The sequence below is a fragment of the Micrasema longulum genome, unplaced genomic scaffold (assembly GCF_059751315.1).
Source record: "Micrasema longulum isolate JH-2025_06_02 unplaced genomic scaffold, ASM5975131v1 h1tg000798l, whole genome shotgun sequence".
Classification (NCBI taxonomy): domain Eukaryota; kingdom Metazoa; phylum Arthropoda; class Insecta; order Trichoptera; family Brachycentridae; genus Micrasema; species Micrasema longulum.
Window position 1 is genome coordinate 33,054 of NW_028277990.1, and position 144,179 is coordinate 177,232.

The 144,179-nt window shown below is 31.2% G+C and overlaps 1 protein-coding gene across 6 annotated transcripts; it reads left to right on the forward strand.

The window, feature by feature from the left end:
• The first annotated feature begins 3,831 nt into the window (after positions 1–3,831).
• Positions 3,832–108,005, forward strand: LOC148278986 (transcription factor Sox-14-like). 6 transcript variants are annotated; one of them, XM_088230605.1, is made up of 6 exons: positions 3,849–4,298; positions 28,977–29,224; positions 29,925–30,026; positions 45,552–45,746; positions 74,136–74,278; positions 105,301–108,005. In XM_088230605.1, the coding sequence occupies exons 1-6, from the start codon at positions 4,294–4,296 to the stop codon at positions 105,766–105,768; spliced, it is 1,161 nt and encodes a 386-aa protein (XP_088086731.1). In that variant the 5' UTR covers positions 3,849–4,293; the 3' UTR covers positions 105,769–108,005. The 6 variants fall into 6 exon arrangements, with proteins under 6 accessions (XP_088086733.1, XP_088086734.1, XP_088086731.1 ...); XM_088230606.1 differs by having other exon boundaries at positions 105,319–108,005; XM_088230607.1 differs by lacking the exon at positions 29,925–30,026 and having other exon boundaries at positions 3,832–4,298.
• Positions 108,006–144,179: the final 36,174 nt, after the last annotated feature.

The window sequence follows — 144,179 nt, forward strand, 5'->3', positions numbered from 1 at the left end:
TTTTATGAAGGTTGTTTGTAGTGAAATAATTTAATACTCTTAGGTTACGTTTTAACCGTCACTCCGCAAAAAACGTTAGAAGGTATTCTTAGTGACCTACAATAAAAATTTTATATTATTATAAATTGATACACAAATTATTACTCACATAACATCAATTTATCATTTTCAATTTTTTTTTTTAAAATCCGTTTTCCATTTTTTTAAAACATTTTTTTGGATGAAAATAAAAATCGTGAACAAAGGACTATCTGAAATCATTAATAATTAATTTAATTAAATTAAGCATTTTCGGTTTTTGCAGCACCAACTTTGTGGGTCGTCATAATATAAAATATTAAAATCAAAATCACTTGGTTTATTAAATTTATTTAATAAAGTAGTTCAGAAAACAAATTATCCATTGATTGTTTGTTGTTAATGAATATTTTATTATAATTTGAATTTCGTAATTCACTTACGTCTATGTTTATAATTTTATTTAAAATCCAAATTATCTCTCATTTGTCCTAAAATCGTACTACGGTCTATTTTTTTATTGCGTTTTTGTATATTGCGTAGGATTTTTCGGTTGTTTTACGTCAAAAACCCACTGTTGTTTTACGTACAAAAACATAATATTAAAGTATTTTTTATATTTCAAATTTTTAAAAAAAACAGTCGCCCATTTCCAAAGTTCACCTTGTCTATCTAGTTTTATTTTTTTTTTCAAATTATAGACCTCAGTATTATATATACCTATATCTACACATATTTTAATTTTACTAAACTGAATAAAATATAACGAAAAACACATTATTTGTAAAACACGATTAATAGCTTTCTTAAAATTATTTAATGAAACATCATTAGCAAGATAAGTTTTGTAACTTTTTTATAGACATGATGACTTTTGCGAATGGTTTGATAAGAAAATTGAATTTCGTTAATATATTTTAAGGCAGTTTTAAGTGGCAAAAATATATCTACATTTGTTTATTTTATTATTTATTAAAACTCAAATTTTTCAAATGTTGATGATTCAAATTAATGATTTCTGGTCTTTTTCAATCACTGCTACTTCTAAAGTACCTCAAAGAACCCACCTTCCTCAAAATAGTTTTATATTATGAATGATATTATCAATATTTTTCAAAATACAAGATTCTTGCAGATGAAAACAAGATACCTAAACTTATCGAATTTCCCAATGATTGTTTTATTTTTAAACAGGATATTAATTGTTTTAATGAATGGTACGACATCAATTGTCTTCAACTTAACGTGGAAAATGTAAAATCTTAATACCTTGTGACTATATTGCTCACTTGTTCGACCCCATCTAGAATATGCTTCTCCAATTTGGTCTCCATTCTAAAAGAATCGTATTGATCATATCGATTCTGCCCATCATCGTTTTCTAAGGAAAGTCGCATAGTTGCTCGGATTGCAAAGGGGTTTTGATAATTATTCCTATGCTGATATAGAACAATAGCTTAATTTGTCTTCATTAGAGAAACAAAGAACGGAGATGGACCTAATCTGTGTAATCCTAAAATGCTATAAGTGATGTCCTGTCGCTGTTGCAATCAATTTATTTTTCCCAACTATGTCTGCTATTTATTAAATCTTCTCAGAGCAACTTTTGTTTTTTTGCCTTAAAGTCTAAAATGTGTAGATTTGTCAATTCAGTGTAAGATAATAACTTGTATGTTTATCGTGTTTATGAATTTATTGTATCCCATTATTTTATTGCCCTTGTTTGTCTTTGCTACATAGTTTTATGTTCTTTTTGTTTAGTTTCCTGTTTATATGTTTCTTCATGAAACTGTTGTAATTGGCTAAGGCCGTATATATATATTATATTATTATATTATATATTTAAATTGTTCCTTTATCCTTCTTCTTTCCTTCCCATTTCCTCTCCACTCTTCATAGTAAAATGTTATTTTTTTGTACATATATTTATTTTTGTTAATCTTTGCTCTTAATTTTTGTATAAAATTGTAAGATTCAATATGTCCATGTATTTATAATTTTCTCAAACTGAACGGTTTGGGTAGGTAGGAAGAAATTGCCTTAAGGCAATATGCCCGCCCTAATATGTATATTTATTGTATATGTATATAAAGTGTCAATAAATAAAAAAATAAAATATATATAATAAATAAATAACAAAGAATAAACACAAAAGTAAACAAAAATGTAACGTTAAAATGGACAAAATGATATTATTTAAAAGACGGACAAGATGCGTTTTGGAATAAAATGATGTTTTTCAGCAACTATACTGAAAGTAAAATATTAGTTTTGGAAATTTTCGTTGAAGATTTATGTGCCTCCATTTTAAGCCATAATATAGCATACATCGGTTCATTTTTATTAAAAACTGAAAAGAGAATATCGGAAATGGGTGACTACATATATTATATAAATAAATTGGTACCGCATAGAGGAAGCGAGATCTGAATGCAAAGATAGAGTGATGTGGAGTTTTATCCTCTCTTTCTACCCTTACAGGGAAACGGCGTGATGGTTTGTTGTTGTTATATTGGTACTGCAGGCTTATTTTGTTACAATTTCTTTTCTTAAGTTTTATTCGTTCGTCATATATCCATCTCACTTCAACTCAATCAAAATCGTATTTTGCTCTCGTTCCCTCTCATTTGATACGAATGAATTGACGAAATGAATAAGCTTCAAAATAAGGCCACGGTATTGATATTCCGAAACAGTATCCATCTGTTGACAAACATTATCGTCATTTCGATAATCCATTATTTTTATAAATTATATTGAAATATTATCCGCAGAATTGGTATTTTTTTCCAACCAGCCAGTTAATTTAAAGTCGTTGATTATTTTCAGGTATGTAAAATAAATGCAAACTTAAATCAGAAACTAAGTAAATTGGTTTTTCACTTATGCCGCAGTGAAAAGCATCACATGATTGTTGTATTAAATACCGTCCAAAATTGATCTATATTAAAAACACTTATATTAATATTTTCCGAATTTCCAGATAGATTCCGCTTTGAATCCAAGAAGTGATAAAATAATAATTCTTTACGAAAACTGGATACGTACGCATCAAAAAACACGCAATTTTACAGTAAAACTTTATTTGCTTCATATTACCTTCTAGTTATTGACTTATACATACGTACCAATTACTTATATTATCATTTAACTGAAATTTCAGTTTTAAAAGATATTCTGATTTATATCTGATTCGTGAGCCCGCGACACAAGCCACCGGACCACAACCCGATTGTGTCGAATCGGTGTACATGTAATGCATTATTATTTCAGACGTCAATAGGTGTCAATGTCCATCTCCAAACGATTTTTTAATAATAACAAAAATATTCGAACGAAAACAAGAGATCTGTTCCGAGTATTTCACGAATTTCGTAAATGAATGAAAAAAAGGATGGAAAAAAAACAATTTGAAAACAAATTAAAACGAACAAAGGGGGGCCGTCAATATGTCGCAACATGGGTAGGGAGACCCCTGGAAGTTCATAATTTTAGGTAGGTACGTTCATAACATTACGGAAGTATTCTGTTTGTACGTATTTTCCTTTACGGACTCTTGCAATAACAACAAAAAATAATTATTATTATTGCTTCGGGCATTAAACTGAAACATATTAAGTACCTAAACAGAAAAAGGACAGGCGAGTTTATCATTTCGCTCTTTCTTGAGCATTTTCCGTGCAAGACGTGCCGCCCGTTGAAAAAAATGTTCGGAGATAATCGGACCAATAGCAGCGGGGAATAGAGCCTTGCGGGCGCGGCAAATGCTCCTATTGGCTGAGCGGCGATCCGCGCGCCACCGCGAGGTTTATCACTCCATTTGATGGCAGTACGCCGCGGCTCTCTCCTTAGTCCGTTCCGATACGAGCCACCATTGTTCACGGCGGTGACTGAATTAAAATTATTACGGTATTATCAAATCATTACACCAATTAACTTTCACACACGGTGTAGATGTCAGCGCGCTCCAGTATGAAGTGTGTCGTCAATTTTTCAGTTCAGTTCCCTTGTCATCGTACTTTAGTGATCTGTCAGTGAGCGCGTGTTTTTCAGTGAATCAATTTGAATAACCCATTTTTAATCTTGGGATTTTGTTTACCAACTGTCATTGAGTTGAACTGGGAAACACTTGTGTGACTTCAAGTACGGGACAATATTCTGAAGTTTGACATACTTATTACAAAGTTATTTTTTTATTATTGGAGGAATTTATTTTGATAAAGAAGAGAACTAACCGTGGAGCTGGATCTTCACCAAAGGGCCAGCGGCCACTTTATGAGGTTTGTTATTTTTGTATAAGATATATATTTGTTTTAATTTGTATTTTATTAAAACGAAACATTGTGCGAGTGGTTGCCGTCGCTAGTATCATATTAAAAAGAACAAAAATGTCTAAAACTTTACTTTGTAACTGTTGTCCGCCTCGTGGCGTGCCTGGGTGCATGTATTGAAGCACTACGCTAAGTGTAAATTACGGATTCAATACCCAGCTACTCCAAACTGAAAAAAGTAGGTATTTTCTATAATTTTTACTACCTACAATATTAATTCATTCCTATGGTCGGGATTTGCATGTAATTAACGTATAGCATAACGCTGCCACTGGTGTTTCAGTTGTACTGCCCAGTGCACCATTATCCGTAATGTAGTGGTTGGCGCGTTTGGCTACAATTGTTGAGATCCTGAGTTCGATTCCTACCAGGGTAGACGTGAAATAGTGATCTGAAAGATGGCTGCACACTGAAGTTTTTCAATGCTCCTGGACTGGCTCCAGAAGCGATAAACTGATCACCTTACCTTCCGTGTAACAAAAATGATCTAGATGCTGCAATTGGATTGCCAATGCAGTGCCCTATGCAACACTGGGTGCAAATAGGGAAATGATAATATTCTACCATTATGTACAAATATGAATAGGTATGATAAATCTTCGTGTGGAATCGCAATTATTATAAGTTACAATTAATGGACGTATTTTCATATTGTTTTTTTTTCTTTTAACATCGAGATAACAAAATGTAAGTATTGAAAATAATACCTACAGGTCGATAAGCTCCTGCCTAGTGGATAAAGTAACTGCTTATGTTTTATTTATATTATTTAAACACCTTTATGTCATTGTATATCAAACCCTTTACAAATTCAAATTAATCAGTTTTGGGAGAGTTTTATCATCATTTCATATCATAAACGCGTGGTTACTTAATTAAATAAATGTTTACTTCTTTTGGTTTTATGCTAACATAATAAAGAGCAACGTCAAACCGTAATATAAAATATAATCAATATGTTGACATTATATGTATACAAATACTACATTCCTGTAGGAACCATTTAATTGGGTGCAGTTATAACATGATAAAATGATGTAGGTAAATATTGTTTTTTTTTTTTTTTTTTTACCACAACAGGCCAAAAGGCCCAGTTATAGTGGTGAATTACATCACAGAACACCTAGGCTTGAGAAAAATCACATTGATTTTTTTTGTGTTCTCACCGGGAATCAAACCCGGATCCTACCGTGCGTGAGTCAAGGGTCTTGTCCACTACAGCACGGAGGCCGCCGTAGGTATTACTTAATTACTCACCGAAATAAACCTCTGTTACACTTACAACTCATTTACAAAACATCATCATCACGTCACCCTCCTATCAGCACCCAATGGTGCATAAGGCTTTGAACCGGTACTCACGGTAAAATTTCATTTCATAATTTGTATTAATACTCGTATTCGGTTTACCAAGGCTAAATTGTATGTCTTTACACTAATTCCCGTAAGAAAGAACCATGAGTTGCGCTTTGTCACGCCCCGTACCCCATCTATAATAAAAAAATTTAACCCTCTAATGTCGGATTAATCAATAATTATTGTCTTCTGTTTTTTCCTATTAATAGGAGTAATGCTGTGCGATTTTTCATATTCATATTATAGTTTTTATTTATTGTGACAGCTCCGATACCAGTTTAAAGGGAAAATTCTGATATTGCCGTGTTTTTTTTTTAATATCTTGTATTTTCATTTTCTTAAATATTTTTACTATCATAAAGCGTTGTTTTTAATTGACTTTTAATGAAAATAAACACGGTTATATGAATATTTAATAACATTGATAGTACAAAAGTAGGTAGGTACAATGTATTAAATTATGTTAGGCTGAGATGGGCATTATCAACAAAATCAAGAAAGGCGCTCCGCGCTGGGCTGGACATCTAGAGCGAATGGATAGCGAAAAAACGGCAATTTTTAAAAATTTGCAATGCGATTTTTGATGGATGCAGAAATAGAGGAAGACCAAGAAAGGCGTGGCATGATCTTATACAACAAATACCTGAAAATGAACATGTCAAAATTCGGAACAATCGGCGCTGGTGCATGAGAAGATGTATGAATGTAGAGGAAGCAAGATCTGTATGCAAAGATAGAGTGATGTGGCGTTCTATTCTGTCTTCCTGGTCTTAGTCGTCGTAGCAATAAAGGTTTCAGCTCTTTAACTTCACTAAAATCAACAGATGAAAGAATCGAAGAAATATGGAAGTTCAAACATAGGCAAAATGGTGAATGTTACACAGTGTGTAAAGTGGCCACTTAAACCAGCCAATGACAGATCACAAGCCCTGTAAATGCCTTGACCTCCATATTCCCTTATTTAAGGTATTCTCCATCCCTGTTTTAATTTGTTAATCTTAATGACTCTCGAGGGGGTGAAATCCAGTCTTTTGTCTACGAACATTTGGACAAACTCAAATATTGTAATAACCAATTTATATAGACAAATATACCAAATTTCATAAACAGAACACACATTTTACCTATTTGTCTTGATCCACTTGTGCATCCCACCTCCACTATCCATTTCTTAATAGCAATTTTATATTGTGAGTACTTACTATTTGTCCTTATGGATAATGGAAGTAGATTGTACACCGTATTAGATGACAAACGTATCAAAAAACGTAAATACCTATTTGTATCTATTTATTCATTCCTTTCCCTACATAATGGTGCATATGGCAGTACATTGGTACATCAACCGCAGCATACCTTGATCATTTTATTAAGTACGTGAAGGTATAATAAAATGAAAAGCTTATTATACTATAATATAATACTGACTATTTTAAATCAAACCGTTTGAGCAGGTAAAAAGAAATTAAATCAATATGCCCATTCTTACAAGTGTATAAACGGTATGTGTATATAAAGTCTTTAAATAAATAAATAAAGGTAAAATAATTCATTAGCCTTACTCTTCAAGTGCCAGTCCGGGAACTACGAAATATTTTAATGTAGAAACATCATTGTAAATCAATATTTTATGTCGAACACGTCGGGAATCGAATTCGAGATATCTTCAACTTGAGGCATGATAGATTAGCATTTTTTTTTTTGCACCACAACAGGCCAGGAGGCCTAATTACAGGGGTGAATTACATCACAGAGCACCCAGGCTTGAGAAAAATTACATAAAAATGTTGTGTTCTCACCGGGAATCGAACCCGGAACCTTCCGTGCGTGAGTCAAGCGTCTTGACCACTACGCCACGGAGGCCGCCTAGATAAACGTGCTGACCATTCAACGGCGAAATTACACCTTCACTCGCTAAAAAATTTTTATGCTGCTTTTCGATGGTGCAGTTGGCTTTCTGTAAAATCTTCTTTTTTTTTTTTAATTATTTTTTTTTTTAATGTGACATTACGCCTTCATCCATTCATCGTCGCGTTGGGGAAATAAGGTTCTATGTAGATTTATAATTGTTTGACATGAAACTTTGAAACAAAGACATTGTTTTATCTCATATGTTTTATTAAGATTGTCTTAATAGACTTAAGGATTTGTTTCGTTTTTTGTTAAAATTTTTATGCAGATAGAACCGTAATTTGGAAATAAATTTAATAAAAGTTCAATGAAAAAAAATATTTTTTTAGATAGAACCTTGTTTTTTCAACGCAATGTCATGTCTTCAATTGTATAATAATTATTTATTGTTTTTTTAATGTTTATATAATTCAAGCACTGATTTCATTATTGTTTCTTCAACTATTAAATAATTAACTAATAAAAGACCAGCAATGAGTTTTGTGTGGTTTTGCATCAATTTCAAAACACATATTTTATTTGTACATACAATCAACTAATTAAAGTTAATCACAAGGAAATAATCCACTACACAGTAGTCAGACTAATTAAGTGCAATATGAACCAATTTAATATTTCACCATAAAAATATTTACCAGCAGGCAGCAATCTGTTCCATGTTCAATGCTATGGTATTTGGCCCTTTGGGCCTCATCTAATCAGCCTTCCGGGCCTCAGTTGATGGCCCCTCGGGTCTTAATTGGTAAGGATCTCGAGCATTTTAAAATATCGCCCCTTTTGATTTTGTTCAGTGCAAAATGTGAAACAGAAGAATAAGTCACACAGAATAATACTATCGAACCCGCAGAAAAAATACAAATAAAATATTTTCAATATCTACTGAAAAAGTTCGGTTCTGGTACAAGTAGCTACTTTACACACTGTGTAACATTCGACTAAACTTCTATATGCCCTCCACAAAAATGTTTTCCCTCTTCGTTGCAACAAATATACATCTAAATAGCCCTCTAGGGAGGAAATCCAGCCTGTACAAACATTGGACATACTCAAAATATTGTTGATCGAAATACATATTTATTGTATTACGTTTAAAATCAGATTTTTATTAAATTTATTTAATAAAATGGCTTTCTCAATTATTATATACATCCAGGTGTATAAAACAAGAGTCAAATATTCTGTTTTACGTCTATGTATTTTTTGTCAAAGTTTTGAGTTCAATCACGACTATTCACTTCTATTCTATGTGCATAGCTGTGCGTCGCACTGAAAAAATGTACAAACCGCCCAACTGTTAAAATATTCATACGCACAGAACACGGAAAAATTTCCAAGAAGAGATTTTTTGTACATTCAGACAATTTCAGCGGGTCTTTCGATATTGAGACAAACATAATATACGCAATTAAATACAAATAACTATCAAGATTAATATATCACCACTTGTAGACTTTTATTCCCGTAGTTCATTTCCTAAATTTATTAACGCCTACCTAAAATTCGGTATTTTGGTATTTTATTTAACACGAGATTTTTTAAGCAGTCTGTGTTTAACGACTACTCTTTTTGATTGTCATTTCTTTCTGCGTGTTCGAGGACTACTGTGGATTTGCGTCATTTAGGAACCATTTAATAGTAATACATTCAAGTTTTCTCTCAAACATAACCTTAATACACGCGTCACGTATAATGATGGTTTGGTAGTATCAAAAGTATGTAATAAGTATGGAAATAGAACTCTCAAATATTTAGTACCTAGCATTTTTAATTTATTGCCGAAAGAACTTAAATTTAACTCAAATTGTAAAAAGAAAAAAATAAGAGAGTGGCTACTCGATCAAAAGTTTATATATGAATAGTAGCTTATGTGTAAATATTTTAATTTTTTATATATTTTCTTGTATTTAAAAAAATATATATTTTTCATTTTTTATAAACATGTTGTTTATTCTGATCTTTCCGTCTGTCAATTTTTATCAGTTATTCATTGTTTTTACAAATGTAAAAAATATTATTAATTTAGTATAAATATAATCTTCACCAACAAGCTACAGAAAGTGGATTGGTGGGATTTTAGTTTTAGTAAAAATAAAACAAGTGTTTTTTTTTTAACTGTAAAAATGTAAAATTATACTATTAAAGTAAAATGAATCTTTGTTTGATTTCGATGATGCAATTCCATACAGAGATTACGAGAAATTACTAGTTTTAAGAAATGGCTGATCAAAATTTCGACAGTTATAAATTGATTTCTAATGAACATTAGTTATTATTTACATCGCCTTAAATTAAGTACATATGTATTTATTAAAGTGAAATATACTGACAACGGTTATTAGTTTTAGGAATGAAGATGTTATGCAAATTATCACAATGTTTCAATTTGTTAGAGAGCTGAAAGATTGATAAATTCATTTATTTCCTAATAAAAACATTTGTCTTAACAAGAGAAAAACAATATTGTTACGAATTATATCTTTGTAGAATGAAAAAGAAGTGTTTTTAAAATACAATGAATACTTGAACTCAAAACTTCTATTTTTTAAGTTATCACTCTACGGCAGTGCTCCGCAACCAGTGTGCCACGGCACACTAGTGTACCTTGACCCTATACAGGTGTGGCGCGGTCAAATATAATATTCTTACTAAATAATATGCTCCAGCAGAAATTTGATTACTGTTTTCATTCCATTAATACGGAACAATACGATTGGATTCGATATCCTTTGGCAACCAATGCAATAAATTATGCGAAAGTACTGTCTTCAAATTAGAGAGGAATTTATGACGGGACGTTATAACTTCACTTTGCCGAAGTTCTATTAAATTTTTTCGTTAAGAAATAAAATTTTCGTATTTCCGACAAAGCCATTTTAAGAGTACTTCCACTTTTGACGAAATATTCACGTGAGGAAAGTTTTTCAACCCTTGTATTAATTAAAAAGGATAATCAGTCATACTTTAAAGGTCTTGGCAAGCATTTCGGGTTGCGCTGTCAAATATCGACCTGAATATAAAACTTCCGTGTTCATTGAAATTTTATATTCAAATTGTATCAAATTAATATCTATATATTTTAGCTTCTGATGTGCCGCGGAATTCTAGGAAAAACTTTGGTGTTTCGTAGGTGAGAAAAGGTTGCGGAGCGCTGCTCTATGGATCTGATCCATTGATTTATAAATTTATCTTATTATAAGGGATACCTTAAAATTTATAATAATAAGCACTAGATTTGTCAATAAACGAATTAATCTCAACGCGTTTGCCTTCAATGCAAGAGGTCTCGAGTTCCCGGTAAAGTTGGCTTTTTTTAATCACTACAGGCCACGAGACCCAATTATAATGGTAAATCAAAACAGAGACTCGAGCTTGAGAAAAAAAATATTCAATTTTTGTGTTATCACCGGAAATCGAACTCAGAAACTTCTGAGCGTGAGTCAAGCGTCTTAACTACACCACGGAGGCAAGACATGAAACATTTATCTAAAAAGAGTTTTCACAATAGAATACTTCAGTCCCTGGAGTAGCGACTGAAGCGTAAGACTAATCATCTTACTTTCATGTAACTAAAATTATCAATATATGTTTTATGCCAATATACCAAAGCAAATATAATAGTTTGGAAAGGGAATAATGATTGTTGACTCTGTATCGTTGGGTGTTTATTTTTTTATAAATACATATGAAACGTACATGAAACAAAGGAAGCATTTCAAAAAATTAAGTTTTGAGATAAAACGTTTTTAAATTTTCAAACCTTTTGGACATTCCCTCACAACCCATTTAATGTTAATAGCCTTTACTGTTTTATACCATCTTAAATGGTTTTCAGTCATATTTATGTATAGCTTTATTTCCAATATTTAACTGAGACTATCTTGTTTAGTTATCTCTCAAAGTATAGGCTGTGTGTCAAATTTTACTAAACAGAAATGTAGATCTCGTGAAGTGCCGTCAGATGTAATACTATATTGGTTCAAAACGCATAAAATTTACATTCATCTTTTATATCCTGTCCCTTTCATATGGAAAAAAATACATAAATTGCACAATTAGAAAATAATTTTTCACTCGAGATTACTAACTGCTACTTTGAAAAGCACATAATATTTTCACATTTATTTACATTATTGTCATGGACAACTTATTAAACTCATTTTTTTGTAATACTTCGGAGACGCTTTATAGGATGATTTATTTATATCCAATCATTCAAGTTTGTTAGGAAAATATCGCTGGAATTTCATCGATTATTTTTTTAGAAACAAAAAGACGAGTCATCCTTATATCTTTAAATTTGAAATAACCACTAGATTTTCCACGTCAGTTTAAAATTAGTTAAAAAAATAAATGCATAATGATACAACTAATTATTTCCTTGGTGCAATGTAATATTCTAGTTATGAAATGTTTCTTTTAAAGTTGACGCAATCTTTGAATTCACTTGAAATTAAGCGGACAACCGCTGAAAATATCACGGGTAAGTTAGAAACACAGCTAAAATCGATTGGACAAGACAGAACTAATCATCCGAAAAGTTTTTTTTGCTTCTTTTCGAAGTTCAATGACAAGTATTCGATACCTCGAATATTCTTCAGAACGGCTTTAAAATCTTACTTTTTCGTCGTTGTGTCGCACGGATCGAATCCCGAATAATATATTTTATCAAAAATCAAACAATATTTTGCACAATAACCTATAGTTGTTTGTTATTTAAAATATCAAAAAAACAAAGTTTTATTTATCTGTTACTGAATAAAATTATAATACGTATGTTAATATTTTTCGTTGTAGAATTGTTTTTATACAAAATTGAAAATAGGGATATTCTTCAAATAAATTAACCAAAAACATTCTAATAGACATGAAAATAAAATAAATTATGACCGCGATTCCGTTTAAAAACAAAATCACTAATTATTTTATGCACCCAGCTGTACATCCATACTAATATTATAAATGCGAAAGTGTGTTTGTTTGTGTGTGTTTGCCTTCACGTCTCAACTGAGCAAACGATTTTATAAAGATTTTATAGTCAAAGAGAGGTAAGAAGTAAATTGAAATACTTAATTTTCATCCCCAAAATATATAATGTATCAACAACGAGCAACATTATTTGGAAAAAATTAGGCAGTCAGGTGAAATGCCAGAAATAAGCCATTTTAAATTAATTCTTCAAATTTCTTTAATTGACCTGCTTTATCTATTTTAGTTGAGTTTGTTTATTTTAGTTTTGTTAAATGATTTTGGATTTTTGAACATAATAACAGTACTACGTAACCATAGACTAACAGAACATCGTATTTCACAGCAATAATTGGAAGACCAAGCTACTTTCAATCACGATAAAATACATCATTCCATTGGGAAATTTTTTATTGATATACGACACAAAGAATTTATTATTACTTAAATAATTTCTTCCTAATAACACGTAAGTGAAACCGCGGGTAAAAACAAAACATCGGTCTTGTTCTATAACCTAGGGAAAAAATATAGGAATATGTTTGTATAAAGAAAATTAAAACCGCGTATCCTCTTAATATTAAGACATTCATTAAATTATCTGTTGAATGGTTAAGAATAAATTCTTTCCATTTCGGAAAAAGACACATTACCTTCCCAAAGAGTTAAGAAAATAACATTTAAAATATTTACAATAATCGTATAACTCAGTTAAATATCTCCCTAATGGAGCAAAGTGCTTGCTTTACCTGTGCATAAATCACTATATCAATCCGTTGCAAGAATAATATAAACGTAATTCCTCTCCATAATGCAAATTTTCATTATATAATTTTTAAAATAACATATTTTTTATGTAGCCTTATATGACCAGATATGGGAAAAAGAGTCTAAAAACATTACTTAATACGTTTACAATGTAATTAGTAATTACTAATTTGGCTACTTACTGCCTATGTATACTAAAAGCATGATACGCATGCGTAATCTTTAAATCTCCTGCTTACAAAAAGCAGTTGTTTAGTGCATGTCCAAGATTGGATACGTTGATAAAACAACAGTAGATAGTGTAGATGTAATTTATAATTATTATTTTTTGTTCATATTACATTCATACTATTGATAAATATTTAGGCTACATTATTTTATTTATGCTATTTTAGGTTAGTTTATAAGCTCTTGACCACTATATAAACATTTTATTTACATCTCATTTCATATCTGAATTTATGATAACGTTTTTGTAATTGAATAAAAATATTCGAGGGATTTTAACTTTTTACATTTCTTTGGGTATCTCATTGTCAAATTTAAACTGTTGTACAATGTGTTTTTCTGCTCATTGGTAATTTTTATTTACTGTTAAATTTAAGTAAAAGTTAATTGTATTATATTTTTAATTAAATTTAATTCCTTAAGTTTTTTATTAATGAAATACGCAACATTGTATTTTATTTGTTTTTGAAATATGATTTTAAGACTTGACTTTGATGTTTTTTTTATTTTTCATTCGAAAAGTTAATTTTGAAGTTTCATACTATTTCAATATTTTATATATTTTTTGTCGAATTTCTAAACGATTTTAAAACGTGTATTTTTATTCGACTTAATTTCTTTTTACTGTCCTCATTTAAAAAAACTCTAGAATACACCCCCAGCAACGGCCACAACCAGTCTCTCTTGGTGTATAGGTTTTCTAGATTTCTCTCAAATCAAACAAAATTCTAGAAATGTAATTGGTAATAGGTCATTAAATTTCAGTCTAACTGAATGCTTCAATTGTCGCGCATTACAAATAATTAAGATTAAAATCTACCGTTTTTTTATCAAATAACTGGATTTAACTTCCATCCAGAAAATCTGAAAATTAACTTAACTTACAATTATCTTTCTTCGCTTAGTTGAAAACTTCCAGGCCTCCGTTTTGGCTGTCAGCTCACTAGCGTTCTCCCGTGTCAGGTCTGCGTCCTGCGTCACGAACTGTTAGCAGTTAATATTTAAAGTAGACAAGCATAATCAACACTTTCTGGCGTCAAATTTAATATATGGCTCAGCCTTCAAACTTAATTACTTTTAATAGATAGTAAATATTGTCGATTTTATAACTATTTTGAATTTAAATTTAATTCAATTATTTTAACATCGGGGGCCTCACTTTAGACTTCACAGGCTCTGTTAATGCCTTAACTTGTATATTTCTATCTAAATATACTCTCCATTTCCTTTATAATACCTTTAAATAGAAAAAAATATTAAATCCATGGGGCGCTTTTCCATAATTTGTTGTAGTGTCTTATCAAAATGTCCCATCATCCCATAAAGCAAATTGCATACGGTGAACCTATCAATTACGTTCCACCGCAAATATTTATAAGATCTTTCTCACTCAATAAATTACGAGTAATGATAACATCATCACCCTCGGCAAAACGATTATCGCGGTGGTTAAGTGCGCCCAGCATCCCCTACCCTAACCCCTAACACTACCTACTACCTACTACGTATAGATCCAGATACAACCCTTATTCAGGACGCGATTTGTCCGATGGGATTTTTCTCCAACCCCTGTGATGATTTATGACAGCCCTGTGGTATAGTTAATCCCAGTGGATATCTTTTGCTTGAAAAAATATTGATGAAATAATTTTTTGACCAATATTTTTTTTTGCGCCACGTTATGGTACAAAAAATAAAAATTGATTCTCGTTTCAGTTCATTAGTTTGCAAATATTCTTTTTCTGTCAAAACTGAAAAAAATACATTTTAGTGTGTGAAATAAAACCAGAATCCTAGAGTGTTTTAAAATCGTTGGCGACTCTTGGGTGAAAATTTAAAAAAAGGAATTTAACTCAAGGTATATCGATGTTTGGTTGTATTGTTGATAAGATCAACCACGAAATTATGATTTTAAATATGGTTTCAAACTGCATTAAAAAAAATGTATATTGAAAAGCCAACAGATATATATGCAAATATAAGATAAGTATTATATTTTACTTTTCATAATGTCCAATTAGAGGCTTTCTCTTAATAAACATAATGTAAAATAGTATTAATCGTTCACAACTTGTAATATTTTTTATTATTTAATACACACAATTCACAATTCTATTTTTTATGTTTCAACTTGTTAGAGCCATCCGTGTTGTCGGGACTTTTCTGTACTTAAATCAATACATTAATAAATATTACGAAACTTAAACTAAACGTTATTAAATTTGACCACAAAGTTAATGCGTAAAATATTAATTATATGATTATATGTAGGTATTGAATAAATAAGTGGACATATCAAATTCTAATATAAAATTTCATTATATTTATATGCGTTGACATAATTTCCATTTAACGTTTATTGTAAAAAAGCAATTATTTTGAGTGTAATATGAAGAATGCCGTATAAATCTAAAATATTAATTGTGTCATTATTATTTTTATTTTTTTACACTAATATTTCACATCCACTAAAGTCATTTTATTTTATCACATCTCGCTTTCATATTTGGTCTTTTTATCCGAATTGGTTGTGAGATTCAAAAGTAGACTTATTTTATGTATACCTGTAGTTTCTGTTTTGTTTTTGTAAACGCACTAGAATGTTCGATTTTAATATTTCGTTTTTATCCACTAGGATTAAAATAACCCCTACAACCCTAGCAGCCGAGGGTTGAGACTTGTGACCTCATAGCAAAAGCAAATAACAATTTATTTTTGTGACAAATAGAACCAAACTGTGGTGCAAAGTTCAGATTTATTTGTTTTTGGATAATAATATTTACCTTCTTAAAGTTTATTAATTTTTTAAGTGTGGTTCTAACAAAAATTTAATAAATGAATATGCAAATGACTTGTTTTTACTTGCATCCACTTTATGTTAAATTATAATAACATCGTAGGCTTACTGTAATTTGATTTTGGATTATTTTTGCTTCTTAGATTCGATTCCTGGTGAAGTTGACAGTTAAAATACCTACCTAACTTACTCTGGCATCTGAAACGTTATAACATCAACATGCATTTTATCAAAATACGCAGCATTAAAAATACTGCAAAAGCTTTTTCATAACAATTAACTGCGGATAAGAGTTATTAATTATAATAACTATATACATGCGTGTTTGTATTTTGTGCATTCATATTTTGCTATAAGATCGTATTGTTACTGTAATATCCTTTTTCGTATTATCTGAGAAACAAATCTGCTCATCGACATATTTTCAATGATGGCATTTAAAAAAAATAAAAATTTAATGGACATGACCTCTTAAAATAACATATTTTATTTCTTCAAACTGAATAAATCTTAGGTTGAGAGTTGCAGATATAACAACTAGAATGTGTGTTGAGTTTCACCCTAAAATTCTTGACGGAATCCATATGCACACGACACCGCTTATTCAGTGCCAGGGTTAGCGCAAACTTTCGCGCATTCCGTTTAATTATTTTAGAACGTATATGGTCAAAGGTAGTTTGCACCAAAAAGGTCAAGTTAGTAAAAGTTTGAAGTTTGATAATTGTTTTGTTTTTGTCAGAATGGACAAAATAGATTGCTACAATAAAAATTTAAAAACATCGATAGCCAAAATGTAACCAGAGAGATATAACAATTTTTGTAAACAGAGGTCGCTCCGTATTAATTTTCTAATTCACTAATTTTATGTAGATTCCCCGGAATAAAATATGTACACTTATTTATGCAATACATTTATAATAAATAATAATATACGGACTTGTGTTTCATAATGCTACACAAAAATTACCGTGATTCCAATCCACTGTTTTTTGTATTTTTTTATTTATTAATAGAGTTTTAAGCTTGGCCAAAAAGTTTTACTTTTTTATTTTTACAAATCGCATTATTAGGGCTTTGATTTTTTAAACTTGTGTATTTCTGAAATAACTCCGCGTGTGACATCAGAGGTTCTTCTCTGTCAATTCTTCCGGTTGTTTCATTTACTGTAAGCAAACCGGGTATCCTTTACAGATCTCATGTCATTGGTTGCTTCATATGAATCAGTGACGTCGTTCAAAGTAGTGCATTTTTTTTTCGTATGTTTTCAAGAAACTTTGCCGTACAATGTAATGTTCTATTTTTTAGCGCTCAAGAAAACTTTTTTTGTATCCAATTTCCCGTAGGGCTGAAATTCCTCTTTCGCTGTATCATTTCAAAAGAAATTATAAAAAAAAAATATATCAATCGCAATCGGATGCTTGATTTGACGAATGCGCAACAATTATTTGAATTGATCTTTTTTAATCGTGGTGCAACTACAGACGCTGTGGAATTGTTGGTTAGATGGCTAACTGTGAAACTAGCCTCACCGGTTCGATTCTCGCCAGTTGCAAGTTTTTTTTTTCACAGTTGGTCTGGATGTTGTGGCGTATTTTTCATAACTTCTTTCCACATTCCCTCTTTTTTACCAGCTGAAATAGAAGCTAAGCGGATTATTTCTTTTAAAAAAATTCAAAAAATTACCTTGAATTCGCGACTTTAATGACTGCCCGGCTTTAAGAACAGGAAAAGTTTCTGTACTTAAAATTTCTTACTAAATTGATCTCATACTTTTTTATTCATTCGTTATTACCTGATATTTTAAGAATATTGATTGCATTTTTTCTATATTACAACAGGCAAAGAGGTCTGATTACATACATAGTTAAATTTCAAAACAAAACACCCAAATCTGAAGAGAAATACATTTATTTTTTGAGGTCTTACCGGAAATCTAGCAATGCACACATGACCCGCAAAACATTACAGTTTTAAAAAATTTCATATTATTATCCCTTCTTTTATTTGATTTTATCTAATGTTAGATTTTTATAGGAAAAAAAATTCTTATGATTAATCCCGCACCTTGGTTTTATGAGTCTGCGACGCTAGCCACAGGACCATAACTGGCTTGTGTTTACTCACACCGTTTTGGGTACTTCTAAATATATATTTTTTTAATAGGCCTTAAGATTTCTCCTCTTTAATTTAAATATAGTAATAAAGTATCACTGAATGCCCAAAAAACCAACTCATCAAAATATGTTTAAATGACCTCAGTGAAAAATCTAATTTCTCGGGCTATTGATTTAATTATAAATTTTGTGAAAATCTGTGCCATAGTTCAGTTTCTCGATTCTTCTTAGATCGATTATAAATTAATCAAAATTATGTTTCTGTTAAAACCTACTATTGTATACTTTTTCTTTACTGTTTATGATAATTACAGTCGTTTAAGAAGTGCCAACCCTGTTTTTAGTATAAAAGATGTAGGCAGTACAATATAATTGGTATAATTATACATTATCATTATACGCTTTTCATATAATACCTACCGCAAGTGCGTAACGATCAGAGTAATTCCTGTCTCCTGGCATTATTTATTGCACTGGCGGTGAATATTTTAAAGGTTATTATTTTACAAACACGATTATTAAAATACTTTCTGCATCAGCAAGGGATGACAATACAAAAACCCATTAAAGTGAATACATTTTTGTGTTAGGGAGTCTTAAAACTACAAGTTTTACGACAGTAAATTTTTTGCTCGCCGCACTCAAAAGTGGTTTTAATACAAAACAATTCCGAATAATTATGTTGTTTTTTATGAGTGCATATGCTAATTGCCTTTTTTTATGAGTTTTACGCTTTAAACTTGTATCGATTAGTAAAACAATGAAACTCATATTTGCGTCTCTTTCTTATCACATTCTAAGAAAAAATTGAAACTTAGTATTTTAGTTAAGAACTAATTATCAAAAGTGGATTCCATTGGTTGTAATTGATAATATTTTAGCTTCATCATTTAATTTCTTGAAAATTTTTACACCAGTTTCTAATGTAATGATAGCTTCCCTATGAAAGTTTATTACTACTTGGTACACTTTCTTAGGGAACCGAGAGTTTGAGTCTAACATTTTAATTTTATTTGTAAAGAAATGAATTTATTTTTAAATAGTTGAACAAATAAATTTTTTACACCTAGTTATACCTTAATTTATAAACAATATATATGCAAAAATCACTTCTAAAACAAAACATAGTTATAAAATCCAGACGTTTTTCGATAACACTCTATCTACCCATATGGATGTTTTTGTTTTGAAAAAAAAACATCACCATCCCATGAAACTATGCGATAGACGCAGCATTCCTAATATTTTTTGGCAACTCATTCAACGTTTTAAGTATTCTATGATACAGATTGTTCTGAGTTACCTAGATTCTTGTTTTAGGGAGTCTGAAACCCTCCCCTCGTAAGATAACGATGAATTTCATTATAACGCTGATCACATGGTCAATGACCATTCGGCCAACAGTTTATATTTCAATTAAAATATCAAAACGAATGTATTTAAAATTACTCTTTGCTTTACCGAAAGCATTTTCAGTACCTTCAACATATCATGTTGAATCTTTGTATATCTGCCACATCTCTATATCGCCCTCATTCCCCTATTCTGAGCTTTATGCTCGATTGTTTATTGATTTTCGTTGCTCGGAAATAGAATACTAAAACAATAATTAAAATGCGGCAAAACAGTTGCCTTAAAAATTGAATGACTTGTATTTAAAATAAGATTTTTTCTCATTGTATTTAAAAACTCTACCTTTTTAGAAATTTTGTTATTGATAAACTCGAAATGAGATTCAAATTTTAACCCATTATCTATTATTACTCCTAGGTATTTTATTTCTTTTACTTCATCTATATTTTCCTCGTGAATTTAATTGCATTCATTTTTGTTAATTTCTTATTAACATATTTTTACTTATTGGAACATTTATTTTTAATATATTTATAAACAACCAATAAAATATTCTATTTCCATCTTATTGTTGGCATCATCGAAATTGTTTTCAGCCACAAAGAGAAAAGTGTCATAGGCAAAAAAAAATGGCAAAATAATATTTTAATCATTTAACACTATCATTTATGTGAATAAAAAAAAGTATAAGGCCCAAAACATACCCTGTGGAACTCCTGGTTTAGTAGTGTTTTTCGAAAGATAGTGCATTTTTAAATTAAGTTTTTAGTTTTCTCACTAAAATAATCACTAAACCATTTTATCTCATTAAAAAAAGTACTTTTAATTTGAACGTATTTTACTAAAACAATTAATAACCAAGACCCTTATTGAAAAAAAAATCAACTTGGTACATAACTGATCATCTGAATACCTATAATAATAATTGATAATCAAATGTTTTCCTAATTTTAGTATTTTTTCGATTATTTTTATAAAGGTATTATCGTTTTATTTTATGTATTATATAATGTAATCATCTACATATAAGCTATATTAGGATAAATAAATAACAGTATGGTAAAGCAATAAATACGAAAAAAAAATACCAACAGATATTTACAAAGCAATTTTTGAAGGAAGATTGTCAATATAAGTATTTTTCGCAATTTATTTTCTCTTCTTTGCCATGGGGAAATATTTCTTTACCAAGTAAACTTTTTTGGATTTGGTTTCCAGCACTTAGAAAATGGTAGAAAATATGTTTACTCTCTAAATATAAATTTAATAATGCTTGGATTTGCAAAATTAGTTATTACACACTTATTTAATCAAATTGTTTTTATACTAGCTCACAGCGTTTCAATGTCATGTTTTTACGACAAAAAACGTTTGCCGAAAGAACTTTGTAAAAAGTTAATTATTTAAACTTTTATTTTAATTGCTATGGTTCTTTACTAATCTCTAAAATGATTTTAATTCATTTTAAATAACTTCCATCGTTGAATAAATAATTAATCAATGATCATATATTATCTCTTTGTACTTTGGATAACCATAGATAGATAAATGTATGTTAAATCTACCTGATTATTGACTGCATTATAAAACTGATGTATTCAAAAATTAATCATCAATTTAAAAAATTAAAAAGCAATTAAGTTTTTATTCATGAAAGTTAAGTTTTTTTTCAACCATTGGAGATTTTCAATTAAAAAATAAACTAAGTACATAATGCCTATCAATCACTTTCTTTCTAAATTGTGTCTAAAATAGCCTTTTTTATATTACCTTATAATTACAAAATAAATATGATTTTAAAAAATATTTTTCTTAATCTTAGACAAGTACTGAATATATTTTTCTTGGGATATTAATCATAAAAAATCATATTTTTATTGGATTGGCATTCACTTCGTAACACTTTAATATACATTATTATAAAAATAAAACGTTGTTATTAGTGTTACACATTTTTTTATTCTTTTACAAGAACACAACTACAGTTTTAGAAGAGCACTCCTCCTATGTTAGTTTTATATCACCCGTCTAAATTTATGTCTTAAAAAAATTGAGTTTTAGTTTTCTATATTGTTAAACTATCGTAAAATTAGATTATTTTTTATTTAAATTAGTGCTCAGACTGAACACGGATTTTCTAGCGAGTCGGGGCTAGTTCAAAGCCATGGGTCGTTATTGATTGTATAAACTGTGTCCCCGCTCTTAATAAATGTTTGTAAAATGTTTTGTTTGGGGTTCAAACTGTCAATAGGGTCGCAGTGAGTCACATCTTGCTGGAGGGTGTGATTCTATAAAATGCTGAGAACGCCCAGCTGCATTCCACCGGCAACACTACTGACTAGTTCAACTCGTTAGCGTCCACGTCTTGAACCCTGGGCAATGGGGTCACACTCACAACGGTGTGATCACAGCAGATAGCGATAGGATGAAAGGCGAATTTCTGGCGCCTCCAAACCAGAACCAACCAGCTAAGGGAAGGTAACACCGACAGAAAAATTCACCAGAGAAGGCAACGGGAAACCACTCTGGTCATCTTTTCCCAGGAATCACTATGGCGAGTACAGAGACATGCTGACAAGTCACCGCAAGGAGAAGAAAATGTTATCAATAAATAATATAAACAAATTTCATAATGTAATTCGGATTATTTTGACTTCATTGTATAATATAATATGATGATACATGCACAACATATTTGTTTATTATTAATGATTTAAAAACAATGAAATATAAATAAAAATTAATACTCCATTCTTTATAAAATTCGTTGACTATTCTTACGAATATCACTAATATTTCTCATTTACTTTAAAACAATATTCGTTATTTTAATCCCTTAGACCAGCGTACAGGAAGCGTTTTTTAATAAAATATTCATTGCAACTTTTTTATTTATTTTCTATGGGTTTTAATGTTTATGGGGCTTTAGGGTTTAAGTGTTTATGATTTATTTTGCTGTACTCATTTATTTTTAATCATTTTTTCCTTGCACGAGTGCTTTGAATTCGTTTTTTTTTAAACTTTTATTGACGCTAAAGCCATTAGATGTACGAGTATCACAAGCACAATATAGCACAGTTTTTTTTTTTTTTTTAATTTGAAAATTTATTTATTAACCCTTATAAATTATAACATTCATTTTACAAAAATAATATAAACATTTTTCAAAATAATATTTTTTTACATCTTTTGAAAAGTTTGTCTGAGTCTTTTGTTTAGTTTTGTCTGGTAGTTTATTGTATAATTTTAGTCCCTGGTTTATTAGTCTCGATTATCTTTGTTTTGTTTTTTTTTTTGCCAAGTGACATTTTATTTTTAAACCAAATGCAACGTATTTTGGTCATCTGTCTGTATTTGGGCCTAATACGTTTCAGGTGCCAGTCCAGGAACAATGAAATATTCTGGTGGAAAAGCACTATTTTTATTATTTTTTTTCATGTTTTTACCTGGGAGCAGCCATCGGGTTGAAAACACTTGTCCTGGGTTCTGGTTATATGTCACACACAGAACTGTATTTTTTATTCACCTAGAGGCAGATACAAGACGGTGGCGGTGGTTATTTATAAAAAAATTACGTTCGTACCTAACATAAGTCTCATAATATATTTTTTTATTATCTGAAATACATTAATTACACATTTTACTCGCAACAGTATTTGTAGATTCAAGTATGCACCTAAGTAAAGTATTTTAATTTGTTACATAATGTAGGTACTCGGTACTCTTCTCTTCGACTGTTATAAATGTCTTGCTCACGATCTAAAGAAACTACTTAATTCTTTCTTTCATATATCATTAAAGTTCATATATCTCGAACCTTTTTATCCGACAGTAAACAATTAAGAATCATTAGTGCTGACGGGACACGAATCTTGGTGATTAATTATAAAAAAGTTTCAGTAGCCGATTAAACACGGATGCCGAAGGTTTTTTATGGGTGAACATAAAAATTTTATATCATAGAAGCAGCCGGTAGATATTAGGAATATTCTGAGAAGTTATGCCGCGCAGCTTGAATGTCCACTTGGTTTATGATTTAGGGAACAGGTTTGTAATAAATACAAGTTTTAAAAATTAACACAACTTTATAATCGAAACTTCTGGCACGTTCTTTATCGGTGTAATTTGTTTTGTTCATTTTTATTTTAAATATATTTTCTTATAAGGAAAGAACCGTTTTCCGTATTCCTATTTAAAAGGAAGATATTCTTCTTTATTTGTTTGTATCTTTTCTTTTTTATGTTAATCACATATTGTCTGTGTACTGGTAAAACTTTCCAAATAAAAAAAATTGAGAGGGAATGCAGTTATGTCATTTTTTCAGCATTACTAACTGGTAAAATTATCTTAATCTCCTAAAGTTTAGTTTCAAAGTAGTCATGTATTGAAATCCACAAACTATTTATTTTTAAATATTTTTTTAGTGAAAACCATAAATTCCATTTCCATGTTTTTTTTTTCCAAATCGCATCCATTGAAACAATTTAAAGGATGCAGATAGTTTCATTAGCATGTATTATGTCTACAATATGTTCAAATGACTTTTATGGATTCCGGAATTCAAAGTGTTTTTTTCTGTGATTCTTCTGACATAACTGAACTCAATAATGCTCAATGACTGAACTCAATTTAGTGGGTTAGAAGAATAATAATAGGGAGATATCACAAAATACAAATACCGACAAAAATATATAAGAGTGATTGAGAATAATTAGTTGTTTTTTCAAAATCAATATGGATATTGTAGAGAAATGTTTTAATACATAAATGAAAATTTTTTTTTAAATAAAAATACGTTGCAAGAAAAACGTAACGTATTTGGCCTTTGTTGTCGTGACGTCAAGATTTGTGATAATGTTCTTAACAAATTTCGATGGCCAGGAACAAATAAATATTTATTGTGACGTATTAGGGGCGTGACCAATGGAATGACCTTTTTTGCGGGAATTCAAAATTACAAATAGAAAAACATTTTTTATGCTACTAAAAATTGTCAAAAATTTTTTTTTTTCTGGACATTATTTTAGACATCTATTAATTTAAAAATGTAAAAAAAAACGAGATACTTCGCAATTCTCCAAAAAATGGCCTTAAGCTCTATTGCATAGATCAAAAGCGTTCCAAATTTTTGGTTTGGTTTTAGTTCGGTTTTTAGTTTAACAACAAACGTGTAATGGACGGTTTCAGTTTACGCTTGCAATTCTCTACTCAAGTACTAACGGCCCGTTGTATTGCTGTAATATGTAGCTAACTTCGTGGTCAATATTCATACAATAGTTTTTCTCCGTATGGGCGACTCTATTAGGTTATTACTCTAATGTTTTACCAGTACACCGACAATGCATTTCCTTCACAGTTTACGCTAATTGTAATATTTTAATTCTAATCACATACAGTATTTTTGTCGGTCCAAAATGTTTGCGGTTGCCGTTAATTTGTGTTTATTTGTGTATGGAGGTAAGTCCACCTCGTAGTGAAGTGGTTGGCGCGTAAGTCTACTATTAATGAGGACCTCGGTTTGATTCCTGGTAAGTTAGACGTGAAATGTTCATTTTAAATGTTGTTTTACACTGCAACGTTTCATAGATTCTGGACGGGAACCAGTAGCGTAAGACTAATTACCTTATCTTCCATATTACAAAAATGATCGAAATACGCTCCGGTTCGACTACCGAGTAAGTCCCCTATGCACTGCTAGGTGTGGATAGGGAAATGATCATATATATGAGTACACTTAGAATACATAGTGGAAACTTCATTTTCTCGATTTGCCTTTCAAAAAATTTTACCTTTAACATTCCACAAATAGTAAATAGTTAATTCTCGGTCAAGAATTCAAAGCATTTAACCAAATTATGATCATTGGGCTACATAAAACCTTTTGATAAACCACAATGTAATCGAATAAAAAAATATGCAAAAGTAGAAGTAAAAATGTTTGAATTATCTTAACAGCGATTAAAAATGACAGAAAGATATTTGACAATGTTTGAGTATGTCCAAATGCTTGCAGACTGGCTGTAATTTTCTCCCTAGGGAGTTGTTCATATTAAAAAATATTTCAACAGAGAGGGAAATCGTTTTTGAGAAGGAAACATGGAAGTCTATGCATGTACAAGGTTTCAGCTATTTTTCTTCACAAAAGTCAACAGATGGAAGAGTTGAGGAAATTTGGATGTTCAAACATGGGCAGAATAGTGAATGTTACACAGTGTGTAAAGTGGCCACTTAAACCAGCCAATGACAGGTCATAAGCCCCATAAATGCCTAGACTTCCATATCCCCTTCTCAAAAACGTTTTCCCTCTCTGTTCAAATAAATTTAAATAAAAATATTCGAATAATCTTAACAGCGATTAAAAATAAAACAGTAATTTTAAGAAAAATGTAAAAAGACTTCTTGTATTTCAGTGCAATACCTAAACAGTATCTTAAAAGTAACTTGAAACTTGGCATATTCTACCAAATAAGTATCTTCAAACCAACAAATTGGTTTGGAACTGGAATTAGTTCAAGCGCAGTCCCCTCGCGAGTCGCTCTGCCGGCGATCAACAAGACGACATCTCGCTGCGCCTATTTCGGGCACGAAAAGTGCTACTATTGAGTGAAGTGACCAGCCAGGAATGTAGTCACAATATCCCGAGAATGTTCCTGTGTCCATAACACAATCGCTGTCCCATTAATGTCGCTGTTGACACCTCAGCGTTAAGCAGAACCGTTTGTTATGGAAATTAAGTGAAATTTCAACCACCGAAATAACACCGGTCACCATTACTACGCCTAATGTTCAAATATTTACTACTTTTCATAAAGACTGTCTTATTCCGAAGCACAGTTTAAGGCTCGCCATTGTCGGGATCGCAAATTTACATACTTACTGATTTGTCGTCGTTCAGGCATCGTCACCGTGAAAAAATGCACAGCCATGCTTGTCAATTTGGATAATAAATTATTTAGAATAGATACGTATACGACCGAAATATTACCATAACTAAATGTTTAAATGTTTTTCTGCTAAATATTGTAAACTTATGTAAGTACTTACCGTCGAAAATTATGTAAATTTATTGATGCTTCGGAGGAATGAGATACATTTTGGTGAGACTTCGGAAGCTGCCAAATTACATTACCACGAAAAAATAACTGTCAAATGTACGTTGGAAAATAAATAATAATAGAGTATTATGCATTTTTAGCGTTATTAAAAATATTCATAAATGATTATTCTACTTATTCTTACAATCTACTAGTGACAGATTCAAGTTTCGGTTTTGGTTTCGACTAGTTTCGGCTAATGAAACGAGTTTCGGCCGAGGTATCGGTTTTGGCTAAAAATTGGTCGGTACTTCGACTCAGCTGAATCTTGCGGTCGGGATGTGTCGGATTACGTTCGGCTGCACTGAGGTGTAAAATAAGCACAATTAGAGAAATTGAATTGTTGTCCATTCAAGTAATTGGTTATTTTATTGCCATTGTCATAAAAAACAAAAAAAAATTAAACTAGACTGATTTTGTGATTCGTTTCTAAAAAAAAAAAATACTAATAATTATAAGAACTTTCACATTTAATTTTTTGTAATTTCTTTATAGTTAAGAGGTTAAAGTTCCTATAGCGAACATAAAAGAACCGTTACATAAACAAAAAGCGCTTAAAAGAAACAAATTTACTCATTAAGTTTTCGGCTTTTATTTCATTGTGTATTTTATTTAACACTTATTTGAATGAACTCGTAAGGTTTAACAATAAAAATGCCTAATTCTAGGCATTTTAAAGTGACTTTTAATTTATTTAAATAAGCTTAAATTTTGACCGAAACTAGAACAGAAACCGAAATTCGGTTTCGACTGAAAACCTTGTTTTGATCAGACACTACAATCTTCACAGCCTTGATTGAAGTGAAAATGCACCCATCAAAAACCGGCAAATTCTTTTATCTTATGTTACTGGTCAAAATATAATTTAGAAAATTTAAAAAAAATAGTGACTAAATCTCTAAAATTAGTTTGAGTATGTACGGTGCATTTTAAAACAAATAATATACATAGCAACTTATAATTAAATATACCTCTCTTTTGGTGGTAGTTAATAAAACCTTCATTAAGCGTACCTACATAATTATTATATTACTATTTAAATGTTTCTTAAAACAATAAATATAGACTTTTAATAATATTTCCGCTGATATGAACATATTAACTGTATATTTGTAGAATCAACCTGGATTCCATAATGCCTGTCCAATGTATTAACTTGTCTTTTTTTTTTATTGTATTGCTTCTATTATTTGCTGTATTATTATTGTTTTTCGTTACATCATTTGTTTAAATTGAACATTGTTCGTAAATTTGTTAAATTAAATAAAATAAAATTTCATGAAAGACATTTTGGCAATACACGCCGGAATCCATGTTAAATAAGGCGATAAGATATTAAATTATGTAAAAAACCGATTGGTCGCTATAGTAAACTCAAATTTTCCGTATGAATATTCGGTAAAAAAATAATTATAAGAATATAATCGGTAATATCTAACGAAGGTTGCAGAAATTTGCATGCCTTTACATTTTCATTTTGGAATTTAAAAACAAACATTTTTACAAATGTATAATATTATATGTACAGTAATATGTATTATCTATCGTCAATCAAGTCTTGCCGAGTCAGGCCTACAACCAGATATTATGATATGAACCGCAAGGAATTGTCAACATTAGGCTTCCAGAACGTTAAGAACCTAATGCCTTTGAAAGTTAGCAAGAGTAAAGCTGCAATGTAATAAAAAGTATTCAAATCGCGAAATAAAAAAAAAATGTGAATAAATATTAGACGAAAACAATTACTTAGATTTTCCTAAGAGAAAATATGCTTAAAACATAATATATTGGTATTTTTCTCATACTGTAGGTTTAATTAAATCTTCAATAATCATTTTTAAAAACTGAATAGTAAAAACTTTGGATTGCCGGAAGACATTTTTAGTGTGTGATCTAGCCAACCTTATCTCCTCCGAATGTCACCGGCAATCACTGCAATTTTAATATCTCGTTCCTATAAAAAAAAAACAATTTGATATTATTGCTTGCTTTTGATAAAATCTATTAATTACTTCTATTAACTATTTTTTTCCTGTTTCAGTGCCGCTGGTGCCATGTGTGACCGCGGGGGGTTCGGAGGCGTGGGCGGGCTCAGCCAACACCTGGCCATGGGCGGCATGGCCATGGGCGGGATGGCCCCGCTGGGAGGCCACCAGACGCCCAAGAGACCGCAAGAGGACCACATCAAGAGGCCCATGAACGCCTTCATGGTCTGGTCCAGACTCCAGCGGAGGAAGATCGCTCAAGATAACCCGAAGATGCACAATTCAGAGATTTCCAAGAGACTAGGTAAGGAAACTAATAGACCTTACATATTTATCGGACCTATCGATTAGGGAAAATGCATGTCAAGTCAAAGAAGTAATCGTGTGCTAGAAACACCACATTGCAAAACGAGGCTAGCACAAAGACATACATAATTTATAGGCCCAAAAATTTTTAATTATTTTTTTACAGATAATATTTCATTGATCCTAAGCTTTCAAAATTTTCCTTCTTTTATAAATATTTTTTTTTTGGATGCGAACTAAAATATTTAAAAAAAAAATCTATGATATATTTTGTTGCCCTTTAATAATAAAGAATATTTTTATGTTTTTTAATAGTTTTTAATTTCCTTTTTTAATTACTATAAAATAAAAAAGTACCTTCTAATCTTTTACATAATATTTTATTTTCTCGTTCTTATTTAACACAAAAATATTATACCTGTCTATTTATTAAAGGAGCAAAACATTCATAAACATTTCTTGTATACCCACAAACAGGCCATCCTTTTGTGGGGTTTTTCGTTAACTATTTATACTGGTAGTATGTATTTCATTGCTATGTAATTATCCCTTATTTTTTTAATACTTTGTTTTACTACTTATGTTTATTGTAAAAAAACCAAAAAGTACAATAATAAATAAATAAAAAAATAAAAAATAACAATAGTAAACAAAGACAAAAAGGTTACTAATACACATTATGATACATATGTTGATAGAGAGGAAGAGTCTAAAACAGGCAATCCCAGCATGGAAAAGATCCACCTCTCTCGGTAGACTGTTCTACAGACCAATCATTCTCCTCACAGGCATCAACAACGGTAAAGTTGAATTTTGTTTACTGGCCATCCATGCCATGTGGGCGATCCCATGAGCATCTACATGCTTAGGAAAGCCCAACCAACGTGTTACAATTATTTACTATCATATCTTATACACATATTTATACAAAGTTGCGTTGACTGTCTAACTAGGGTTATTTACCTCGTCCGTCCTAAGACAGTATTTTTTTTTTTTAAATACATAGTAAAAGACATGGTAAAAAATATGTTTACATGTATAAAGCAGTATAGTAAAAAACATGTCAAACATAGCAAAAAACATAGTAAAAACATAGTCACCTCTCTAAAATATAATAAAAATACTAGGTGGCTATTTATGGCGTCTACGCACTTCTACTCAGAATAATCAATCTTTTGAATTCTAATTTCCACCCGAATTATTTGTACGTATTTTGCCAATACGCAGATTATTATATTTTTCATTTTCAGAAGGCAGATTTTACTCTTGTGTGGGTTGGGTTTACAAATATGTAGATTACAATATCGTTTGTCCTTTACTTTTTGTTCTTGTTTTTTTGTATTAAAGTTAAAAAGTTATTATATTGGAAAAAATCATTAATACTCCCTGATTCTTTTAATTTTTATTTATTTATTTATATTGAATCAATAGGTTAAAAACCTTTTTTAAATATTGGCATAAGTACCTAAGTACTTTCACTTTATTTCGGATGTCTTTAGCACTAACTCTGTGGCTCATTATTATTTTTAATATTTTTGAACAAATTGTAAATAAATAAACATTGTTTTTTTCTTCTCAAAAATGTTACATACTTTCAATTTACTGTAACTAAATAATATTTTCAGTATTATTAAAAATACTTATTATTTTTAACCCAAAATAACTAGGTCTTAGTGAGCCATATAAGATGAACGTTAACTTTATAGTAGGATACTCTATGTTCATATGAAATAAATAAGTGTTTTAAACATATACTCCCTAGTAATATATATTGATGTATAACTACGGAATAAATATGTAAATAAATAAATATAAGCGTAAAATCTATAAAACAGTGAATTAGTATTATACTGCGAAATGCATATTATGTAACATATTTTCACCCGTTTTTATTTATGAAAGGCGCCGTAGTACATTTAGTTGGACGGCCAACAGTGAAACTAACGTCACAGGTTCGATTCCCGCCAGTTGCAAGGAAGAAATCCAAGAAACATTTTTTTTTTCAATTGGCGTATTTTAAAAAAATTAATAATTAAAAATCATGTCAAACTGCTTTAAAATTATTGAGTACCATTGAAAGATTTTAATTACTTAAGGTAATCATTGCGATAATGAACATACATATTTAAGTACTTTTAAAAAAAATCATTAAAATTAGTTAAATAAGCAATGAATACAAAACATATGTAAAATAGGATTATAACAGAAGGTAGACGTGGGGGTATATCAAAAAAGAAATGATCACTTTCTTCGATGCTTGTCTTTGCTGTAAAAATACAAATACCTAGCTTTCTAAAAAAAATTCAATTAAAAAACATTCATTTTAAGCATCCTGTGTAACAGAAAAAAACGCCAATGTTGGTTCGTCACTATTTTATTTTAAAATACCACAAATATAAATTATGTCTCAGTTTACTACCTCAGTATTTTACATTTTTAAAGGAAAGGTACTTCAATTTACCTGTACATAATATTTTCGGATTATTATTTTTTAATGGCCATTCGATAGAAACCTTTTTTTATTATTTTATTTTAAATATAAATACGTGTTTGTATTTCCATGAATTATATGTAGAACTCATTCTGGGACATGTTACAATAATTTTAACGAAATGTTACAAAAGTTACAAATTATATAATATATTAGTCATTTAATCAAAAGCTTCACTTATTGTTTTAATTTTTTTATTGTATCGAAACTTTTGCACTGCATGTCGGATTCGGAGTGGTTAACAATTCTAGGTAGCTGAATGTTCCGATTTCCAAAAACAAATTTGAAATTGGCGCGAGGAGTTTGCTTCGAAGTTTTTGTTTTATTTATCATTGTTGCCAAACTTTGACGTCGGAGGGCAGCAAAACTCTGATTAAAGTTTTCAATTTGCGAACGAATATGTTTGAAAATCGATTGTGTTTTAGTGGAAATAGACCCGTATGCGTTTGTATGATAAAATAAAGTAGATGCTTACTCTTTAATATTCTCTTGATATTTTTATTTCATTTGCGTTGTTTGTTACCAGAAAAGGTCAAATTTCTAGATAATCAAAAAAAAAAAAAATTAGGTAAACTAGTAATCTTTCAACAAAAACACATTACCAAATTACCTTCTATCCCCACACAAACTTAAATTTCACAGAAAAATATCAAAACATGCATAAAATGTTTTTAAAACTATGAAAAATGTTTATTCAAACAAGGCAGAAACCTTCGAACAATAGGAGAAATTAAATAAAAAACGCAGTTATTTTTTTGGATGGTTAGAAGAAACTGTCATTAGGCAATGAACCCGCCAATGCAAAAAAATTATATGAATGTCATCATCATCTATCTTTCCGCATAGGCCTAGGGCACTGCATTGTTAAACCAAATGCAGCTTCGTTTGATCATTTGTTAAATTAAGGAAAGGTGATGAATCTTAAAAAAACAATGAAATATTGAAGTAGAAAAAACGTTTAGATTCAATATTAAACATCTACCTTGCTAGAAATCGAATCCAGGATTTCAGGAATGATAGGCAAACGTGTCGATCACTACACAAAGAGGTGCACTTGTCTCCTTTCGATTTCTTTATAAAGGATTTTAATATGTTGTACGTTTACCATTTTTACCTGATATTGAGTCAAAAACACTCGTCTAAGGATCTGGTTCTATTTCACAGACGAAACTGTATTTTTTTCCGCCTGGACACAGAGAATCAATACGAACGGTTATTTATTCACATAAACACACAAGAATTACTCGTGCTATTGAAAATAATTAAATCATGACAGTGCAATGCGCTATACAATTTCTTTAGAATTTTCATGTTTAAACAAGTGCATAGAATTTCAATAGAAATGTTTGTTACATTATTTAAGTCGATTTATATCCCAGAGCTATTTTTATAAACAATGTTCTGAAGTGGAAAATAGAACGGCTTAAATGGACATGAATTAAAATATAAAATCTTAATAATTATTAAGCGAGCAATAGATTTACAATATTGTCCTATCGCAGATCCGTGAACAGCCTAAACTGCGCAAGATTGGTCAGAGAGATAATACAACAATTCGACCCTAGGTCACACTACGAAAATAAAAATACGAAGATTTTTTTTATTTTTTAAAAACGTATTGGAATTGTTAGAATATGAACTGAACGACCAAAAGGCATTTTTTCAAATGCAAATGGCTATTGTCTTACTGTCCTATCAGTGAAGATTGCACGAGGACAATACAGTCATGGGTGGTGGTGGAGGTAAGCCTGCGGGAATAGTCTCCTTTTCTGTCTCTGGGGCAATGTCTCGGTCAATTGTCCCTATCATCCATATATTCCACTAGGACAATAGGTACGATGCTAAGTCAAGACAATATTGCATTGTCTTCGTGTGAACATTAATTTAAGATAATATAATTTTCAAACCAAAGTATTGTAGTTTCTTCCGCACATTCTAAGGACAAATAATAAAACCACAATGAGAGCTTTGTTTTTAAAAAAATATGTTAATTTATCGTTCCTTACATTTTAACGACGCTTATTTTCCATAAATAGTAACTTTTGGCTACTAAACTGGTTTGACTCACTTTTAATTAATTTTTACCTTAAGTGCGTAATATAAAATAATTATTTATCCGTAAAATATGTATATGAACATGTGACTAGCTAAACAAACCCCTTTTTGAATTTAGGCGTGTGATTTAAATTATTCCGCTTTTTATTTGCCTGTACCCGGATGGATAAAGTTATGTGTGTGAATTAGAACCAAAACTTTCCGGTCAAGTGTTTCCGAATAAAATACCATCAGGTAAAAATCCTGAAAAAGGAAACCGGGTGGAAAAAGCGGTTGGCGAATTCGCCTTCTATACTTGAGGTTCTTGATTCAATTCCCTGGACGGTCGATATAAAATATTTATTTGTAAGGTATTTTACATTGAAATGTTTCATTGTTCGAGAACAGGCAACTGAACTGTAAGACTAATCACCTTACCCTTCCGTAATGGATTATCAAGATACGCTGCATTGATTGTACCAATGCACTGCCAATGATTCTGGTATTATGTTATGTCAAAATTCAGTCTAAGCAAAAAGGAAAACAGTTTTCAAATAGTCATTGTTTTTTATTGTTCTTCCAACAAATTCTTAAGCATCTCTCTATTTTCCAAAAAGCTCTCGCTTTTAAGTCACGTCGTTTCATTACAGCCTACAATGGCAGCCATTGTAACTCTGGACTACAAACTCATAGTATATTTTACGTACGGAAATAATTCTTTTCAAAGAAGGCCAACAATCATTATTATTTCTCGTAGCATCTGATCAGTTCTGGAACATCATTGGTCATAGAGTTTCACGGTGGGACAGGGCGGACCAATGGCGTGGCAGCTTTTGACTGGTCATTAGTGACAGATGCACCGCGATGAGTTGGCGGGAATCGTCCAATAACCATAGACAATAGATCGGGGGAGCGTTCCGGCAACCCGAATACTCTACCCTGCCTACTACGGTAGCTATGTCGGGCCGTGAGATTATTGTGCTTTTTTAATCCAATTAACCACTATGATGACTTTGTAGAAGCTACTGTGCAGCAATTGCCTTATTTATTGTAATCACATTAATGATTCCCTTTTGTTGAACCTTCAGGCTTGCCCCCAGCAGGGAAACGAAAAGGAAATGACGCATTCACAAAACATCAAAACACTTTATTCAACACAAATGTGGGTACCTACTTACATAATTTAAAATGGCAAAGAATGCCAATTTGTTTGATCCATTTTTATCATTATGTAAGAAATTAATGGGATACGGTAAATACAATTTATTTTTATCCGTTTAGTTTTATATGGTTGTACCAACTTATTTCAAGTATGAAACGAACACATTAACTACAGTTAATAATGCGATTTGGGTTTAAATTTAGTTAACCCTTTGCTCCTGGATGGTAGAAATTTGTCCTGGTGTAAAATTACTCAAATGTGTCTTATGCGAGAATACATTTGATGTGCTGTCGGTACATATTTGGACATTTTTTAGTAGTTTCAGTCATTTTAAACTAATAATTCCAAAAAATGACTCCTGAGGATCAGTTTTGCGTCGGGCTGTCAGCCGTTTGGTTGAGTAAAATTACTACTCCTTTACAAACCTCAATATTATAATAGCAAGTAAGTTCTTTTTTTCAAATACTTTTGTGGCTTTTTTATAATGCGGGTTTTATATTAATTTTTCTAAATATATCGTATTGGGGAAAAATATGCTTTTTATATTGCACATTTTTATATTGACGCGACGACACACATTTGTACAACTTTTTTGTTTAATTAAAAGAGTTTTTAAAAAATGTAAATCCATAATCGTTTTCAAGCTTTAAATAACATCATTACAATATAGTCAATAATAACAACCAGCCAATAACAGGTCATCAACCATATAAATACGTGGCCTTTTATATCCTTTCAAAATGTTTTCTCCTTCCGTTGCAATAAATGTAACTTTTTAAAATTAAAATAATAAATATCTTACAAAGATGCATATTTTAATGGTTTTTAATAAAAACATCATAGAAAAATAAAGTTTTCAATACATATGCGCTTAATTTTTTTACTCTACAAAACGGGAAAATCCTAATATTTTACTTAGTGGTAAGATATAAAAATAATTAATTTATCAATCTCAGGATTTCGCCCACCAGCAGAGCCGAACTGGATCAGTGGGCGTGAGTTCCTGTAAAAGGGGACATTTTCCGATAGGCGTCGGTTCCACGGTGCTGGTAGAGTTTCCTCCGCGGGGCGGGGAAGTCAAGGAGCAGGCTGGTTAGGGGTGTGGGCGAGGGTCGGTGGAGGTGGGGAAAACCTGGCGGGGCGAGGGGGGCATGTTGTGCTTTTACAGCGTAATGCTGTCGGCATTGTTGCGTGCTGCCGGGGCGAGATAAGATATTAATTATTACAAACCGACGGAGTGATGTGAGGAATTGGGGGCCAAGGGGAACAGGGGCCAGGTACCTACCTACTTCAGTTCACGTGGAGGGTGTCGTGTTTCAAAAGTAGGCTATTTACGGAAAACAAATGAAAATATAAAAGGTCTTTTCAAGGTGATTCCCATGACTACCGATTGAAAAAGTGAGAAATTTCGGTAGGTAAGTAGAAAATAGTAAGAACGGTTGGGTGGGGTGCAGAAAGTGCAATTTTTAACATTGGATTGAATAATTAGAACGCACGTGGATTTAGAAAAAATTCTAAATTTACCAACTTGTAAAAACATTATTGCAGCACAGTTTTAAAAGAGGCCAATACATACAAAGCATTAAACAACTCGCGAAAAGGACAAAAATTATAATGTTGTTTATAAATATAATAAAAAATAAAGTTGAATAATAAAATAACATCTGCCGACTAATCGTCATCAAAATCTCAATTCGACAAACGAATATAGAGGATTTACTTGTAATACATTTTTCGTAGGCCCATTGTTTACATAAGGCACACTATTTCCACTCTTTTCCCGGAAACTCTTATATATAAAACTCATCACATTTTTTTTTCTTATACGTAAGAATTAAATCTGCTTTTTATGATTAACCTAAATATTTTATTTAATTTTAATGGCCATTTTTAACGAGTTGTACAAAAAATCACTATGGAAAATGGGAATCAAGTTGTGGTAGAGAGGGGTTTGATCCTCGGACGTCTGATCCGTGAGTCCGCAACACTAGCCACGGCACCACAACCCCTTTCAAAATGAATATATCAAAATGATATGCAAACGTATTATCCATAAAGTACTACCGAGCTGTCGGGGTTTTTTTTACTAAAGGTTTAATTTTTCGTGTGCTTTCTGTGCGTAGGAAAGTAATTTTAAAAAAATAACTTTAATCAAACAATTAATAGTTTGAATTAACAATGCTTTATTTTTTAGTACCTACTTTTGTTTTTTTCGTTTCTACATTTGCTTCAAAGTGGAGCATATGGACATCACCAGACGCCTCCTGGAGTCCTTATCGCGTGTCCTTTAGTTCCACCGAAAACGCCGAAAGATCATCATCGATGGTCTTAAAGGACGGCAAAAGCTCGCAGGTGTGAAGAAGAAGCAGCTTCAGTTAGGCCACCTTGAGGCAGCCGCAGCACGTGTCCAAGTCAGGTCCACCACCGCACCATCAAAACACTTGTTATTGTAGACTTCTGCACACCTATTATTACCATTCGGAAATTCTAAATGCAACTTAAAACCTTTCAGTACAATTGTCTTCATCATCAAAACCTGGAAGTGTCCACATAAAAGTGGTGCACAGGGCACTGGAATAATAAATAAAATGCAGCGTATCTCGATACTCTGTTACAAGAAGGCAAGGTGATAAGTCGTGCGCTTCGTGTGCGAGCTCAGGGACTTAGAAATATTTAAGTGAAAACCATCCGATTAAATAAAATAAATAAAACAACTTTGTTTTTAACCACTAATTTTTTTTTTTCCACCGACCGGTTTCAAAGCAAACGAGCTTCTTCGTCAAGATTTACGTAACTAATTAATTAATTCCTATTTTATTTTTATCATGTTTACTAAATACTACACGTGGACCCAATAAATCAAGTCTTTTTTCCTCACATGGGTGGTAATTTGATATCAATATTTTTGAAGCTAGACAGGAGAGGACTAAATGAAATATTGTTTATTTACTCATTAATATTTTTTTATGAATCGCTTTTTTAATTTCTAAGATTTCTAAGTTGTCTAATTTTAATATTTTATTTTCAACATGAAGTACTTTTAATCCAGTGTCTTTATTAAAGTTATGATTATATTCAATCAGATGATTTGCGAATTTAGAAAAATGATTATTATTTAAGTATCTTAAGTGTTTTTTTACTCTAATATTAAAGTTTCTTTTAGTTATCCAAAGTAGATTGAATCGCAATCATTACAGTTTAATTGGTATATCCCAGATTTATTATATTTATGGACTTTGTTTTTGTGATTTTTAAACAATGTTCCTATATTATTAACAAATTAGTTGTGTAGAAAGCCGGATTAATGTTTGATGGTAGGGAATTAGATAATTGTAAAAAGAATCCGCCTCCATTGTTTACTTTAAAAAACCATCTTATTTGTTGACATTTTACCATCTCGAGCTTCAATAGTCTTGTATTAAGAAACGATACGACCACAACGCATTTTTTTTTTTGAATAACCCGCTAAGCTCCTGTTTAAGAGGCTTGTCAGCAGATGGAAAAGAACAAGTAAGAAAGGAAGTTATTAAAAATAAACACCGCAACACCCAGACCATTTTGATTTGTGAAAGAATCTATCTTGAATTTCTTCTCGCGACTGGTGGGAATCGAACCCGCGACACAAGTTTCACAGTTTGTCGTCTAGCCAACTGCGCCACAGCGCCTGTCAATGCATTTAAGCACTATGTCATTTAAAATAATCGTTTTTTTTATATTTTATTCGCAGGAATGAATTAAAATTAAGAGTTCAATTATCTTTTCTGGCATTTTGTTTTTTGTAAGAAACTTATATTCTATTTATTTATTTCACTAAGTAAACAAACAGTATGTTCAAAACACATTGTTATTTTTTTTAAATTGTTACTGTAGAACACGCATGCACACACCAAAAAAAATGTTTTCACTGAAGACATGATAATTCAAATTGTGTTAAATGAAACAAATTTAGAAAATCAGAAATTAAACAGATGTATATAATACTAATGATTAAACTGATATGTGCTATTATTTTGACTTTTCATTTCTATGAAATTATGTGTGTGGTATTTATTTGATATTTAATTATCATTTGAATATATATATTATAAATCAAAATACAAGCAACCCGATTGAATATTTTATTGCACATTAATTAATCTAGCTTAAGTTCCACAGAGTACCTACGTAAGTACTAATACATTTTGCTGCTGTAGAATTCACCTGTACTGACAATAGTTATTCAGGTATTCTTTCTTCACAATGCTCATTCATCCGTCTCCTTTGCTCTCGTGTTCCGATCCGCATTATAAAGCGAGACAGATAGCTCAGCTCTCGTCCGATTGTTCCCTTACAGCGCGCTACAATGTTTCTTCCCATTGTATCGCAGAAAGATGAATTCAAATTGTCTTGTCTCTCTTTCATTCAATGACGTCATTGTTTTCATCATGTACGTTTGTACCAATCCAGACTATTCAGTCCTCTTACAATGAAACAACGGCCATTTCAATAATGTAGCTGTATTGCGCGCCATACAAATCCAAAGGTAATAACGAATGCATCCTTTAATATAGACGCTACAGTATTCGCGATTGTATTTCAAGACTAAGGAAAATGTTTTTCAATTCAAAATATTTCCGTGTAGCACGCCAAGAAAATTTAACATCAAACAATACCCATACCTTACCTTCTTAACAACATGCTAAAATTAAAGTTTTTATACGAACATTACAATTACTCATTAAATTAATTCACGAATTACATGTTACTTTTAGTATAATATTTGTTATTTACGTACAATATATCTACGTATTCTGCTTTGTTGTATGAATTTATTTAAAATGAAACACTTTGTAAATTTTACCATATAAGAGTATAGTATATTATAACTCAACTAGTTTCAGGTATTCTGAATTACCCATCATGAGGTGTAAATATAAACTAAACTAAAATATATACACAGATAAGCACTTTGGTACTCATAGGGTCGGGTGGAAGGGAAAAGGCAATGTAAGGTGAAGAGGGTGGGGTTTTCCTAATTATGGGGAATATTGATAGCAGGGGTGAACAATTTTGGAATATAATATTATTGATTATAGTTTTCTCAGAATTAAAATTTCTTTGTATTTCAATATTTTCTAAGTTATTTATCTTTATACCTTTATTAGTGACAGAATGTGAAAGTTTAATTTTATGGGAATGAAATAAATGGTTTGTATCCATAAATGTTTGCCCTCAAAGTAAATGCTGAAACAATAAATAATATTGTTTTATGGACATTGTTAATTGAGTAAAATCATCTTTTATCATGTGAATGTTATCATATCTCGTAGAAAATACGAACGATTATATTATAATGTGTAAAATACATGTATTAAAAACAAAAATTATAAACATAGGAATGAAAATCGCAATGGTTAGTGACATTTTTAACGTAAATACATACCTAGATATTTAAGATATAGCTGTGGAGATTAAGATGATAATTAACAAAGCAAGCGTAAGACCTATAATGACATATATGGCGTTGAAGCAAGGGCAGACACAGTCAAAAACAAACGAGTATCGTGGATTTTCGATATAAAGATACTGAGGATGATGGCAGGCAAAGTTCTAAGAGATCGCGTGAGGCACACTAGAATAAGATAGATATGTGAGGCTGAAGACATAGTCAGATGAAGTAGACAGAGAAGGAGGGACTGGTAGAGTCATGTTCGAAGAACGGACACCACCAGACTCCCGTTTATTACACTATATAATTAGCATCACAATAGTGACCGACCGCAACAAGATTTTCACGAATTTCGGTTTCTATTCTAGTTTTGGCCGAAACTGAAACCCAAACTTATTTAAATAATTTAAAAGTCAGTCCAAAACGCCCGATATGAAGCATTTTTAATGTTAAATCTTACGAGTTCATCGAAATAAGTATTAAATCAATTTGAATACACAATGAAATAAAAGCTATTAATTTAATAAGTAAATTTGTTTATTTTTAGCTTTTTTTGGTTCGTTTTTGTATTTTACATGTAACTTATATGTAACATTTCGTCAATGTACGCCACATGAAATTTAACTTATTAACTGTAAATTAATTGAAAATATAAATATGAAAGATCTTAGAACTCACAAAAACGTAAGAGTCAAGATCCATGAGATGCACCCGAGTACATCTGAACGTAATCCAACACATCCCAACCGCAAGTTTCGGCTGAGCTGATGTTTCGGCCGAAAAAAGCGAAACTCGTTTCATTGGCCGAAACCGTAACTGAAACTTTGGTCGGTCACTACCTCACCGTACTTATCCTCGTGATGTGATGCTTTACATCATAAAAGGAGCCTTATCCTCGGACCACTGGTTAAACCTGAGATTTACGGATCTGGGCTCAGGAGGGGGAGATTTAGCAAAATGTATACTCTCGCCTTCCACACAGCAGCCAGGTTCTTTATTGACCTGGGCTTGGAGGGCGAGAACTATTCACGGGGACCCGTCACAATAGATCTTCACAGGTCGCAGTTACGTCAGAAGCTTGCGTAGCACTGACCCCTACCACTAAAAATAAGAATAAACTTGTCCTCGCAGAAGACCTCCCAAAATACAGAAAGACAGCTGGAAATCCTCCTCATACTAAGAGTAACCCTCTGGAGAATAGACCATATGGTTTTGTAGCAACAGAAGAAGAATTTTTATTTTATTTATTCATATGGTAGTAATTAATAAATAATTTTAATGTCTTATTTCAAAATAGTTTATGTGATAAAATAGACTCTTAAATAATAGCCTTTTTAATGGATTATAAATCATTATTGTTATAAAATACCAAGATCGTATTTTTTTAAATCTCGTTAAAATATAAATTTTAAAAACCTTTTCAACGGTCGACGCTTTGCGAAAATGGGGTTCAAATAATACCGACGCTTGTTAGAGTAAATCTCAACTATCAATTCTATTAATGATAGATAAGTCTTTGCTTTTACGGATATTGATAAACCATTTTCAGTCAATAAAAGATATAAAGTATTTATTTTCCTCTCCGGGAACATCCCGAGTCGATGATAATGCTTCTTTGTTATTCCCAGATATTCCAGTCCTATTATGCCACTGCAAATTTCTTACCAAATAGCGAGATTGTACGAATAGAAAGGGCACAAACACACGTAAACAAGCGTATGCAGAGATTAGAGATGTGAATAACCTCTGAAACCGTAACTGAAACTATAGGATATCCGAAATGATTTCAGATCCAAAACCGAAACCTTTGAAAGATTCTAATAGATAGTTGAAAACTATTTTAAATTATATAGTTGTTGCACTTTCATCAAAGTGAATTGTTTTATCTTGCTTTTTTATAAAGCAACAAATAATTTATCTATATTTTTACTTCAACCAACTTTTTTGTGCAACTTTACCATGATATCTTATTTTTTATCAATCTTCTTCCTCTTCAGCCTTGTTCTTTCCACTGCTGGATAAATGCATCTTCCAAATGTCTCTATTCCTTCCTATCGCCCGCTTTCATCATCCACGTTTTACCGGCAATAGAGGCATCTTCGAGCCATCTTTTCTGTGGCCTTCCAACACTTCTTTTGTTTGCCCATGGTCTCCACTTTATTATTCTGGGTGTCCACCTGCCATTATTTTGTCTCGCCATATATCCATTTCAATTTCGTTGCACGATCCATGATATCCATGACTCCGGTTTGGCGCCTTATTTCTTCATTTCCTACTCTATCTCTTAGACACACACCGAGCATCTGTCTTTTCATGGATCGTTGCGTGCGTTTTAATTTCTGGTTACTTTTTTGTGTTACAGACATGGTTTCTAGTCCGTATGTTGTCACCGGCAATATTTTTATCCATGCATGACTTTAAATTATTTGTTTTTCTTGTGTTTATAATGGTCATTTCTTACCACGCAAGAAGTCTCACCCTCGATTCTTGGCATGGTTGACACCAAATATGTTTTGAATATTTCATGGATTTTAGGGACTCACACCTGAATCATGAGACTGATCATCTTACATTCGTTTTACCAAAATGATTCAGATACGCTGTAGTTGGTGCAACAATGCAATACACTGCACTATTAGGTGCGAAAATGTAATTATGACGTTGATTACATTTACCGACTCAATAATAATGCTTATTAATGTTACGAATATCAATGTGATTGTAGTAGGAGTAAAGATGTTAAAGGAAGAATCGCGATGTTACAGAAAGTAATTTGATCAATCAAATCAGTCAATGATGGGATTTACCTAAATTTCCAAGTTATTTTCTAAAAAAGGGTTCCTAATATATTATCTTTAAAACATCTAAAAAAAAAATTATGTGATTCGAATTAGGTATATGTTTTATTTTTCAGCGTTTATGTGATGATATGTTTTACCGATACTGTAACGAAAACTATTGAATATCAAAAAAAAATTAATAAATAAAACAGATTGAAGATTCTGAATATTCCACTATCCATTTATAGATCTTATATCCCCGACAGCACTAGCACAGATATGTCTATAGTATTCGCATTGTGTTGGAATCGCGCAAAAATACTCTTCATTACTGTGAAAGCCTCCACAATGCGGAGCAGGTCCTCGTAGGACTACTGAGAATACCATGTTGCCTTTATGCTGGAGAGAGATAATGGAAATGAACGCCGGCGTAGGGTGCACAATGGAGCCAGATAGAGTCGCCATTGTCGCTGCATTGTGACGTCACAATCGGGAGACCGAAATGACGACTCAGCAAACAATTGAATATCGACTAGGAGTTTGGGAAGTCGGGAGGGCCACAGCACCCCTACCCTCTCCCTGTCCCTCCCTCGCCCTCACCGCCACCCGTCCCCCGGGAACCAAACAGCCATTCATTATTGAGAGCAATCGGCTGTTATTTTTCCTGGATCCACCAGCCGGCAATTTTAATTTAGAGCCTGGACTGACTAATTGGCAGTTCGAACCATTGTTTTGTGTCAGATGATTGTCGATTATGATGAAGACTTTTGTATTTATTAGGAATTCTGAATATTCATCCGACTAATTTGTTACGTTTCGTGCTTGTATTATATTTTTATCGATATTCTTATTAGGATACTTGTGAAATACCGTTTTCTTCAAAATATCTAATGTTATTTTATATTGTCTAATGACTCTTTTTTTTGGTACCAACAAACTACAAACTAACGACTTCTCGACATTAACTTTTAAACTCCATAATAATAAGTTTTCACTAAATTTTATCGTTAAAAGTCTCCAAAAATTGCAGGAAATTTCCCAATTTCCTTAATTTGTACTTCGTTTTGTCATTTTTTAGTACTGATGTACATTTTAAAAAATATGTTCATGTAAAAGCAAATAAATTTCAAAAGTTGATATGTCTGACAAGAAAAAGATAAAAACTAATTTTTAAAATAAACCTTTAAAAGACAATTAATACTCTAGTAAAATATTTTATGCCATTAACCAAGTGTTTTTTAGGTCACCATAAAATAATATTATAAGAGTAAGTAAAATAAATGTTTTTTCATGTTTATATATATAATTCCTCTGTACGTGTGATGTCACCGTACTCCTCCTAAACGGCTTAACCGATTTACTTGCGGTTTTCAGAGAAATATAGATCTTTGCGCTGTGCGTGTTCGTAGATTTTAAAATCTTCAATCTTATAAGTAAAAAAGAAGTAAGAAGCACAAATGTTTTATTCATCGATCTACTAGGGTTGCATTCGAGGAGAATGCATTTGCAAAAAAGTGGAAAGATGTTGTTTTTTGTGTATAAAAAAAGTTTGATTTTGAATATTTTCATACAGCATTTGTTTTTTTGTGGAATTCAATCAGATTCTTTCCTTAAATTCCTTATAATTTCTACCCATTTATTTTTTTTTATTATATTTTTGGTAACACCAAAATAATATTAAATTCAATACATTTTTAAAAATCGTATTCCTACATAAGTACACCACTTTGTTGGTGAGACGACCGGATTTTGACGTTGGCAAAAAGAATGCCATATTTGAAAAAATATTTATTTTATGTTTTGGAATTCAACCATAAACAAGTACCTACTTAAATTCAATATTTTTTTAATATCAACAATTTTTAATTTTGGAATTAAATTACAAACAAGTAACTAGATGAAAATTATGTTTCCAAGATGATAGCAGGCAATCTAACATTCGGGCAGGACAATGTCTGTCGGGTACGCTAGTATGATATAAAATACTTAATTAAAATCAAATTTAAAATGTAATCCGCAAACAAGTCTTAGCTTTGCTGGAGCAAAAAATACTTTATCTTTGCTAGTTTTTTAATAATAATTTGGGAAACAAAAAAAAAACACTTGTCCTTGTAGAAAGAGATTTTAAATTTCATGGTGTTTCGATAAATCAAGTTGTATTTTAATTCGAATGTAGCTTATTAAAATGTTTTTTTTTTTTTACAATCTTTGAAAAACATACAAAAATTAGCTGAAAGTTTATACATATAAAAAATTACGTACTACCACATAATTATTTACCAATCTTTAATTAGATTTTACATGATATTCTTGTAGCTTTTAAGGTTGTTTTTAAGCGAGTATTTTCATCATATTTTTAAACCAAAAATAAATGGTCGCATTGTCTAAATACATTTTTTGAATATTATACTTAATGATTTTTAACCCTAGGAGCCGAATGGAAATTGCTCAGTGAAGATGAAAAGCGGCCCTTCATAGACGAGGCAAAACGTCTGCGCGCCATGCACATGAAGGAGCATCCGGACTATAAGTACCGGCCGAGGAGGAAGCCTAAAACTCTCAGGAAGGAAGGCTACCCCTACTCCATTCCATACCCCTCTGTACCAATGGACGCTCTTAGAGCTGGTAAATATAAATTTATTTACAATTTCTTAGTCAAATTTCTTTAATTTTATTTGGTCAGTTATTTACATGTTTTTTTACGATTTTTTGTTGGTACAATTTAAATTTAAAATAATGTGAAAATGTAACGAGCAGATTTTTTTATAGAAAAAAAAGAATTAAATTTATGAACCGTTTTTAATTATTTTTTACAAAATCATAAAACCAAATTCATATAAATATTTAACTTTGCGTTTGTCTTAATATTGTGTATACACACATTAATAAAATTTGTTTTTTAAGTCCGTATACGATTTTCTGAAAAGAAAATATTTAATATGCAATTTTTATTTTAAATCCTCAAATTGATAAGCACTACTATTTTTATTGTGTTATTTGATTAGCAAATGACATCCACTATAGAATTAATAAAGAAAATTCTATTATCTTTCTAGGTGCGTATATCATAGAGATTAAATGACATTTTTCATTTTTGTCTAAAGTACATTCGCTTAATAAAACAAACAATAATTTTAGGCTTGTGTCTATCACTAACAATAATTCCCTATAAAAAGTGTACACTATTGTCTACGATGATCCGGCATAACTGTCTTGTTACCGAATCAAACAGTCGGTAGTAATAAAGTAATTATTGTACATTCACTATGCTAATAGCAATATCAGTAGCAACCCCTGCTAATATTAATTTAATGTTAGGGCAATTTAAATTAGTAACGTATAAATACGGATGGTGTTATGCAAAAATGTGCCATGCCACAAAATCGAAAAAAATTAATTAGTATTATAAAAAATATTTTTTTTATTTTAATTTATTTTTTTGTAATTCTTCGATTTATTAACCAAAAACCATACTACTGAACTAAAAACAATGAAACAGTGCTTTAATATATTCAACGTATTGTTACAAATTAAGGTCAATTTGCAGCAATATTGCAAAACCTGTATGTGTTAACCCCGACGCTTTCTTTCTTCGACAGTTTTGTTCATAACAAACGGCAGATAACTTTTTGTAATTTAAAGATTCATATTGGAAGTAAATACTCGGGTATTCTTAACTTCTGATTTAGAACATGAAGCTTTTATTTAGGTTTTTTATTCAAAATATTCCATCACATTTAAAAAAAATCTGTTGACAATTTATTATACATTTAAAAAGTTATAGATTTACATTTATTTCGACGTTGAAAAAAAAAACGTCAACAGCGACATATCGCAACTTTACAAAACACCCAATCATGTTAGACCCAGATTTTAACCAATTTAGACCCATCTCTTCTTTTGACCAGTCTGTTTTTTTGATGGCTGGAAGATATTGATTTTAGCAATAAGTCCGGCAAAGTACTTATTCTTTGTACTTATAGTTTTAAATAAATAAATAAAATAAGTAAGTTCAAAAATATTCTCAAACATAAAATGAAAAGTAATCTAATGTAAATCCAAGAGAAAAGAAAAAACACCACGAATTATTTCGAAAACAAACGCCGCAAGTCATTATGTCAATTCGCAAATAACTCGGTTCAATGATTTTGTTATTGCATTAAAATTGTTGAAAGTTCGCTACAAATATGATTTTTGCCTATAATAAGGTGAAACAAGAGGAATCTGAAGAAGAAGGTTATTCCTAAGAACTTTTGGAGGAACATTAATAAAGAGTTTGTATAGTAGTTCAGGACAGTCAATCAAACCAGTGGCAATTTTTAATGGATACATTATATCAACTATTTTGCTACGTTTTTGCAGAGGTGATTTTTTTTACATATTTGAATATATTGATCGGATTTAAACTCAAGTTTCAACCGAAAACACATGTACTTGACATTTTTTTTTGTGTATATTTTCAATGCGTGATATCTGCACATTGTACATAGAATTTACATTCGGTTTTTAAATGTTTGAGGTTTGAACGCACTTTACTGTGAAATAAGATGATTTTGGCAATTTTTCGTTGCGATAGCATTCCAAATACAAAGCTTATAAATTTCGCATGCTAATTATTTATACATTTGAAAAAAATATATAATTACTATCAGTTAGAATTAAGGAACGCCCCCAATGTTACTCAATGTATCTTCACGACCATATAAGCATAATGATACAATGCGCATACCACATATCAATGCCTCCAACAGTAATTTTCTCAAGTGGGTACACAGACTTAATCATATTGTGAAAGCGTCATTTTTCTTGCCTGCTAATAACACGATGGTACTAGGTGTTATGGTACTGGATTAAATAATATTATTTTAAGCTGTAATAATTATTTTCATTATTCATGTCACGGTATTATTGAAAGCCATTCGAAATAAATTTGAAAATAAATAATTTTTTAACAAAAATACCGCTGGGCTATTTTTTTAGGCTTAAACATCTATGACTTTTAACTTTTCGAAAATTATTTTAACTCCTGTGGGTATTTGGTGTAGCACGAGTCTACATATGATACAAAAGTTGATGTATTTCTCTAATTTATTTTAATGATGAAATTGTATTTTTTGTAATCTTCAAATTGACTTTTTCTCATTGGATTTGGAAAGTAAAATTTGCATAAATATCCGAGTAATAATTTTCTAGAGAAGCCCTTAGGCTTGTTTGTAGAAAACAAGCGTTTCAAATTTTCGGTTTGGTTTTAGTTTCGTTTTTAGTTTAACAACATACATGTTATGAACGGTTTCGGTTTCCGCTTGCAATTCAGTTGTATTACTGTAATATGTAGCTAACTTCGTCGTCAATAATCATAGAATGGTTTTTCTCCGTATGGACGGCTCTATTAGGCTATTACTCTAAGGTGCTAGACTTTATCCGGAGATGCTGAAATCCGGATAATTGAATTAACCATTAAATTGAGGCAATGTTTTGAAAGAACATGCAAAATTTACTCTACTCATCAAAGTGCCTCGCATTGGTACTCAAACTGCAGTGTACGTCGATCATTTGCTATATGAAGGTAAGATGATCAGTCTAACGCTTTAGATCCTGTTCAGGGACTATGAAGTTTTTTTAGTGAAAATTACCGTTTTAAATATATCATATCGACCTTGCCGGGTACCGAACGCCCAATCTCAGACAAGGAAGACAAAAGCTCTAACCAATCAGTTTCAGACTAACCTGTCCTCGATTCCATTTTTCAAGATGTTTCCCCAAAAGTAATCATCGAGTCATTCCACACACATGACTGTATTTTTTATTCCACCCTTGCACAGAAGTTTTATTTACTTTGGTTTAAATAGTTTTTGTGTCAATTTTTTGTCAAAACATATCTATTCTGCTTAAATAAACGTTGGACATCAAATTAAATTTTGTAATTATAGCGACTGAAAAAAAACATATTGTCAATCTGCGGCTTAAAGCACTCATAACTGTGACAAAAGTGACATGATACTTACCTTGGATTGGAGATATACGGAAATTTTGGTAGATCTTGAACCTGTTTATTAACACACCTAATAAGAATTATTGGAATACATAAATGACACACGCCTGATAATATCTCGGTCATACTAGTAATCTCTTGTCTATTACACTCGGATGTTTTGTTTGACTATAATATTGATGCAAATCTTCCAGACACAAGACAGGTATTCTTAAATACTGCCAATAACAATTATAATTAAAATAAGACAAATAAAAGTACATGTTATAGCCACAAATAATCAAGATATTTTGAATAATTCTTCCCATTTACATGATGTGCTAAAATATTAAACTATCGTTTATTTTAACTACTGTATGAGATATCCAAAGTGGTTAATTTTTCGCTTTTTCACATAAACAAAAAAGACCCAAAAAGGAATGGTCTTTTTGTATGGGTATACATTTTTTTAAAGTTCATTTCATCATTCTACATGAAAAATACGATAAATATAAAATAAAAAAATATATAAAAAAGCCATCGAGTCGAAATCACTCTTCCAGGATTCTGGTTCTATTTAAAACACAATTGTTTTCTCGACCCTTAATTTTTTTTTACTATTTTGTATAAAAAATAAAGTTAACTCACGCACCACCCCATGCCTACGTGGGATTTTTTAATTCTTACGTTTAAAAAAATGTTGATATAATTTGTGAATAAATGTATAGACTATGTGTATTAAAAAATGTTAAATGATGTTATTGAATGAAAAGTTAATATTTATATTCAATAATTACATTTTTTTAAATCCATTGCTAACTATTCAATGAACTCAGTCGGTTATTTTAGTATTTTTAAAGTTTAAAAAAAATCGTACCATGCAATACTTTTCTATTGGAATTAACTGTTAAAACATTTTGTCGTCGAGTGCTCAAAGATATTGGTGTTAATATAAAATATTGTTATTTTAAAAGGAATGTCTATTAAAAATCCGAGCATCTAGAAGGTGTATGACAACACCTGGAAATGTGTCTCTGCCTGTCAGGGGTTAGTTAGATTCCTAAGTGGAGGTAGAGCGTGACTTGTAAAAATGTCCATCACTTCTAGTTCCATCTCCGACCAGTCCTGGGTCCTCAGGCCGCGGACAGTGGACGCGGACATTACCACCTGTTTCAACTTAATGGAACCCCGCTATTGTACAACTATGAGGAATGTAATGAAGAAATACAACATCCAAGGCAGATGCTGGATTCTTGTAATACCGGATACCCGCAATAAAACTCAACTAGATATAAATCCTTCACCAAAGTAATAGATATCTAGCCTTTTATTTATTGGTACTTCCCTTATAAATGTATATAATATATGGTATTATTATATTATTTTAACTTTTTAAATTATTTTACTTCTGTATAATTAATACAACCGTAAAATCTTTTGGAAACAAATCATCTCAAGAGTGATGAACACATGTACATTAAAAATATTAATTACAAAACTATACATATTAAATAGAAATCGACCGAAACAAGATTTTCACCCGGGACTGAATTTCGGGTTCTGCTTTAGTTTTTTTTTAAATCATTTCCTATCGGAAAACTCATGAACACATATCGTTTGATGTCATTTTATTAGAAAAAAAACAAATGCAAATATTACTGAAAGGCATTAAAAAATATCTATGATCTCAGTTGAATTTAGTCACAAATTTACAATAATAATATAATATTACATGCCTTGAAATACGACGGAATACAATTAATCTTAAATCAGAAGAGATGCACCGCTGGGGTGTAAAAGGTTTATGGAAAGGGGTGGAATAGATGGCAGTGAAAGGAATCTTAACTATCTTATGACGTAAAATGATATTTTTCTTTATTTAATTAATTTAAAAGTACACATGCACAAAATGTAAGTTACATAAACAAGGAACACATCTAATAAATACAAAAACCGTACCAAGGTTTTGAATAATAACGCTGACATGCTTATATAAATGTTTAAAATAAAAGTTACTCCTTAAATGTAGTTTTAACGTTAAAATCTAAATAATCCAAAAAAGCGAAAAAAGAACTGAATGTATTTTTCTAAAACGTCTTATTTTGTCATAGAATTTTTACACCTTCAAAATAACAGTATTTTTTAAAAGAACGCCATGTGAAATTCAATTATGTGATTTTAAAGAGAATATGTGTCTACATACTATTATAAAAACTTTACTTTTACTTTAACGTATATCTACAACCTGTATCTAATGAATAATTTTTGGTTGTGATTTTTTTTAAGTAATAAATATAAATGTTCACGGAAACAGAGAGAGGGGGGAGGAAGGTAGAGTTGGAACTATACCATTTCTTCTCCCTTTTATTTACTTTTTTTTTTTTTGGGGTATTGTATTTCCTTCGGTATTCATAATAAATTAATGTAAAGTCTGTAACTGGTCTCACTTTTTTTTATTGTTTTCTTGTACTTTTATTAAAAAAACTATGATTTCTATAATAAATAAAAAAATTAAATAATTTTACATTGAAAAACTTAGAATACATAAAACATAACTCCAATAGCCTAATAATTTAGTTTCCATAATTATTGACGAAAACAATTTTTAATGAACTACAAAACTCATCTTCAGCATATGAACTTTAATTTCCTATTTTAGTTTTTTTTTCTGTGTATTCTATAAATTTTTATAATAATTTTTCTTCATTTATTTCATTTTATTTATTGAACGATTAAATTTATTTTAAACAAAACTCGAATAGATCAATAATTAAGTATTGAAATAATTTTTAAAATACATAGTAAGGTGTTACGATTTAGACTTACAAAGATATTTAACTAAATACTCAATTAATTTCCAAAAATATAAAAGCAATATATACTTAATTACAGTACAATTTATTTTTAACTAAAAAAGACTTGTTTGTATTTGAATTTTTGTAAAATATAAATGCAAAAAAAACTCATTTATAGCACTGAACGATTTAAACTCAGTCTTATAATTTTCTTCAATAGTATCTCCGCTCTTTACGTGACAGGGTCCGTGTCACATAACAATGGTCCCTTATCCCGTAGGACCTCTGGACCCGGGCCTGGGTACTCTGTGCAGACCATGTGTGGGCCGACCCCTGACCTCTCCAGAGAGCCATCTGCTTGACCTCAACTCTCTTGTCGTGTCCTCCATCCTTAGACCTCACACTGTGACCGTCAACGGCTTATTTCACACCGATCCGGTTGTACAATAATCGGATGATTCGGAACACGGTGAAATTCGGATGGATGAATTTTTATTATATATCACAACAGGCCAGAAGGCCTAATCACAGCGTGGAAGTACAGCACAGAACACCAGGGCTTGGATACTTTTTGCTAGTATACTGAGGAGGCATTGAGTACAAACTTCTTAGTAAAAATTTAAAAACTCCAAATAATGAAAAAAGGGAATATGTAGGGAATGCAAATTTTTCATTTTGGAAAGAATGGCCTATGCATAAATATTTTTATACGTTTTATTTACTTTTAATAAGATATTGTTAATCATAACAAAGCACTATATTTCAATTTTATTATTCATGTTTCATGCACGTCTAACAACTATTATTAACAAATAAATACACATATGTGTACGTACTACTCGTATAATAGGTTTGTGAAAATGTCACATTTCTTCGTTAATATGAACTTGCTTACCTACGAGTATAATATCATGTACGATCGTATCATTATGGATGGTTTATTTGAAATTTCTATGAGAGCTTTGTCCACTAACACATGTCGCTTACAATAGAAAATGTGTTACTAAGTTGTCTTGACAAGTCAAATATTTACCTTTCAAATGTTTCATGCTGGTCATTCAAATCAAAGCATTGCATTAACAGCGAACTCATCGTCATTATTTTTTGAAAAAAAAACGTTTTATATCCAAACAGCATTGCGATAAATCAAAGTTGTTTTAAAATTTGTTATTATTTGCACCGTTATTTAGTTCAGTGACTCTAATTCATGTGTACAATGAGGGTAATAACTTAGTTACTAGTTGTTTGCCAATAAATATGTATGCCTTACTTTCATACACCGCTAGTTTGCATAAACAGGGGCATGTTGCACTTGACTCAGGTGTTTTCGTGTTTATTTGCCTCTGTAAATATCCATATTAATAATATGTACGTATATTATAAATCTAAATGTATGGTAATGAATTGATCGTCACATTTTCGAAGTTTTTTGTTTGAATTATTCATTCAATAATAAATTTATTCCGCCGCTCAATCATTGTATACCAGCAAGACGAAATGAAATTTGAAATCGTCGCTGTGCAATGGTATTTTTTCATACGTTGTATCTTGCATAGCATAGCGAAGGATTACACGTTAATATTTTTGACACAAAATACATACATTAGGAAGTAATTAATTACTCATTTTACGATAAGCTTTTTCACATTATAGATAAATTATATTATACTAAAGTTCTGTCTCCTTCAGTGCCAAAAATAAATCAATTATATTAATTTTCTGATATTTTACTGCCTACTACATTTCTCTAGGTTATTTATGTTTTGATTTCAGCAAAACGAAATTACAGCAACTCATGACTAAACATTATCCCAGCAAAATATGAATGCTGTAAAATGATTCCATAGCATTTATTGCATTATCAAATCATGGAATGATTAAATTTTCATCTGATTTGTGCCGTTATTTTCACTGATGATCAACTAATTGATTAAACTGTTCTAGGAAGAAATTGCAATGTTAAAAAATGACTGCCAAATTTCAATGAAGGTTTAAAACGACCGAAAAAAATGCATTCATTCGCATCTTTATTTCGCTCGCATAAATACATTCATACAATATTATGCAAAGAAGACAACAAAACCAAATATTTATTTGAATAAGATTTTACAAACGAAAATTCGATATTTTTAATTTATTATATGAACTTACGACAAAGATAACCTACTTAAACCAAAAAAAAAACAAATTTTCGTGATTACCGATTTCAGACTAGTTTTTTTTATTTTAAATTGTTTATAATGCGAATATTATTGTAAAGTTTAAAAAACATTTTTTAAGGTTATTATCTATTATTTCTAGTCCGTTTATAGTAAGGGGAGTATATAATTTATATCCGCTAAAGTGCCCGAGTAATTCTAGAGTTAAACGCGCCTGCATCAGCTTTTGTCAATTGTATTCTCAAACACAAGCGAAGTTGGTAGGTACCTCAAGTGTGTGCTAAGTACTTATTGCTAGTTGGATTAGGAGAGGCAATATTTGCTAATCGGCCTGCAGACAATAGGGTGGCGAGACATAAGCGTAGGGGATATTAGGGAAAAGTAAAGTTGTTTTAATAGCTAGAGTAAGTGTCATTTCCTCATCAGGAATGCTAGACAACAGATTTTTTCCTCATTAAAAAAAAAAAGAAACTAAATTGTCGGAGATAGTATTTTGTTTAAGGGTATCAAATGGAAACTATTAAAATTTATTAAATCAACATAGTATATTTGCATTACGACAAGCTTCGTTATGCGTCGAATGAAAGAATACCGTCAAATGGGGCATATCGATCGTCATATTTAAAACGTATTAAAAAATGTACTTATTTTTTTAATTTAATCACTTAAATATAATCATAAAAATAATATTATTAGTGTTTAAAACAATAAACCAAACATTATTTTAACAAAAAAAAATATTTGTATGCAATTTTTATCCATTTTTAATATTTTCAATATTTTTTTCTAAAACAGTAATGTTTTGAAACCAGTCGGTTGATATAAATATGTCTTACGTCACTTTTAAAACTTGAAATATGTCTAAAATGTATGGTAATTTTTTCATTTAATGACTTAAATATATCATAAAAATAAATTTATTAGTGCTTTAAAACAATTAACCAAACATTCTTTTAACAAAAAAAAAATTTTTTTGTAATTTTTATCCTTTTTTAATATTTTCAATAATTTTAGCTAGAACAATTTTTTTTTGAAACCGGTCGGTTGATAAAAATATGCATTTAGTCACTTTAAATAAAGTTGATATTTATTTGTATTTTACCATGGACAGTCACAAAGTCAGCGCTTCAAATACTAATTTTATTTTGTCATGTTTTGCCTGAGCTGAATTACTAAAACCAAAAATGTCCTTTATTTTATTATTTTATTAGTATTCAGTGCTATGTATGTAGACCTTAATTTGAATTTTAAAAAACACTAATGTCTGAGCACCCAACTAAAAACTTTGAGATAAAATTAGTTGAGAGTTTATATCGACGAATATTATTTTATAATGAAAAATAGTATGGAAATAACATGTGTATTTTCCTAAGTAAGGACTTTAAAACAATATAAAAAAAGAATCAAATCTATTTTTTTTTTAATCTTATAAGATTTATTTTAAATTTTTTTATCACGTTTATGACAGCTTATATCTCATGTATTATTTTCATCCAAATATATTATTTTATTTTGTGCCAACCCTAGTTTTTTAAATAGTTGGTAATGGTGGAGGGGTTGGGAACGGTTAGCAGGGTTGTCAGACACACGCGCCCACGCCCCAACAATATCAGGTCTCTTAAAACAGATAATAATATGAGTGCGGGAAGTGGATTTGACATAACACATCAAGGCGTGTGGTTAGGCAAATAATACGATTTGTTAGGAATAGGAATTAGTTGAAGCATGTGATCTTTTGTATTGCGGAAACCACCAAAACTTTTTTTTTTATTTATTCATAGTAATTTGCGAAGGTATTTATATTTCAACCAATAAAGTTATGACTATTTATCACTGGTCTCATCTTCAGAGTTTTATAGATTACAAAATTTAATATTGTGTTAAAAGTTAACTTTCCATCCATAGCTCAATATTTTATTTTTTCAAAACTTATTTATAATGCAAACATGTTAATGTTTCTTTTATATATTCAAACGTAATTTACTGAATTTTTATTTCCCTTAACTGTTTTCATTCTGTGTCCTGGCGATGAAGAATACAGTTCTGTGTGTGAAATAGATCCAAAACCCTAAACGAGTGTTTTCAACTCGATAGCTGCTCTCATGTAAAAATCCTGAATAAAAAAAATCGAGTGGAGATGATTCCAACTCGTGTTGACGCGTTCGTCTGCCCATCCTTGAGATCTTGAGTTCGATTGCTGGCAGGGTGGATATCAAATATAGATTTCAAAGGTTGTTTAAGTTGCAATATTTCATTTTCCTTAGACTGCCACCTGACGCTTAAAACAGATCACTTTACCTTCATGTAACAGATGATCGAGATACTCTGCATTTAGTTCACAAATGCAGTGCCCCATGCACCACCGAGTGCTCAAAGGGGCATGATGATATTTACTTTTATCAGGACATATCACATTGTGTTAATGCATCAATCAGAATGTTTGACGCTTATTCGACTCAAAGACTGTTAAATGTATTTTGACTTAGTTTAGAATTTAACACGATGCTTGATGGTCTAATGCGCCTACTACTAAACGGTGAAAATTCAATACATCAAGGACCCTGATAAAGTTACTAAAATAACTTCAAATGACACGTTTACGGAATTTTACTGCCTCACATTCAATTTTCTTTTTTTTGCGGAATAACTATCAATAAAGTTAATCCTTGTGAGCTTTTTTGCCAAACCTTTTTTATTCAAGCCTATAAAATAACTCTTAGTCCTCCACCGATAGTACAAAGTGGATACCTAAAGAATATAAAGATGGCGTCAGTGGAGAGGATTTGCATTAATTGCACATAAAATATCCTGTAAAAGCTGTTCCGAATAAAACACACGGAAAGGGGAAACCCACCCTAATGTTGGCGTGCCGAGCACTGCGCGCACGACTCTATATTAGAACTAACTATGTATCTAATAATTATTTGTTGTACTGTTGAAAAACAATAGTTTTGTACGCAATAATTAATCACTATTGGTTTATAATAGTACTGATAGTTAAAAAAATATTTTAAATTCCTGTTTTTTAAATTAAATTAATCTTTTATTTAAGCATTACTTTTACAAGGTATGTTTTTAATTCTCATATATTTGTACGTAATTTCACGTTTGCCCACAAATATATTATGTATAGGTACATATACTACAGTGCGTAATTTTGGCCATATCTTTCACTTAACGTTATATGAAAAGATGTCAAAAATGCGCACTACGAATATAATATATGAATCAATTTCAAAATCTCGTCATGTGATTGGAAATAGTTGATATCAATTATTAAAAAGTTTAAAAAAACACTTCATTTAAAAAGAAATGTTTTCCCTTCTGACATTAAGATTCAACGTATTTTTACGAATCATGAGTTATTTAATAAGTTATAAACAATTATAAATGATGGTGAATGAAAGTGTAAAACATTTATTTAGTTGGAAAAGAAGTGTCATTGTGTGAGGATATGATATCTGACGAGACACCAGAAAAAGACACTTTTATGACTTCTCCTTAATTTATGTCAATTATACGCTTGCGTCAAGGGATTAACACCATAAATATTTACACACTAACTGTATCTATGGGACAAAATACTTTTTCTAATCGTTGATTAAATTAAAAATCGCGTGTCACCACATCATCCCCTGAGCTGAGGGTAGCCTAGAAGCCTGGTAGGTAGGACTAGTGGGCTGGGGAGGGGTAGGCTTGAAGGAATAATAAATGGCATGACTTTTCACCCTCTTGGTCCTATTTAATGACGACGGCTAACAAAATAGCCAAGAAAAATGCTTTGTTATTTAAATAAGAATGAAATGTGTGTTTTGTAAGATTATGAGATTTGAATTAAATGTTCTAAGTACATATTTTTATGAAATATAATATATTTACGGAAAATAAACACCTCGTTTTTGTGTGGTTTCATGAGTTGCAATTTTACATTTCATTCAAAAATATTGTATGTTTTGTAGATATTATGTAAAAGGGGTTTATTTTGATTAATAATTTATGCTTTTTGGTCATTCTTAACATTTTAGATCTTGGAAAATACAAATATTCAGAAATGTACTTAATAAGAATCGTTTTATTATTACAAACTAAATAGTCCGCAAAATATTTTACAATACAGCAAATGCTTTTTATAATTTAACTTTCTATTTAATAAAAATAGAATAGCAGTTAAACTAAATATTCAATAAAATGACTTTTAAAATTTTATTTATGCATTCACAAATCATTGACTTATTTACACTTATTGGGACACAAATATACGTTTATTATTTTAATTTGTTTGACAAAATAAATTATATTTTAAGAGTTATTATGGTAACAAAACAAATAACATAAATAACGTCATCAAAACGTCTGCTATCAAAAATAGTTGCATGTTAACTCTTGAGCTTGAGGAACAAGACTTTGTTTCGATTTTCCTAACATCTAGATACTATACGAGAATTATGAAAGTCCAATCGTAAGAAGTCTTGTTCGATTTGTAAAGATTATTATCCTTTCGCTAAACACTAAGTAGTGATGTAAACTACTACTGAAGTTCTTCTTGTACCTACAATACGTTTCAACTTAGCTTCACAGAGCTGCCAGGTTAAAATGATTTAACGCGAATCCACATTATGTCGAATGATGCATCGTATTTGTATGAAGCTCCACGCGAATCCTTCGCTGTAAATCTCGCTGCCTTTAAATAATCTCCCACGCATGCTCGGTTGACAATGTAAAAAATGGCCAGCGTAATTATTATGAATTTTCTGTCAACATATTTATTGAAGTTATAACTCTCGTGTTATTAAACTCTTTTGACATCTTATGGACCATGTGCGATCTCCTCGCAATTCTCTACGGGTGTAAAATCAAAAAAAGGTCTTTTCAATTTCACGTAATGTAACGATGTGTAAATCACCGTTTTACGAAACAATGCTCGCATACCGATCATGAGTAAAATTCGAAAACCGATTTTAAATTTCTGTGTCATGAATAATGGAAGTAATTTTAACAATGTATTGATTTTTAAAACGTGAAACTAATAAGTTATTTAATTATTCCAAGATGTACACACTTGTATAACTTAGAAGTAGGTGCACACTCATATATATTATGCACCACGGAGCCTAAAAGTACGTTTATCATAATTTACGAAGAGTAACTTTCTTTTTCCTATTTTAAAGTATTTTTTATTAGATTCACCAAAACATGATAAACGAGTCCATTGATATTGACTCTAAACACTGAACGCCGAGTTATTGACTTAGGATTTCCAGAAGAAACACCTTTAATATTTACAGATATAAATGTTTCTATTGTATAAACCTGTACATATAAATTATAGCCGACCTCACGGTCGACTCCGGTAATCCGAAGACGTTAAGCCGCCATGAGAAATCGCCGTCCCGTCTGCGAGAAGAAATATTGTTTTGTGCGTCCAAAAAGGTTGAACCGCTTATTCAGAATGGCCGGCTATGTATTTTAGTTTTTAAACGTCAATTATCTCTCTTTATCCGTCCGCTTATTAAAGATGAAATGCTATAATGATTGAGGTGCGCGCATGATTAAGCGTTCGGTAGCTTGGACTGACGTGTTCTACAAAGAGATGGATTCATAGATAGGCATGACCCAGAGAACGGGCTTCCAGAACAAGAGAGCCATAATAACACGGAACACCCAACAATGGATAATGACGGTAGAACAAAGTGGAGGACCATCGTCAAGTGGGCTGAATGAACCGACCGGGCTGAGTGGGCACGAGGCCGAGCTTTTTATTTCTAATTTGATTCAAAATAATTTTTTAAATCTTGAAAAAGAAAATTTCATGCTGAAAGTAAAACTAGCACTGAATTGAACCTAATTAAGACTTTTAATGATTCTACATTTTTTGGAAATCTAACATTTTTATGTGCGCATGATAGCAGAAGCGAATCTTCAAAATAAGCTATTATGCACAGCTGACCATTATATTTGACATTCGATAGTAATGTTTTATAGTAAATATGTTTTTTCAAAAATAAATAAAATTATTGTTATTTATTATAAATCCCTACCACCGTTTATATATTCTTACAAAAAAATATCTATGAAGTGCGCCCATCGACCATCTCGTTCTCAGTGAACTATGAAACTAGTCAATTCCCTTAGCTTATTCCTCCGAGCAAAAAGTACGCTATATTTTACATATTTCACCCAAGTCAGCTTTTTAGTACTGAAACAAGCTTGTAAATAACTAGTTTCTCGAACATTATTTCCGAAGGACTATTTTTCTTTGATAGGAAACCATTGACATAGATATAAGACAAGTGGCGTTCGCAGTGGCTGTTTTTGGCGTTATTCATTTTTAAATGATTTGGCCAGTGCTCAGTGTTGAAAGTTACCGCTGAATGTTATTTGTTAATAAACTGTTGTACAAGTATTGTATTAAAATAGTGAAGAATAAAGCTACACATATCGCGTGGTTAATAATAATTGTTGTTTAAGTTAATTTTCACAGAACTACAGAAACAAAGTCATTTATAATTTGACTATTTTTTTTAATAACGGTAGTTGCTTATTTTTTGCCTTGCTTATTATGTACGAGGCTTATATTGACTGCAAAAAGTACGAGTATATTCCTTCTAATTTCTCTAACTATAGTGTCAGGGTCTGGTGGGATAATCGGCTGTGGCCTTGTGTAGGAACTTCTCCGCATTTGCTTCAAGAAGAGGAAACCGCATAAAACTTATTCAGGAGAAGTCGGACTATTGACAGACATCAACTGACCTTCTGTTCCATTTTGAGAGTGTTCGGCATTTTGTGTCCTATTTTTATTTATTTCAACAATTACCTTTACTTTTTTTTATGTATTATATTACCTCATGCGATAAGTCCTTATGACTTATTATTTATATTACTTACATATAATGTACATTTTTATTTTTTTTATTTAATACATTTATGTAATTATACATTTTTACAGTTTTCGAAATTCAATTTTTTTATTTATACTAAAACTAAAATCCCTCCAAGCCACTTTCTGTAGCTTGTTGGTGGTGATTATATTTAAAGTAACTTATATAATATTATTTACATTTATAAAAACAATGAATAACAGATCCAATTCACGGCTGGAAAGATCAAAATATACATGTATGTATATACAAATAATAATATATATTTTTTCTTAATTTTTTTTTAAATATAAGAAAAAATATGAAAAATTAAAATATTTACAAATAAGCATAAACAAAATTTATGTATAAACTTTTGATCGAGTAGCCACTCTCTTATTTTGATCTTGTTACATTGTGAGTTAAATTTAAGTTCTTTTGGCAATAAATTAAAAATGCTAGGTACTAAATATTTGAGTTCTATAACCATATTTATAACATACTTTTGGTACTGCCAAACCATCATTATACGTGAAGCGTGTATTGTGGTTATGTTTGAGAGGAATTTTGATTGTATTGCTAGTAAATTGTTCTTAGATGATGCAAAGCCACAGTTATCCTCGAACAGGCTGTTTTGTACAGTGGTACTTATATTTATTTTTTTGTACTTATATGTAGGTACAAAGTTTTGAACATTTTTAATTTTAATTTTCATTAATTTTTAATGATGTTATTATATATTTTAGTACCTTATTAACCTTTTATTATTATAATCAATCATTTTTATCTGACTGAATAAATTAAAATACGTTAATACTTACCTTAGAAACATTGATTGTCAAAGATAATCTTTACACGATGGTGGTAAAATAACGATTTTTGCAACAAATCGTGTTGTAGTTTAGTCAAGAAATTTCAACACTACGAAAATAATTGTAAGCCGATGTAATGAATATTTCACCTGGGTACAATGTATTTTCTTTTGTGATTTTTCTTACATTATTGATATCTATGGCATGTTGCTGCAACAGACAATAAAAATACATAAAAGTTTGAGAGGTGAACACCATTTTTTGCGGCCGATTAGCTTTACTATCAGCATGACATGTAAAGATCCCCACCGTCACCATTATGGCGGACAAAAGAATTTAAAATTTGTTTTAGCGCGTGCGTTTTAATATTGGCACATAGCACTAACAAGCATTTCCATTTAAGATTTCTTTCATACCATTTATCTCATTTTTCCGTACATAATAATTTATATTTAAATATTGTTTTAGCCTTTGAACTCAGCTTATTAAACTCGTGATGCAGCCATAATGATTTATCTTGATTTTATATTAAAACATAAACACATGTCATATGTTTGTACCTACTTCGAATCATTTCCGTCATGATGTTATTTTGGAAAAAGACTATTTAAAAAGATACTTAAATAATCTTATAAGGTCAAAGTACACCATTAGACAATATGTATAAATACTGATTAATTAATTCATTATTTGATGTGGGTAAAAAAGGAAAGCCAATGATTTTTGAAAAATTCCATATTTTATAAATACGGAAGAATTTCAAATAATATTTTTAAAGTATTTTTTTAATTCACTTAAACATATACATTCATACATTTAAATACGTTTACTAAAAGACGCACTGAGCTATTTTTCTGTATAGGTTTAAAAAAGAAAAAAAAAAAACCATTTTATACGACCGAGTACGAAAACTCGGTCTCGTGGTGTAATGATTAGCGAATTTACCAACCATGCAAGAGGTCTCGGGTTTGATTCCCGACATGGTTGATATGAAATATTATTTAGAAGAGTGTTTTTACACTTGAATATTTCATAGTCCCTAGACAGGTACCTGAAGCGTAAGACTGATCACCTTACCTTCACAAAACAAAGATGATCAAGATGCGCTGCAATTGGTGTACCAATGCAGTGCTATATGCACCACTAGGTGCGAATAGGGAGTGATGATGATGAGTAAGAGACACTAACATTCAATAAACTTTTGAAAATAAATAATATTAATTCGTACATATTTCTCTACCAGGATGGATAAAAATCATTACTTAAATATTCTAAATATTATACTACAACTCAGCTCTGGGCCCCGATTACAATGGGAAGTTAACATTTATCTTCGATTTTATCTACAAAGTAAAATTAAGTTTTCTGTATGAAAAGCAGAATATGCATACATTTTTTTCTTTTCAACATGTTCAATTATAGGTTATAGACAAAGATACTCGTACTTTAAATGTTCACAGTAAGAAAGTGCGTGAAAAAAAAAGAAAAGGTCGTCTAAGCTGTAACCGAACTGCCCACAGAGTGCGAAGTACAGTTGAACGTAGTTATGCAGAAAGCAGTTAGCTGTAGAAAAGTGAAACGGAGATGATAGCACGTTTGTGAAAAGAGTGAATAATCAAATCAACGCAACAGTTGGAATGTTTTTGACTTTGACAAATAATAAACAATGAATACATTCGTTTGTTTATATTTCAAACAAGTATCTAATTACGTATTTGACCAGTTTTAAAGTACCGTAATATTTTTCTAGAGATGTAGGTGTTTCCTGCAAATTGCGATATGCCGTTTTTGAGATCGACACTTTTTTCAGAAGGTGATTATTACACGTTTTTTTCCCGAAAGCTGCCTGGTTGATTTTAGCGGAACATAGAATTGACTTTACTGCACCCAATAACACTAATATCTAATTTTTCAAAATTGTGGACTGGCTGCTTTCTGCATAACTACGTTGAGTTGTACTACCCCTATTTACTTATTTCTACAAATCTTCTGCCGACAGTCGGGTTTATTGACTTATTAAACAAATATATTATGCAACATTAATCTGCTAATTAAAATACTTAACTTCAATATCAATACATAGATGGCGCTCCAACTCGCTTGTGGATGGTTTCTCGTTTAGTAACATATATACAAAAATCAAAAATGTTACCTGTGTGGATATTCGCTAATAAGCGGAATGGGGAATGTTGTAGTACCTACTTAAAGTGGCCACTTAACCCAGCCAATGACAGGTCATAAGCCCTGTAAACGCTCGAATATCTATAATCCTGAATTTGAAAAAAATTCTACCTCATCTCTGTAGGGATATAAATAAAATAAAAAATATTATGTTTTAATTAAGTTATTGTAAGACGTTGCGTATTAAATTTCCACACTAATGTTCCGTTTCCAGTGAGCTCAACTCTCTACTTACGTGATAATATTTAATTAACAATAACAACATGACATTGTCATGTAAGAAGTAAGCATATTCCAGAAATATAATTTCTCAACGGGAATATATCCTATTTGGATTATTCAGATTACACAACTCATTTGAATTATTCTTAAGATCATTGTTGTCACGTCTATTCACGTACAAATCGAGTATTGTCTCCGAGGAAATGACTTCCTTTTCTTCTCCAGAAATGTGGATCTAACACAGTACACGATACACAGGATGCTTTTACGATAAACACATCTTCAACAAGAAATAAGAACATTATTTTTGGTACGTGTATTTTGTACATACACAAATCTGGATTTCTCCCAAGGGGGAGTAGGTATATATTTTTTATTAATATCCCTACAGAGATGAGGTAGAATTTTTTCAAATTCAGGATTATGGATATTCGAGCGTTTACAGGTCATCTGCAGGCGATTACTAGTACTTAATTTAACTCGGAAGAGTCTTAAATACATAAAATAAAGTAATATGCTAATTAAAAATACTTAATTTCAATATCAATACATAGATGGCGCTCCAACACGCTTGTGAATGGTTTCTCATTTAATAACATATATACAAAAATCAAAAAAAAATGTTACCTGTGTCGATATTCGCTAATAAGCGGAATGGGGAATGTTGTAATACGTAAAGTGGCCACTTAACCCAGCCAATGACAGGTCATAAGCCCTGTAAACGCTCGAATATCCATAATCCTGAATTTGAAAAAATTCTACCTCATCTCTGTGGGGATATTAATAAAAAAAAAAAGAAATAAGAACTTTTACGCTCAGTAAAATCATAGAGATGTTATGTCTTTTAAATACCTAGGCTTAGATTATTTATATATTTATTTTAAAGAAACAAACAGTCGACAATGATATGGCAACATTAAAAAAAAAAAAGGTTAAAGACAGACCAGCAAAGTTTCTAAATAATAATCAAACATATTATTAAATTGTGTTACAACAAAAGGCTGTGTTTATGTGTATTTGTATGAGAGAAAGTGTAGATGTGTGTTTATGTGTATTAGTGTAGGAGTAAGTGATGAGGTGTGCGTAAGTGTGTGCATTATTAAATAGTAAGTGGGATCGTATCGCAGCCAGAAATCATCATCATCATCATTCCCTTTACGCATCTAATGGTGCATAGGGCACTGCATTGTTATACCAATTGCAGCGTATCTTGATCATTTTTGTTACATGAAGGTAAGATGATCACTCTTACGCTTCAGGTACCAGTCCGGGTATTTTGAAATATTCTAGATTTTAAATCAATATTTTACATCGACCATGTCGGGAATCGAACCCGAGACCTCTTGCGTGGTAGGTAAACGCGCTGACAATTACACTACGAAGCCGACAAAAATAAGATCAGAAATAAGGAGTCTTAATTTATTTTTAAATAAATTAAGACTCAGTAAAACATCCATTTTGTTTGGCAGATTGACTGTAAGTACTAAGCGTTTTATTGTTTTTATAATCTTATAAAAAAAGTCTTATTTTGATATTATTTATATATATATATATATATATATATATATATATATATATATATAAATATAATAAGGTCTTAGGTATGTGTCCAAAATTTTTAAAACTGGATGTGAATTCTAACGTTTATTTTATTTTGTAAAACATGCCATATGACGTTTCGTCTTATAAGAATATTTTTAAACTACTATCGAACTTGAATCCTTTTAAACTGAACACATTTGCAATTGAAAATAATAATATATATTTTTGAGAAAGGTAATAAAGCTAATACAATTTTTTTTAAAGGGGGGTTTTTTTAATGTAAGTTAGTTTCATAATATCTTGTTAGGTAAAATACAAAATAGAGTATATTTTATAATATAAACTGAAAAGCTGTGCTTAAAAATTCCTTTAAACATGGTGCAATAACATCGTGTTCCCTCAAGCAAAAAGCGGAATATTCTGAAGTTCAGATATTTGGAAAAAAAACATAGACATTCTGTTAAATAATCCTTTTCCTTAATTCATAAAAATTATAATATAATTTAGGTCTGTAACAGCAAAATTAATTTAAAATCATGTATATTGCGATCATTTAACTAGCGTGCACTTCCGCTCACTGCCAATAATCGACTGATTAAACGATTTTCTTCTTTTATTTTTGGCTCTTTCACAGCAACACCGGCCACAGAATAACGTCTCTGTCTTCCTTGTTATAAGTTCTATTTGCGTGCCGTTTCTTATACAGTTAAACAGATTTATTGTGGTATTGGCATCACTTTCACTCATATAATTATGCTAATTTTACTTTCCAAATCTGGTGTGAAAATGTCCATTTGAAGATTACAAAAAAATATAACTTCATCATTTAAATTAATAACAAAGATATATCAAGTCTTGTATTGTATACAGATTCATGTCGATAATTAATTAGGTACGTAAAAGCATCTTTTCGTCGTTAAAATTACATTAAAATGCTTAATTTATTTTTTTTAATTGCCTGAGAATATTGAATCTCTTTATGAAAAAATATTCAATCTCTTACACCAATTTCAAATTATCTGAATCTCTTTTAATACGAGTACAGAGATATGTATGTATATGAACCAAAATAAGAGCACGTTCATATTATTTATACACTTCAAAAAGTTTGTAATGTATGGCTTCATAAGGAATGCTTGTCTTGTATAAAATATTCGGTTAAAAATAACCTGTCAGATTATGGTCCTTCGGAAGCTGTTTCCACACCTACACGGTTCAGATTGGCGGTACCCGGTGGTCATTGTGCATACCCATACATTTAAATACATACTTACGAGAATATGTACACGTTCATACTCACGCTTATAACCAAAAGCATTTAAAACAGAAATAAAATTTTAAAAAGTTAAGTTGGCGCCTATTTTTAAAACTCCATTATATAATCTTAATTAGAGATGCGGTGAATAGTGATTTGGCCGAATACCGAATGCTCAGCTACGCTCTCGGCCGAAGCGCCGCGCCGGCGAAAGATGTGTGGATTTCGCGCGTGACAGGTTACGACCTGTATTGCGGTGCGTGCGGGGGTGACGGAGCGGGCGTATTTGTTTCATTTGCGAGTAGATCATGTCACGACACACGTTTTTTGATCATTATTACATCACATTGTGAGACTGATTGTCCTTATTAGTAATAAGTACATATTTGTTCATTGTACATCATGGCACCGTTTAAAAAAAAAAAACAATTTGGGAATATTATGAGATTTGTAGTGAAAATAATAAACTTGCTGTGTGTTGTATTTATGAGGATAATCGTAATCGTTTGCTACTAACAAATGCTGAAAATATTGTTTTCATACATCAAAATTTACCACTGATAGATTTTAATTAATAAAATAATAATTTGTGATAAAAATAGATACATTTTTTGTATCATGTGCGTTTTTCATGATTTCATCAAAAAAGTAGCCGAATAGACTGACATCTCTATCTTAATATTAATATCAAGCACTGATTTGAGTCAAATAGTTTATGTTTGTAGACTAAAATCAGTTTTTTATTTAAATATTAGTTATGATTACAAAGAATAATGTTCATCTTGTCAGTAAAAAAAAACAATATGGTTACTCTTTAAATCCGTTTCGTCAACCATCTTCGTACTTAAAATTATGAAGATAGACATAATATTAATAGATTTAGTTTTTTTACTGACATTTCTTGGTGGAACTGCTATTTAATTTATTATAATAATAAAAATACTTATGTAGGCTCATTCCACTTTTATTTATAATTTTCACCGATCACCGTGTTTCGTCGTGACCGACATCGTCAGACTGGTGGAGTCTAAACAAATTTATATGTTGTATACAAGTGCAAACAGGGGTTGTAAATCATGAGTTTATATAATTATGGGAATAAAAAATTGTGAATTAAAATTATTTAAGTACAAAGTAATAACAATTGTATTAATTTTAATTTTGTTTAATTGCATATAATGTAAAAAGGTAAACAAACTAGCTTGTTACATTTTAACAAATGTTAATAAATAACCACTTACCGACTTCTTATGCCTACCGGTTTCGAGACATACTCGTCTCTTCGTCAGGGCACTCACTCCACCAACATGCAAAATACTTTTTTACCTTTACCATCACCGTAGTAAATATTGTATTTATTATTTATTTTAACTCTGTATATAATTTATGTATTTTTTTAATAAATACTACATACACTGCGGTAATGGTAAAGGTGAAAGCGTATTTTAGTATTTGTATGTTGGTGTAGCGAGTGTCCTGACGAAAAAACGGGTACGCCACGAAACCAGTCGACATTAAAAGTCGGTAAGGGGTTATAATACTAATATTTACTTACATGACTTAGTTTATTTTTTATTCTGTGTATTAAATTGAACCAGAGCCCTCGAATAGTGATTTCGACTCAATGGTTATTTTCAATTAAAAATCCCGAAAACAAAATCGAGTAGTGATAAGTTTGACTTGTATAGTGTTAAACCTATTTTTTACTGTACAAATGTTTTTTTCCTGATATTCTTCTAAAGATTTTTAAAATGCCTTCTCTTTCCTAATAACTGATTTCAATCTTATAAGTGCAAAAAAAAACTGGTTTCTGGTGAGTAATAGTTACACAAATAATTAAATAAACTCGAATTTTTCATTTTATTCAAAATAAGTCTCAGTAAATCTTTTACCCAAAATTCAACGTTTATTTTTATATTAACGTATTTTAGTCGTACTGATCTTCAAAATAAATAAGAAATGTTTACAGCCATTTTCTTTACAAAAGTTTTTGATTTGATCGAATCGATTACGGTAGGTATATTTTTTTTGGCTTATTTTTGAGATTGAACAATCTCATATCACGGAGATCGAAATTAAAAAGGGGGATCGTTCACAATCGTCTAACGGTTGTTTTGGGCAAAATTTGATTTCGCATTAAAAATCCTTCGATCCGCCGAAGCAAGTGACATCGCATCTTGAGCGGTCCATTGTGATCATGTCACAATGCTCCCGACACACGGCCGCAGACATCATTTGATTATTTCTATTTACTTTCACAATGCCGCGTTATTTGAGAATGTAAATGACATTTATTTATCTAGAATGGGATCCTATGGCGGCTGGAATAACTAGGGGTATGTACGCATTTTGTTTATACTCTGGATTGACAAAGCCCCTGTGTTATACCCGTCAAGTTCTGATAGCGAACAGACGCGTGAGAGACGGAAGGTGCTCCCCTCCGGAATTAGGCGAGGAAATGAAAAGAAAATATTTTCAAAACCTTTGCAACGTGTGAAGCTCCCTGTGAACGCATTTATTTAACATGCATACTATTTAATTTTGAAGACATATATATTAAATTTACATAATTGTAATCTAAAATCGATTATGTTAATGATAAAAGAAAAATACTTGATTTCTTATTATTTACTCAAATATTTCAAATTTTCAGACCATTCCCTGAGAGTAATTTTCTTTAATCAGATCAGTGCCTCGATTATGAACGCTATCTTCATCTGTACATATCGAGACGGTATACTTAACTTCTGCACTATCTGTATCCACCTTAAAATGTTCTACCTACTTGTCATATCGACATCATACAAACCAATGAATGACAGCAAAAAAATATTCCGCATTCCTTGCGTTATTATTATTTAAAATCGTTCTCATTTATATTTTAAATAGGTTTTTTTGATAAAAAATGCCCACTTCAAAGCGATTTTAAACGATTTTAATCCCAATTCAAGCAAAAATGTTTTCTTGAACATAAGTTTAATACGGTTTTTGGAAACTCGATACCTACACACTTAGAAAGATAGTAAAACAAATGAAAAAAATATAACAACCAAATTATTTTTTTACAGTAGCAACTTTCGAACGCCTATATACTCGTTTATGTCAATAGGGCAGAATCTAACGACATATTTTTTTGCATCTAGGCGCTCGTTTTCTAATATGACAGTTATATAAGAATTAATTTCGACTTCGAAATTGACTTATTTTTCTCTCATATTTTTAATAGGCTTTTTAAAAAGAGTGTCAACCTCAGAACAATTAAAAATTAAAATAAATCTTAATTGATGGAAAAATTGCTCGGCGGATTTTTTTACTTTACGGAAGATAAAGACGTCATACCAAACGAGGTATGACGTCTTTATCTTCCCATCATAATCAAGGCCCAGATCTTACGCTGCTTTTGGAATTCTAAAGCTGTGTCCTGCGCACTGGGTGCGTACAGAGATATGATTAAAACATTTAAATATTAATTTAATCTTGTTATTAATTTATCTGAAAATGTAGATCCATAGCTTTTTGTGGATTCGTTTTATTCTGGTAATTAATTTTACTATGTTCCTTTAAGTCTAGATCAAATAAAATTCATTTAATAAAGGGTTACAAGGTACGTACGTAAGTATTTTTTGCAAATGATAATAATGAAATATCGACAATCCAAATGAATATAACCTGATTTTAAGAATTCAACTTTTAAAACTAACCAATTTGGTGTTTGATATATTTATAGGTTCCTTCATAGTGTACAAATGAACATAAGGAACTGTAGTGACATCGTGAGATTTTCGATGAAACTTTACAGATGATACAATGCCATTTACTAATATTTATTTACAATCATTGAATTATCTTTGTATCACTCGTAAAACACACACATATGTTTGACCAATTCGATACAACATGTATCAGATCAATTACTCGTCCACAAATATATGTTATGTAATTAACTAACGTTCAGCTGACATTTGCAAACAGTATAAATTAAAAAATACAAATTTACCATCCATATTAGACCTGGGTGTTGTCTATGGTCATGGCCGCGTTTTGACAAATGGTCTACGAGATTATTATTAAACCTCTATAAATTAAGATAATACAAATTATCGGCTGGGTCAACATTAATCTTAAATAGTTTTTAAAAAAATAAATTATCAATGAGTATGTTTAAATGTTTGCAGACAGGCTGGACTTCTTTCTTAGGGAGTTATTTAGAAATTAATTTGTGGCAAAAGAGAGGGAAAACATTTAGAGAAGGAAATATGAAAATGTCTTGGCCACTTGACTAGCCAATGACAGATCATAAACCCTGTATATGCCTAGACTTCCATATTTCCTTCTCAAAATGTACCTTCTCTGTCGCAACAAATTAATTTTATTTCATTTAAACACTTTATATATATATACAGTTTACATACATGCATAAGGGCGGGTATACTGCCCTAAAGCAATTTCTTCCTACCTACCCAAACTGTTTAATTTTTAGGCAAATTATAATATTTTCCCTTTAAAACAAAACATTGAAATACACATATATATTTTAAGAAATAAAAATTGACTTAATATCCACACTATACTATAAGGAGAGTAAAGGGAAACGGGGGGAAGGAAAGAGGGAGGAGAAAAGAAAAACTAAAATATTTAGGAAGTGACATTTCATACGTGAAATTTTGAAAATTATGTTTGATTGCTGTGAATAAACCAGTAAATTGCGGTGATTTTCAATCCCGTGATTTTAATATTCACAGTTTTTCTCCTTGTCTACAAAAATTTGGAAAAACTAAAAATATTGTTGATAAATCCACCTGGGCCATGATGAAGAATAAAGATAGAAAAATAAAAATTTCAGGCGTTGCCTAGTATGTAGGTGATAGTGTTGTAATATTTTAATAGTGATTATAATTTTAATAGTCTTAATATATTGAACATTCAATATAATAAGTACAGAAGAGAACAAACAAGCTTGATTCAGAAAAACAGAGAATAGACGTTTCGTCAATTTTTCTCTTTATTTCTCGTCATCAAACTAAGTACAATTTTACACACCTACATCCTTCATTGATTCTTTACCACTCATCACTTTTTTTCTTTTTCCTTCCCACTGACTCCTTGTTTTGTCCCTATTTCTTTTATCTTTTATTTATATCAATAACATTGTGTCAATTACAAATAGTTTTATTTTTTATATAGTTTAAACCGTCGGCGTCGCTTTATTTTTTTTTAAATAGTCCATATGTATAAACATTTAACCTGTACATTTATTTGTATTCTAAATAAATACAATAATACCTCTGAGTTATAAATCAATGATCACAATTAAACAAAATATGGTATCTTAAAATGCAGTGCCAATTATTGCACTATTACTGTAGTTTCTACTTCGCGCGTTTGCCGACCATGCCAAAGGTCATAAAATGTACCTGAAACGGTCGACGTAAAATATTTATCAAGTTTGTTGTTTTTCACTGCAGTATTTCAAAGTACTTTGACTGACGCCTAAAACATAAGTCTGATCATCTTGCCTTATTTATACATTTTAATACATATTTATTCATCATTGGGTTAAGTGAACTTAAAGCAAAACTGCGAATTTAATCATAATTTACAAAAACATTGAACCAGGTTGTGGTTCTGTGACTAGCGTTACGGACTTCCACAACTTGATTCCCATTCTCTAACAATGGATTATTTACTACTCGTTAAAAGTGGTCCCAAAAATTAAAAAAAAAATCTAAATTTAACGCAAATATTTCGACAACAACGCTGATTATGATGATTTTAATACATTCAGTTATTGGCAATGTTTTGAGTATGACTAAATAGTAAAGACTGGCGGGTTTTCTTAAAATTATTTCTAGGTTTTACTAACATAAAGCATTAAGTCATTAAAACAAGTAGCGGGATAATCACACTTAAAGCTTTTCTATTCTATCAACGCATTATTTCTCACACAATTTTCTTTTATTCCAATTTGTTTATAGCTTTGAAAAAGTTATCTTCATTCCAGGCAAAGCACAAAATTTGAAATCAGCATCTGGCCCCTATATTTAAAAATATTAGAATTTTATAAAGACTGTTTTTTTTTATTTTTTATTTTTTTATTTATTTACTTAAGTTAGTTAATATTACATTGTATATTAACTAATATATTTACAATTATAACAAATACTTATTAAATATTTCTTACATAACTACATTATTACAATAGACATAACATTTTTTTTTTAAATCCGTAAGTTTTCTTTCATTCTTCATACTTTCAGGCATCTCATCATACAGTTTTAACCCTTTATACATTAAGCTATTTTGTAATTTTGTTTTTTTCTTAAGTGGTAGTCTTATCCTATTTCTATTTTTTGTCCTATATTTATGTACATTTCTATTTAATATAATTTCACTTATAAAATACTTTGGCATGAGATTATTAAACACTTTATATATAAATACAAATACATTATACAATAGTCGTTTCTTTATTCCTATCCAGTTCAATTGTTTTCTCATTTTTTCAACACTATTATATTTGCTTTTTTTCAGTATAATTCTCATTGCTCTATTTTGTAGTATTTCAAACTTGTTTATGTCTCCCTCGTTAGCTAAATATAATATAGTAGAGCAATAGTCCCAATGAGGGGCAATTATTGTTTTGTATATAAGTTCTGCACTCTTTTTATTTATTTATTTTCGAATTCTTCCTAGGAAGAAAATCTTTTTTGAAATTTTCTTATGTATATATTCAAAGTGTGATGTTAAATTTAATCTGGAGTCAAGAATAATTCCTAAGTATTTCATTTCATCAACCCTTTCAATAATTTTACCATCAATATTTACATTCATTGTTATGCCATGTGCTTTATTACCTATTTCCATATATTTTGTTTTACTAACATTTAATTTCAATTTATTTATCTTTAGCCATGACGATATGTTCTGTAGATCTTCATTCAATTTATTAATTGAGTCTTCATAGTTTTCTCCCGCTATATATATAAGGGTAATGTTGACTTAATGCATTCAAGCCATAGAGCCTTGATATATATATTTTTTTAATTAATGTAGGTGCAAAATTTTAATTTTTATGCTAATAATGCCTTGAAAAAAATTACTCTTTTAAAGCTTTAAAATGAATTAAAATTGTTTTAATGACTCAATGCATTCTGTCTGTAAAACCTCGATTTGTAAAAAGGAATAAACAATAAATTTGTAAAAATGTTATTCTTTCTTAGGAATGGCAGCGTCTCAGATGTCCCAAAGCATGTCTTCATACTACGGCCCCGCCTACGGGTCCATAAGCGCCGCCTCCATGGCTGCAGCAGCAGCCGCCGCCCAGCAGAACGCCATGTCCGCCGCCCTAACTGCCCCAGCACAGGTAACCCTATAATCCTGAATCAATTTAATAATCCACTGCTTCATTGCACACGAATCCTTTATCAGAGTACTTTCATTTTTGTAGCACACATTGTGTACAAATATCCTCGACGATAATTGATAATAATAATAATAATGGTTTATTTACGAAAATAACGATTTCTGTGTCTACTACATACACACTTAGGTAATAGATTATTCTGGATCATGTCTAGTCTGCATAACTAAGTACAACCTGTTTGAAAGCAGATATTTTTATGCAAAATAAACAACAACATTACTACCCACTAGTTTACTTACTATACAGTTATGCAATACTAATTTATTATTTAAGGATGTTTTTAAGTAAATTTTCCGATTTTTCTCTGCCTAAACCCAGTTACCATTTTTTAACAAATTTATTTAATTGAATCCGGGTCATGGTTTTGCAATGTTTTGGTAACATTTTGAATATTTTGGGGCTCAGAAACCTGAAATTTCTTTTCCCGAATGCAGAGTTTGTGGTAGACCCCATGACCCATCTTCTAGTTTGACTTCTGGTGGTGTGGGAGTGTTCCTTTTGGGATTTGGTGGAATAATTTGCTTTCACAAACATTATTATCCTAAAAATGTACAATTGCCTTATATCTATGTTCTTCATCTCAATCTTTCTTTCATCTCAAATTCTTCAAATAACTTGTCGCTGGGGTACCTGAAGGGCATTTTAAAAATTATATTAATTATTGATTTTTGAGTAGATTTGAGAGGTTTTATTATTAATTTATTAGTCCCTATCCTATAATGTAATTATAAAACATTTCTCCACAATATCCATATTGATTGTGAAAATACAATTCATTATTCAAAATCCATTGCATATTATTTTATTTGTGATATTTCCCTATTGCAGTGTAATAAATCATTTTATCATCAAACACAGCGGCATTATTCTCCGTAACATCACGTCTGATCACGTCTGATCACGACAAAAGTCCGTTAGAAAATAAAGGCAAGGAAAACTTGAAACTAATCGAAATTCAATATATTGAACTTGTAACTTATCTTTTTATAATAATTATACGGCGTTGTGCGATAACCTTGTTATATTAAAATAAGAGCATCGAATACCAGTTCTTTGGGGAATTAATATGAATTTGTTAGTGTCCATCCACGCAAAAAATGAGCCGCACGTGTCGCTTCCTTCATGCGTACAATATTAGCTCCGTTTTCACGCATGGGCTGGAGACAATGCCCACAGCGACTACTCTTTGTCAGCTCACAATAACCTACACATGGAAATGCTGACAACAAATAACTGCAAATATGACAAACATATTGTTCTTCCGTTCTGCCACGCGCGTACCTGCCTTGTATTTAGTACGAGTATTATACACTTGAGCGGTAATTAATAATACCTCTGTGCTATAATCGTTCTCTTGGTATTCAGAACATTCAATATTTATAATACGGTTCACCATTATTCTTCCTTGAGTTGTTCTGAAACTATTTAATAAACCATTTCCATGAGCAAACAATAGTATATTGTATTGCGTTTTCGTTGATGTATTCATTACAAAACGTGTGCAGTAGAACTCCGTTTATCCGAACTTGACTCGGGTCGTGATCCCGTGGCAAGTGTCCACGGATTAGCGGTCCGAAGTTCAAACCCCACTCTACTCCAACATCATTCCCATTTTCTAATAGTGAGTTATTTACAACTCGTTGAAAATGGCCCCAAAATTTGAAACACTTGGGTAAATCATTAGAACGCGAAGATTTCTTATTTAAAGAAAGAAACAAAAGCACGCTTGTCATCCGGATTTCCAAATATCCGGACCGCTATCGGGAAATAAAAAATAAAAGAGATGCTATAATTTATAATAACAAATAAAAAACGGCACTGGTAGCCGACGCGTTTCTTCGTCAATACTATTAATTTTGCTTGACACGTTTAATTTAATTCAATTTATTTATTTAAAAATTGAATATATTCTTATAAACTTATAAATTCAAGACGTACATATTAAACACAGAAAAAAATCCTGGTCTGGAAACCCCTTTAGATACATGTAACAGATTAACTTGGATTATGAAACAGTATATGATAACGATGTCTTAGATTATAAACTTACAAACTAATGCTCACAATTTTAGGGTTATCGACCAACAATCGATAAAAATATGTAGTAAATACTCATTCCTTCTAGTCTTTAAACTATTGTAGCCATGCATACCCTGGAGAAACTCGGCCGGGTGAAGCCAAGGATAATACCTGCTCTTTCTCATGTAGAGATATCTAAGAAACTTCTTTTGGATTTTCTTTATCATAAGAGAGCTCTTTAGTTCATGTGGCCCCCAAATCATCGAGCCACTATTGAGTCTACTTCGCATCTAGGAGTTGTAAAGAGTTCTTAGTACGCGGGTATTTTTAAAAACCCTGGAAGTACGCAGAACAAATCCTAACATCTTTAACGCTTTACCACTGATTGCCTGTAGGTGATCATAAAATATCAGGGCGCTCACAAATCTAACGCCCAGATTTTAAGATTTAATGTTCGAATTGGATTCTAGTCATTCATTTTGTTGCGAAAAATAAAGTATTTTTGATGTTTGTAGCACTAACTTTGTTGACCATTGCTTTATATAATATTTTTGATGAAGAAAATCTTTGTTTCATGAACCACATTGTTTATTTATACAACCGACTAGTTTTTGCAATAACACATTGCCCTCTTCAGGATTATTAGACAACCCTGAACTGCATATGAACCACTTTATTTATTTATGAACTCATTTTTTTTTCTCAAAAATAAAAGAGTTTTTTGGGCCCTAGTGAAAGACGTGACTGAATACTTGAAAACATCAAACCTAATTTTGTTTCACCATTTTTTTTATGTGATAACGTCTGGCAATCCGGGTAATTGGAGTTTGACTGTATTATCAATGGAAGTCAGAATTAATAACTGACTAAAAAAACCCACAAGCCTTTAACCCATTCGCGAGCGCGTACATTAAAAAAATGTTCACTAATATTAAATCCATATAATATAAGTAACTAGATACTTTCTTGTGGAAAAAATATGTTTTTAGCTTAAAAAAACCCTATAGTTTGCGAAAACAAATTCTAGCAGATTACTTTAAGTACATATTTAAATTATGTCGTTTCATTGAAAAAAAGAGAATTCCACAAAATTACGCTGGAGTAAATCGAGAAGCAGCAATATTTTATAGAATGCAACTTTTTTTTAAATATCTGTTTAAACTGTGTAATTTAAATATTATTGTTGTTAATATTTTATATTTAACTTTCAATATATAACAACAAATTGAAAACAAACTATAAATAATTTAAAAAGAAAGGAAATGGAAGAGGATTCTTTCAGAACTGCACCTGTTTGACTAAAATGCGTTTCGATATTAACGAGAATAGTGTATTATCAAAAGACTGCTCACCAGTTTTGTACTAAATGCATTATTCATGACCAATTGTTAAATTTATTATACCAGTAAATCGGTACTCTGGTATCCTTCGAATAAAATCAATAAACTGAAGCGAGATATATTTTACCTTGATGAAAATTTAACCCTAAAAAGTTCAAAAGGAATTGTCAAATCACAGCCTTCCCTTTCAACCTGAGCAGGGCATGTACTACGTCGTATATACATACAATATACGTACATACTTCCTACCGTTTGATCTATGTATGAGCGTTGTATGCCGCTTACAAAACCCATCAACTTTAACAGCTTTTCTGACGCCATCAATGCCATTGTAATCAGTGTCCCCCTGAATGCGCATTCTCCATTTTGGGAAGCTTTTCATGCAACAATCGCGAGTGTCCAGCTACAAACAGGATTGTGTAATAACACCTTTGTGCTAGAAAAAAATGGAGGCCTTTATCAATTCTGTATCGAAGATGACGAAACGAAAAACGCTCGAGCACTTCTGACAATGACAAATTTTTAACATTTTTAATTACACAGCAAAAAGTTTTACGGGTGTTTCGCGAAGTTTCGTTTATGTCTCCCGGAAATTTGTTTTACGGATGAAAGTAAGGAAAGAAGGCAAAGAATTGCGTAACTAAGGAACAGGGTGTGCTACGGCTATTATAAAACTTTGGCAAATAAAGTAAAATGTTTGAAAAAAAGATAATAAATATTAAATAAGTTTAAATGAGTTAGTGAATTTTGTTCTATTTGATTAATACATACGGCACGATTTCACTTTTCAAATTTGGTTTAATACGCAAAAAGAGTATTATTTTTTTTAACTGAGCTAAAAAGAAAAATATATTTATTAACTTTAATCCAAGCAACAATTCAAAATTAATAATAAATAGCAAATTAGATCAATAAACATGTTATAGTTAGGTTTACCATTCACAATCTTAGAAAGGGTTCAATAGATTTGCTCTTTAGGAACAATACCCTACATTGAATATATGCTACAAAAAGGTGGCACCTTCTAGTCGTTATTTACAGGCATCTAGGCACCCTGAAATTGCTCTAAGCAATCCCATATAACGGATACAATTTTGAATAAATTTAAAAGGTGTATACTTTTTCTTCTATTGAGTTTATAGTTATTTAAAGTTTTCAATTAAAAGTTGTAATTTATAAATTCACTACGGATTCTATGTTTCAATTAAAGTAATACTTAAAAAAATATTTCTTAAATATTAAAAAAAAAAAAAAAGGTTTTTCAATACATGTACCTACTAACCAGTGTTTTAATTTAAAATATTTTTTGATTCCTTGATTACCTCCGTAAATACAGATTAAGTTTTTGAATAAATATTTTTCACTTGGCGATACTATATTTTACACTTATCTGTTTATGAATTTGTATAAGCCAATTACAGCAGGTAGTAATGTAAGCATAAATCCTAGTGTTGAGGTAACGAAACCGGTCGACACACATAACTAAAAATTAAAATAATTTATACACATTTATGAACAAGAAACATAATTTTTGAAGAAGAAATGTTTGTGTTTTTACTCAAATATTTAAATTTTGGGGCCCATCTTCTATTACTATTTGTTTTCACTCGTTAAAAATGGCCCCCAAAATATAACTAACTATTAGAAAATGGGAATCAAGTTGTAGTAGAGTGGGGTCTCGGACGTCTGACCTCTGATCCGTAAGTCCGCAAAACTAGCCAGGGGACAACAACCCGGCTGTTTTAACGACATAGCGACTTATAGAAACTAAACACACGAACCATACACTAATTTGAGATTATAATCTAATAATAACTTAACACTGTGAAACATTCACCATTCTGCCCATATTTAAACATCTATATTCCTTCAATTCTTTCATCTGTGGATATTTGTGAAGCCCTGTAGATGCCTAAATTTCTATATTACCTTCTCTAAAATGTGCTTCATTTCTTTTGTAATATGTTAATATTAAGAGCTCCCAGGGAGTTGAATCCAGTCCATGTCTACGAAAATTTGGACAAACTTAAAATGTAATTAATAATAACTTTTGAGTCTTCTTTGTTAGCATTAATTTATTGCTTTCGCGTTTGACTGAACTCATTACATTTTGTTTATTCACATTACTTTCTAAATAACAAAAACATAATGCAAACCGCAATTACAATTTGATTCATTTTAACTGTATATCATTGCGCTTCATTATTCTGTATTATGATATTACAACGTTTGGAAAAAATAATAAAAATGTAAAAAATAAGGATTCGGTGCAAGATATAAAAACATTTTTTACGTATTCAGCACATAAATATTTGCATGTAAATCGTGATTTTCCATCTCCATTTTTTAAATTGTCGAGGACAGCCCAATATTTGCTATTTCTTGGCTGGCATGTCTATTTATTTTACGTCAGGGTAATGGACCACCTAAAAAACGAATTATGTTCTTATTTGAATCAATTATAACTTGCATGCCTACTTATGTACCAAACGTTATATAGTAAACAAAGAAAAAGCCAGTAACATGACGTAATTAATATTGTGTCATTTGATTACTTACTATGCAATATAAACAAGTATAAACTCAATGTTTACGTATAGTATTATGATAAACACACAAAATAAAAACTATTTTCAAATTTTAGTTTTATCCACATTACTTTATTTTTTTTTAATTTTAAAATTAATTTAATATCTGTACCTCCAGAGGCAGACGGATGCAAATCCAGAATTTGATGAAATGACATTTCGATTTTTGTATCCAATTTATGATCGTGTCCATTGATTTTAAAGAAATGTAAGTCTTAGAAAAAAAGAACCAATGTTTCGAAATACTGAACATACAAATAAATGTTCTGAAGTATTAGAAATCACTTAGAGAAAGTAGATTCTTTAGTCTGTTAACAATATTTTGAGTTTGTCCAAATTTTTGTAGACAAAGACTGAAATTAACTCCCTGGGGAGCTGTTGTTTGGGGGCTATTGTTGATATATCCACCTGGTCCATAAAGAAGTGTAGAAATTAAAAATTAACATTTTCAGGCGTTGCCTAGTATGTAGGTGAAATAGTTCAATGAGATGAATCTCACCCGCATAAATAAAGGTTTCAGCTCTTTAACTTCACAAACATCAACAGATAAAAGATTTGAAGGAATCTTCTTGCGGTGCCTTGTCAGGTCCCTCTGACGTTGGCGATCACTACAGCGAAAGTATCTCGGTCCTGCGCTACTCTTGTATTCTGCAGCCAGGACAACTGCTTATTAGATATGCTCGCCATGGTGATTCTCAGAAAAAGATGACCGGAGTGGTTTCCCGTTGCCTTCTCTGGTAGATTTTTATGTCGGGGTTACCTTCCCTTAGCTGGGCAGTTCTGGTTTGGAGACGCCAGAAACTCGCCTTTCATCCTCTCGTTATCTGCTGTGATCACACCGTTATGAGTGTGATCCCATTGCCCGGGGTTTGCGATGTGGACGCCAACGAGTAGGACTAGTCAGTAGTGTTGCCGGTAGAATGCAACTGGGCGTTCGCAGCATTTTTTAGAATCACACCCTACAGCAAGATGTGACTCACTGCGACCCTACTGACAGTTTGAATCCCTAATTGAAGGAATATAAATGTTCAAATATGGGCAAAATGGTGAATGTTACACAGTGTGTAAAATGGCCACTTAAACCAGCCATTGACAGGTCATAAGCCCTTTAAATGCCTAGACTTCTATATTACCTTCGCTTAAATGTTCTTTAGTCTATTTTAGAACATTTGACGTTTGGATTTGCATCCGTCTGCCTCTGAGGTACAGATATTAGCTGTACATAAGTGCAAAATAACAAGTATTTTGTTATTTTTCGTTGTTCCGTAAAATCACCTAAACACATTCGCCCTCAAATACTTTTTAAATAATATCTATATTAAATGCCACAAGGTTTTCTTTTTCTTCTTTTTTTTTCTTCTTACTATTATTTATGTAAATATGTATATCTGTGTGGATTTAAGTATGAATATGTATAATTATATGTTTATTTTATATGATATGACCCTATAAGTATATATTGAATCATGTAAATAAATGCCTCGACACGGGTTAAGCCCAGTGAGGTATTCATATTTTAAAAAAAGTGTTATGTAAAACGTAAAATAAAAAATAAATAATTAAATATTATAATGAGAGTTTTCAGTGTTAATACATGAGAGTTTTTACTTATGGTTACATATTTATTTAAACTTAAATTAGGGTTTCTCATTTGGATGATATGATTTCAAATATTAAGCGAGCAAATTTTTGCAGTAAGGCAACAATTTTTTATATTTTTTTATTTATTTAATAAAATGAAAAAAATTACAACATGTTAACAAAAAGAAATACATAATAAAGCACAAGTACAAAAACAAAAAACGAAACGAAATTCCACGCCTAAAAAGAATCAACCTCGTGTGCTTGCTGTGGGATTACAATATTAATAATTTAAGTACAAAATAAACATATATTTCAAAAAATTTATGAAGGTATATAAAGCATTTTTTTTTATAAATAAGTGCACATACATATGCATGCGTGCGCACGCTTGTATAAATATCCACAGATATACACGCGCACGCAAACTCACTCTCAGCACATACACATTCACACACATACATACTATAACCAACCATTTTTATGTACCAACTTGTAAAAACAATTATACCTCGAATTCATTCATTAGACGTACCTGTAGAAATTATAACGGACTCAGTATTGATGTAGACATTTTTAACTGCACGTTGCATTTGTACAGAAAATTTCTTCATGGGGTCGATTATTTGGGATAGTTGCTGAATGTACATCTTGAGTGGTTTATGCTATGTATATGTGCCGCATGTAATGTATATGTTTGTGTATGTTTTATATGTGCGTTCATGTGTGTGCGTGGATGGCTCGGAGTGTGCATTCGGTATTTTTATTTATTTTAATTTATTACCTCCATGGAAAACGCAAATGTCAACAATTATCCTTTTTTCACTTAAAATTCTTATTTATTTTTTGTTTTTTGTCACATTTAATGTTTATATCTCTTTAATTTATGAAAACTTAATTGGTCTTTTTATGTTAAAAAATTATTGTTTTTAGTACTTATTTTGTATGACTGTATGTTTTCTAAATAAAATAAAGTAAATAAATAAATAAATAAATAACATGGTGAAGAAAATTATAAAATAAAAAATGTAGATACTAACTAAGCTATAATGTTATATTTAGCAGTGTGTTATATTGGGTAGTCGCACTGAGCGATGCGTACCGGGTTCAATATATTTTCATGATCATAACGGGCCTAGCCTTCTGTTCCGTGCTCACCCCGCCTTCATTTATTAAATTTTCTATTTTAATGTTTGCTGTAACTAACGAAGTGTGAGAAATGCTAAGGTGTTGAAAAAGCACTGCCAACAATGTACAGCTAATGGTGTGTGGATGTGTGAATGCACAATAGAGAGCCCCGGTACGGACTGAAAGGCGAAGGTACGTAGCTATTCTGTTCGCGAATCGCCCAGTCACGCTACGGTTATCTGTACACTTCACCCGAGCGGACAGCGGACGACTGGGTCGGACTTTTATTAATCAACCTTATCAATTCATTTGTGTGTGTTTGGAAACTGAATGGCTACCTCTCATGATCGGAGCTATGATTTTTTGTCCGTAAATTGAAGGAAGACCTCTCAGATGCTCACTACTCTGTTATTTGTTACTTGCTTTATTCGTTTCGGGGGTGATTTGGCAGATCGTTTCATAACATCCGTCTAGCTCGTGGTACAGATACGTGCAGTCAGGTTTACTTCTCAATCAATTCAATTCAGTTACTTAGTTTTCTAGCGATACAGATCTGGTGGCTTCCAATCATTTTTTCAATTTTTCATTTCAAAGCTTTTAATTAGTTTTGTAAAATTTTGGCGAATTTAATACCAGTCTGTGAAGAAGTTCTTCTGGATCACTTTTTTTTAGCACAAATATGCTAAGGCTATCAGAAATCAGAGAGTTCCTTTTTTCCCTGTATGTGAGCACCGCAAAAGAGACTTATGTCATCAGATGCGGTGCGCGGTATGTGGTGGGCGAACTGTTATCTAGCGAAAACGATCGTTGTCAAACAGTAATACGTATAGTTTTTGTTAAAGAAAAAAACTCATTAGGCCTCCATTTTGCAAGCTTGTCAGCAGGTACGAAAATAAGTTTATGGAAAGAAGTTATGAATAATACAACACAACAGTTGAATAATTGAGAAAAAAACTTTTTTTTTGCAACTGGCGAGAGTCGAACCCGCGACGCTAGTTTCACTGTTGGCCGTCTAACCAGCCACGCCACGGCGCCTGAATATTATTTATATTAAAATCATTAAAGTGGTCAAGCATTTCATTAAATGTTACAAAATGATTGTAGGTATATAATACCATATACCAATTTTTCTATTCCGGCTAGCTTTGAGACGTACCTGTCGCTTCGCCAGAACATAAATTAAACTAACATGCAATTCCCACTATACACCTTCACTAAAAGAGTTGCACACAAATATAGCGTAAGAGTTAACTAATAAATCATGTGTCGTGTCAGCACGTTGGTTAAATTTTTTTATGCGACTACTATGATGAAGGTTAGTTTAATTGGTGTCCTAATGAAGAGACGGGTACGTTTCGCAACTGGTAGACATAGAAACGTCGGTAAGTAGTTATGTATGTTACAATTATAAAGTAGTATTTAACATAAATTTAGTGTTTAAACATAATGTCTACATTATAAAGATCATTTTTTATGGATTTTAAGCAGCTGCCTGATCTGGCCCTTGCTGTCACGTAAGGGCCGGCTCTAGTGACAGTGACCATTAATCTCCTCGTATCTGCATAAAGCAAAAGGCTATCAAACTACCCATTGCTTCCGGAACACCCTACTATTCCTATTTACGTTCACAAAAACATACGCCACTCCCTAACGATATCCGTGGTCAAATTTTCATAAGAGGATGAACAGCAAACCTAAATTGATGGATTGTACTAACAAATCGTTTTTAATGTTTACCAGTAATTTATTAACATCATTAAATTCAACAAATTATAAACCAGAAATGGAATATATTTTTTTTAGTTCCGCTGAATATTATATTACGTTCCCGAATAACAATGTAAAATACAATATTTAAATAATCGTATTTGGGTAGTGAAAATTATTTAACCATTTGCTCCCTGGAAGTATAAATTTGTCCTGGTGCAAAATAACTCATATATTTATTTATTTCATTCATATAAACGCCTGAAGGGCTTTTATAAGTATGGTACTTAAAAAAGACGTATTAAGTAAGTAATAAAATATAGCGTTTAGTACATCCAAATATATATTCCTAAATAAAACTAGTAAGAAAACACAATTTTAAAACACATACAAATATATATAAAGATAACACGATACACATAAATATTGTAAAACATTTAAATCTATATACCTAGTAAGAACAATTTTTTTTTAAGATACGCTAGTAAAAAATTTTATCCTAAATGTTGCTATAAATACGCAGTTGTGAGCGGATAGAAAACAATATTAAAAACAAATTAATAACATGTTTAAAATGCCTAAAATTATATTTCTGTAAAAAAGAACTAAACAAAATTTAAACATATAAAAAAGGTTAAAAAAGATATAGAATTAAGTATCTATAAGAAATAATTAAATAAATTTTAACTTGAAACACATAAAAAACAATGGCAAAAGATAAAAATATTGTAAATAAATTAGTTGTTTTTTTTGCTTTAAACTTAGTGTTAAATTAAAGATTACGTAATATACATAGGTATTGTAAAACATTTTAATAAAGCACATATGAATGAATCAGAAAAATAATCTCTAATATGAGAATAAATTCGATGTAACTAACCACTCTCGATACATATTTGGACGTTATTGAGTTTGGCCATTTCGAAGTAATTAACTTTAAAAAATTACTCCTAGGGATCAGTTTTGCGTAGAACTGTCACTTGTTTGGCTGTGTAAAATAACTACTCCTTTGCTCACTTAAGTTTTATAATTGAACGTAGTTATGCAGAAAGCAGCCAGTCGACAATTTCGGAAAAATGAGATATTGATGTTATCGGGTGCAGTAAGTTCTGCTAAAAACATCCAGACCACTTTCATAAAAAAAAATCTGTTTTAATCACCTCCGGAAAGGGGTGTCCTACCCACACCCACAAACACAACACCCACAAAACTAGAAAAATCTTATGGTACTTTAAAAATCTTTTAAACTGGTCAAATACACAATAAGATTCTTGTTTGTAATATATATATATATATATATATATATATATATATATATATATATAAACTTATGTTTTCATTGTTTATCGTTTGTTTAATTCAAAAACATTCAAACTATTGTGTAGATTTTATAATTCACTCTTTTCACAAAACGGCTATTATCTCAGTTTCTCTTTTCTATGGCTGGCTGCTTTCTGTATAAATACGTTCAATTATGATAGCAAGTAGCTTATTTTTTTTCTTAATATTTTTTTTGTTTGATTTCAATGTTGTTTTTAATTTATTCAAAATCGATACGGAAGTAATATTCAAACATAGACATAATAATAATTTTGTGCCTCAGTGTGTGTAGCGGCCACTTACACCAACCAATGGCAGATCATATTAAAATTTGCGTAAAACTCCTTATATTTGTCATTTTCACCATAACTAGATTTTTTTTTAATACTTTAATTGTGTTGAGCGGTAAGTTTCTTTATAGATGTGATCGTGAAAATAAAATTTAGTTTTTTTTTTTAAATAAACTAAAATCTTGTTTTTGGGAGATATTATCATGTTTTGAAAGAAGGTCTCAATGGGAAAATATCACATACTACTAATACCGATAAAAACATAAAAAATGGATTAAGAAATTGTGAAAAAAAAATGTCATACATAAATTTTTATATAAAATTGTTCAAATTATGTATTTACAAAAGTGCGACATGTTAGACCTTGACAATTGTGACGGCAAGAGTCGGAAAAATGTTTTATTTGAATTTAAACGGTGACAAACAAAGTTCAAAGTTTAACCGAATCGTTACGCATTAGGGACGCGGCCAATGCGGTGAACCGTTTTCACGGGAGATAAGAAATATTTTTTGTACTACTAATAAACAGAATTATTTTTTTACTCGGCAGTATTTCATAGACCCTTATTAATTTAAAATTGAAGAAAAAATTGATAATTACCTTTATTTTTTTTATTAAATACTGCTTCAATCTACCACAGACGATGTTTTAAATAAAATAATGTTTTAAGACTGTATCCAAAATAAAAAAATTAAAGGTTTGATACCTTTTTACTATAAACATATTTTTTCCAAAATATGTTTTGTTCATAGAAGTGTCAACAGTTAAGTTTGATGTGACTAATTTTTCGTGATTCTGTTTCAATTTTTTTGTTGGATTTAACCCGCATTTCCTTCTCGCGGCCACGGGCAGGGCACCGTGAACACTCGATTCGATTGTCACGGTAACGAAGGGTATGCTGATCATGACTCAGGCCGATTCCTGAAGGGCTGATGATGCTCAGAACGAAATTACACGAGGCAAGCTTGCATTTTACATTGGCGCGGAACACTGCAACGACTCATTCGTTATAAATATTAATTCAATTATATTTCCAGTATGTCTATGTGTTTGAAGACAAGTACTGGACTTTACTCACTAGAGTGATCATTGAAATTGGCGTAATATGTGGCCTACTTGATAACGGCATTTACAGTATATAAGACCTGTCATTGACTGATTTTTCTTTCTTGGATATTCTTCCTGTCTCTTTCTATCCTTATTACCTGATCCCACATTCCTCACTATATAGATAACTAGCGAACCCGACAGAAGTCGTCCTGCCCGAACGTTGGCTTGGCTGCTATTTGTAAAAAGACTTTTCATTGATTAGTTGGTACCTAGGTACTTGTTTATGATTGAATACCAAAACTAAAAATTATTTATATTCTAATATTGAATTTAAGTAGGTAATAAAATAATTAATTTTCAAATATAGAATTCTTTTGCAAATGTAAAACACGGCTCTTCTTCACCAACAGGGGTGCTCTGACTCATGAATGCGATATTCAAAAATGTATTGAATGTCAGTTGATATTATTTTAGTATTACCAGAAATTGAGAAGAAATTATAAGGAATGTAAGGAAATAATCTGATTGGGATCCATAACAAGCGAATGTTGTTTGTAAACATTCAAAAATAAACTTTTTGAAACACTAAAAAACAGCATCCTTTCATTTTTTTGTGTATGCATTCTCGTCGAATGCAACCCTGGTAGGTCGATGAATAAAACACTTATGCTCCTTACATCTCTTTTACATATTAGATTGAAGATTTTAATATCTACGAACACGTACAGCGCAAAGAAAAAAGTTTCTTTAAAAACCGCACGTAAATCGGTTAAGCCGTTGAGAAGGAGTTCAGTGACATCACACGTACAGAGGAATTATATATATAAAGATGTGTAAGCTATACATATTTTTTAAATTAGTTTATTTATGCAAGCTCTGCGTTGTCTACTTAAAAATAACTGTAATTTGAAAATAAATATATCCATTTAGGTTTATTAGTATCATATGCTTTTTTATTGTTCAAATTATGACAAATTTTTATTTGCTTTTAGCAATAAACACCACAAAAGTGCATATGCACTTGTAGTTTTAAATTAATGAAATTGCTAGAAAAGATGAATAGAAATAAAAACCCGTCGCAGAGGTCTCTCTAGCATATTATCTACGCCACGGTCCACTCGTCTCAGGTCCCCCTACTACAGGCCACTCAACATCTCCTTCGACTAAATTGCATTATGGAGGGTTGTTAAACTACGTAATTTTCAGTTTAAAATCTTTAGAATTCACCTCACATCCAGCAGTTATCTCTGCCAGTCACCATTACTCATGCAGCTTCCTAATCCCAAACCAGCCCCTTTAATTGATGACCTTGGAAAATTGCTGTGATTAAAGAGATTTTTTATACATTTTCACAACAATAGGGACATGGTGATGATCTTTTAGAAATTGATTTAACGAACACGTGTTTTCAACGCCCATCGAGTTAGTAGTTTTTCAACGCCAAATAAAAGTACCTTAACGTAAACACTTGAAATAGTGATTTACGAGTATCTAAGGGGTAGAAATTAGTAGGAAACCAATTTAGGTACTGCATTTATAAAAATGGAATTTTGATTTTGTGTCTATCTATAAAACTATTTTACCAATAAAGATGTTTTATAATAGTAATTGTTTATGTGAAATTCAAAACGTGACTTACGTAGTATTTTTTCATTTAAAAATAAAAAAATATATTTCACCTTTATGAATAGTTAGAGGTCACACGATTAATTTCTTTCGTTCAGAATTCCTTTGAACGAAATTTATACAAATTGAAATGCATTTAATGAAATGAGTGTACTAGTTTAAAAGTTAATAAATAATTGTTTTAACGATAAATGGTATTAATTTGGCTTAATTTTATTACAAATCCACATGACTTTTATATAAAGGGATGGCGGCACGCTCCGTAGATAAATACTCAAGAAATTTCACTCTTTTGTTAGCTACCGTCCTTTTCCAGGAATGAGAAAGTAGTGTTGCTAACCCTTGGTGTTGAAATTGTCAAACGTAGTACCTACTTACTAACGGTCCTTTCACTGTGACTTAATTAAATTGATGTAATTAATATGCACGATTATGAGATAAATCTTTTGATGACTTATATGAAGGAAGTCGAAGTCTCAAAATAATTATAACAATAATCTAATCTAACGTTATTAAATTTATCAAATTACTGAAATGGACATAGGCTATTGTGATACAAGTAAATGCAGTTTTTGCTACCATTCGTGTTTGCAATATGGTCATTAAGATGAATGACAATATCTTTAGTTTACAAAGTCTTTGGATATAATTTGCCAAACTCACAGTGAAATTGGTAGAGTTAAATTCAATCAACATCGTGATATCTGGAATCGAAAATTTTAAAATAGGAAAACGTTTATTGACAAAGAAGCATTGCTTTTTTATGAGATAAATTGATAGCAAAGCTCACGGTTTTAAAAACGGTTTCAAATATGTGGAGAAATGTACTTACTATTGTTAATTTTAATTGTGTCTAATTTTACCCATTCAATTCGGTAATCTAAACGTAGTCGGACCATAAGTAATTATTTATATATTTTAACTAACACCACTGATTAACTTGAGTTTAAAGTTTAATACAATATAAACAAATACTTTTGAGATAAAGAATATCTATTAGCTTCCGTCATAGAACCAGAATTATGTCATCAGCGTCGTTTTTTATCTCCTATTATTATCCTCGGTAGCTACCACCGTAACGTGATGTTGCGGAAAACGTCGTTTTTTATCAGAACTACCCCAAACATCTGCTAATTAGTTAAAGTCCCCGGAATGTACAGGGCGGCTTGACGAATCATTTAATAACGAAATCATCGGCCGCGCCACTAACAATGATATTAATTGGTTGCATTCTGAATATTTTCTAAACAGACCGGCAGCCATATAGAGCCGCTGGCGTCGGCGCTAGCAAAGTTCCCTCCCGTTTTGATTCCCGATACAGCGTTATCACAGAACGTGAATGTGCACTTTTTACCCGTACAATACCTTTTCGTGGGGGCCAAAATGTAATTAAAATTTAATCAAGAATTGAATTGTTAAGATTTCAATGAAGACAAAACGCCTTCTGAAGAAGTGGATGCGCCACAAAACGTCTTATTAATTTTGTTACGTTAATATTGAAAGGCGTTTTGCGTGTAACCGATACAGTCTGAGGTTCGTAAGTAATTTGGCTTTCTTTTGTCGGAAAAATAATTTTGCACCACGAATATAATTAAATTTAACGCAACACTTGGCCATAATTTAAACGGAACATTTTTTGTGGGTTCAATAGAATTAAACAGTTTTAACGAAACCATCCAGGCGTCCAGCGAGTTTGTAAGCGAGGCACGTTTAGTTTTTAAAGAGTCAAGTGAATTTCGTGCATCTTCTGTCCATTCTGTGTTCATCTGTTTAACGATTTTAAGCCTTTGCATATTGCTTTCTTCAGACTTAAATCAACAATGGCTTCATCAATATGAATGTCAATACTTCCGGTAAATCGTGGCAAGGAACGGATTCGTTCCGATTTCAAAGACATTATTCATTCTTATTATGATTCCAACCGAGTTTTGAACTAAAATATTGCAAAATAATAGCCTTCTTTGGTACATTTATCTCATTGGAACACTGGCACAAAATGCCAATGGAAATTAGGCTTGTTTTTTTCTTTTTTTTTACACGCCCCATAGGTTTTTACATTTATTATCAATACATTCAAGTGCAGCAGATTACAAAAAAAAAAAAAAAGTTAAAAGTAAGAATAACATAAGAAAAACTAAAAGAAACCATGATAAATAAAAATATAAAAATGTCCCACATAGGTATATGTAAAATATAAAATATACTTAATTATCATCATCATTCCCTTTCAGCACATAATGGTGCATAGGGCACTGCATAGATACGTCAATTGCATGCATCTTTTTTTTGTTACTTGAAGGTAAAATGATCAGTCTTACACTTCAGGTACCATGATATATTATTGTGTGGAAACACCCTTTTAAATGAATGTTTCGTATCAACCATGTCAGGAATATTTTTTTATAGTCACTGGACTGGTACCTGAAGCGTAATACTGATCACCTTACCTTCATATAACAAAATTGATCAAGATACGCTGAGATTGGTGTACCAATCCAGTGTGCCCTATGTTCCATCAGGTGCTGAAAGGAAATAAAGATAATGATGATGATAAATGCATATACACAAATATATATATAAATATATATGTATGTGTATATATATATATATGTGTATATATATATATATATATATATATATATATATATATATATATACGAACACATACACATAAATATATATATTATTGTAGATACCTAAATAAATTAGGAAACACTTAGTAAAATTTAATAAATAAATAATAACATTATGTAATTTTAAACAATTTAGGCACTACGAGTTCGGTGTACTTTATGTTTTAAACAATATTAGTGCGAATTTATTTATTTAAAAAAGTTTGTTTTTGAATGTTTACAAACAACATTCGTTTTTTATGGCCCCCAATCAGATTCTTTCCTTAAATTCCTTATAATTTCTACCCAATTTTTTTTTTTACTGGATTTTCGGCACTTAAATAATATTTACTGGCATTTAATATATTTTCAAAAATCGTATTACTACATAACGTGCACCCCTGTTGGTAAGATGAGCAGAGCTTGAAATTGGCAAAATTACTTCTTTATTTGAAAATTAATTATTTTAAGATTTAACGATCAATCATAAAGTTACATCATCTATTTTACGTTTGTCTGAACCGAACATATCAATCAGATCACGTAAAAGTAAAGTTCAACGTTAACTTAACTTTAAAACTTTACTTTTACTGAATTCCATAAATTTTCGACTGTCTTTATTTAATCTACATACGATTTAATACTCAAATTAAGCAATAGCAAAACATTGCCGGGTTCAGCTCGCATAATATAAAATAAAGTAAACCACTCTATTTTCATTTAAAATTTCTGTCTAAACTAAGTCAACTTGTTTTTTTTTTTTAATATCGGTATTGAGTTTCTCCTCGATATAATTAATTGCTAAAGATTTAATCAAAAATTGACACTCTTATATGTACCTATTTACAATTTGATAATATAACTATATACTTGATATTATTGATAATTGTACTTCTTTTATTTAGTTTTTAAAACTAGTTTGCGGCGAATTGCCACCTTCAAATGTTACTTATCACAAGGCAATCTGTGCTGTCTACATTTGTGATATAAGGTCTACCTTCGCTCATTACCAACTTATTATTTGTGACATGGTGAGTGACAGCTCTAAGTGTCATTAATGCATGCCGTATATAATATAATGATAAAGCATGTTGATTCTTATCGATAATGTTCAATAAAGTTCATTAGTAAACACGTTTTTTACAAGTGGAAATAATAGTTTTGGTTTTTTTTTTAAAAGTATAATACATGACTAACTAAAATATATATAATATATATAACTATAATACATGACTGACCCGGAGTGCTTATAATATGATAAAATGTGTTTTTAAAACAATCCTCTTTAATTCTTATTCCGTCATTCTTGAGGTGATGGGTTTGATTCCTTAAGGGTTGACGTGAAATATTGATTTGTTTGTAAAGGTAGTTTAAACTGCAATAATGTATTGTTCCTGAACTGTCACTTTAAGCGTAAGACTGATTACCTAACTTTCATGTAACAGATTATTGAATTACACAGCATTTTGTTTAAAAATTTAGTGTCATATGCATTACTAGTTGCGGAAACGGAAATGATGATGATGATACTAAAGGTTAAAATAACATCAATGCTAAAAGGTCATAACAGAATACAGATGTAAAAGGCTTTTTTTACAAATTACTTTTTACCAATTGTATAACAGCTAAAAAGTAATAAAATATAAGATACGAGTGCAAAGTTTATAAATCTTATATACATATTATGATACATTACATATGTTTGAAACGTCGCTTTATAAGGTATATTTAATAATAACAAAATAATAATAAAACGACCACAATGCGTAAAACACGTATTATTTTTCTTAATATAATTGGTATTAAATATAATAAAAACAATAGTATTTTCGCAATTCAAAAAAAGCAAAAAATGACCATGATAAAGTACCTACTATTATTTTTTCCGGGCGATTCGAGTAAATTTTCTACAATGGTTTAAAATACGCACATTTTAAATAACCTCAAAACGAAACGTTTCGCGCCTTACGGGACAAATGGTACGTAAAAGTACATTTCTCCACACGCCCGAAACCGTTTTAATGCCCGTGGGCCTTCCTATCGGTTTCACTGGTACAAAAAAAATATGTTTTTTTGTCAATAAACGAAATCACTTATTTCAAATTTTTAATTTCGTATATCGCGGTTTTAATTGAGTTTAACTATATTACTTTCACTGCTGCCTCTTCACCTTATGACCATTTATCCTCATGACCATATTGCAAGTACAAATGGTAGCAAAACCTGTATTTACTTGTGTCACAATACCCTGGATCCATTTTAATAATTTTATAACAAACGACATGTATTACGTTACCGCTCTTTATTTGTACGCAATGTTTATTAACTCTTAAAAGACTGTGATAAATAATCCTTTTGCGCGCGATGGTGTAACATCATGTTACCACTAGTAAAAGAGGGAATATTTTAATAAAAAGTTCAGATTTAAAGAAAAAAACGTGAAAATATACTGTTTTATAATTCATTTTTCATAAAGCCCTGTTATAGCAAAATAAATTAAAACTCATAAGTACTCATATTACGCGCGTGCATCGCCAATCACTGTCATCAACTGACTGAATCTATTTTACACAACAACCACCACAGAGCAGCTTCTCTGTCTTCCTTGTTATGAGTTCTATCTTCATGCTCTCTCTTATACAGATGTGTTGCTGAATTAGCGGACATTAGTTCTTCGCATAGCAAGGATAAAAAAAATATGAACATCCAGCACAGTCATACAAATTTTACTTTTCAAATCCGGTGTGAAAATCTTCATTTGAAGATTACAAAAAATACGAGTACATAATTTTAAAAAATAAGAGAGATATATCAAGTCTTGTTTCCTATGTCGACTAGTGTGACATCACAGACACAAAGGTGACGTTGCGCCAAATGTGAGGCGTTTTTATGCGTTCATTTTTCAAGTTGAAAATTATTAATTAAAATTATTTTTTTAGGTATTGATTGTTACATCATTAAAATTGCAAAAATCCACTCTAAAGATTTAATATATTTTACACGGTATTCCGGTTTTTGAAAATACCTTACAACGTTTAAGACTATTCATCACTTACGCATGAAAATGAAACTCGATCTCTTGGACAAATATGTGAAAAATCAATGTATAACATTGTTACGAATGAAAAAATCAAGCGAGAGTGTAAATCTGAGTCAGCTTTAATTCATAAGATTAAGAAAAGGTCTCTGAGATGGTTTGGTCAAGTAGAACGAATGAACGACGAAATAATGGTAAAATAAGTATATATGGCGAAAATGAACGGCAACGTTAGACGAGGACGACCAAGAAAGACGTGGAATGATCATGTGAACCAAAATCTTAAGTCTGGTCATGTCAAAAGCAGACAGAACCGAAGGGCATGTATGACAAGATGTATGAATGTGGAAGAGGCTAGGATTGTATGCCAGTATAGACGTGTGTGGCGGTCCATCCTCTCTGCCTACCTTTACGGAGAAACGGTGTGATGGTAGTAGTATTTGTTTTTAATGGTGTATTTGAAAGGGGTTTTTATTCACTAGAATATTTTTTTTAAAAGAGGACCTAAGACAGATCATCTTCATGAAACAATCAAGAAACGCTTCAGTTGGTGTACCGACGCATCGCCCTATACACCATTTGGTGCAGTAAAATATTGATGATGATAATGATGAAGTAATTCTATGCCTTTGCGAATCAAACAGAATATTCAATATCAGATTTTATTATCATTGAAAGGCGTTATCCCACCACACGAGCCATTGATATTTTTTGCTCGCTTTTTTCCTTTTCAGAGCTAAAGAATAGAATTCGGTCAAGTAAAGACCTATAAGTTAAGTCTTCTGCCATAATAAATGTCCTCTAGAATCCAGAATTTCATTCCATTATGGGAGGGTCAGCTAATCCTGATTTACTCGTAATAACGCCGGCTAGCGTCTGATCCGGAGGATACGAGAACTGACTAACTTGGCTACCTTACAGTCCCAAGGTTATATCAATATTTCACGCGATTTTGCATACTAGGGTTGCCAACATTTGACAACTATTTTAACCATATCAATATTATAAACTACTTTACACTAAATAATCAAGTATCGTATCTGAATCGGGTTGTGGCCCTGTGGCTAGTGTCTCGGACTCACGGATTAAAGGTCCGTGGTTCGAACTACACTCGGTTACTAACAACCGGTTGATAATGCAACAAAAATCATAAGAACGCAAATGTATTTTTTATTTATTTATTGGTTTTTGATTAAAAATTTTATCAATTATGTTCTTATTATATCCATTATTATTAGATATAATTCACTTGTTAAGTATACCTTTATAAATAAGCTGGTACAGCTTTAAAACCGGTAGGTAGAAAAAATATAAAATAAGTGGTTTATTTTATTTTAAATAAGGAAAACCACTTAACCTATAATTTAAGTATGACCAAGACAAAAAATTATACAACGATTTGATAAAATGTCAATAAATTTTCCCGGTGAATTTGAATTTTAGTAAAATAAATATAAAACAACTTTGTTTTTAACGTTTTATTTTTTCTACCAACCTGTTTCAAAGCCACACAATCTTCTTTATCGAGGTATAATTAACTGACAAATTTTATCCTATTTTATTTTAACAGTTATACTAAATATTAAAAATAAACATATGGAGCTAATAAGTCAAGTCTTTTTGTTATGTTGTTCTTTTAAAGATAGGAGGTGTAGAGAGAGATGGATTCGATATTAAAAACTAGACAAGAGTGGACTAAAGGAAGTAATATTTATCTGGTTATTTATTATTTTCATTCATTTTATTTTATTTCAGCAACGAGCGCTTTCGCCTAAATTGTTTGACAACATTATCAAAATAAATACTGTTTCTTTACAATGAGTTAAGAGACACAAATCCCAACTCCATGATACCATAGTTCAGTGTTGAGTTGTGGTGAATATATGTAAAACACTTTAACATACGTATGATAATATCTAGTTTACAGAACAAAAAGATCATTAAAAAATATCATAAAGAAATATATAGCACATCAAAATATAAAAGCCAAAATCATTCGCAAACGAGTGGAGGCGTATAAAAAAAAAACATATAAAAAGATAAGCAATGAAAAACATTTGAACCATAAGACTTGCAAAACAGCTGATTTTTGTGCAAGAAAAGTTTGTTATTGGACCATCAAAAGCATAAACTACGGAATTTTATCAAGAAATATTAACAAAAAACATAAATATTTTTTAAAGGATGTATTTTTACTGTAGAAGATGTGCTTCTTTTCTTCATATAAACATTCTTTTTTTAATTTATGCTTTTACAATTTTGTATTTTTTTTTTTTAATGCAGAATAATGTTCCCTGTCCCGTGTCAAGGGTAACATTTTACAATAAGCTTAATGAAACATGCCTTAAAAAGTTTATTTTACATAATAAGAAAATAAAAACGTAATAGTTATAAATAACCGTATTATCATCATAAGCATATTAAACTAAAAGAATCATAAAAAATATAATAAATTCATATAGATTTGAAGACAAAATTTCATAATAAGAAAACAAATTTGTACTATATGGCTTGATCCGCTCATCGATCCGTGCGCAATTCACCTCCACTATCCGTTTCTTAATAGCAATTTTATATTATGAGTACTTATGGACAATGGAAGTAGATTGTACACTTTATCCGAGTATTAGGCTTTATCAGGGTGGAGTAATTCCTTACTTTCTCCCTGGATTACAGCACTAGAACGATATTTTTTTCACACACTATAGATATCCACAGTAAAGAAACTTCATGTACTACGAATACCGATAAAAATATATTTAACGAATTTAGAATAATTTATTGTATTTTCGAAATCAATATTGTGTAGAAATGTTTTTATATATAACTTTAAAAAGTTATATATAAAAAAAAAGGTCTGTCGAAAAACGCGACATGTTTGGCATTGATAGTTGTGACTTAAATATTTGTGACGATACTCTATTAAAATTTGAATGGTTTGGGAGAAAGTTGAAAATGAACATGAATCGTGGCGTGGCTAATGAATGCAGTGACCGTTATTGTGCGGGTATTCAAAATTGCAAATTTAAAATTATTTTTTATACTACTAATAAGTAGCAAAAACTTTTTTTTACTGGGCTTTAAAAATTAAAAAAAAATCCCTATAAGCGTGACCGTATCATTTGTTTTTTGTTGTTCGTAAATTGTATTTTAACGAAACTAAGACCGTAAAAAAAATTAAAAATTGCCTTGTTTTTCTGCCGTCATTGGACGTACTGTATTCAAATATAATAATTACTTTACTTAAAAAAAGAAACAACAATCCGACATTTTTTTTTCTGAAACTCTTTTTAAAAAAAAATTTAAGCGGTTTTGTTTTTGGGTGCGAAAATGGGAATTTGAGACCACGATTTTTTCGATTTTAGTTAGACATAATCAATCGTGCAGTTGCGCAGTATTCGGAGAAGTATCTGCAAGAGAGTGACAAAAGCACCATGCTCTAATGCCGATTCATCAAACCGCTCTTTCGAAGCATATTCTTATAAATTTGAAATATAATAATGACATTCACCGTATTTTTTTATTCTTTAAAAAGCTTTTAAAATGCAGTTTTGAATGAAAACAAATACGTATTGTCAAATAAATTATTTACTCACTCATCGCAACCAAAATTGTTACAAACACGACATTTTGTCAACAAAGGGGGTTTAAAAATGAAAACAATAATTTAAAGGCACAAAACATTTAAAATACAAAAATACCTGTTCCATGGCCTTATAAATAAAAGACCTTTTCATTCTCCGATGTTACCGTGCCAAATTAGTTACAGAACCCAAAACGCAAAACATTGTCGCGTTGTGCCACGTTATAATAAACTTAATTGCAACTGACAATAAGATCTGAAGTTGCATTCACGGCTGAATGGACTTGGTTCACCGTATACACGAAAACATGTTCTCTACTATGAAAATTATATTTTTTTATTATTGTCATCACCGTGTGTCGAATCAATACCAGTACAAATTGCACACAATATGCCAAGAAACTTACGTCGGGTGCATTCTGATCTAATGTATTTTACGCAAATGAATTTTTAACATACAAATATCATGTTGTTACATTTTATTTTTTTTTTACAATCAATCCATAGTGATATTTCTTATTTTTTTCTTTTTCCACGTCCACTCCTTAGTAAAGCATGTCTCAAGCAATCTTCGTTAGTAACTTATATTTTAATTTTTTTTATTGTAGAAGATGTGCCTACATATATACACAATAGTCTTAAATTAAAGTCCTGCTAAGTTGTATACATACAACTCGTCAGCAGGTTCTTATAAATTGCTTCGATTATTCATATATATTAGAATATTTTTAGAAAAAAAAATGTACACATATTCTATTTTTCAAACAGAAAACTTAATTTTACTTTGTAAATAAAATTTAAGATAAATGTAAACTTTCCATTGTAATACGAGCCAAGGTCGAGAATCGCAAACGCAGCGTAACAGTTTGTTACACTTCTGTTGTTAAACCAAAAACTAAAAAACGTTTCGGTATGTAATATACTGAAATGGCGTATCTACAGTTGTAGCGCATTATTACTTCTAGAAACATACATTATGTATTTATTCATTTTTTATTCTAAGTTTGCCAGTCTTACTAGGGTCAGTATCCCGTACTAAGACCGGCAAGTGTTTCTTGTTCGTACTTTTATGTATTTTTTTTATTTTTTATTTCGTTTACACCAGAATACTTTTTTTGTTACGTAAAACTGATTGATGAATTGTTTTTGATAAAACAAATTTTAAACAACATTGTTTTTGACCACTTATTTTTTCTACCGACCACTTTCAAAGCTACACAAACTTCTTTATCTGGTTATAATTACTTTATGAATCATATCGTATTTTACTTTATTAGATGTTACATCAAAACAGGAGTTAATAAGTCATTTTTATCATATTGCTCTTTTAAATAATAGATGTTCTTCTAAAATAAATTTTAGGTATTTTTTTTTGCTAAACTTTTTGTCTTCTTTTAACAGTAACGAGTTCCATTAATTACTTTTTTTTTTTTTTTTTGAATTTTATAATAAAGATAAGTTACAAATACATAATACTACAAAATACTGATTTATTATTTATGTAAAACATTTTTTTTATCTCTTATTAAATACATTTTATATTCTTAGGTTAACCTTTTCTTTTATTTCTTTCTTATTTTATTTACGTTGAAATTCTCGATTTACTTTGTTTTATATTTTATCTTGTTTTGATTAAATTTATGAGCACACACTATTTATATATGTGTTTATTTTTTTCTAATATTTAAAATATATTCAAGTAAATTGCCATTCTTTAATTTTAATTGTATTATTTTACTCTATTTCTTTAAACCATTTTTTAAGTTTATTATTTTAAACGTATACAGTATTATGTCTGTGCTCTTTTTATTTGATTATTAATTAAAACTAATGTCTGAGCACTCGATGACAAACTATTATTGAATAGTTATCCAGACAAAATATATTTTAATACTTTGTTTTCTTAATAATGTATTAATATTGCCACGATTACAAAAACACAAAAAAAGTAACAAAGACATTGCGAGTATGGGTATTTTTTTTTATTACTTTCGATAAAAGCTACTAGAAGAATTCGGTAGATATTATAAAAAATAATATCCGTCAATATTAAAAGGCAAATGTTTGTCAATAAAAATAAAAAATAATTCAACCAAAAGTAAATAGAAATAATAACAGTTTTGGAGCTGTGAAAAATGAGTATATTAGTATTTGTAAAATTTAACTATAAACTTTTTTTAAGTCAACTTTTCGTAAAGAAACTTAGCTTTATATGTGTTTTTTTATAAAATAACAATGTTTTGCTCATGTAATGTTCGTTTATTATTATCCACCAATGCACAAAGGCAATGTGACAACTCATATACCGTTAGAACTCCATTGTCCTCTTGGTTGTGATTTATAATACCCGGTCAATAATCGTAAACTTCCATAGTACTCTAAATACAAAGTGGATGAAAACATTCAAGAAATATTATAAAATAAAATAAACTTTTTGCCATAAATCATTCCATAACCGAGAACGTCCGGATCTCTGCGTTTACACTACGTTAGTAAATATCTGTATATAACCACTTACCGACTTTTCTATGTCTACTGGTTTTGAAACGTACCCGTCTCTTCGTCAGAACACTAATTACACTGACATGGAAATCCTACGCCTTCAACATAGTTGGTTTTATATTTTTGTGCAACTCCGTCCATGTTGAAGGTGCACAGTGGAATTTGCCTGCTAGTATAATCAGTGTCCTGACGAAGGGGCGGGAACGTTTCGAAACCGGAAGACATAGAAAAGTCGGTAAGTAGTTATATACAATCACAATTAAGTTAATGCCTTAAATATCAATAGGATACTTAATCCATGTCCGCTAGCGACGAAATCTTTCCAGGCCTCTGTGTCTGCGGCCAACTCTCGTGTGTTTTCCCAAATCAGGTCCGCGTCCCGTAGTTCATACGAGAACTGCCGACGAACTGTAAACCGTAGGCGTCCAGAACAGCGAGAACCCGATGCTTTATATAGGACATGGCCCAATCAGCTATATCGAATTCGCTCGGTGACATTTGCCATCGAGGGTTGCTGAGTTAATTGTCTTATTTCTACATTCCTTACGAAGTCAAACTACTGCACATCCAGTATTCACTACTTCACAGTATTGAGGCACCTGTTCTACAAATGCTAAAATTGCTGTTTTAGGCCTTAGTGAGGTGTCACGATTTCACGAGAATAGATGCTGTACAGGCATTGTATTGACGGCATTTAGTTTTAACTTAGTTAACATCTGATTTTCAGGTAGTTTTATACCATTTGATGTGGTGCCTGCTAATCTTAGCTGCACTCGCAGCTCTTCTTGAATGCTGCCATTTTCCGTTACATCCACTCCCAGGTGTTTCAAATTCTCGACCCTTTTGATGACTTGGCCTGACAACGTTAGAGGATGTTGGGCATCAAGGCACAGAAAAAAACAGTTGTATTTTTTACATAACATTGTTTTTTAAAGTAATACTTGCGGAGTACTTGTTTAGTCGATTAACAATGACTTGAAGTCCCCTGGCTGAATCATCAATAATGATGCATTAATAAAAAATCATATTTATTGAGCAAAATTATGAATGATACACATTGAGAAAAGGGATAACTTAAACTGGCCAACGATAGGTCAAAAGCCCTGTAAATGTTTACATATTTATTTTTAAAAAAAACCTTGTCGCGGTTTAGATAGTGGTCTCTAGTATTATTTATTAACTCTTTATAGCACCATGAGACAATTATGTTACAAACCATTTTTGCGATTACAAAATCCAAAATGAACACCTAAGTTCATTTTAAATTATTGTTAAATTACAGTTACGCAACATTCAATGCAATTAAAGTACATTTTCTCATAAACAGATGATTACATGATTATGTTAGTGGCTAGAAAGTTAATTTGGGATTCACTCGCCTAAAACTAACAGGGACGTGAATTTAAAAAATTTAAAAGATTAAAATATTCGTGCTATTGATTATGTATTTTGCGCTTTGTTAAAATACGCAAAACAATTTTTAAATGTATATCATATTTCTTTGACAATTGAGAATACTTTAATTGTAACACAACGTGATTCAAATGTCGCACTCCAATTTTATTCCGTTTTTTCGTTTTATTATGAAAATCAAAACACCTTTTCTTTTTTTTGTGTTAAAGAAATTGAGTTATAAAGGGATATCTTTACAATAAGTATATTTAATGTGAAAAATATGTAATGTATACAGGTACTGTATTATTTTATCAAACAATAAAAATGACGAAAATAAAAATACAATTGAAAAAACAATCGCCAAAAAACGACTGTCAAGAATCTACTTTAATTGCTCATGTAATATGTTTTCAAAACATCCTGAAATACCTTTTCCGGTCACCGTCTATTTGGAGATCCGCTGTTTACGTAGGTATTTAAAACATTGTTCGAGTTTAAAAGTCTTCAAAATAAATGGAAATAATACCCACGTGTTTTCATTCATTTTTTACAATGAACCCCTTTGCAAAAGAATCCGCCTTCAATAATTGAAATAAAAAATCGTTACACGCTGCCTTATTTAGGGAGTGGCGCCTTACTTTTTGTAATCTAACGTAAAAGTATAAACCATATCCGTCCAAGGCTTATATTGTGCTCTGAAAGCGCGGGAAAAGACGTCAGAGCATTGGCTTTATCGTCTCTTATGCCTATTTTCAGGTTACATAAATAACATTATGATTCATGGGTGTGGGGGCATGGAGTAGGGTTGAAATCGTATATAATGAATTTATAAGGGAGGAATACAGATAACAGGGTTTTTATTTTAAATGTTTTCTATTATTTTCTTTATATTATTAATAAACTTCGTCCTATTTTTTCGTCACGCCATATTAAATAAAACGATCCACTTTTCATATCCATTTTACAACGGTAGACGACATTAAAAATATTTCTCTGTATTAAAATAAAATTGTACTTAAATTCACTGGTCCAGTATGAAAAATTAACAGCCTTTTGCCTATTGGTAAATTACTCATTGTATTAATTAAAATACTGCATTGTGGGGTTGTCTATTACTGTCCAATAAAATAATTAAAAGTTTTTCACTCAAAATTATGAACAAATTATTTATTTTCCTAAGTATATTTTTTTAACACTTTGTATCCCGGAGTCGTGTAAACACGTGATTATATGACCACGCGTTGTGTCCCGGTCCCGTGTTTTCACGCGATTTATCAGCTGTTCAAATAAATATGAGAAGTTAAAATTGATTTAATCCAGTATTTTATAATTATGACACGTTTAAGAAACCCTTTACAAAGCAGGAAATTTCACAAAAATGGGCCGGGCACAGGGTAAATTCTATGTGTATTTGGCCGGTTCTCAAAGTGTTAATTTACTTAAAATATATATTTTTAAATTTTAATAAAATGCAATATGTTTAGGTATTCAAAAGACTGATTACCTTACCAAAAACAAAAATTCCTATAAAGATACGCTGCAACTGAAGTACCAATGGTTCACTGGGCTCGAATAGGAAAATAATGATGATGATGATTTAAACATTTCATTAACAATATGTTTAGTTTGTCCAATTGTTTTTAGACTTGCAAATTCCCTTCTCAAGGATATTATCCATCTCTGTTCTAATATGTTGAGATCAAAACCAAAATATTTAAAAAATACATTTAAAATCAATTATTTGCAAATCTACATTATGTAAAAGCATACAATATATCTTATCGAATCTGTATTTCGATATTCATACTTAGGGCAAATAACTTTAATTAATACTGTAGATCATTGTTAAATAACATGGTAACGATATAAATATTATTATAAAAGTTTTTTTATAAAATATACTGGAATTTTTACGGACCAGTAGATTAAGCTTCTAGATCTTAGAAAATCAAACTTTTTCAATGATCATTTTATATCATTTTTGTGTTAACCCTATAGTAGTGAGGAGCCGAGATTACTTCGACCTGTATACAATATATTATGAACTTTATTGGGAATTTCGTTTGGATGACAATGCCTGTCAACCTATTGATGACAATGAAATCAGATTACGTTCGCTCGCTTTATTCTCTATTTTTTCTGATCAGGAAAATAATATTTGAGTTTTGGATCGGACGTACAAGACAACTTGTTCCCCTTTCACCGCTAAAATATGATTTCGTTAACTGTATTACTAAATCTTAGGTTTAATAAATCATCGTTGGTCAATATTCCTTACTCTAATATTAAATATGGTATAAACTTTTTAAAATCGGAAATTAATGTGATTAAAACATATTTTCCCAGCAGATATAGGTATTAAAACACAGGAGTTGACTTTTTTTTCATTTATAAATTTAAATTGCAAAAATTCTCGCAAGAAACTATTTTATACGTGAATAAAACACATAAGTCCATTTTTGTTTTTTGAAATTATCTCATTTGATTCAAAAGTAAGGATGTTTAAGAAATTGCATAATCACAAAATTATGTTTTCTGAAAATTTCGTTCAATCTAACTCCCGTGGTTTATCCTTTAAGGCAGTGGTTCCTAAAAGGTGCTCCCGGAACTCTGGGGTTGCGTGAAAGGGTAACTGGGGTTTTAGAAATTTGGGCGTATTATAAATAAAACTTATTTTAAAAAAAAAGTTATTTTTATTAGATTTTTAATTCTAAAAAGTCTTTACTAGTCAAGTTGAACATAACAACATGCAAAGAATATGGTCTCGTGGGTCTTAAAAATGTAGTTTTAGACAATTTACTTTTTTATTATCGAGAGGGGGTTCCGCGAAAAAAGGTTAATAAATTAGTATTCATAGCAAAAAAAATGAAGAACCGCCGCTTTAAGGTCTCGAATTGTTTCCAAGTTATAAAAAAATACTATCGAATATTTTGTAACCGTCATTAAAATATTTTTTGACTCATATTTTCTAAAGTGAAACTGTGAACGAGCTTTTTTTAAGTTGAAATATGAAAACTTTAACTTTTTTTACAATAAAATATTTGAAAATATTCGTACACAACAAATAAACTCTTAACTTATTAGAAGTTTAACACCAAACAATCTGTTACTCGTGTTATCACGAAACACCGATAGTAACAATGAAAAGTTCTACCAAAAATTAACTGCGCTAATTAATCTTAGTTTTCCTATTATCCACAGGTGGTGTCTACCATGGACGCGATGTCCAAGTATTCCTTGGAAGCTGAGAAGTACCGAGGAGCGTACGGCATGTACCCAGAACCATCTAGGGGCTACCTGGACTCCACACTCTCCAAAGCGTACATGTACATGGAGCAACAAAGCCCCAGGGCATATCCTATGGATATCAGTAAGATGTATTCGGAGGCGTCCGCAGCAGCAGCTGCTGGAGCAGCTCCGTCTAATTCTCCGAGATCCACGGCTGACTCTCCGGAGCTGACTCCCAGAGGACCGAATAACGCCGACGGAGGGAGCTCAGCGTCTTCTGCGTCCACGGCGTCTCCGGGCGCTCTTCCAGCGTACTACTCGGCAGGCGCTGGTCTTCTGCCCGTTCCTCAGTACGGGCAGCACTACCCGACCACAGCACAGTCCTCGGGAGAGTTCAGGAGACCCCTGACGGTAATCTTCTGACCAGATTCCCTATAGCATAACGCCGAAAAGGCGAACGCTGTCTCGCCTAGCTTTTGGGACTCGATGACCAAAGGTCTAAAGTATCCAGCCATTTGAAACAAGTATTTGACGGATTAGAGTAATTTCTAGCATTTTCTGTTAATCGGGGTGATATCGATATTACAACTATTGATCGTTATTACCTGATGTATATAATATGTATTAATAATGTATGTAACTAAGACGCTACAGATTTGTACAGTAATTTACGAGTAGGTATATATTGGATTCAAAAAATTCTCTATTCAACACGTGTCTCTATTTATCTGAGATGCCAAAATTATTACTTAAATAAATTTTTTAAAAACCTTTTCAGAATCTTGTCAACATAATATTATACCCATATTTTTGGGTCATCATGCGTTACATTTGTAATTACAATTAGAAATATGCAATATAACGATATTGCTTTTTGAAATGTTTATTTCATTCTTTAAAATACTATATAAGATATATTATTGTTATATAAGACATAATATTGTAATTGTAACGCATTCACACCACCGCACCCATGAAAACCTAATATTACTTTTTTATTTTAAATACTGATCGGTCATAAGCATCATCTGAGGCCGCAAATTAAAAGTTATTTGTGATTAAATACAACGAATATGTATACATTACTACGCTTAAAGGATTTTTTTCTATCCCATTATTGAGACCATACTGATGACTGATGGCATCATTAGTTTTACAGTTTTCACTAATTTCATAACAACCATTCGTATTTGCCTATTAAAATTTTTGACCCGGTTCAAACCGTCGATGTTTTTCTTTTATTTAAAAAATATTCTTCTTCTTCTTTTTTTTCTTTAGCCTTATTCTCTCCACTGCTGGATAAACGCCTCTTCTAAACGTCTTCATTCCTTCCTATCATCCGCTTTCATCATCCACGTTTTACTGGCTATAGAGACAATGTCGTCGACCCATCTTTTCTGTAGCGTAAAATATTACGTATCATTATTTGGTACATGATTATTCTTCCTATAATTACGAAAAAATATACGATTGTTCGTGTCTGAAATAAAAATTCAATCAAAAACATAATGGTATAATTTATTTTTTAAATCAACGAACAAAGAAAATTTCTTTTTCTAAATTATAAATAATTATATCTCGTGTTCATAAATTTCCGATATTTTAAAGTAATTTTTATTTGAAAGCTACTAGAACCTACGTAATATTATTGAACATGTCGAACATTAAAAAAAAATTAGTTATATTACTTTTTAGTGTACGCATTGAATAACTTATAAACTACATTGATTACGATGCAATGAAATCAATATATAACTGTCAAATTACAGAACGTTTATATTTATTTTATTTTAAAAGTCGTACGAATGTTAAATATATAATTTGCATAAAATGTAAACTTTTTTAGTTTTAAAGTCAGTTCCTATAAACAAAAACCAGAAGTTTTACATATTTTAATCAAAGTTTATACTAAACGTTCATTTATTTTAATTTTTAAGGAATGCCCATATGATAGAACACAATTTTAATTTTTATCGTTATTTAATACTTCTGTGATGTAAAAATGTAAATAGGTCGTATTTCTTAGCATTATTTAAGTATCTCAATATTATGCATAGCCTTTATTATATTAATTTTCGTATGATAGGTAATATCATACTGCTACATTTAGTTAGTAAGTTTATCAGTGAGATTTATTGATTATTCCGATAGTTCAAATTATCACTGTCGTTAGTAGAAAATTTATAATTAAGATCCATGTACATATATAACTAGAAATATATATAGGTATGTACTTGAATAAATTAATTACATATTACTGTCATTGCATTATTGCTACCTGTGAATTTGGGTTTCATTTAATTTTGTGTAGCTATAAATCGTTAAATATTCAAAAATTCTCTTTCCATAAATGATTGTTAACATGTCTTATTAAAAAATCCAATTTTAATTAGTTTTTAAATATTCAAGTATTGTCATTAAAATCTCTATCGATTTTTGTGTGCATTCATTTTCCTAATAGTTTCTTTGCAGTAAAAAAGCGACTACGGTTTGTTAAAAACAAATTGGCAGTGATAATAATAAAAATTCTTTGACGAATGTTCTATTGTATATGCAAATAATTGGCTTTCATCTTTTAGTATTATAAATAGAATGTGAAATTGTTTTTATTTGTAGCGTTATCTTAAATCAAATAAATGTTATTTTATAAAATGTCAAAAGGCGTTTTTATTTGTATGTGGTCCTAATATGTCTTATTTGTCATGAGCACTAAAATGTTTTTAAATGTATTACAATCAGTGTTTCTCTAATAGTTTTTTTTTAAATTAATAGTTTCGGTAAGGTAATGGATAAGATTAAATGAAAATATATATTGGAACAACAAGAATTGCGCTGATTAATTTTAGTCGATTTGGAGTTTATAGTTTTTATATTGGGTTAAATGAGAATATTATTTAAAAATTATTTACGATTCGTACAATTCATGCATAATTTCAATCAGGTATATTGTGTAAAAATCAAATTCTTCTGAACCGTTAAATTTGAGAAAATACATGCCTAGTAAATGAGAACATGTATAATATAATTTGAATTATTTTTTTGTTTAATAGGTTTATTAGTAATAATTTTTTTGCGTAATTTTTTTAAAAAGATAAAATAATTTTTAAAATAAAAAATATGTACAAAGTGAAAATTTATACTGTACTATGAAAATAGGAAGGGATATAAATAATTTTTATAATCAAACCAAAAGAAGAATTAAAATAAAATACTTTGCTCTAAACCACTTATTTTTTATTTAATTACCGATTGATTTAGCTACAAACTACTCTAATTCTACCTTAGTAAAGGGGCACGCGTAGCTCCGAAACCGGTCGGTAATCAAATACATAGTGAGTGCTTACAAAAAAGTGTTTTTATTCTAATAATTATTTAAAAACTTCATCTTCATCATAATTCATCATTCCGCACCCGGTGGGGCATAGGGCACTGATGGTGATAAGTCTTATGCTTCAGGTGCTAGTCTAGGAGTAATGAAATATTGCGTTTTGAACAATCTTTTAAATCAATATTTCATTTCTACCCTAGTAGGAATTAAATCCATGAACTCCCTCAAGAATAATAGATAAACGCACCAACTCTACACGATGAGGTGGATTTGTCTCCACTCGATTTCTTTATTCGGATTTTTTACCTGAGAGCAGCCATCGAGTTGAAAACACTCGTTCGGGATTCTTGTTCTATAAAATCGAAAATTGATATCTAACTGTATTTTTCATCTGCTTAGACACAGAAAAAAGTTATGGCAATAACACAATATCAATTATAAACATTCAAAATAATGGGGAGGATTATTTTCGGAAAATGAAATATAAAAATAAACACAAATTTTTAACTTACAAAACCAAATTCTTAACTTATTAGGTATCTACAGAAAAAAACAACACGGCATTTTTGCATATTGGTCAATTTTATCTATGTTAATCACTTTTTAATATTATTTGTCAATTGTATTTTTCATTGAATTTTTAGTTTTATAATTTAAATATCAATATCAAGGCACATTCCGTTACATTCACCTGTATTTTTTTATTTTTTTCATATAAGTTCCTTTTCGCATAACAATATACCTATCTCATATGTAATCATATAACGAGCGTCTTGAGGATGCGGTGGTGGCTTTGGACACGTGCTGCGCATGCCTCAGGAAAACCTAAACCCAAGTTGCCTCTTCTTTAAACCTGCGGGATCACGCCGTCCTGGAAGGCCGTCCATGACGATCTTTCGATCGGAATTAAGGGGCGCTTGATTGACATGGGAAGAAGCGAGAGTGCTGGCTGGCGATAGGGTCTTCTGGAGGCAACGGTGATGTCCACATGCTCCACTGAAGAGCGGATGTGAAAAAAAAAAGAAGATATGTAATTAATACAGGAAACATTAATTTTACCTAACAAGAAATAATACGCCCTTAATCTAGTCAATTTTAAAATTAATATATATCTAAGAATGTTTTTTTAATCAAGTGTTTGACAGTAAAATAGATGTGAAAGCTATAACGTATTTTGAATAGACCCCTTTTATAGGGTATTACGATGATCAAAATGCCTAAAAAAATAAAAATGCTTATTGTTCGACACTGAAGTGGAACAATATATACGGAAACGCTTTAGTATCTATAAGCATAAAAAAATCTTTAATTATACTTGAAAACGATCCCTACTTCAGTATTTTACCCTCTGCCTCTGTGGCAAAAAATCGTACTAAGATAACATTTTCATTATATTTTTTAATCGCATCGCTTATATTGCACTTTATAGCAGTATGGGCTTCATATTTAGTGTTTATTTTATTTTATAAAAAGCTCCTCAAAAATAGCATATTGTTTGGCTTTTTTAGCATTTGATACTTTTGCATTTCCAGTGCTTTGAAAATAATATATCATGTGTCAAACAGAAATAATATTTGAGTTATGATAACCCCCCTTATGCATTAAAGATATTTTATGGATTTAGTATTTTCTAATCTTATCATGCACACATAAAATAAAAATGCGAGTTTAAAAAGTGATTAAATAACAAAAATAATAAATGACTTCAAAAAATGTGAGGACTTTCATTAACGGGTAACCGTGGCATATTCCGAGCGCCGAATGGCAGACGGCGCAGAGCTCTCGCGATAATAATGGGATTGAATCAAGTTGTGATTCTGTGGCTAGTGTCTCGGACTCACAGACCAAAGGTCCGTGGTTCGAATCCTACTCCACCCCAACTTGATTCCTATTTTCTAATAGTGAGTTATTTACAACTTGTTGAAAATGGCCCTCAAAATTAAATATTTGAGTAAATTAGAACGCAAATATTTATTTTTTCTATTAAAAAAAAAGTATAATGAATAATCATTTTACCTCAAAGCAAGAGGAATCAAATACATTAACTGCCATAAAAAAAATTGTACGCGTTGTACCTACTTATTTTTTGAGCTTCGCTCGATTTCTCCAAATTTAGTCGAATGAGCGTTTCACTTTGAAGTTTGACGGATCAGACTTATTCGTTGCCAAGCAAAAACGAATTTACTTCAAAAAGTATACGCACGCCTAAATAAGTTTTTGGTTTAAAATGTTTATAATTTAATAACTTTGCAGTTCCTTTCTAAATTACCCAATTACATATTACCTAGCATGTCCGTAGGCTGTTAGAAGGTAATGTTTTACTATTTACTATGAGTAGGTGCTACCTTCTGACACCAAGAAACCCATCATGGTGACAATAATTGACAATTACCTCTCACAATAGCGACACCTTGTCCGCTATTATATACCCGATGGCCCAGATACAACCAACGCTAACCATCCAAGGAGTAAGGCGGCCGAACGTGACAAAGTGGTGATCTTGGTCAAACAGAGTTGCAAGTATTGTATGGTGCAACTTTACCCTTCGCACGAAGGGGCAGGATTTCAACAGATCTATGTGCTGAGTAGGTATAGAGAGGGACTTATGATAGGGTGACGTCGACGGACAGTAAAAGTCGTCTGGTTAAAGATTGGCATTGGATAGATTTCCTTTAGAAATGGGCATTATATGATTTAATTGTAGTAAAACGTACCATTATAAATATGTCTACTCGTATTCATATAATTCCAATAAAAGAAACATACTCGTAGGTGTTTTTCCATCGTAAATACTCGTACAATTTAAAAACCAATTGACCTTTTTCAATTTTTTTCGTGATTAAAAGGTATACAATTAAAAAAATATTTGTCATAATTCCCGTTTCCGCACTCAATAGTGCATAAGGCACTGCATTTGTAATCCAAATGCATTTCTCGATCCTCTCAGTCCTACACCTTAAGTGCCAGTACGAAATATTTAAATTTAAGTTTTACAGTTTAACCAACCTTTTAAATTAATATTTCACGTCCACCCTGCCAGAAATTGAACCCAGAACCTCAAAGATGAAAGATGGAGTCGCAGAAGAGCTTAAATATTATTGGTTTTATAAATAGGCATCATAATAAATCTCGATTAAAAGTATCTTGATAATATATATTTTAAAAATATAAATAGATAAATATTTTTTTTCTTATGATTTACCAAAATATTTCAAGTATGGGATCGTTTCCAACGAGCTGTAAGCAAACTATTAGAAAATCAAAATTAAGTTGGAGTAGAGTGGGGTTCGAGCCTCGGACCACCGATTCGTGAGTTCACGACACTATCCACGGGACAACAACCCTATTAGTTTTAAAAGTTATGTTTATATGCCATTCAGGTTTTGCTGATATTTTGTGTATTTAAATATTTATTATAAAAATAAGAATACTGTATTTAGTTTATACTAGTTTATTTGGTTTAGTTTAATAGTTAATACTCAAAATGCATATTACCGGAAAAAACATTAGCAAAGAAGAACAATCTATTACATATTTAATAAAAAAACTATAATGAATAATTTCCTTTTGAAAAAGTGCATTCAAACAAATAAATATTTTTACTACTGGTTGCGAATTATGTGGGTATGTATTTGTCGATTATTGTTACACTTCAATATCCTTTACCCACAACAACTGTTTACTTCCCACCTCCAGTATCCCTTGATAACCCGCCACATCAAGACCTCGTGTTGTATATTTTTTCGACAAACGTGTGCCGCATCACCATTTGTTTCCACCAACCATTAGTGTTCAGCTCCAGATCGGGGGCCTATCTTAGCGTTGGTGCCGCTCGCAATTGACCAGTCGGACCGCAATTCCTTCAAGAACGAGCCAGGTTAGTGGCTTCCATTCCTGATCCATTTCATTTGTTGGAGTTGTGACTTATTGACATTGCATACCGCATAGCAAAGATTGCATACACCATATATATTAAAATTTTTAAAAAATACAGTCCACTATATCGTAGAAGCTCTGGGGCTTCGCCCCCGCTATTTTTCGCCCCGCGCCCGCGTGGGAATTCGTTTTCCCGCCAACTACAAAAATGATTTATTTAACGTATCACTAAAGAATTTGTCACTTACCGTAGTATGTATATTTACGAGTATATGTATATATAATTATTATAAACACGTATATGAATTAATAAAATTATATGCATTACATTATGTAATACCGAGTGGTTTCAATTCCAGTATTATTCATGTACTCATTCATTTGAATAAATCCACAGAACGCCCTTTATGGCGAACATAAGGCCTCTATAAACCCTTACGCAATATTATTTTTATTTACATTTGCATTTAGCTAGAAAGATGGGTGAGGGCAGGTGCAGTAAATGCACCCACACTGATATGAAGAGCCCTTGAATTATCACCCAGGAAACAACTTATTCCTGCTTGCTGCTTTTCTGGTCATGCCTTAAGCCCTCATTTTTTTATTCCGAAAAGCCATAAGAGAAAGTGCACTTTAACAAAATCGAGTCATTTTAAAACATTTTTTTTAAAATTATTAGATTTTTCAAAATAGATACATAGGTACTTAAAAAACTTTTTATCTTCGATTCGAACATGCATAATATATCTTCAATGACCTATGAATAACAATACGCCACCCGCTTATAGAGTCGCCCATATGGACAAAACTATTCCATGATTATCAATCACGAAGTAAGCTACAGCCTTCAGAAATACAACGAGCCAAAGGTACTCAGGTCAAAAATTGCAAGCGCAAACCGAAAGCCGTTTATTGATAAGTGAAAAATCAAACCAAAAGTTTGGAACTTTATTTTTCTATCCAATACAGCAAAAAGGTATTTCCATAAGCGGGAGCGAATTATTACTCCGAGTCAATAACGGAATTACATAGAAAGTGAGAATTATATTTGATTAAACTTAAGCAGTTTTTTCATTTATATTTATTGCTATGGAAGTGAAACGTGGAACTGGCAGAGGAAAGATGAAAGCCGAGTGAACGCGGTTGAAATGCGATCTCTTAGACGAATGTTTGGAAAATCAATGTATAACAAGGTTACGAATGATCAAATCATATGACATGATCAGATAAACCAAAATCTTAAATCTGGTCATGTCAAGAGCAGGCTGAACCGAAGAGTATCTATAACAAGATTTATGAATGAGGAAGAAGCTAGAAATTTATGCCAGGATAGACGGGTGTGGTGGTCCATTCTCTCGGCCTACATCAAAAACGGAAATGGCGTGATGGTGGTAGTAGTAAAAGTAGTAATTTTTTGGTTATTGAGTTTACTAAAATAAACATAATTTTTTTTTTTATTTAAAAAAATTAAATATAAAAAAAAATACCATTTATTTTTTTCTTTTTCTTACCAACTGGTTTTAAAGCTGCACAAGCTTTTATATCAAGGTATGATTGACGAATTTATTACTTTTCTTTTCCTTATCCGCCCGAACACGTGGATATCACAAAACGCCTCCAGGAGATCCTATTCCCATGTCAATCCTGCGTCCCTTTGTTTTGCTAAATAATGCCAAAAAATTTACATCGACAGTCTTCCAAGACGGTGGGAGCATATTTATGAGAAGATGAAGCATGTACGCATCGAGAATTTTCCAAAGAGACGGTCGATGTGAAATATCGAATGCTTTGTGGTCAATGAAACAACACGAATGGGGGCAGTTCATTCCATTGCTCTGTTAGAAAATATATCTTATACCATAATATGGATATGAATCCGTATACCACTTACCAGGAAAAAAACAATTTAGATCTAAGAATTTGCCGTACCGCAAGTCTAAAATTATGTGTGCGAGAATCTTTCGTAAAACGTTCAGCAATTGTTCCCCGGTAATTATTTCACTCCAAAGAATCACCTTAATTTTGAAGAGGAATCGTACCAATTCAATCCTTCGGATAACGTTCTTTGTCCTAGACTTTAGACAGTATAGTGTGAAGATACTGAATAATTGCATCCAAACTATTTTTTAACATTTCGGGATGATTTCCATCTTTGCCCGGCGATTTCCCATTCTTCGGGCATTTCACCACCTTAATAATTTCATCGATAGTCGGAGAACGGTTGGGAATATTGGCAAATATTGGAATAAAAAACGAGCAAGAGCCGCAACTTGTAAAAGAACGGCACCTTTCTTCTCAGAATTTCCCCTTAGCTTTGCTAAACGCTGTATAAAACAAAATACGCAGCAGCGTTGGGAGGATCATTACCGCGTTTCTTCTGCAGGTAAAATCACTAAAATGTTTTTCCCAACGCTGGCTGATGCAGCAAACTTCCGTCATCATCACCAAAGTACTTTCGAAACGACCCAAATTTTTACCGGACACGGAGCTATGAGAAGTTATCTATATAGGTTTAAATTAAGGAATGATGACTATTGTCCATGCGATGATATTTCTTCACAGAGTATAGAACATCTGTTATTTCAGTGCCCATTATTCAGTTTGCAACGCCATAATCTTGAAGCAGAATGCAGGAAAGATGGAATATCCTTAACAGATATCCACACTGTAGTAAAAAGTAGTTATCATGCGCCATTGTTCTTGAACTTTGCAACAATGGTGATTGGACTCATAAAGGTAATAAACCAAAATCAGTGATCGAACATCCCATTTCCAAGACAAACAAAAACTTTTTTTTTTCCGAGTACCTTAGCCTTGTACATGACACGTAAGGCTGCTAAATACAGGGGTCCAAATATATTTAAAAAAAAAAAAAAAAAAAAATTGGAATATTGATTTGAGCAGCTTCTGCCAGGAATTCGAACAGGTGCGAGAGATATAGGCGATTAAGGACTCCGCAAAAATTTATTCATGATTCGAAAACCGTTGGTTTAATAATATATTACAACAGAGATGAAGAACATTTAAGAGAAGGTAATATGGAAGTCTAGGCATCTACAGGGCTTATGACCTGTCAATGGCTGGTTTAAGTGGCCACTTTACACACTGTGTAACATTCACCATTCTGCCTATATTTGAACATCCATATTCCTTCAATTCTTTCATCTGTTGATGTTTGTGAAGTTAAAGAGCTGAAACCTTTATTTATGCGGGTGAGATTCATCTAATTGAATTATTTCACCCACATACTAGGCAACGCCTGAAAGTATTATTTTTTTAATTTTTATACTTCTTCATGGACCAGGTAATTTATCAACAATATTTTGAGTTTGTCCAAATTTTTGTAGACAAGGACTGGATTCAACTCCCTGGGGAGCTGTTTATATTAATATATTACAACAGAGATTAAGAACATTTAAGAGATTGGTATAAGTAAAGATTAATGTTTGATAAAAAAAAGCGTGTTTTTAAAACCTTTTTTTATCAAATTTATTTGGGTTTCTCGCTATAAAATTATATGATCTTATTTTATACATCTACGTTTTTTTTAATTATTATGTTTATTTTGGTTGAATACATTTTTTTAAATACATCGTTTACACATCAATAAATTATTGAGCCCTGTAACGAAGCCATAATTTTTTATTCAAAAATATTATCATTGTAAAAATTTGCCAATATTTTCCTATGCTTAAAAACATATTTTATTTAAGAAAATTAAATACATTTTAAAGGTGGTTACGCATGACATTTTATGTTTCATGGACCACACATCGAATAACTGTTTTGATTATTCCGTGATTTACACCACTTAAACCATTTTAAAACATCAAAAAAGTAATTTGATATAAATAAAATGAAATTTACATCAATCGTAAATCAAACAGTTGTGTTACAAATGCAAACGTTGTCAGATAAGGACTTAAAATTTGGTTTACAGAAAAAAATAGTCTATACGTAGAACTATTATTAAAAATAAATAAATAAATCATCTTGATAGTTTACATCATACAATAATTACACAAATAATATTATGAAATACAATAATTTATTCTAATAACTGGTAGTACGTGGTACGTTCACATGTTTTTCAAACATTCTAAAATAAAATAATTTTAATATTATTTTATCGAAAGTAATATCAAAATTAATAATCCGTAAAATAAATTAGTGGAAATATCAACAAAATTTTTAGTTTGTCCAAACTTTTGTAGACAAATTCAATCCCCTAGGGAGCTGTTAATATTAACGTATTAGAACAGAGATGGAGAACATTTTAGAGAATATATTGTAAAGAATGAGTTAGTTAATTTTTTGGAACAATGGGAAGTATTATGCAAAGAACAATGTGGATTTCGAACCAATCAATCTTGTGAAATGGCTATTAACTTGGTTTTAGAAGATTGGAAAGAGGAAACCGATAAGAACATGTTCGTAATTGCAGTTTTCTTGGATTTTAAAAGAGCCTTCGAAACAATAGACCGAGAAATAATTATTAAAAAATTGAAAAAAATAGGAATAAAAGGAAAAACTATAAAATGGTTTGAAGAGTACCTTGGCGATAGATACCAAATAACGAAGGTGAATGATGAAATTTCCGAGCCCCTCAAAATTTCATTGGGAGTACCACAAGGATCGGTTCTCGGACCGGTTTTGTTTATTATATACATAAATGATATTGTCGAAACATTAAAATATTCAAAAATAAGACTCTTTGCAGATGATGCCTTAATATATATATCGGGAGAAAATTAAAAAACAATTATGGACAGACTAAATCATGATCTCAATAATGTATCACTGTGGCTAAAAATTAATAAATTAAAATTAAATGTTAACAAAACTAAATATATGAATATAGGAAACAAAAGAATAGAAATTACACCATCAATTGTAAAAGAAAATGAAAACTTGATGAAGTCACTGAAATTAAATATTTAGGTGTAATGTTGGATTCAAAACTTACATTTCACCAAAACGCTAAGATGGTAATAAATAAGATTGCAAAAAAAATATCAATTTTGGGAAGGATCAGAAGATTTATTGATAAGGACTCCTGCAAAACTATTTACAAAGCAATTATTGAACCACACGTTAACTACTGTAGTAGCATTTTATTTTTATCAAACAAAGAAAACATAGATAAACTAACTGTATTACAAAATAAAGCCTTAAGAATCATTTTGAAAAAAAACAGATATACGAGGGTAAAGTCGATGGTAAATGAAATGAAATTATTAACAAATAAACAAAGAATATTTTACAATACAATGATATTTGTTCATAAAATTATAAACTCTAATAAAAAAACAGAATTTTGGAAAAAAATTGATCGGAACCAGCATGAACACAATCACAATACTAGAGAAAAGAACAAAATTAGACTTCCATTTAGGAAAAAGGCAAAGTCACAAAATTCAATTTTATTTAAAGCAATTAAAAAGTATTACGAAATGGAAAAAAATATTTATGAAGAAAAAAACATATCAAAATTTAAAATAATGGTCAAGACATATGTGATAAACAATTTATAAATTAAATATATTAGCAATGTTATTATTAGAACACACATAACAATATGTATGATATGTGTGCCCTATTTTAAGATTTAAATAAGATAAGATAAGAAGGAAATATAGAACAATAGGTACGCTGTAAATAGTTACACAGTGTGTAAAGTGGCCACGAAACCAGCCAATGACAGGTTATAAGCCCTGTAGATGCCAAGACTTCTATATCTCCTCTAAAATGTTCTGCATCTCTCTTGTAATATGTTAATAGTAGATATTTATTATTTATTTTAAACTTACAAGTCAAACGAAAAAAATATCACCTGATTGTAAAAAATCCTCAAAAAACTTTTTTTTTATTTTTTATGTTAATCAAATTTAATTACATTATTGTTACGTTTTAAACTGTTTCAAATCAAAACTTACTATTTCCTATTAAATAAGTTGGTATTGAGTTCCATTCATATTAACGATAGCCTACGAAGACTCCGAATCAAGGGGTCCGAGATTCGAACCCCACTCTACCACAACTTGTTTCTCATTTTCTAACACGGTTACTTACGACTATAAGCAAATGACGCCAAAATTGAAACACTACAGTGTTTCTAGAAAAATTTATGAATTTTTGTAATTACGTATCAAAAGAGTAATATCAATCCGCAAGCATCATACCTAGAGTAGTATTAAAATTGTAATATTTGTAAACCGATACTAAAATAATTTCAGTTTTATGTGCTGAAAACTAAGAACTTTTATTTGCAAAGAACGCATACGTTTAAAAATAAATGTGCAATGTGTAATAGCATAATATGTAATATGACCTCCTGATTGCACTATTATGAACTAACATGAACTATTTGACGTGACACAAAAATGACCACCTCCGTGACTTTATTTTTTTTAAATCAAATCATCTTTTGAAGAAGGAAAATCGGTTTATTCTACGACGATTTGTGGTAGGACTTTTTAAATAAATAATTTTGTAGCTGTGTCTTAAGCGTAAGTCGCTTACTCGGAACCCTCGCGTACACCGCACTTGCTTCCATACTTCTGACTCCTAAAATGGAAATGATACTTTTGATTCGAGAGTAGAATGACGTGAACGCCACACTCTAACTCGTCTCGAGAGTTTAGCTGAAGAGGAAGTCTCTTTTCTCCTATTATGTTTCACAATTTCATTATATTTCTGCACAAACGTTAAATGAATACGATGCTTTAAAAAGCCAGTGATGTCAAAATAGACTTTTTAATGAGCTTCATCGTTAATTATATTAATTTTGAAGTGCCTCACAGTCATTCATAATGTGGCCTGGAATATGAATATTGTACTATGAAACGTTTCTTTTATAACCTAGATTTTCGAGAATTGTAAACATATGTACGTTTCATATTTTAATTCAACAAATAAAAGTCTCGACTCTCGGTACCAATTATGTACCAAAAATAATCATCGATTTTTACTCTTGTCCCCCATCTACTCGTAATGATCCACTCTCTACTGTATTAGTATACCGGCAGTAGTATATGTTTATACTTATTATATGAACAAACAATAAGTCTATCAGTGTTACTATTTAATTTCTATTCTAGTTAAGTAATTAAAATTTCGTCGAGAAGAAACATTTTCTTAAATAAATATTTCAAGTCAACCTTATCGAGAATCGAACTCAAAATATATACACTACATATACTCGTAAACCATCTATCAACTGATCCAAAATCAATCAAATAATAGATTTATTCTAAGTGGTCTTTTAAAACATTAAATAACACATTTTGATGAAAAAAAACGTAAAATTACTGACTAGATTTGTGAATTTTTCACATAAACCAAAAAAATAACGTTACAAGCAATTTATAGTGGTAATCATATTTTAGAAATGTAGAGAGTTATACAATCTGATTAAGAGGAAAGGTGGTCTAATTTTTCTTAATACATTTTACATTTTTACTTTTTTTTTTTGCACCACAACAGGCCAGGAGGCCTAATTACAGTGGTGAATTACATCACAGAGCACCCAGGCTTGAGAAAAATCACATTTTAATTTTTGTGTTCTCACCGGGAATCGAACCCGGAACCTTCCGTGCGTGAGTCAAGCGTCTTGACCACTACACCACGGAGGCCGCCTCAATATATTCTTACAAACATATTCTCGTATTTTCTCCCTAGACATCGCACCAGAGCATTGAGTTTTCGCATATTAGATATTTCCACATTGGCGTATCTACCTTTACGCTTTTTTGATATTTTTTTTTCGATAAACTAATGGCTCACATGAGCGAGGACCATCCAAAATCCCAAAAGAGCACCCAGTTTTATTTTCCGTCTTCAGATGCACGGTATACTCTTATTATAAATAATTTTGGAAAGCGGAAAGGTACCGACCCAAAAAAAAAAAATTCCGACACTCTTTTTTAAAAAAAACATTTGCGAGAGAGTTCAGAAAAACAATTTTTAAATACCTATTCATCAAAATTCCCAGACACCGCCTACCCCCTTAAACTTTAGAGATTTCTTGTGATTAGTTGATTGTTGGGAAATGTATCTTCTTATAAGCATCGCAAGTTAGTTTTCAGAAGTGTTAATTCAAAAGCGCTTAATTGGGTACTAAGTATTTTCTACATAATAGATAAAGACCACACCAATATCACAAACACCTTCGTTTAACTTGTGCCGGTAATCGCTGAAGCAACTAACAATCTCAAACTATTTGACAGTGTATGAAAATGGCGACTTCATATTCACGTATGTTAAGCATCATCATTCAAGGCAAACAATGGCTACACCTGATAGGAGCAATAATTAGTGTCAGAAGACAATGAAGCTCAATCTTAAAGGTACCGAAGTGAGATGGCAATGGCGATGGTACTATTATTATTGGAGAATGTTCTGTATTAACAACTTGATCTCAGCTATTTTGACATTCATTCCAATATCGCATTCATCTTAAACAATTGGTGCCATGAAAAGTACTTATTTCTACTAATATGGACCCAAAAACAACACTTTTCTCAAATAAAAATGGCCGCGGATATAGGTTTCATGAAGGCCTACGAAATATTACAGAAATTTTATCATACGAACAGCTTGAGTTATACGTATTATTTACTTGACAAAAATGCTTGGGTAATTTGATATTTCGCTCCTTTTGTTGCTTTTATAATCTTTTATATAAATATGACGTGGAAACTTAATTATTTAATTTCATTAAAAACAACGTTTCATACTTTCAAATCAACTCAATAACACGTTTTTCTGAATAGTTGAAATCATATTAAAATAAATATAAAACAACTTTACTTTTGACCGCTTATTTTTTTTATTACCCACCGGTTTCAAAGCTACACAAGCTTCTTTATTAAGAGTATACTTAACTAATGAATTCCATCTTATTTTATTTTCACAGTGATTACTAAATAATATACATACGGAGCTAATAAGTCAAGTCTGTTTGACATGTTGTTCTTTTAAAGATGGGAATTGTGAAGTGAGATGAATACGATCGTTTAAACTTGAAAGGAGTGGACTAAAGGAAACATTTATTTATTTGGTTATTTATTGCTTTTTCTGATTATTTATTTCCATCTTTTTTAAATTTGTAAGATTTCCAAGTTGTCTAATTTTGATTTTCTATTTTCAGCATAAAGACTGTGTTATTATTTTTTTTTTTTTATTATCTATCAAATGGATCGTAATAAAGTAGGATATATTTAATAAGTTAAGTATATCTTGACAAAGAAGCTTGTGTAGATTTAAAACCGATCGGTAGAAAAAATAAAATAAAGCGGTTAATAGCAAAGTTTTTTATATGTATTTTATTATAATGAATAACCACAAAGTTAATTCTTCAAATATAAATTTTATAGTTAATATTGTGTTTATTATTTATATGAACTAATCATAAAAACTTTCATTAAAGCTAGTTTTAATAGAAATGATAGTATTTTAAGTAAATTGTATTTATAACCATGTTAGACAGGTGCCGTGGCGCAGTTGGTTTGATGGTTTACTGTGATACTGGCGTCGCGAGTTAGATCCCGCCAGTTGTAAAAAAGTTATGGTGTGATTTTTAGAACTTTCTTCTATATCTCTTTTCTATCTGCTGACAAGCCTCTAAAATAGAGGCTTAGCGGGCTATCCCTTAAAAAAAACAAGTCAAAAGTGATATTCAATTCTTAGGCTAGTAAATTTCGTATTCGGAGTTTGCGAAACAAAATGATTTATTATAAAACCTATTAAAAATGAAATAAACAATGTTCTGAGTACGTTTAAATGCTTGTAGACAAGCTGAATTTCCTGCCAATATTTAAATAACTCCCCAGGGAGAAAATCCAGCCTGTTTACAAACGTTTGGATTCATTAAAAACCTTGTTGGTTAAACTCACTAGCATAAAAAGACGTATAAAATAGAAAAAAAAATAATCTTGCGTTGCCTAGATGGTGAAATGGTTCAGCCGGATAAGAAATAGAGGCTTAGCGGGCTATCCCTTTAAAAAAAACAAGACAAAAGTGATATTCAATTCTTAGGCTAGGAAATTTCATATTCGGAGTCCGCGAAACAAAATGATTTATTATAAAACCTATTGACAATGAAATAAACAATGTTCTGAGTACGTCAAAATGCTTGGAGATAAGCTAAATTTCGTCCCAATATTTAAATAACTCCCCAGGGAGAAAATCCAGCCTGTCTACAAACATTTGGATACACTCAAAATATTGTTGATTAAACAAACTGGCATAAGAAGACGTTAAAATAGAAAAAAAATGTTTTCTAGCGTTGCCTAGAAGGTGAAATGGTTCAGCCGGATAAATTTCACCCACATGATACAGGTTTAAGCTCTTTTACTTCACAAACGTCAATAGATAGAAGAGTTGAGGAAATCTGGATGTTTAAGCATAGGCAGAATGGTGAATGTTACACTGTGTAAAAAGAGGCCGCTTTAATCAGCCAATGATAGGTCATAAGCCCTGTAAATACCTCGTCTTTCATTTTTCCTTTTCAATTTTTTCCCTCTCTGTTGCAACAAATTTAGATACAGCGAAATACGTTACACCTGCGTTATCTATGATTCTAAAAAAAGATAGCGTTCTTTTATCATTTTTGATGACCGCATTGAATTGGGTCTATTTTTAAATGGTCAAAAAACATATCTGCGCAAAACGGTTGCAAAACTGAACGTCGATCAACTGCTGGATCATCATCATTATTCGTCGTCTCTCCGAGCGTAGTACATTCCTGAGAAGATAGTCCGAACAACGAGGGTCATGGTTTGAGAGGTAGAAGTATAGTAATCACGACCACAACACAGGAGGGAACAACTGTAAATGACTGCTTTGTAGACTGGGGCCATTATTAAGCTGTCATCGCCGCTGAATACATAGCCTACTGCTAACAAGGTATTACCAAAACTGGAAAGGCATATTGATTGAATAAACAAGGTGTAATTTTCTTTGACGGAGAAGCTTCATGTCATATTACCTTGAAAAAATCTCGCACGTTTTTGTTGGAAGCAGGAAGATAAAGGCGCGGCTTGAAATATTCCTAAAATAGACAAGCTCAAGTACTTAGCATGTAGCTGCGTATAAGAAAAAACGAGCACCAGAGTAATAACTCGCTCCGCTTAAAGAGAAGCTATTTAGCTCTTTTGCATAGAACAAAAACGTTAAAAAAAATTGGTTTGGTTTTTAGTTTAATAATAATATTTGGATGATTTACATAGCGCCATTTTTGTGAAAAATTACCTAAAGGGTGCTTTACAATTATAAACATAAACATACATTCTAACTAAACTATAGTGACATATTATATTTTCTGATTTAAAATTGCCAAACCCAAACCAAAGAAGTGTGATTTTAGTTGGAATCTGAACTGACTTTCGATGATTTATAAGTTTTAAGGCCATTGGTTCCAGGCAGAGGGGCCAGCAACGGCAAAAGCACGATCTTCAAATCTAGTGATTAGGGAGAGCCGGATTTCGACAAGTTTTCCTTTGCCTGAATCAAATGCTGACCTAACAGTAGATTTTCTTTGACATGTATTTTCCCTAATATAAAAGTCCGATACTTGACAGCAACCGTGTATGTATGTAAACATAATGTCGTATGTCGTAATGTGTATGTCAATTAAATGCCGCCTATATAACGCCTGCATAACACCTATTCTCCTCTATAAATGCAAATCGTGGCACCTAACTAGAGCCCATAAGAGCCAAATTCTGAGTTTTGAGAATAGGTATCTCAGAATAATCTCGGGTTTACGGTGGTTTGACTTTGTGAGGAATGAAGTAATAATAGAACGGACGCAGCAAACTCCGGTGACAACTGTCGTCGAGCGGAGGCGATATGGTTGGCTTGGCCATATACTGCGGATGCCTCCTGAGAGCCTTAACCACGCTTGCCTACTTTACAAGACATCAGGTTCTCGACGTCCTGGACGTCCACTGCTGACTGTTCATCGGCAGTTTATGTCAGAACTTCGGGACGTGAACCTTACTTGGAAGGACACGAAGGAGTTGGCAGCCGATAGAGATGCATGGAGGCTCTTTGTGGTTACCATATGCTCCAACTAGGGAGCGGACATGGAATAATGATGGTGACAAACGTGTAATAGACGATTTTGGTGTGCGCTTACAATTATCGACCTGAGTACCTACGGCCCGTTCTATTGCTGTAAACTGTAGCTAACTTTGTGGTCGATAATCACATAAAAGTTTTGTCCATATAGGTGACAGTATTAGCCAGTAAAATATTATTACTCTAAAGTTATACATAATTCACAAAAAAAATTCAGGATATTGTGTTTGCTTTTACGTTACATATATAATTGTATTTGATTACAATCCTTAAAAATGTAATCTCAAGTAGACGAAAGTAAGCGTTTTCGACACCTTTCTGTTCCCGTTTAATTGTGAGAATAATGCTGTCAAAGCTGCTCGTGATATTTGCGCAGTGTACGTTAAAGATGCTATGAATTATTGACTGATTTTTTGTAAAATAATGAAGGAGAATACATTATTGACTGATTTGTTGATTTTTTTTTTGTTTTTTATTTTTTTAAATTTATTTATTGGGTGTTAACCCTATAATTTTAAACCTGTACATTTCCAATAAAAAAAATCGTTTCCAATCTTTTTAACTTCCATAAAGTTTGTATTTTTTAGTAATAATTTAATTAACATTCCTCGATGTGCAACTGACACAAGAACTCTGAAGTGGCGTTCACACAAAGACAAATAAATACTGTTCTGTCCCAGCATCGGACCTTTTGTCCTCGTGTGAACAGAAAATTTGGAGGACAAGACAATGGACCGATATATTGTCTTATAGATAAACAAGTAGGCTATCTCCACAGAACAGTGGATAACCCCCCCCCCCCACCTACGTGCAACTGCATTGTCCTTGTAAAACGCGCACGGGCTGAAAACAGTAGTACAATAGTTGGTGGCTCGACGCGTGCGTGTCACTCCCGCGCATTTTTTATTCCATAAATATCGTCAGAAAAAAAATACTCCTTGTTTTGTTTATCCTCGAACAATTCCAGTACATCTTTGTACAAAAAAAATTATGTTTCGACGCGTGTCGTTGCGTATTCGAATTGTTGTATTGATACAGCTGGGACAAGACAATACTGTCTCATATATTTTGTTGTAGTTGTGTGAACCCAGCTTAACATTAGCGGGTCAATGATGGGCTTTTGGATCCCCTTAATGTTTCTTTACTAAATTAGGTATTGATATGCGTGTATCAAAATGACATTGTTTTACAAGCATAATCATTTCCCTATTCGTACTCAGCAATGCGTAAGGCACTATATTGGTTCTCCAAAAGCAGCATACATAAATGTATGAGTGGTGAATGGGCCAACCACTGCATTACGAAACGGACTTATCTCAACTTGATTTCCTTTTTTTGTATTTTCGCCATCGAGTCGAAAACACTCGTCCGATGTTCTATTTTTTTCTTCTTTGACAAACCTGTATTCCTAATTCGGCCGGACACAAAATGAACGCAGCCACCATTTGCTTTAATCCGATGTGTTAACTTAACACTCGTTAAGTTTAAAATCCGCATTTGTACGGTATCTACTCCTCGATTATGAAATCCCTGCCGGTTATTGATTTTCGTAAAAATGTCAAATTTACATCCAAATACGCCACAAAGCCTCTCTTGTTACCGAATAAGCTACCCCCCACACACCTACCACCCTACCATCTCTCCTCAGCCAAGCCCATCCCCTCCCGCGACAACATTTCACATTCAAATATCGAACACAAACACACTGTTGTGACATATTGAATGGGTACACACGGTATATTGTGTTCCTTAGTATGTGAGTTCATTTTAACAGTCTTACCCCTCAAGTTTTTCTTCAAGGGTGGTTCGCCCATTTTTACGAATCTTTTATTAAAAAAATAATTTCATTAATTGGTTAACAAGACAAACCCGTTTTTAGCTTTACTAGACTTCAGAATCAGTAAAACAAACTGTTTTTTATGATTGTGTGGTGGATATCGTGACAATAAAAATACTGTATAAATGTCATTTTTTTAACCACCGATTAAGTTAATTCACTCGTATTGTCGATGATACTGAAATACTGTGTTACATGTTTTTTTTTCAAATGTTTTACTCCAAAAAAGTCGTCATAGGGACAAAGAGCATTTATTTTGAAATTATTGCAATTTTTCTAAATAATGGTAGTTTTTCTGATGGTATTTTTGGTTGATTAAAATCTTAAGTAATATATTAACATAACGTTTTCGTAGATCTCCTGCCAAACAAATCAATCGACAGTAACGCAGTATCGAAATATCATCGACGATATGTCAAAATAAAAAATTTGGTATATGAAATGCACTGGAACACACTTTTCTATATGCATGTTAATAAGTTTTATTACGACATATATTCAGTTTATGTATTTATTTATTTATTTATTTAATTTTACAATACGCCCAAGGGGCATTTACAAAAAATATACAGTTAAGTACAAACATAGTGCGTAAAAATTTAAAAGATAAACGATGCTTTTTTGTATACATTTAGAAACAATAAGAAGCATACTGCCATGCAAAATAAAAAGTGAAACTTTACATAGTAAAAAAGAAAAGAAAAAAAAAAAAAATTAATCTCTCTCGGCGTTTAATGTATATAATACAATTAATTCAATATTTAGTTCTCCAAAACGAAAGACTTCTTCAGGAAGAACATTTTAAATGGAATTTTATGTATTTTGCGCACTTCAAAGAAGAGACTATTGTATGAAACTGCTGCTACACACCGCGTAAATTTATTTATTTCAATTAAAAATTTTAAACATACATGCTATAATTTTGAAATTCGTCTTTCTTCCTACATTTTTTATCATTTCTTAGAAAAATCCTTATTCATTAAAACATAACATATACTGTTTAACGTTTTTGTATTATTAATTTGATTTTAGTGTTCGTGGTATTACACATTATTGTGGTGAAGTGAAGTAACTATGTAGAGAACAAAAAATTAATTTATTATAATGTGAAAATATCAAAGCGTCCAAGCACCTCAAATATTCTGATTAACAATAATGTATCTCGGAAACCAAACAAAATATTGTACACAAACTATGTCACCAGTATCGCTTAGTTGGGACTATGAGACTCTCCAAATTTTCTTAAAGAATTACTAAATATAAAATTAAAAAACATAAAAAACTATGTTTGTCAGTACCATGAAATATGTACGGAAGCCTGAAAGTCTTGAATAAAAATAGGTGAAATTTATGAACACGAATTTATTTAAAATAAAACACTTTGTAAATTTACCACACAAGAGTTTAATACATTTAAATGCGACTAGTTTTGGGTAATCAGTATTACCCATCCTCAGGTGTAAATATAAACTAAACTAAAATACATACAAAGATTATTTTAGTTTATGTTTACACCTGAGGATGGGTAATACTGATTACTCGAAATTAGTCGTGTTTTAATGTATTAAACTCTTGTGTGGTAAATTTGCATCGTGTTTTATTTTAAATAAATTCAAAATGTTTTTCCACAAAGTAAATGCTGAAACAATAAATAATATATTCATAAATACGATTTATAAAATAATTAAATACATCAGCAAGTTGTAAATTTCTAATTGGCAAAAATACAAAATGATTAATCTCAGGGCACGAACTTCATGAACAGTGAAAATTGCGTTACAGAAAACTAACATAATAAATATTTTTATTTTTATTCTCAAAATAAGATGTTCAACAACACAATTTTAAATAAGATTAAAAAACCTTTGTAAAAACGTGTTACAACGCTAAACTTCCAGAATTGAAAAAAAACATAAAACCATAATTTTCTTACCGGGAATAGAACATAGAATCCTTATTTTCGAAACATGCCTCTTCGGTTAGGGGAAGAATGGTTACGTTTCTGGGCTTTTTAATTTTTGTGTCAATTTTAAAAATATGTATAAATAACGCTTTAATGATTATGTATCCGGGCGGATAAATTAAGTTCTGTGTAAAATAGAACTAGAACCCTAAACGAACGTTTTCGCTTTCAGATGAATATCATTAAAAAGGACACCGAATAGAAATAAGTCATGTAGTTATTGGCGTGTTCGCGTACCACAATAATTGAGATCCCGGGTTTGATTGGCAGCAAGGTCCTTTTTTTTTAAAGGATATTTCATGAACTCTGAATTAGCACCTCAAAGAATAAACCATGTTACTATTGTGTAAAAAAAATGATCGATATTCACTGCATCTGGTCTACCGATGCAGTGCTTTATGTGCAAATCTTAGGTGCAAATAAGCGTAAATTTGATTATGATACTAAATCTTACGAGTATGAGCCTATTATTTTGTATTTAAATAACAAAAATGACGTAGGGAAAACTGCGCTGCCTCTGGTTTATATGTTAACTTATGCAAAGAAGCTTCGGGACTCTGGATATAAAGATTTTCGAACTCGCGATCCAATATTCTTGTAAGAGCATACTGTTGGCACAAAACTTCGTGCAAATACAGAATAGACTGCAAAATATCACACATAAATAATAAATTGAACGTTTTGTGAACTTTTACGGCTGGAGACGTCTCCTTTTTACTCTCAATGGAAATAAAAGTATAATGAGAACTATTCGTACTTTCTTCGTTCAACAATTTTCCAAGTTCTGCTTTAGTCAAATTTCAATATACAATACACGTTATTAAAAAATTTCATTAAAAAATTTCGCGTGACTTATTTTGATTTAAATATTATTTTTTACGTGAATAACTCAGATATTTTTTTATTATTTTAAAATCTAGTTCCATAACGCTTCGTCATTTATTAAACATATCGAAATTTATTGCAACGGAAGGGAAAAATATTTTTGAGAGTGAAATATGAAAGTCTAGGCATTGACAGGGGGTACGACTTGTTAATAGCTAATTTTAATTTTTAATAAATAAATGTACGTGTTATTTTTTTATAAATAAATGAATGTGGGTGAGATACATTTGGCTGAATTATTTCACCTACAAGGCAACGACTGAAAATAATTATGTATTTTCATACTTCTTTTTATACCAGTTAGTTGAAACTTTCTCAAAAATGTTTCCCCTCTCTGTAGCAATAAATTTTAATCTCGACAACTCCCTTAGGCGTAAAATCCAGCCATGTCTACAAACATTTGGACATAATCAAAACATAGTTCGGTAGTCAGATGGCAGAAGGGACCATCTGTAATTTTCAAAAATGTTCAGGAGAGCTGAAATAAGACTCAATTTCAAGACTTTGATCCACAAACTATATTAGTGTTATTTTGAAAAAACAAATTACCATTCTAAATAATGCTGTTTTTTTTTTCTATTTGCATTTACCAAAATATTTAATAAAACTTTTGAAAACTAAATCACAGAAAAAAATACAGATGGTCCCTTCTGCCTGTCTTAAAAAGGCTTCTGTGATAAAAAGTGGTAACTTCAAAGTGATTATAAACTCCAAAAAATCTTTAAAAATTTATGTATACAGTAACAGTCTATTTTTTTATCGTTTAAAATTTTCAAATCGTTATCAATGTGTTTTTTTTTCGATTTTATTTATTCGTTATGTAGATATATCTATTTATTTATTTTTTTATAAATATTTTTAAGTGTTTTTCATGTATACTCAACACGGATTTTCTAGTAAGTCGGGGCAAGCTCACAGGCATCGGTCATTCTTAATAATGTCGCTATGAACTGTGTCTGTTCCTTATAAATGTATGTACAATGTTATTTGTAAATAAATAAAATATGTTTTTTATACTGTTTATTTCACACTTCTTAATTTGGAAATAACTGTTAGTATTTATATATTTTAAATGCTATTTTTTACTAATAACATTATAACTTAACTTTTCTTACCTGAATGTAAATTAATGTATTTTCAAACAAATATGTAAAAGGTACTAAGTGCCGTTTATTTGAATAAAATAAATTTAAGAAAATGGCAAAATTAGAAGATTCGATATATAATTATTTCATTGTTCGTATTATTACTGTCTAAAATATTGTTTCAAGAGCACTAAACTTTTTTATTATAACTGCCTCAACAAACTTCAAAATTTCAAAAGTAACGTTAAAAATACAAAAAAAAATCAATGGCCGAAGAAATGTCACTGTAACAAAAATTTACCATCCCCACTCACGCACCTTTCACCGTGCGCGTGCGCAGTTAGTTGAAACTTGGTCGTCTCGCGAAGTGCAGGTAGTCATTGTTCTCAGCGCTCCGTGTAAACATTTAAACATAGATCCATTTTGTGATGTCCACCTAATTTTTTAAAATTATTGTAATGGGTTTGAATAATTCAGATTTATATGTCTTGATACTTTTACACGATTTTTAACTTTATTTTATATTATTTGTAGAAAATAATTAAAAAGTTGTATTGTAATGATTTTTTTATTTTAATTTTCATGTTTATCAGACATTTTGTTATATTATCACATCTTATCGCGTAATATCTGTTATTGTGCTGTATATTTCATATATTAGGCTAAATAATAACATAAAATTTGAGTGCGTATAGTAGCGGATGGCCTAGTTATAGGTTTTTTTTAGGAATGACATTAAAAAAAACAACTTTTGTTTAAAATGTAATAAACTGCAATTTGTTTTATTATTTTAAGTACACTTGGTACTTCAGGTACAAAAACAGTGAGCCATAAATATCTTTACGATGAAATACAACATCAAAATTTGCCTAATTTGGATAAAAAAAGTAAATACAAATATGGAAAATCACATTTTGTCAAGTAACAGTGATACACCAGATAATTTACGCACTTTAAAACAAAGTTTTGCGTACTTTAAAACACCAATCAGGAAGTGGTCTAAGTCCCAAAGAAAAGAAGCATTATTTTGCAAAACCAATGAAGCTTGGTTAGAAGAAATAATTGAAAATGCCTTATTACATAGGGCAGTTGTCGGAAGAGGCAGAAGAGCCCTAAATAAGCACTTTCGGTTATACCGTGAAAACTACACAAGAATGTTCTCGAGGGAGGAATGTAACCTTGATATATACAGTCAACTACTGTTGAGTTTAGACTCAATATTATTTAGTAGCATGAAACAAAATAAAAAAAAAACCAAAATTATTTTGCCCTGAAACAATTAACATGTTACTACCAGCTGACCCAAATATCGAATTTAAAAAGAATTATTTATAAATGAATAATCAAATTCAAAATATGCATTTGCATTTAAATTATTAGTCTGTGCCTAAAATATTTTTTTGTTTGTGAAATTTGTCACTAAAAAGCAATTTTATATTTTTTAAGTTGATTTTTTTTTTCACTTTTTTGCGGGAAAAATATTCTAATTTTACAAAGGGCAATACTTTACACAAAAAATATAATTTAAAGTCAAAATGCACTGTAAAATAATTTTGACCGCCTACATCATTTAAATTAACGTTGGTGCGCCTGTATACTTTGTGACTGCAAGGTGTATTCTTATTTAAATTTGCATCGAAACGATCATTATATTTTATATGTTAGGTATTTACGCGTTTGTTCTCTCGAATAGAGATTTCTGATTAAGGTAGCTAATTTAACTCAAATCCAATCACAGTAATTTTAAAAGTTTTATTTATTAATAAAGCGTTTCGAGGCCTCAAAACGCAATCTATTCCGACTCCCCCCGACCCTCCTGTCAAACCGACGCCGCTCCAACAATGCTTGCAAAGCGTCACGACGCGCGTTTATTTTTTTCAACAGATTATTTAAAACATGACATTGATGTGAATGGAAAAAGTGGTCACCCCCTGCACGCCTCTCCGTCCCTTCTCCCCCTCCCACCACCTGGCGGAATAACTAACCCCCACCTTAAACTACGCAGTGCTTGAAAATGAGAAATATGTGAAAATAAAAAAAATGACAACATAAAAACAAAATGATTTATTGTAGAATTCAATGTGTAAAATATAAACAGAAACTGAGAAGACTTTATTTTGACTCAATGACTACCTCAGGTAAAAATCCTAAAAAGGAAATCGAGTGTAAATTAGTCCACCTATTGGTGTATGATTGGCGATTTTCCTACCAGGTCACTAGTTCGATTCCTAAAAAGATCGACGTGAAATATTTGTCTAGTTTGTGTTTTTTTACTGCAATAGTTTATATTTAAATGAATAATTTGTTTTTATAGTTCACTCTCATCTATAAAAGTTTTAGTTTTTTTCTTCACAAAACTCAAGAGAATGAAACTTTAAGCCACATACCGCACACCGCATCTGAGGACATAAGTCTCCTTGGCGGTGCCCACATACACGGAAAATTTGCTCGTTGTCAAACGAGAAAAGCTGCCCGAAAGAGCTCTCTGAAATCTGGTAGCCTTAGCATCTTTGTGCTGAAAGAAAGTAATCCAGAAGTACATAATATGTACTTCATTGGATTGAGAAGAGAGGGAAGTAAATTCTTCACTGACTGGGATTAAATTGATTGGACATGATCAATTCGCCGAAATAATTACAAAACTTTTTAAAAGCCTTAAAATTCTTTTTAGAAGCCACCAGATCTGTATATCCGACAGGACCTATAACAGGGCCACGGATAGTAGCGAGAAACTCCATTCGGTAATCATAGAGAAGGAGAAAGGGACAAGACCACAGGATGTGTTCAGAAGATTGGTTAGGATATCCGCAGCAGCACGAAGGGGAGTCAACAATATTAAAAACAAATAATTTTTGATTAAATTTACCATGACCTGATAATAACTGCGTAGTCTAGTAATCGGGGATAACCCAAGAAGGTTCTAAGCGCTGACGGATTGAAGGAAAAAAAGAAAGGTAAACCTCCCTGAAGAGAAAGATTTCCATCGCGATTGCCAAGCATTAAGAAGAGCATTTAAAGTCATTTTTTAAATATTTGATTGAGACATTCGTTCAGTTGGGAGTAGACGGATGCCACCAATAACAGAGGAACGCCTTCTTTTTAGGTGGAAATTTGCAGATCGTCGCTGAACCTCCAGATCTAAGGGAAACAAGCCCGTTAGAACCGGGAGTGCATCAGTTGAGCATGTCCTATTTGCTCTAGAAAGAGCCAGAAGAGGTTGCCTTTGTCCGCTTGAAATAATTTGCCTGAAATATTGCAACTCTCATCGGTGTGCCCAACAGCCAGCTGCATAGCATACGATACCTAGGAAAATGAATTTATAATAGACCATTGAAGTTTCAAAAGACAATCCCCAGCTGGCTCTGGCCAAGCGTGCAACTTTGTGGAAAGCCATCTTTCCCAAATTCACGGCTTTCCTAGCATGGGAAGTGTAAGACAAATTTCTTTCAAGGATTACACCAAGGTTTGAAACCGAATTTGACGCTCGAATAGAAGTGCCCTGAAATTTGATTGAAGGAGGACACACAAAATTACCTTTTAAAAGTGAGAATTGAGTTTTTTGAAACTTTAAGACAAATGAATGTTCACATAGTATAGTAATTATTCAAGAAAACTAATTAAGATTTGTTAATAAACAAATGAACACAAGCAAAACATCTCACCATTTCCCTACAAGGGAGGCAAAGAGGATAGAACGCCGCATCACTCTGTATTTGCATACAGACCTCACATACGTCTCCTCTACATTCAAACATCTTATATTGCACGAACATCGTTTATTCTTTTGAACGTGTCCATTTTCTAGTTTTTGTTTAGTTTTCTTATGCCATGTCTTTTTCGATCTTTCTTGTTTTTAGCACCAATAACAGAGGCATCGTTTTAGTCGTTATTTCATTGTCTATTTGCTCTACATGTCCAAACAAACGCAGCACCCCTTTCTTAATTTAATGTCTAATATTACATTTTGCTATGCATAATACTGCTCTGTGTATCTATTATACATAGAGACTTAATGATCGTACTTAAAAAACATTCAGGCTACTTTTATGCTTGTTATTACAATTCCGTAGTTTACTTTCACACATTTGCATCGGTACCAGGACTCTATTGAGAAATGCTCATTTTACCTACCACGACAAACATCAATTGCCAAGATTTATTTCAATTTTCATCTTTCAATGTTTATCCTGACACGTTTCTTTAACAATAAGCTCTTATTTAGTCATACATTCATCAGTTTCAAAATAATTACACCTATTTAAAAGATATAACCCACTCAAGAAGGAATTTTGGAAGCTTGTCAGTATGTGAAAAAGTTTGTACATGAAAATTAGTTACACCATAACTGACTAAAATACGATTTATCAAAAGAGTTTTAAACCTTTTAATTGCACAATTTTTCCTTTCAAAAAAGTTACCATTGAAATGTTTAAGGAATAAAATATTTATATTTTACTCAAATATAAAATAATTCCATTTGAGTATTTTTAACCACAATATTTATTCGTACTATCTGATAGTCAAATTCACGTAAATACACCACTAAAGTAAATTTTTTCATGTATCCATGGATCCTATACAATTCAGTTGTAGTTTTCAGTTTTTGGTCTGAAAATAATGCATAACGCATCTAGCCGTGTTTTCGATCTGCACAATCATATCAGTGACACGTAGGAAATAATGGGCCGAACATTTATGAAAACCTTCAAAACCAGAAAAACTTTGATGATTTTCTCATGTTGTTTTCAACAAATCATGTAAAATTAAATGGCCGCGTTTTGAACGCGTGGTAGATAGCATTTCGTGAATGCCGAATGAAAAAATGCCTTTGTAATGAGAAAATGCTTTAATTACACTGCAACGATAAACAACACAAAATTTGTATGATAAATATCAAGATTGAAATGTCACCATATAAATATTTGAGTTTTTGAATCTCCTTTTTTCCTTCCCATTGGCCGCCCTTCTTCTTTTCATATAGTGTATAATTTTTGTTTATTTTTGTTTCAAATTTTGCATGAAATTATAAGATTCTGTATTAATACGCATATCAAGAATATTGTCCATATCATTTTTATCTTATAATATTAGAAATCAAACACTGATTTTAGTCTAATGAACACTTTATTGTATAATAATACATTAATGTTTATATCTTCATAATATTTCAATCATGTTTTAAAATTAAAAAGAACAGCAACATTTATAATATTTTTGACATATTTTTGACACCAATTATCAAAAGTTATAAAACTATAAAACATCATTGATTATCTTACAATACATACATGTATGTCAATTAATACTAACTTTGCTATATTTTTTCCAAAATTCAAATATAAATATCTGAATTCCCCATTACCTAATAAACACTAAGCCTTGCCCTAAACCATTGGTTTTTCCCTCAATTATGATAAATGTACATGCTTTAGTTCATAAGATTATTTTTATTTTCTACTTAGTACCTTGAATTATATAATTATATAAGGACATTCAATCCATCTAATCTTCACGTTCGTTTGAAAATGCCCTAACAAGGCGAAACAATTGTCAAGATTTTTTTTTTTTATAATTGTAAAAATAAAATTAAGTGTTTAGTAGTTTCAAATCAGTGTTTGATTGCTTAAATTATAAGTTTAAATATGAAGTTCTACAAAATAAACACCAAATCAATCGATACTTTTTATCTTCTTAAGATTAACGGTTTTAATGGAAAAAATTGCCTTATGTGGAAATAAAATGTTTGTTATAAAGACCTCAAATAAATAAACATTTTTAAACTAACTGATCCAAAAGTCCAAAAAGTCTAAAAATTGAAAATATTTTCAATATTTATCAAAATGAATTAAAATTAAGTTTTGCGTCTTTGATTCCTGGCAAGATCGACATGATGTGTGGTTAAACACTGCAATTATTTATTGTCCTTGGACGTTTCTGTAACGAAAGACTTCAAGACCAGATAATCGAGATGCTTTGCATTTGATAAAAAAAATAGCATTGCTCTTTGCCCAGTCATACACGAATATGATAATGGTAAAAATATTTACAAATTATTGTTTTCTAAAAAGAATAAATAAGTATATTATTTCTAGTCGGAATCACACGTTTCTTAACAGATATCAAGATTCTTACTAGAATTTGTTTGTTTATTTATCATATTTTAATATAACGGAAACGTACAGCATGTCGCAAACAAATGAAGACATGAGTGGATGAAAGCGTTATGTTGCAATTTTTTAAAATATTTTTATGTATTTATTTATTTATTTACACTCTTTATCAAAATACAATTTGACGTTCACTTTGCCCAGCTAACCAGGGTACATACCCCGTTCCAATAATAAGTTTGGATAATTTATATAGCGCCGTTTTTGTGAAAATCACCTCAAGGACGCTGCTAGGCAATTACATGTTAATGTATTATTATAGTTAACAAATTTATAGAGAGCAAAGACAAATAAAATATAAAGTTATTCGTACACACATTTTGATACGTATACATACACACATACATATATATACGCATATATATATATATATATATACACACATACATACACCCATGCGCATACACATACATACATTCATAAAAACACAGACAATTTATTTTTGCTAAACTTCATGGTTGCCATCTATAAATATATTTTTTTTAATTATTCCTTATTTTTATATTTTATTTTCTACATACAGTAAGAATCTTCAATTTGTGGCTTTATAAATATGCTTTGTCTACATAGATGAAGATTTTCAGTACAGCTCTTTCATATAAGACCAACTATATCATGGAAAAGAAGCTGAAATAAGGGCGAATGAAAGTTTTATCAATAATTATACTGGTGTTTAAAACTATAACCCCAGATATATCTGCTATTTGTTTTTTGTAGCATAAAACCATTATCCACTCATGTATTCAAATTTATAATAACATCTATAAATACCAAAACTGAAGACAAATAAATGTGTCCATTAAATAATATTTACGGTCATAGTTTGTGAAAACAGATGTGTGATTTAGTATACCTACCTACGTGCGATTGACCAAAATGCAAGACCATTTTTTTGCAGAGAATCGATCCCGGGATCTTAATCATGATCAGCAAATGCGCCGACCACGCGCCTAGAAAGCGGATTCATTTTCATTGGATTTTTTTTTTTAGATTTCTTTCTCAATGTAGCCATGGAGTCAAAAATATTAATTCAGGATTTTGATTTTATTTTTCAGCCATAAATGAATTCAAAATTTTTGCAACAGAGAGAGAAAATATTTTTGAGAAAAGTATATGGAAGTCTTGACATTTACAGGGCTTATGCCCTGTTATTGACTGATAAGTGGCCATTTTACACACTGTGTAACATTTTGCCCATTTTTAAACATACACATTTCTTCAACTCTTCCATCTGTTGACTTTTGTGAAGTAAAAGAGCTGAAACCTTTATCATGCGGGTGAGATTCATCCGGCTGAACCATTTCACCTGACTTAACCATTTACTGGGCAACGCCTGAAAATATTTTTTAAAGTTTTATACTTCTTATGTTATGCCGGTTAGTTTAACTAACCATGTTTTGAGTATGTCCAAATGTTTAGAGATGTGGATTTGGGTCCATATCCCTTTCCTAAAAATGTTTTTTTCCCTTCTGTTGCAAAATTCAGATCCAAATAACTCCCTATGTAGGAAATCCAGCCTGTCTACAAACATTTGGACATACTCAAAACATTGTTGAGAAATTCATTCGTTATTCCTCCTGTTAATATTTGCTTTCCATAATTTACAAAAACAATTCCATTTTTGGGAGTCATAAATAACTGTGCTTGAAACTGGGAATCGTGTGCCATACCGGTCCAGAAGTAGTTAAATATTGCAGTGAAAAACCACCATTTAAATAAATATTTCACGTTGACCCTGCCGGGAATCGAACTCAAGACCTCAAGAATTAACGCCACAAGGCTAACTTATCCCCACTCAATTTCATTTTACAGTATTTTCAGACTTTGAGTCGATGATGCTTGTCCAGCGTCCTGGTTCTATTTCATGAACAGAAAATAAGTGCAAAAATTGGTGATACGGAATTGGGGATGGAGGATTGGGAATGGAGGAGCGTAAAAGACCAGGGTTTGAAAAATAGGGGTTGACTTACGTAGACCCGTCACAATACATCTATATTATCTAGTGCTGTTCCATGAGCAGCACACCACAAACTATGGCTTTCATGCACCAATGTCCCGAGTGTGTCGCATTGTAAACTCGAGACAAAATCTGGACTTTCTAGATTTAAACAATCACTAAGATAGACCAGATCTAGTCTTGAGGTAGTAATAATTAATTATTTTTTTGCTCTCACTTGAATTTTCTTTATTTTTATTTTCTTTCAATTGTAAATGTATGTATAATAAGGAAATGTGTTTGCATTAATTAATGGACTGAATAAGTCCGTAAATAAATATAATATATATATGATTATTTCAGTCGGAGGCCGTGCTGGCCCATTTCCCGTATTTGTCGCGCATGCGAATAATTTTCTAATAGTATGTTTTTTACACCTCGTTGAAAATAACTCCCAAAATTTACATATTCGGGTAAATCATATTGGAATATACAAAAGGGAAAATTATAAATATTTTCTCTCAAAAATTATCGAGATAATTTTAACAACCTAACAATAGGGAAATACAACATACTACGAATACCGATTAAAATAATCAAAATTAATATTAATATACTCTCGTCATAAGAAAGAAGGACGCACCTCAATTTTTTTTCGAAATGAGTTAAATACATATTCGGAATCAGGAAAATTAACCACAACCTGAAATAACCACAACACTATTATTTTCACTAATAAATGAGACTGAACTACAAAAAATCTTGAAGATTACTTAATATAAAAGGCTGTTCTGATTTATATAATTATAAAAGACTGATTAAAATACTTTTTTTTTTCTATTCCGTTTTCCAAAATATCTGAAATAAATGTACATACTCGTTTTCAATTAAATTTAAGATCTGCTGGTAATTTCGAAGTTAATTGATTATTAGGTCGGTGTTACTAGTTTGAAAAGCAGTTAATGGCCAGTAACGTCTATATTATTTAGTTGAGTAGAATCAATTGGCATATTAACACTTAAAAGAAAAGACGTTAAAGACCTAATAACTAAATAAAAAGGGCGTTTCTAGCTAGAAACGTCTTTTTATTGTAGTATAACATATTTGCTAGTATTTTTTTACTAAAAAGAAGATGAAAATGTTAATTTTTAAATATATAACGTAAAATTTATTAAAATGAATACAAATATTCCGTTAGGGCAAACCATAATACATACTGTCGCATAGTAATATACTTAATTTTTAAAGTATTTTTCACACAGCTTATTTTTCAATCTCCGAGTTACGAAATATTTATAAGTTTTATATAGAAACGTTTTTCTTTCTTACGACGGCAGTATTGTGAAGAAACGTTTTTATACATATCTAAAAAGTACATTTTTGTAAAAAAGTGTCTAGAAAAACGCGACATGTTTGACATTGATAATTGTGACGTCAAGATTCGTGACGATGTTCTATAAAAATAATAACGCTTAGGAACAAAGCTCAAAATTAACATCAATCGTGACGTATTAGAGGCGTGGCCAATGCAATATCGTTTTTGCGGGAATTCAAAATTACAAATTTAAAAACATTTTTTATGCTACTAGTAAGTATTGAAAAAACAAAAATTATACTCGAAAGTATTTTATTAACCCTTATTACTTTTAACATGTATTTTAAAAATACGTGATGTTTCCCTATTCTTATGCTAGTTTATTATTGTCGCCAACAGAGCCGCAAACTCGAATAAAGCGACATCGGAATGTTCAAGCGTGGAAACTTAGAATATACTCTAAGCGTGGAAATAATAAAAATTGTAGTGACGTCAGAAGCTTATTTAGCACTGACACTTATCTTTGAGAATAATATAAATAAGAATTGTGGATACGAGTACAGATTACATACATTTGGAAATCAATAACGATGCGGGGCACAGCCTCGCATCGCTTGCTTTATACCTCGATCCACTTTGTTTATTAAAAATATCTCCGTCCTTCAATTGCTATTACAGTTTGCGCTTTATGAGCGTAGTATAGTGTAGCGATTCACGCGAGTGCACATGATAGGAGTAAACACAACACGACACACGCTCCCCATACAAAACATTGTCCCCACCTAGGCTTATTTCATCCCGCGCTTTTCTCGGGACTCCTTTTGACTGATGACGTCACTGTACCCCCAAAGTATAGGTGCCACAATGGAAGCCTTTCAGATGTTCACAAAGACCTTTATCTCCCCAAAACACGACCGCTAGGTGACAATATGGAGAGGGTGATATCTGAAATGTATGAATATGATATTAGTACGTTGTATCGCCGCCGCCGCCCCCGTCCCCAATTTCTACTCTCCTGATACTTTTGTCAATGTCTTTCTCGCCTTTATTGCACTTGTCACATCATTATTCAGATATTGATCTGTCAATTGTCACCGCGATATGATGAGCTTATAATGAAGGAGCTTTGAACGGCCAGTTTCATTGATAGGGTATTTGCACAAATCGGAAATAACGTTGAAAGTAGATTAAATATGTAAAGTTGATTTTTACGATTCAAATGATAAAAATAATGTACAACATTTAAAAATAAGTCCCATAGAAATCAAAGCGTCCTGTTTTAGTGTAGGTAATGAAAAATATGCGTATTTTAAAACATCGCGGAAAATTCATACGACCCACGAGACGTCGGCGTAGCACGGAAAAAATAACAAATAAATTAAAAGAGCGTATTAAAGACGAATTCAAAAGGCAAATTAACAGCTTCCAGGCAATAATAACAAGCTACCCTAACATCTACTTCTTCAGCCTTGTTCTCCCTGCTGATGGATTAAACCAGCTTTTTTCATCCATGTTTTACCGACTATCGAGGCAATGTCGCCGGCCCATCTTTTTGGTGTCCCTCCAACACCTTCTATGTTTGCCCATGGGATCCACACGATTATAATTTTGGCGTCCACCTGTCACCATTTTGTCTCGCCAAGTGTCTTGTTCACTGCCAGCTACCCAATGATACATCAACACTTACAAGAAAAATAGAAAATTCGTTTTCGCCCAAATTAAACAGGTTGATGGGGTACATGGTACATCGATTAAATTCATAGATACGCCCAATGGGCATTTTTAAGGACATATTTATACATAGAAAATTATTATAAAGAAAAGTAGAAGTAGAAGTTGTGGGAGTGGAAGCGGGAGAGAGGTATTTATAAATGAATTTGATTCAGTGATCGTTTGAAATAAGACAACTTGTTATCAAAGAAATCAAGACCGGTATGTTTGTTGGCAGACCTTCGAATTCTGGGCATAGGTGTATAAAAACTATAGTTAGTTCTATAGTTATCGGTATGAAAGAGTAAGTTTTGTCTAAATGTTATTAAATATTTGTATGTAACCACTTACCGACTTTTCTTTATCTATTTTTTTCATTTATTTCTCAAGCAACATAGAATATTTTCATAATTTATTCAGTGCATGTTTGTCCTTATCAGCGCATGTGCTTATTAAAATGCATGTCGTATTGCTTTTATATTGTTATGCAACAACAATGGTGAAGGTGTACAATAGGTTTTGCATGTTGGTTTGCATGTTGGTTTAATTGATGTCCTGACGAAGAGATGGGTACGTCTCAAAACCGGTAGACATAGAAAAGTCGGTAAGGGGTTATCTACAAATATTTATTAACATTTATCAAAAAATAAATATCTACTTTAATCGTAAAAAAACATGAACGCAAAAATTTCGATTAAAAATGAATACCATACTAAATTCATTTTCGTGTATTTTTCTTAAATAAAACTTGACATAGATTAATTTGCCAGTACAAAATTTATATTTGAAGCACTAACGTAATTAAAATTAAAACGCTTTGTTTTTTACCACTTTTTTTGTCATTTTGTTACCGACAACCAAATTTGAAGTTCTACAAGCTGCCTTAATTACATATTGGTAAGGAAAACCTGTGCAGTTTCGAAACCGGTAGGTAATAAAATAATAAATTAGCGGTTAAAACCTAAACGTTTTTTTTTTGTATTACAATTTTTTATTTTTCTTTTTAACGCCTCCACTCGTTTGCGAGTGATTTTGGCTCTTAGAAACAAGAATAAGAAATGTAAAGAATATACGCTTCAGTGAACGACAAAAAAAAACCCATACCCACGAAAAAATATAATATAATGTGAGGTAGGTAGTTAAAATCAGTATGAAAGAGTTATGTGACAGTAAAATATTATTACCGTCTAAATTAAACCCAAACATAAAATGAAATTTTGGGCCAAAAGTAAAGAGGGACATTCAATTAGACTTATTATTTAAATTTTGCAAATAATAATTAACAAATCCAAATATTTTTATTATTTGTCCTTAAGAATTTAGTCAGAAGTAAATAAGTATCCAAATCATTCTGGGCGAGTAAAAATTTTACGTATTATATTCTTCACAAATATTTTAAAGGAATTCGCTTCTTTCGTAGAAGGGACAGTCAAATTTATTTTATTTAGTTAGTTAATATTACGTTGTATATTAACAAAATATAAACAATTATTGCTTAATACTATTTTTTTTTTCAGCATTTACTTTGTGGAAAAACATATTGAATTTTGAATTCCCCATAATAAAGAAAACCCCACCCCCTCCACCAAATATTGCCTTGCTCCTTCCACCCGATCCTATCAGTATTTAAGTACTAATCTGTGTGTATGTTTTAGTTTAGTTTATATTTACACCTGATAATGAGTAATTCAGAATACCTGAAACTAGTTGTGTTATAATATATTAAACTCTTTCGTGGTCAAAATTACAAAGTGTTTCATTTGAAATAAATGCTAAATACTCATTTATATATCAACATTATAACAATAAACATAATTTTCATTTTTTACATCAATAAATTTTATTTCATTCTTCATACTGCCAGGTATCTCATCGTGCAGTTTTAACCCTTTATACAATAAACTATTTTGTTTTTTTCTTCTTAAAAGCGGTAGCCTTTTAAAGAAAATTTAAGCCGATCAACAGGCTCATGAGAGCCCTAATAGATTTGTATTAATGATATATAATACAGTGAATTAACCTAACCAAAGTAATCTTAGAACCTATTTTAATGTACAATGGGTATAGTCATGGCATGATCTAGGCAGACATGGGAAGTGTGTCATCTCAAGTCAGGAGTGATAACACCATTTACCTCTTGAATTAATGTCTTTGCTGTAAAAATACATCGACAGTACGGTTAAGTGAGATTTTGTTAACTGTTTTAAGGTATTTTAGCAGAAGAAAAAAGAATTCTACATTTGTTCTAAAATTTCCCACGGAAAAGACAGCATTGATGCGCAAGTTACGGCGAGGTACATTAGGATTTATCTAAGCAAGGATATCTGATTCACGTGTCCCTAAAATATTAATTAGCGGACACCCGGGTGAAAAGAGATTAGTGGGAAGACCCAGGCTGAGATGGGAGAATAAAGTGAGAAAGGATGCAACGCAGTTTCTCCAGGTGGAAAATTGGAATACGGTGGCTGAGGACAGAGTTGGAGGCGAAAGTTGCAGGAGGCCAAAGCTTTAAATGGGCTGTAGCGCCATCGAAGAGAGAAAGAGCAAGGATATCAAAGGCATCTATATAGTTAGATATTATTTGTGCAATAATATAAAACTAGCCAAAACCGTTCTGAACTTTAAACTGAAAATGTGAAAGTACTCTA

What these genes read in the sequence shown, in the direction of transcription:
- LOC148278986 (XM_088230605.1), top strand. An exon ending in AATGGACGCTCTTAGAGCTG is followed by an intron (nt 45,747 to 74,135) that starts GTAAATATAAAT and finishes ATTCTTTCTTAG; the next exon opens with GAATGGCAGCGTCTCAGATG. An exon ending in CCCTAACTGCCCCAGCACAG is followed by an intron (nt 74,279 to 105,300) that starts GTAACCCTATAA and finishes AATTAATCTTAG; the next exon opens with TTTTCCTATTATCCACAGGT.